This window comes from Archocentrus centrarchus, chromosome 1 (genome assembly GCF_007364275.1).
Source record: "Archocentrus centrarchus isolate MPI-CPG fArcCen1 chromosome 1, fArcCen1, whole genome shotgun sequence".
Classification (NCBI taxonomy): Eukaryota; Metazoa; Chordata; class Actinopteri; order Cichliformes; family Cichlidae; genus Archocentrus; species Archocentrus centrarchus.
This window is the reverse complement of record NC_044346.1, coordinates 26233486-26377664: the sequence shown is the minus strand read 5'-3', so window position 1 is coordinate 26377664 and position 144179 is coordinate 26233486. Positions and strand designations below refer to the sequence as shown.

At 40.2% G+C, this 144179-nt stretch overlaps 2 protein-coding genes across 4 annotated transcripts in view; one reads left to right on the top strand and one right to left on the bottom strand.

Annotated features, from left to right (window-relative positions):
• The window catches only part of cygb2 (cytoglobin 2), a 51361-nt gene extending 13930 nt beyond the window's left edge, over positions 1–37431 (bottom strand). The window contains exon 1 of the mRNA XM_030727071.1: positions 37198–37431. Coding sequence (XP_030582931.1) covers positions 37198–37391 — 194 coding nt within the window. The 5' untranslated portion in view covers positions 37392–37431. The remainder of the gene's footprint in view (positions 1–37197) is intronic.
• A 15908-nt stretch (positions 37432–53339) lies between these two features.
• Positions 53340–141311, top strand: LOC115778516 (myosin-10). 3 transcript variants are annotated; one of them, XM_030726571.1, is made up of 44 exons: positions 53340–53520; positions 61123–61504; positions 72576–72732; positions 95542–95569; positions 98806–98908; positions 99805–99834; positions 101318–101335; positions 103876–103968; positions 104557–104620; positions 104925–105023; positions 105173–105316; positions 106438–106533; positions 109228–109346; positions 109857–110009; positions 110158–110331; positions 110551–110724; positions 113728–113842; positions 116402–116595; positions 116713–116834; positions 116931–117000; positions 117953–118113; positions 119698–119806; positions 120164–120295; positions 120442–120648; positions 121925–122062; positions 123642–123765; positions 124222–124393; positions 128145–128357; positions 128471–128615; positions 128713–128919; positions 129027–129131; positions 130033–130185; positions 130710–130958; positions 131039–131251; positions 131398–131610; positions 131779–131940; positions 132255–132383; positions 132482–132570; positions 132716–132839; positions 133680–133769; positions 135045–135163; positions 135277–135385; positions 135476–135648; positions 137202–141311. In XM_030726571.1, the coding sequence occupies exons 2-44, from the start codon at positions 61160–61162 to the stop codon at positions 137347–137349; spliced, it is 5982 nt and encodes a 1993-aa protein (XP_030582431.1). In that variant the 5' UTR covers positions 53340–53520; positions 61123–61159; the 3' UTR covers positions 137350–141311. The 3 variants fall into 3 exon arrangements, with proteins under 3 accessions (XP_030582431.1, XP_030582447.1, XP_030582438.1); XM_030726587.1 differs by lacking the exons at positions 53340–53520; positions 101318–101335 and having other exon boundaries at positions 61128–61504; XM_030726578.1 differs by lacking the exons at positions 53340–53520; positions 99805–99834; positions 101318–101335 and having other exon boundaries at positions 61160–61504.
• Positions 141312–144179: the final 2868 nt, after the last annotated feature.

Below are 144179 nucleotides of genomic sequence, written 5' to 3'. Positions count from 1 at the left end.
GCTATCCCCCTCAGCCCTCTCTGTGATTTGTGAAGCTGGATCTGGTGTACCAAGGCTGCTGATGAACTTCCATCACTATCAGCAAACTGTTTGCCTGGGAGCTGGCATCTGGGCTCCACAATGCCCCCACCCTCTCGTCTCCGTCTGCGTCCCCTCCTGACCCTGACCCTACCCACCATACTGCTATCCCGGCTTTATATGTGCAATATGCTTTTTGCTGAGGTGTTTTTTGGAACCTCGTAAGGTGTTCTTTATGAACACAGTATGAGATGATTTTTTTGAACCTAACTATCCCAATGTATCTCTTTCTGTCTCTCTGCTAAAGGTAGCGCCGTTGTGAAACGGTTGCATGACCTCAGACATCTGTCCCCCCCTGTCTGTGTTATGTTTTTGTTTTGGATGGATGTTCTGTTAACTGCAATTTCCCCATTTGTGGGACTAATAAAGGCATTCTTGATTCTTGATTCTTGATTCAACCGGTGCTTACCATGGGGTCACTGACAGATCATTAGGCCTGTGTTACTGGGGCTTAGCAGTTTATCTCACAATGACTGCCAGCAACCACTCGCAACAGGTTGATGGAATACTTATTTTCCCTAGCAGCCGGTGGTTACCAGGCAGTCACCAGCTGGTTTCTAAGCCTGTGTGACTGGGGCCTTTTTCTGGACCATGTACTGGTCTCTGGAGCTGAAAAAATGAAGCCAACTCAGAAGTGGCAACAACTGAATTCCTCTAAAGGCCACTTGAGGCTGACTACAGAAGCGAGTCAATCCTTATTGACTTCTATGTTATAAGGTCTAAGTACACCATTAAAAAACATGTTTACAGCCTGGTAGAAAATGGATTTGGCCTTTGTGGATAGTTTCCCCCTTCAGATCAGATCTGAGATTAAACTGGTCCATTAAACTGGACCTCTTCACTGCTGTTGGAGCATTTTGGAGCTGATAAATTAGGACTCATCAACCCAACTTGGCACCAGTGAAAACACTAATATTAAAGCTTCAGAATGAAGACTCCAAAAGCATTGGGTGAGGTTGTGGCTATGTCCATGTTTTATGCTGTCTATGAAAATGCTAAACTTTAAATCAGCATGTTCTCAGGGGTTTATAGCTAATTTCTACATTAATAACAACTGCACAGAGGTTGATTATAGATGCAGCTTGCTAATCAGGCCTGTCAATGTTACCTCAGGGGTTCTGAAACATCCCCCAATTTTCCTGTTGTTTTATTGAACAATAGGAAAATGTAATTTAAGTGAAATAAAGGTCAGCAGGAAGGAATCAGCAACGTGTCTACTTTTCCCAACAACAAGTCATGTTAATTAACTTAGTGTGACTGCATATTTTCCCTTGATCTTCCACACTCCACCTGTAAGGGCTGTACAGGTTCGCCTATCCCAGCTGCCATAAGGGGATCATCAATTAACCTAACCCCTGGTCATGAAACTATTTGCAGTAGGAAATCATTTTAAAATGTAGCCACATGATCGAACTGATTTGTAATTAACAGTTGCATTAAAATTTCAGCTTCTAAAAGATGAGTAACTTTTGGGGTCATCTTAATAATCCATTAAAATTTGGTTTACATTCACCAAGGTCTTCAAGGTCAACTTAATGATTTATTGGTTGAAATGGACAAAGAGCCTTATGATTCTTAGTGTGGTATGTATTGTCAACATATAGAAAGTATGGTATAAAGATTTAAAATATGTCACATTTGACCTCTGATCTAACTTATATATTTCACATCTGCTTTTCTTTCAAGTTGATTCCAAAATGTGTTATATCCTTAAAGAATATATTGTCAAGAGAAAGAGAATGAGCTGCTTAGTTAGTTAGAAATAGACTGTAGTATCATTTTATATAATAAGCTCAAGTTATTCATGTCCAGTTATTTACAAATCAGTACTTATTATCCATTACCTACTCCTACATAATGTTTGTGTAATCAAAGTAAACTTATGTCATGCTACCCTTATCTGGTTTTTACTGCACTACAAACCTCTTGAAGTATATTTATAAAGAACAAAGAAAACAAACTGAATATATACAAAATAGAATACTATTCCCTTTTAAAGTAAATACTGCCCAGAGAGTGAGCTGCTATGGTGGAGATTTGTGGAGATTTGTGCTCTCGGAGTGCTTCTGAATAAAGAAAATTAACATGTTATTCATGTAAGATGTTTTTTGTAAATTGAAATGATGTGACTTTATTGGGGGGTGGTTATAGTGATTGGATCAGATTATTGGGGGGGGTCATAACCCCTCTATCCCCCCCGCAAATTACGGTCTTGATGGCTGCTCATGAAATGCTGACATTTTGGAGATGCATATTTTTATGGACTGCTAGGCCATCCACTCTTAGTAGAATCTCCGTCTGTTGAAATCATGAATGTGTTTTATTTTTCCAAGGCTTCCAGCATGAATGGTGTGAATGATCAGACTCAATAGGAGCATGTTGGAAAGGTGAGACCTGTATTATGCTGCCAAACCTTCATACTACACTCTGGCCTCCGCTAATGTTCACAGCACAATGCCGGCTGAAAAATTTTCCATTATTCAGAAACGCTGCATTAAACCTGAGGACAGAGGTAATTTCTGATTCATGTTTTCATTTAAAAATGAAAACACATTTATAGTGGCTGCAGCCTAAGATAATCTAATGTTGCTATTGAGAACACAGCTTTATTTTATTTTTTTTTTATCAACAAGCATTTTGCTACTGGGATTCTGTCACATGTACTTTAGCAGATTTCACTTGCTGACTCCAAATATTTCATCTAGCATGTCCCAGTTTTCAAGTTATGATGTTCCAAGTGTTGGACAACTGGGATGACTTGGTTTCATGGTCCCGGGCTGTGCCGTGTTTTTGAGTTTGTGGTTCAGGTTTGTCAAGTTCTGGTGTCTGAATCTTGGTGTCCACTTCTTGTTTTGTTTTGGTAAGTCTTGTTTCTTATGCAGTGTATTTAGTTTTGTTCCCCCTGTCTCCTCAGTGTCATTGTGTTCAGCTGTGTTACCTGCTGTTTCTACTTTCCCTCATTATCCCTTGGTGTATTTAAGTCCTGTGTTTTCTCTGCTTGTTGTTGTGTCGTTGATGTTGCCATGTTGGAGTGTTCTGGTGTTGCCTTGCTTTGTTTTGACCTTTGCTCTTCATCTGGCTCCCTCAAGGATTTTTGTATTTTGTTTTTTTTTGGGTTTCAATAAACATAAACAGTTATGTTTGTCTCCAGAGTCCTGCATATGGGTCCACCTCCACCTGTCACACTGCCCGACGTGACACTTGGAGAGAAACAGCATTTAAGAATGTTTGGTCTCCAGAAAAGTGAAGCCAAAATTAATGAAGTTTTTTTTTTTTTTTCTTTGCTCCTGAAATCTGTGAACTGATGCTTGATGATGAGCTCAAAAGGAAACTGAAGCCAACTGAATCAACAGCATGGGAAGCATTCATGCAGGTTATTCAGAATTTTCTTGGCAATCACAGAGCAGAGAATTATGCTGAGCTTGTGGATAACATCAGCTAATGGGTGCCAGCATGTCACTGAAGAGGCACTTTTTACATTCTCATCTACACTTTTTTTTTTCCTCCAAATCTGGGCAATGTCAGCAAGGGGCATGGGGAAAGATTTGATCAAGACATAAAAGCAATGGAAAAATGATAATAGGTAAAATGTGATGGTGGGTGACCACTGTGTGGTTCCTGCAAAGAGAGATGGATGTGAGTGCCTCAAACATTTTTGAGCATGCTGGCTTCATTTTATTTTGAGATGAATTGACAGAAATATGCTGTAACGTGTCTCTGGCTTTTTCTTCTGGTTTGTTTTCAGAAAAAAAACACATTAAAACAATTTTGGTGGGAAATAGTTAAAATTCCAGACATTTTGTTGATATATTTATATTCAAAGGTGTCAAAACATCACTCGTGTATTTTTAACTGATATGAAAGCCAATTTAAGCTTGCACATCTAAAATCAGTGTAAAATTATGCGTACTCTGCCTTTGGGTAAGTTTGTATAGTTTATTGTGGTCTTCTTAGTCCTCCCCCTCCCTGCCCCACTATGTTAAGTTGTATGTGTAAGTCTGTTATCTATTTAGTTACTTCCTGTTTTTGCTTTTTGGCTTTTGTGTTTGTTCTGAGTTTACCTTCCTTTGCACCTTCATTAAAGATGCTCCCCTTCTGCTAACCTCTGCCTCTGTATTGCATCTGGGTCCGCAAAACATCAGCCACTTTCCACACAGCAAACTGTGACACCCACAATGACCAGGCTGTTAGGAATGCCATTCGATTTGCACATACACTCAATGCACACTTTATTAGGTAGTGCTAGTATCAGGTTGGACCCCTTGTGTCTTCATAACTGTTGTAATTCTTTGTGGCATAGATTCAACATTCCTCAGAGATTTTGGTCCATATGGACGTTATAGCATCACATCTGTGTTTTCTGCACATCTATGATGTGAATCTCCCGTTCTATCATGTCACAAAGGTGCTGCTGGATTGAGATCTTGTGACCGTGAAGATCATTTGAGTACAGTCAACTCATTGTAATGTTCAAGAAACCAATTTGAGCTGATTTAAGCTTTGTGATGTGGAGTGTTATCCTGATGGAAGCAGCTATCAGAAAATGGGTACACTGTGGTCATACAGTAAAGGGACACATATGCTCTGCAACAATACTCGGGTAGGCTGTGGTGTTTAAACGATGTTCAGTTGATACTAAGGGACTCAAAGTGTGACAAGAAAATATCTTCCACTTGCCAATCTGGTGAGTCCAGACAAACTGTAGCCTCAGTTTCCTATTCTTAGTTGATTGGAATGGCACCTGGTGTGGTCTTCTGCTGCTGTAGCTCATCTGCTTCAAGATTCAATGTGTTGCATCTTCAGAGATGCTCTTCTCATATCTTGATTGTAATGAGTGGTTGTTCAAGTTGCCTTCCTGTCAGCTTGAAGAAGTCTATCCATCCAATCCATCCATCTGATGTGCCTGCATTGGGTTTGAGTTCTGCCCAGTACGTAAAATCATAGTTATTTGGGGTGCAGATATAGTAAACTCCATTCTTAAACCACCCTGGTACATGTGAGCACAGAGATAAACAAAGAGAAAGTACAACATCTTGTGAGATTCTAGTTACAAAGATTTGTTTTGATTCAGGGTTTGACAGTTTTCATCTCAGCTGTTTGTGGCCTCGCAGCAGCTCGGTGTGTGCGAGAGAGAGACGAGAGAGGAAAGCCAAAGCAAGAAAAAAAAGTTTGCACAAGCTTGGCTGCAGGAAGATTGCACAGATTAAGTACTGCTGGTTTTCACAGACAATGTAAAGCATAGCTGTTAACACACAGCGCTTTTGAAATTTACATACAATCACTGAAACAGATGGATTTAAATGTGCATACACACACAAACACACACTTCTGCTCTGACCCACTTTAAATCTTGTCGATGCTTCAGCTAACCAGAATTCCTTATACAGTTATTTCCCTGCTGGAGTTTGGCCCTCAGCAGCTCTGCTACAATGCATCCACATCCCCCAGATCCTGTGTCATGCTAGGCGTACAAACACTCGGGTTGCCTGTAGCAAATTTCTAGCTTGGCTCTACCAGCTGCCACAATACGTACACACTCCTTATAATTCAGACTCTGTTCTGCTTAAACAAACATGAAAGTTAGCTGTAGCGCTTAAAGAAAACAAGGCTACCCTCTGATGTTTTCTCTGTAGAAAAAAAACGGAGTTCTCCTCTTTTCATGCCGGCCCTCTTGTATTAGAATGATAAATGTTTAATCCTCTGTAGGCAAGGCATAGTTTTAAAGCACATTAAGAGAAGTATGGCAGGAACACAAAGGGAACATCACCTTGCACAGAAAAATGTTCTGATCTGGAGTCTCAGTGAGCAAAAGGCTCCATCATGGTCTACAAAACAGACTAAAGAATGAATGATTTGTTTCACTCCAGACACTTTTTTTTTTTTTTTGGTTTATTTTAACCTGTATTCAGTCCAGTATCTCCATAAATTATGTCCTCATTGAATGATTCACAAAACACAGGAAAAAATGTGTGACTTTTATATAACAAGATGGAGGGTAGAGTCACGAGGGAGATGGGAGTTCATTATCAGCTGTAATAATTTGTTCCTCATCCGCTTTTTTGCTTTTTTGCCTGTTAAATACATTAAACCTACTGAACCATTTCATTATCACTATAAGTCAACAAGGCAAATACTTTAGCTATTTTGTGATTTACTTTATATGTAAATAAAGTGCATTTTGGACTTCTGATCAACTGGCATTAAAGGTGCCCTTTAAGTTTCCTCTTGCCTGTTTCTGTGTCCCCCATTTGGGTCCAAATTCCACAATATATATACTCATTCATTAGCTCCAGGTCTTATACAAGTTCTCATTTTACCCTCTAACTCTAATGGCAATTTCAAAAAGCTAAACTTCAAAGATAGTTTGAAGTTAGTTATGTTCTGTAAGGACAACACACAAAGTGCTGCAGGTATAGCAAAACATCAAAGTATGCAGTATATGCAGTAATTAGTTACAGTAACGGGATTTCATGTGAATGGATTCATATGTGTCATCAGTACAGTGTAAATGTCAATAGTTTCCTGTTATAATAATGAGTATTTTTTTGTTGTTTACTGGTTTGTTTGTCTGTCTATTAGCTGTAATATGCAAAAACCCCAGACAGAGACGGTGCATCGCATTTAGAATCTCAAAGTTTTTACATCTAGCATAATTCGAGAGGCTTGAGGGCCTTTCTTCACAGAGAGGTATACAAACATGGAGGAACATGATGGACTACAGTGACTCTCTGATAAGTTTCAATGCTGTCGCAGTGCGTGTATCATGCCATAATGAGGAACATCTTGTCCCTGTGTGTTTAGCACTTTGGAGAGGTCTGAACAGATTCCTGCACCTGTCTCTGCATTTAAATTAAGTCATCAAAGATAAGCAGCACCATTAGCGACGTTTGTTAATCGCACTTTGATTGCACGGGAAGGGTTTGTCTAATTCTTTGAAGCACCATGAACAACCTTGAGCCTCACTGCTGGAATTTCAAGGGCGTCTGTTTTCACAAGACAAACTCTTCAACTCCATACCGCCGGCTTAATTACTGACTAATTAAAAGAACCCATGTAGTCCAGATTTGAGCACTTCTACAGTCAGATAGCTGCAGGGAGTTAAAAAAAAATTAAATGACTAATTAACCAAATAACTTTTAATTTATCTATAACTTCCACAACTACTGGATAGCTTGCTGTGAAACCTTATAAGACATTCATGATCTTCAGAGTGTGAATCCTGCTGACTTTGGCAATTTCTGACTTTTTGTCTAACACAACTTATTTCTGGGATTTTCAGTGAAATGTCTTGTGAGCCACTGAATTCATTGTTGTGATATTTTGAGCAGGTATCTGTAGCACATACCACGAGGCTAAAATTTCTTTGAAGACAAGAACATACTGCAGTAATTGTAAGCTTGCTAATTGTTCAACCTTCCAGAAAAGTCAGTTATTGAAAAAGCTGGAGCGGTATGGGACAAGAGGTAGACCTTACATGTGACTGAAAGGTTATTTGAAAAATACATAAATGCCTGTGTCAGGAGTTAGAAAAGCTAATTGTGGGGACCAGTAACTGGTTCAAAACCTTTGGCTTATATTAATGTTATTTAAAGTGTTAGTACTTTGCCAAAAGTGTTTCACTTTGCAGATGATAAAAAAAAAAAAATTAAAAGGAACTTTTGCATGCTATTGAAAGAAATCTGGAAATCTTTAAAAGTTGCATTTAAATAAAAAGAATTCTCATCTATATCATTATGGTTTTAGAAACATAACAAAAAATCTGTTATGTAAAAACTGAAAGAGTTCATGCAGCAAAGCTTCTAGGTGTTCTAGGTGCCAATTATATATTGGCATAGAAACAACACATTGACTGTGTTAGAGGAAAAAATGTCAAAGTTCACTTCCCCACATTTCTTACTGTAAGGAACTGTGTGGACCAACACAGGGCTCTTCAACTCCAGGCCTCGAGAGCCCCTGTCCTGCAGGTTTTAGATGTGTCTCTGCTTCAACACACCTGAGTCAAATATAGAAGTCATTAGCAGGACTCTGGAGAACTTGACTGTATACTGAGGAGGTAATTCAGCCATTTGATTCAGGTGTGTTGGATCAGGGACACATCTAAAATCTGCAGGACAGGGGCTCTCGAGGCCTGGAGTTGAAGAGCCCTGCTTTAACACAACAATTAATTAAATGTTTTATTACAAAAATACAGATTACTAATTATCAATAAACAATCCACCTGAGGGGTGTACTACAAAGCAAGATTAATGAGACACTGAACTATGTTGAGCTTTAAGCCGGAGTTTCTGTGTTATGGCTAAATCTCTTTGGTAACTTATGATGAGCATGTGACCTGGTTGAGAACACGTTATGTTCAGAGTTTTGGTTTAAAATCACATTTTCACTGATTCTTTTATTTCCAGCATGTAAGTGGGATATAGAGGCTCTGCTGAGGGAATATGTTTAATATTTGTAACATGTTAAGTCGCAGCTAACACCAGCCTTAAAATTCACAACAGTGCAAACTGTGAGTGTTGCAGTGTTGTAAATGTCTTTATGCTTGCTCGTAATGTAGCTCCTAAGTCTCTTTTACACTGCTGGAATTGAAGCCAACAGAGCGCAGATTAGAAAATTAATCAGTGACATTTGTAGGGAAATTTATTGCCAATAATTTTCCCATCATTAAAATCAAATTTGCTTTAATCTGGCAAAAAAAAAAAAAACTAAAGTCATCTCTACGTCTCCTTTATTAGGCTATGAGTCGCACTAGATGTTTTAATGTGCAATTGTGATGTTAGAAATAAGCAGCAGCATAGAAAGGGCACGGAGCAGTAAAATATAACTGGAATTAATATTTGTATTTTTCTTGCTTGCTTGTGATGATTATGAATTCACAAAATTAATGATCTCTTGCTTTATTTGCAGCCCCTGTGTTGCATTTTACTGTTATCTTTTATATCCAATGTTTCTTAGGTCTCACTTTCTGAAATGTATTAATTTGTATCACTTCCTGTTCCTGTTTCAGAGCACAGTGTTTTGCTGTCTGTTAGCTGTTATATCTGTATAACTCGATTTATCTGGATAATAACATATTTTAGTGTAATCTTCACCTACTTTAAATAGCATACTCTTTGCTGAATCACCTGTATTCACATTACTCACTTTATTTGTTTTTAGAAATTCGCTAGCTTAGCTCAGCTAGTAGCTTAGCCCTTAGCCGACTCACTACCAGCATGGCTTCTTCTCCTGTCTCTCCTGCACTTTCCTGCTCTGGGTGTCACATGTTTAGTTACTCCTCGGCCTCCTTTAGCAGTAACGGTACTTGTAATAAATGTAGTCTGTTTGTAGCTCTGGAGGCCAGGCTTTCTGAATTGGAGACTCGGCTCCACACCCTGGAAAATCCTGTATCTAGCCAGGCCCCTGTACCGGGTGCGGACCATGGTAGCTTAGCCGCCGTTAGCCCCCCCCAGCAGATCCCGAGCAGCAGGGAAAACAGGCCGGCTGGGTGATGGTGAGGAGAAAGCGTAGTCCTAAGCAGAAGCCCCGGGTACACCACCAACCTGTTCACGTCTCTAACCGTTTTTCTCCACTCTGCGACACACCCGCCGAGGAACAAACTCTGGTTATTGGCGACTGTGTTTTGAGAAACGTGAAGCTAGAGACACCGGCGACCATAGTCAAATGTCTTCCAGGAGCCAGAGCAGGCGACATTCATGGAAATTTGAAACTGCTGGCTAAGGCTAATGGTAGATTTGGTAAGATCGTTATTCACGTCGGCAGTAATGACACCCGGTTACGCCAATCGGAGGTCACTAAAATTAATATTGACTCGGTGTGTAACTTTGCAAAAACAATGTCGGACTCTGTAGTTTTCTCTGGGCCCCTCCCCAATCAGACCAGGAGCGACATGTTTAGCCGCATGTTCTCCTTGAATCGCTGGCTGTCTGAGTGGTGTCCAAATAACGACGTGGGCTTCATAGATAATTGGCAAAGTTTCTGGGGAAAACCTGGTCTTGTTAGGAGAGACGGCATCCATCCCACTTTGGATGGAGCAGCTCTCATTTCTAGAAATCTGGCCAAATTTATTAACCCTCCTAAAACCTGACTACCCAAGGTTGAGACCAGGAAGCAGAGTTGCAGTCTTACACGCCTCTCTGCAGCTTCTCTCCTCCTGCCATCCCCCCAACACCCCATCCCTATAGAGTCGGTGCCTGCTCCCAGACCACCAAAAAACAAAGCTAAAATCAGCAAAAAGCTATTTAAGCATAAAAATTCAAAAACAAATAATACAGCTTCATCAACTGCACCAAAAAATAAAATAATTAAATGTGGATTGTTAAACATTAGGTCTCTCTCTTCCAAGTCCCTATTAGTAAATGATTTAATAATTGATCAACGTATTGATTTATTCTGCCTTACAGAAACCTGGTTACAGCAGGAAGAATATGTTAGTTTAAATCAGTGGTTCTCAAATAGTGGGGCGGGCCCCCTTTGGGGGGGCGCGGTGCGATACCTGGGGGGGGCGCGTGTGACCCTGGGGAACAGGCTTTTTTTTGGGGGGCCGTACTAGTATAAAGTGTAATTGCGCATCCAGTACAGTAGGCGGCAGTGGTGCTGTCATTGTTACTTCTGTCACGTTTGCGACAGTGCAACATTTTACGACTTACAAGACAACAGGTTTGCCTTGGTTAGCAGTGTTGAGTCAACAGAAAGCTCCGACTGCGTTCTGCCTATAGCCTCCGTTATTCAACATAACAACCCCCAACATGAAAAAGTTTTTAACAGGGATGAAAAGAAAAGCGGAGAGAGACAAAGATAATGAGACAAAAGAAAGTCACCCGAAAGCTAAGACGAGGAAATACGACGAAGCGTATTTAGCGCTTGGCTTCACTGTCACTACAGTTGGAGAAGAGGAAAGACCGGTGTGTTTGCTGTGTCTAGTTGGTCAAACATGTTTACAGTTTAAACAAGGATTTATTTATTTTTAATTTCAGGCAATGATGCACTTAAAATCTTTTCTGTTGCAGACTTAAAACACGATTTAATAAAGTTATTCTTTGTAAGTTTGACCATATGTCTTTCTTTTTTTCTTTAATGTTAATAAGGATAAAATGTTATGCAGAGATGGATAGTCACAGTGGGGAGTGGGGGGCGCGAATAGTTTTCTTCTTGCTAGGGGGGGCGTAACAGAAAATAATTGAGAAGCACTGGTTTAAATGAATCAACACCCCCGAGTCACAGTAACTGTCAGAATGCTCGAAGCACAGGTCGAGGAGGAGGATTAGCTGCAATCTTCAATTCCAGCTTATTAATTAATCAAAGACCCAGACAAAGTTTTCATTCTTTTGAAAGCCTGACTCTTAGTCTTGTCCATCCTAACTGTTTTATTTGTTATTATCTATCGTCCACCTGGTCCTTACTCAGAGTTTCTGTCTGATTTCTCAGAATTTTTATCTGATTTAGTGCTCAGTTCAGATAAAATAATTATAGTGGGTGATTTTAACATCCATGTAGATGCTGAGAATGACAGCCTCAACACTGCATTTAATCTATTGTTAGATTCAATTGGCTTCTCTCAAAATGTAAAGGAGCCCACCACTTTAATCATACTCTGGATCTTGTCCTGACATATGGCATAGAAACTGAAGACTTAACAGTATTCCCTGAAAGCCCCCTCCTGTCTGATCATTTCTTAGTAACATTTACATTTACTTTAATGGATTACACAGTAGTGGGGAATAAATTTTATTACAGTAGAAGTCTTTCTGAAAGTGCTGTAACTAAGTTTAAGGATCTAATTCCTTCATTGTTATGCTCTTCAGTGCCATGTGCCAACACAGTGCAGAGCAGCTACCTAAACTCTGCTCCCAGTGAGGTCGATTATCTCGTCAATAGTTTTACATCCTCACTGCGTATAACTTTGGATACTGTGGCTCCTCTGAAAAGGAAAGCTTCAAATCAGAAGTGCCTGACTCCGTGGTATAATTCACAAACGCACAGCTTAAAGCAGATAACCCGAAAGCTGGAGAGGGAATGGCGTCTCACTAAATTAGAAGATGCTCATTTAGCCTGGAAAAAGAGTTTGTTGCTCTATAAAAAAGCCCTCCGTAAAGCTAGGACATCTTATTATTCATCATTAATTGAAGAAAATAAGAACAACCCCAGGTTTGTTTTCAGCACTGTAGCCAGGCTGACAAAGAGTCAGAGCTTTGTAGAGCCGAGTATTCCTTTCACGTTAACTAGTAGTGACTTCATGGATTTCTTTACAAATAAAATTTTAGACATTAGAGAAAAAATTATTCATAACCATCTCAAAGATTATTCTTCATGTTCGGCTGCTTTCAGCACTGCTGGTATTTGTTTAGACTCTTTTGCTCCAGTTGATCTTTCAGAGTTAACTTCAATAGTTACTTCCTCCAAACCAGCAACATGTTTATTAGATCCCATTCCTACTAGACTGTTCAAAGAAGTCTTTCCAATTATTGATGCTTCAATCTTAAAAATGATCAATCTGTCTTTATTAGTTGGCTATGTACCACAGACCTTCAAGGTGGCTGTAATTAAACCTCTACTTAAAAAGCCATCACTTGACCCAGCTGTCTTAGCTAATTATAGGCCAATCTCCAACCTTCCTTTTCTCTCAAAGATTCTTGAAAGAGTAGTTGTAAAACAGCTAACTGATCATCTGCAGAGGAACGGTTTATTTGAAGAGTTTCAGTCGGGTTTCAGAATTCATCACAGTACAGAAACAGCATTAGTGAAGGTTACAAATGATCTTCTCAGGACCTCTGACAGTGGACTCATCTCTGTTCTTGTCCTGTTGGACCTCAGTGCAGCTTTTGATACTGTTGACCATAACATTTTATTACAGAGATTAGAGCATACTACAGGTATTAAAGGTACTGCACTGCAGTGGTTTGAATCATATTTATCTCATAGACTCCAATTTGTTCATGTAAATGGGGAGTCTTCTTCACACACTAAGGTTAATTATGGAGTTCCACAGGGTTCTGTGCTAGGACCAATTTTATTTACATTATACATGCTTCCCTTAGGCAGTATTATTAGAAAGCATTGCATAAATTTTCATTGTTATGCAGATGATACTCAGCTTTACCTATCAATGAAGCCAGATGACACACATCAATTAGTTAAACTGCAGGAATGTCTTAAAGACATTAAGGCCTGGATGACCTCTAATTTCCTGCTTCTAAATTCAGATAAAACTGAAATTCTTGTTCTCGGCCCCACAAATCTTAGAAACATGGTGTCTAACCAGATATTTACTCTGGATGGCATTACTTTGGCCTCCAGTAACACTGTGAGAAATCTTGGAGTCATTTTTGACCAGGATATGTCCTTCAATGCACATATTAAACAAATATGTAGGACTGCTTTTTTGCATTTGCGCAATATTTCTAAAATTAGAAACATCCTTTCTCAGAGTGATGCTGAAAAGCTCATTCATGCATTTATTACTTCTAGGGTGGACTATTGTGATTCATTATTATCCGGCTGTCCTAAAAGCTCCCTGAAAAGCCTTCAGCTGATCCAAAATGCTGCAGCTAGAGTACTGACAGGGACTAGAAAGAGAGAGCATATTTCTCCCATATTGGCTTCTCTTCATTGGCTCCCTGTTAAATCTAGAATAGAATTTAAAATTCTTCTCCTCACATACAAGGTCTTGAATAATCAGGCACCATCTTATCTCAAAGAACTCATAGTACCATATCACCCCAATAGAGCACTTCGCTCTCAGACTGCTGGCTTACTTGTGGTTCCTAGGATACTTAAGAGTAGAATGGGAGGCAGAGCCTTTAGCTTTCAGGCGCCTCTTCTGTGGAACCAGCTTCCAGCTTGGATTCGGGAGACAGACACCCTCTCTATTTTTAAGATTAGGCTTAAAACTTTCTTTTATGATAAAGCTTATAGTTAGGGCTGGATCAGGTGACCCTGAACCATCCCTTAGTTATGCTGCTATAGGCCTAGTCTGCTGGGGGGTTCACATAATGCACTGTTTCTTTTCATTCACCTTATTTACTTTGTTTATGCTCCACTCTGCATTTAATCATTAATTGATATTAATCTCTGGCTCTCTTCCACAGCATGTCTTTCTCTCCCCTCAGCCCAACCGGTCGCGGCAGATGACTGCCCCTCCCTGAGCCTGGTTCTGCTGGAGGTTTCTTCCTGTTAAAAGGGAGTTTTTCCTTTCCACTGTCGCCAAGTGCTTGCTCATAGGGGGTAGTTTCGACTGTTGGGTTTTCTCTGTATTATTGTAGGGTCTTTACCCACAATACAAAGCGCCTTGAGGCGACAGTTTGTTGTGATTTGGCGCTATATAAATAAAATTGAATTGAATTGAATTGAATTGATTTATTATAAAAATTAAGAAAATAATGATCAAATCAAAATAAATGTTACTACCTGTCTAAAAGTTATTTTTCAAACCCATGAGACCAAATTTGATTTAAGTGGTGTTTGTTGTTTACATTTTTAAGGGGAGGGGGGGTTAAAGATGTCTTTTTATTGTTGTTTTTTGTTTTGTTTTGTTTGTTTGTTTTTAAAGGAAAGAGGCTAACAAAGTCATTTTGAGGGTGAATGATTTTGTTGATGTTGGTGCTGTTATTGCTAGTTTTCCTTTTTCTTCTTTCTTACAGCAGGTTAGCTTTAATGATAAGAATAAAGGCCAGATGTGCACCAGCACTGCTTATAAGCTTTAGTCGGTTCAGTCAGATACATGGAGAGTGGACTTTATACTGATTGCTCTGTCTGTATAATATTTAATTAAATAGACTAAACCAAGAAAATTACAGCATGGCTTCAGTCCTGCTGTTTTCCTTTTTGTCACGGTCCAGGCTCTGTGACCCAGCATGTTGTGTTTGGACTGTGAAATTCTGTTTAATATTTTTCTGTGATTCTTAGTTTGTTATGGGGTTTTGCAGTTTTGTACCTTTTTATTGTTGGTCCTGGTTGAGTTCCTTATTTTTTAATCAGAATCAGAATACTTTATTGATCCCAGAGGGAAATTTCTGTTGTTACAGCAGCATCCGTTTATAGAAAGAATAAAATACTAATAATTTAAATAAATTAAAACTAAAACACAGAAAATATAAAACCAAAAAGATCAAGATCAATATATACACATCTACAACAATTAAGGCAGTGGCTGATAATGATATAAAATCTGGAACATACTGTCTGTATATGTACACATAATAAATTGCACTAGTGAATCGTAGTGTCACCTATTTAGGGAGGAGTTATACAGTTTGATGGCCACAGGTAGAAATGACCTCCTGTGGCACTCTGTGGTGCATTTGGTGTAATGAGTCTTGCACTGAATGTGCTCCTATGCCTCATCACTATGTTGTAGAGTGGGTGGGAGCCATTGTCCATAATGGCCTGCAGCTTAGACAGCATCCTCCTCTCCGACACTCCCATCAGTGAGTCCAGCTCGTCTCCCACCACGTCACTGGCTTTGTGGATCAGTTTACTGAGTCTGTTTATCCGCAGGTTTTCTTAGTTATGTGTGTTCTGTTTACAGTTAGAGGTTATTTGTATTTGTTCCTCTGTGTTCTCTGTGCCAACTCTGTGTTTCTGTGGTGTTCAGCCATTTCCTGTTTTATTTTGTTAGTCTCTTGTGTTTTGTGTGTAGTTTTATGTACTTGCCTTGTCCTTTGTAATTTAGCTCAGCTGTGTGTTTCCCCAGGTTTCTCAACTCCCCTTAATCACCCTCCTGTGTATTTATTGTCTCAGTCTCCCCTCGTCCTTCATCAGTTCATCTGTTCATCTGCAATAAAACGGCTTGCTTTAAGTTAACACACTCAGCCTCCACGCCCCACACTTTTATCTTCATGATATATTTTGTGTTTAAAAAAATGCTTCTTGCTTAACTCTATTGCTGGTTATTCTAGTATCAAAACTAGATCCCACTTAGTATTTACAGCAGAGTAATGACATACAAATTTTTTATACATAAAACAAATACCTCGAGTTAATCAAATGATACTGTGTTCTTCTCTGGAGCTTGAAAAAGGCGACTGGACTTCTTTTTGTTTCTTGAAGACGTTTCACCTCTCATCCGAAAGGCTTCTTCAGTCCCCTGGAGGTGGTTATGACCACCTCCAGGGGACTACGCCCACAGGGGTTTAAATACCTGGGTCTCTCCACCATTTGGTTGAGAACTGAAGAAGCCTTTCGGATGAGAGGTGAAACGTCTTCAAGAAACAAAAAGAAGTCCAGTCGCCTTTTTCAAGCTCCAGAGACTACTATGACCTGGATGACTGAGAATCTACACAGACATACTGTGGTCTTCTTAAGAATGAAAATCTGCTTGATTCCTCCCATCATGCCATACCTACAGCAATGCCATCTAAGTCAATGCGCTGAGGTTTTGATTGTACATAGCTGCCATATGCACTGCTCTGCTGACGCCTGGGGCGCTCTTACTCTTTGGTGCAATTGCATTTGTACGCACTGGTGAGATCAGCTGAGGCTTTTGTCACTGTTTATTTGCTCGATGCAGCGGGGCAGATGGATCGACATGAAAATGTTAAGTCTGTAGTCTGTGTTCCCATGGCAGATGTTGTGCATTCTGCTCACAACAATAAAATCTCAACTGCCCAAGAGTTTGACCCAGAATTAGCCTCCAGGTAACAAACCGCATGCTAGCTACTGAAGATTTCACTCTTTTCTGTCAAAGGAGTTTATGAGACTGCAGGTCTCATAAACCTTCATAAACCTAAGGTAAGCATCTCTTATACTACGGACTTCTCAGTGTTAAGAAGCCCACTCTCTTATTGTGGAAGACAAAGGAGTTCTTACTGTTAAATTTCTAACTGAGTCTTTACAGCTAGGACAAATTAGATTTATTCTTAAAAAATAAGGGAAATATATAATACCCCTCAATCTCCTGTTTCAACAGCTAAAATTATTTAAATGCAGTAAATTATATTGCAGCTCTGATAGAGAAAACACTGAGGGTGGGGGGTGTCTCATTCAGTACTCAGCTGTAAATTTAATATGATCTCTGATTTTCTTCTTTGTCTTTCTTTTTTGTTTTTCTGTTAGTTTTTTCTAGTTGATTTCCATCCATGTATCCATTTTCTTCTGCTTATCCTTGACCGGGTCACAGAGGCATAAGCCTAAGCAGAGAAACACAAACCTTCCTCTCCCCAGCCACATCCTTCAGCTTATCCAGGGAACACCAAGGCATTCCCAGGCCAGACAAGAAATATAGGCCCTGTTTACACAGTGTCGTTTTGATGAGTTTCAACCTTCCGTTTAGACTGAGATGTTTCAGAAACGATCTCTGTTTACACGGGAACGCTAGAAACAGTGAAAACTATGTAGTTCCCCTTGCTTGGCCACAAGTTGGCTTTTTTCCTTTTTTTTTTTTTTTGCAAAGCTTGTTAACGCAACATGCGCATGCGTGGAGGGACTCAGTGGGATGCATGGCAAAGATCCTGTTCATTATTTACAAAATGGCGAATGTCAGAACCTTTGTGTACACTGACACTGAGGTTGGATTGCTGCTGCACACAACACTAAATTATAAAACTGCAAAAACACTGGAAAATATTTACTGGGAATCATGCCACTCGAAGTACGCAGATACTTAAGTTAAAATTTAAGTTAAGTTCAACAGACTGAGCAGCACAAGAAGCACTTGTGAATCCGCCATTGCAATTGTTGTTCATCTATCAGCGCATGTGCAGAAAACTGTGGTGGTCGCAACCATGGTGCAAGTGTACGGAAGAGGATTAGGGCCACTATAAAAAAAAAATGGGGCATTGGAAAAAAAACAAAAAAACAGCCAGAATTGTGACTTTAATCTCACAATTCTGACTTTTTTCTCAGAATTCTGACTTTAATCACACAATTCTGACTTTTTTCTCAGAATTCTGACTTTTTTCTCAGAATTCTGACTTTTTTCTCAGAATTCTGACTTTAATCTCACAATTCGGACTTTTTTCTCGCAATTCTGACTTTAATCACACAATTCTGACTTTATTCTCACAATTCTGACTTTATTCTCACAATTCTGACTTTATTCTCACAATTCTGACTTTAATCTCACAATTCTGACTTTTTTCTCACAATTCTGACTTTTTTCTCAGAATTCTGACTTTAATCTCAAAATTCTGACTTTTTTCTCACAATTCTGGGTCTTTGAAGTAAGCAGCTTAATGCCAGAGACATGCAGAGGCGTGCAGTTGGTGAACCAACCTGCGGACGGACAATGGCTGATTTAAGTGAGTTTCTACGTGGGCGAGGGGTGCCAGAAGACACCATTTCAATAATGGAAGAGCAGAAGGTGAGTAACAAAGACAGTTTGTCGGCTGGCACTTTTTTCTCAGCAAGTTACCGTTTGTTGTTAGCATGTTTGTTAGCTAAAAACATAGCCAACATTAAGCTTGTTTTTAGTTGTAGTGCAGAGTGAGTGTAGCCTCCTATTTCCATATTCTATAGTACTGACACAGAATTCTAGTTAGAAGAATTTCACACCCCGGTGGTATACGTCGATCGGTTGATGAAGGACGGGATACAACCACTTGCTAAGCGCTAGTCCCCGCTTGCTAAGTAATTGTGGTCATAGCGATCACTTCCAATAGCGAACCGGTGAAATTCTCAGCCCGGTGCAGCTGACTAGAACCGTGCTGAGAGTTAGGCTAGCATAGAGTATAAATTGTGATTTCAGTCTTGAACAGTCTTAAACTGATATTAGCAGATGGCTAGCGCCCATAATGTGCTGCTTAATTGCCGTAGTAAACATACTCAGCTCAAACTGAAAAGAAATACAATAATACTCAAAAACCCGTCAATTCGCCGACTTTGAAGTAATGTGAGACGTGGCCTATTTGCCTAACATTATAAGCTAACAAACATGCTAACAACAAACGGTAACTTGCTGAGAAAAAAGTGCCAGCCGACAAACTGTCTTTGTTACTCACCTTCTGCTCTTCCATTATTGAAATGGTGTCTTCTGGCACCCCTCGCCCACGTAGAAACTCACTTAAATCAGCCATTGTCCGTCCGCAGGTTGGTTCACCAACTGCACGCCTCTGCATGTCTCTGTCATTAAGCTGATTACTTCAAAGACCCAGAATTGTGTGATTAAAGTCAGAATTCTGAGAAAAAAGTCAGAATTGTGAGAATAAAGTCAGAATTCTGAGAATAAAGTCAGAATTGTGTGATTAAAGTCAGAATTCTGAGAATAAAGTCAGAATTCTGATAAAAAAAAGTCAGAATTGTGAGATTAAAGTCAGAATTGCGAGAAAAAAGTCAGAATTGTGAGAATAAAGTCAGAATTCTGAGAATAAAGTCAGAATTGTGTGATTAAAGTCAGAATTCTGAGAATAAAGTCAGAATTCTGATAAAAAAAAGTCAGAATTCTGAGATTAAAGTCACAATTCTGGCTGTTTTTTTGTTTTTTTTCCAATGCCCCATTTTTTTTTTTATAGTGGCCCTAATCCTCTTCTGTAGCAAGTGCCCCTCGTTTCCAAAAAGCATCTTTTTCATTTGTTTACATGGAGACAGAGGCTGGAGCGTTTCAGAAATGCTCCGCTCTGGAGGCCATTTCCAAAAAGTATCGTTTTCACTCCATTCTCATGTAAACAGGAGGCCGAAAGCATCAAAATGACACCGTAAATTAAACTTTTTTATTTTTTGGTGGGAGGTTGAAAGAAAATGTAGCATGAAACAACACAAAACAATTATAATGTTTTATTAAGTATTTAAGTCTTTTTTTCAAGTCATATCAAGTCCATACCTGGAGTAATAAGATTTACAGATTTTCTGTTTCATATCTGTAAACACTATAAGTACTTCTACAGCATCACATCAGTAGCCAGTCTGTAGACTGCAGGCAGGGCAGATAATGCAGATGTCTCTGAAGATGCTGCTGATGACTTTGTAGGCACTGCAGGTGACTCTCCTCCGATGACTGTGGCTGCTTCGCAGGCCAGAGAGCCACCTCCACCGAAGACTGGGACTGCTTCGCAGAGCCCACAACAATTTCCTGAGGCTGAAGCTGGAGCTTGGCTGTCCTCACCCAGAGAACAGCCAGGGGTGCAGGCATAGGCTGGGTTCTAGCCGCCCCCACTTGAGGAACAGGTTCAGGTACAGGGACAGGAGCGGGGTGCTTGAGCTCAAGGGAAGGCTTCTGGAGAAGCAGTCTTAGAGAAAGGCCACACAGTCTCAAAATCTGGCTCAGATGCACAAAATTTCAAAAGCACAAGAAAATATTATACACAAATGCAAGAAAAAGAAATAGAACATAAATCATCTCAAAATCACAAAACTCAAAACCCTGGGTCCAAGACCCAGGGACCATGACAGAGTTACTGTTCCGTAACTGTTCACTGAAGCATCATCAGAAATAGTCTCAGTGGAAGGGTGGCTGTCAAGAAGCCATTCTTAAGAAAGGGAAACGGGGAAAAGGCTAAGGTGTGCCACATTACCCAAGAACTGGACTGAAAATCCCTGTCACCAGGTCTTATGGAGTCATGAATCCAAATTTTGGCCCACAAGAGAGGTTCAACAGCGAGTGTCTGCAGCATTTGTAAAATGCAGAGGAGGCTATTTCATGGCATGGGCTGCATTTCAGCCAATGACGTCTAGGATTTTGTTAAAATTGCTGGAATTATGAACGCAGAAAAGTAGTCAGATTTTGATCCACCATGGAATACCATAACAATGATCCCAAAGACACTGCAAATGCAGTAAAAGCATATCCTGATAGAAAAACAAACTATTAAACACTGTCAGTTATGAACTGGCATCTCCAGAACCTGGACCTCAACATTATTGAAGCAGTGTGGGATCATCAAGACAGAGAAAGAAGATGCAGCTGGCATCCAAAGAAGAGCTTTGAATGTCTTTCACGAAGCCTCAAGAACTAAGATCATACTTACTGACTTTCAAGCTCATTGTACAGAATTGTACAAACTCTGTTTTTGCCTCATATACTCTATTTCCATCTAGGTTTGTGCATGTTTCAATCGACTGATAAGGGATCATTCACAATTATTGACATTTTCCAAAGTGTACAAACCGTACGACAAGGGGGAGGGGGTTAACAGCCAACGTATGCTTTTCAAATAGTTAGAAAATGTCGGTCAGAACTATGTAATTTGAGCACTGCCGCCTGACCACCAAAGCCCGAGGCATCCACTCTTGTTCATTTGTACACCACTGCACCATTGCGTGGTCTGCAGTGATATGACCCCCGGTCTGGCGGATCAGTTCAGAGGCCTCATTGAATTCTCTAAAATAGGCCATCATCGATTCACAAAAAGACTACTGACATTATTAGACAGGAACAAGCTGTGAGTGTGACGCAGCAGGTATGGAAAGCAGCCAAAGCTGCCAGAACAGTGGAACAAGGAAGTAGAAGGATTGTTCCAAAAAGACGAATCAAAAATGGAAACCGTACGCAGTAAACCACAGAAAACAATGGTGAATTTTATTCAGAAGGTATGTACATTAAATTCTACATGTTCCTGGTGTGTTTTCATCTATGCTGGCCTGTATATTTTTTCTTAATCTGGTGATTGGCAGCCAGCACTGCTGCCAAAAACAGCTGCGAGACGTTGGAGGTCTGGGGTGAGGGGTGGGTAGTCCCTCTTGGTGCCGAAGCGAGGTCCAGGTGATGCCGTAGCGTACAAAGGGACACAGTACGAGCACTGTATGTACACAAAACACGGCGACATCGGAGTTTTCAGGTTTCCGGTGTTGTGCCAAAAAGTAATGTCCAATTTATAAAAAAATGTTTTATCTTTGCTTATATTGGTAAATAGACTGTGGTGCACTTTTTATAAATAAAAAGAAGAAATTACTTGTTTTGCAAATATATTTACTGTATGAATCTGCATTACTGTATCTACATTATAATCAATCCAGTCCTTTTTGGCTATTCTTTATAGAACTGTAATGTTATATTTGTTGCAATTTCTGCATCCCTCTTGGACAGATCTCTCAGGAAAAAAGATTTTTTTAAAAATCAAATAAATTGACATGATTAAATAAAATCATTGACATTAAAATATATTTAATTTCAAAGATAGTTTTTAAATAAAGAATATATTTAAGTCACTTTGCCAAGAAGTGATTACAACTTTAAACTTGTGACAGAAATGTAGTTTCTCGCTCAAATTGATGTAATATTATTTATGAGAGATATGCTTGACATGCTTCACAGATTTTAGGCCAGAAATTAATCTACAAAAATTTAAATACAACCAATCATTTTTGGCAAATTCAATTCAATTCAGTTTAATTTCATTTATATAGCACCAAATCACAACAAACAATCGCCTCAAGGCACTTTATGTTGTAAGATAAAGACCCTACAATAATTACAGAAAAAACCCAACAGTCAGAACAACCCCCTATGATCAAGTATTTGGCGACAGTGGGAAGGAAAAACTCCCTTTTAACAGGAAGAACCCTCCGGCAGAACCAGGCTCAGGGAGGGGCAGTTATCTGCTGCAACCCATTGGGGTTGAAGGGAGAGAGACAGGACAAGAGACACACTGCCAGAGATTAATAATAACAAATGATTAAATGCAGAGTGGGGTATAAACAGAGTGAAAAGAGGTGAATGAAAAGAAACAGTGCATCACAGGAACCCATCAGCAGCCTAGGACTATTGCAGCATAACTAAGGGATGGTTCAGGGTCACCTGATCCAGCCCTAACTGTAAGTTTTTTCAAAAAGGAAAGTTTTAAGCCTAGTCTTAAAAAAGAGAGGATGTCGGTCTCCCAAATCCAAGCTGGGAGCTGGTTCCACAGAAGAGAGGCCTGAAAGCTGAAGCCTCTGCCTCCCATTCTACTCTTAAGTATCCTAGGAACCACAAGTAAGCCAGCAGTCTGAGAGCGAAGTGCTCTATTGGGGTGATACGGTACTATGAGGTCTTCAAGATAAGATGGGGCCTGATTATTTAAGACCTTGTATGTGAGGAGAAGAATTTTAAATTCTATTCTAGATTTAACAGGGAGCCAATGAAGAGAAGCCAATATGGGAGAAATATGGGCTGGTTCTCAATATTCAAGTATGCAAGTACGAACTTGCATACTTAACAAGTTCAAACTTGTCAAGTTTGAACTCGTGGACTTGACAAGTATGAACTTCCAGAGTACAGGGGATTATTTTTCAATTGTAACACCAGCGGACTTGATGACATCACAGCTCAGCTCCAGTGTTTCTGTTGCCTTCCAGCTTAAATTTACTGATTAAAATTACTGATTGCCTGGCTTTAAAAATTTCATCTCTGAATAAAAACAATATACATGTATACACAGCTTACTGAACAAAAACAGGTCAGATGTTAAAATGATGTTTTTATTCCAGAATACTTCCACTACTTACAACAGACAGATGACAGTCAAATAAATATTTAAATTTTAAAATATATAATTTGATCATTTCTGGAGCAGGCTTGGCATCAGTCTTCACGATCTTGATGAACAGCATCAACATGCCGTGATTTTCCCTTTTCTGGTGAAAAGGCTCTTGTGTTCCTTCCGAAGTAAAACATTTTTAATATCAGTTTTATTGATTTGCTCACAAATAAAACACTGAAATAAACCAAACATCAGCCATTAGTGATCATCTGAGTGAATTATTTCTGTGTTTAACTTCCACTCAGTGGCAAAAACCAGCAGGAGTTTTGAAAACAATGTGAGAGGAGTCAGGCGTTCTCCCCACGTATAGCAAGCCTCGTACGGCTGGCAAGTGGGCAGCTGCTGTTAGAGCAGAAAAATGGACATCTCCAAAAATGTCAGAGCACTTTTGCAATTAAGCAATATCTTGATAAACTGAGCAGATATTTGATGTTTACGCATCTACATTCTTGCCTGAAAACACCGTAAAAGTTTATTTTGTGTCACAGAAGCAGTAATATTTCAAAATTTACTCATAGTTTTAGCCAGTCTATTCCACCATTGCTACGTTTGAATTTTGTTTGAAATGCATTCTGGGATACTTGGCTGCACCAAGTCCACACAAGTCACCACCGATGCATATTCGATAGAAGGGGCGGAGCAAGAAAACATCCGGGTACAGAACTTAGGCTGAGGCTAATGATGTTTCACAAATTCACAAGTACACTAGTCTGCACAAGTCCATATACTGAGAAACAGCCATGCTCTCTCTTTCTAGTCCTCGTCAGTACTCTAGCTGCAGCATTTTGGATCAGCTGAAGGCTTTTCAGGGAGCTTTTAGGACAGCCTGATAATAATGAATTACAATAGTCCAGCCTAGAAGTAATAAATGCATGAATAAACTTTTCAGCATCACTCTGAGACAGAATGTTTCTAATTTTATAAATAATGCGCAAATGTAAGAAAGCAGTCCTACATATTTGGTTAATATGTTCACCAAAGGTCATATCCTGTTCAAAAATGACTCCAAGATTTCTCACAGTTTTACTGGAAGCCAAGGTAATGCCATCCAGAACAAGTATCTGGTTCGACACCATGTTTCTAAGAGGGCCGAGTACAAGAACTTCAGTTTTATCTGAGTTTAGAAGCAGGAAATTAGAGGTCATCCAGGTCTTTATGTCTTCAAGACATTCCTGCAGTTTAACTAATTGATATGTTCCATCTGGTTTTATGGATAGATAAAGCTGGGTATCATCTGCATAACAATGAAAATTGATGCAGTGTTTTCTAATAATACTGCCTAAGGGAAGCATGTATAGTGTAAATAAAATTGGACTTAGCACAGAACCCTGAGAACTCCATAATTAACCTTAGTGTGTGAAGAAGACTCACCATTTACATGAACAAATTGGAGTCGATTGGATAAATATGATTGAAACCACTGCAACGCAGTACCTTTATACCTGTTGCATACTCTTATCTCTGTAATAAAAATGTTTCAGTCAACAGTGTCAAAAGCTACACTGAGGGTCTAACAGACAAGAACAGAGATGAGTCCATTGTCATAGGTCCTGAGAAGATCATTGTAACCTTCACTAATGCTGTTTCTGTACAGTGATGAATTCTGAAAACCTGACTGAAACTCTTCAAATACCAGAAATCACTTTTGGCACAACACCAGCCTATCTCCAAAACTCTCCCAAAAGTCACGATGTCACTGGAAAAAGTCACAAAATTTGTTGCTAGTCGCTTTTTGGAAAAAAAGTTGCTAGGTGAGGTCTAGTGATAAAGTCACTAAGTTGACAACACAGGCAGCCAGTCAAGAATCAAGAAGAATTTATTGTCATTATACGTCAAGACATACAATGAAATTGCATTCCAGAACACTCATCCAAGAGGACAGACAAAACTAAACACACAGGGGAGATAAGTGTCTGCGGCTACTGCCACAAGGGCGCCGCCGATTTAAGCAGGAAAGAAAAACAAACAGTGGGATAGGTAGGTTAAAAAAATTCATCTCGTACTGTGCTCATTATTTTCTTTATGAGATTCCAAAAAAACACCTCAGCAAAAGCATATAGCACATTTAAAGCCTGGGATAGCAACATGGTGGTGGTGGTGGTGGTGGGGGTGGGGGGGGGGGTTGCCGCCAACAGAGACGAGGGGGGTCAGAGCATTATGGAGCCAGGACCTGGCTCCCCGCCTAAACAGTTTGCTGATAGTGATGGATGTGCATCAGCAGTCATGGTTCACCCAGATCCCAGTTCACACAAATCACAGAAGAGAGGGGAGGGGGGAAGAGCATCTGTTGACACATCGTCCCGGAGAGATATGATTACCGGCCTCAAGGCTGGCTGAGGGAGCCGAATTCCTGATAGTGCAGATGTTTTGGAACAGACTGCCTTGTTGTTATCACAACAGCCTTCTGTTCACTGGGACACTCTCAGTAAGTCCAATAGTCCAAATTGCTTGGTTACCGTCCTCGCTGTGCAGACACGTACCCTATCTCCAAATCTAATCCCTTTTACCTGCGAGCACGTTCAATTCAGATTCTCTTAATTTCCCGGTAAATCAGGTATCCTCCAAGCCCAAACAGAAGACATCCCATTACCAAAAAGCCAAATATGTATACGTCTTCCACGTCCTCTGCCGACAGTACTGTAAGACACACAGGTCTCCACATGCTCCATGAGTCAACGACGTATCCAACCAGGTCTGTTCCACTAGGACAAGCTTCCCCGATTTCATAGTGGAGATAATACGATCAGCGGTGTTGAGGGCCCAGTTTGCCAGATCCATGGTGATTCTTATTCGGTCAATGTGTAAGAGAGGCACTTACAGAAAGCAGCAAAGCAGGGTAGATAGGAGAGGGCAGGAGAGAGAAAGATGCGACAGTCTCCGTCAAGAGCAGGAAGATAGAGTGTTGCCAAAAACTGATTGCAGCTTCTACCATGTGACAGGAATGTTCTTTATGACTCAAAATAAATTGATATCATTCATAAGAGATGATGTTTGAGATACACTTGACAGATTATAGGTCCTTTACAAGTCATTTACAACAATATAAATACCAGCAATTGGGGGGTTTTTGGCAAATACCGGAGATCACCTTGGCACAAGACCGGCTTTTCAGATGGCAAATTGCTCCACTGCCACTGTGTACAGTGTGGAAGCATGTCCATTTTGCATGCATGCAGTGCAGTACACATTCACAATTCAAATCAGTTTTTATTGCACCCTATAAATTCTAATATATAAGTATATCTGTTTATTACAGTGTGTAGATAAGGTAAGGTTTATTTGTCACATGCACATTTATACACAGTGAAACATATTTTGTACCTGCAACTGATAATAAGTAGTAAAAATATATAAGTAAGAAGAATAAAAATTAATAATTCACACTATACAGAATAGAATAATTGAATAATTTACACTGTGCAGTAATAATTTAAATTGTGCAATAATTGCTGCACCTATTTCCCATTTTCCTAGCAAAATCTGAAGAAATGAAGGGTGGCTCAAGATTTCTGCACAGCACTGTATGCTGTTAGTCTCTCTGGGTTTCCTCTTGTGTTAGTTCTGCTTTTCGTCCGTCCTCTCTGATTATTTTCACTTGCTGTTGATTACATTCATCTGTGTCTTGCTCCACATGTGTCTCATCACTAAGTTCCCAGAGTTTAGACACTCCTGTTTCTGTCTATTTCTTTGTGTGTCTTAGCTTAATGTTATGCTGCCTTATTTGTGCTGCTGTGTTTTTCCTGTGGATATTTTTGGACACTGGACTGAGTTATTCTTCAGATTTTTGATTCTGCTACAGTCTAATTAAAGACTTGCCTTTTTTTTTTATTCTTGTGTCTCTCTGTTTCCTATTCTATTCTCTACTCAATGCTGTGAGTGGAAACAAAGGGAGATTGCTAGCCTTGTAACAAAATCTACTAACTAGTATTCAAAAACCTGCAATAATATCTAGACAACCAAAAAAATGACAGATTCCAAGCAGGAAACCAAACCAACAAAACTCTCAAAAAATTAGTTTTCATATATAAACTATTAATAAGATATGACATGTTAATTATTGAGCAGATGATTTTGTGGGCCAGTGTGGATGTGACAGTGAATTTTTCATCTCTCAGCAAAAAAAGCTAATATTTGTATAATTTAATTTTGAATAAAAATGATTTTTACATGCTGCCTGAGGTGAATATATTCTGTTGCTGTCTGTCTGGCAGTCAATTAAAACATGCTGCTCTGCTGTTACAAGAAATCCTAAATTGTCAGTAAATTTAAAAAAACAAATTTAATTGGACATGTGGTGCACCTGACAGCTTTGACTTAAGTGATTTAATGGTCATCATGGTTTAACTGAGATTTCAAAGGAAAACCCATGTTACCTTTGGGGGGGTGGGGGGTGGATTAATAAGAAATGAAAGGAGCGACCTTGAGGAGAAGACCACCGCAGACGCATGGAGGAAAGTGTTCAAGCGCCAAAGCCTGTTGCTGTCATCCACAGATAAGAGCACAAGAAACATACACGCACACAAGATGGCACTTGTGCTCTTTCCCTCAGCGGATTACCGTCACCTCCAACCGAAAATCGGTTTGTCGCACTCACATCAGTCTCCTTGGCTACGACTCGCTGTCCATTTTAACAAGCCCTTAAGGTCTCAGTGACACTGAGACAGTTTAGCTGAGGATTTAAATAAATTAGGTCTATCTTCTTTGATATATATTTATAAAAACAGAAATAGGAACGGCACAGTTAGACTTAAGCATGACAGAAAATTGTTCAACCCTAGAAAAATGTTTCATTTTCAAATGACTTAAAAAGACAGTAGCAATGGAAGTGAGAGAGCAGTGAAATATAAGCATGGTGTATAAAGAGAAAATCTGAGAGGTATAACCTGTGCTCTATATTATAAATGTAAATGCACAAATTCAACATTTTCAGTTTCAAAAACAATGCTGTGTTTTTTGTTTTGTTTTGTTTTGTTTTTGTTACTTGTGCAAAGATGTAGAGTATGGAGCCCTCACAGCATCTTAATGAGAAAGGAACTTGATGTTCCCTCCTTTCCTGCACTTGTCCCAGTTCAGTTACTGGTGAGAGGCTGAAGGATTAAGTACAGAACACGGTGTGTGTGTGTGTGTGTGTGTGTGTGTGTGTGTGTGTGTGTGTGTGTGTGTGTGTGTGTGTGTGTGTGTGTGTGTGTGTGTGTGTGTGTGTGTGCGCGCGCGCACTCATGTTGTAGGGGAAATAAATCTGTTTTTGCTATCATTTTGTGGCGACCTGGAGAAAACCAAGTCCTTATAGCATAACTCATTACATTTGGAGTGCAGACTTGGTTCATGGTTAGAGTAAGGGTCTGGGATGAATCTGTCTGTGCTACTGTTTCTGTCTACACAAAAAAAAAAAGAATTATTACTTCAGTAAGTTGAGATTAAACCGAATTGTTGTGTATCACATCAAAGAGACCTAAAAACCAATCTACATATCAGAGTGAGGCCTGGGGCAATACTGATCATGTGCTGCAGGCTGAACATCCCTTCAAACGAAATACTGAAGAGATGCTACAGGACACTGGCGATCTTGATGATGATGGCATCCATATCTGCTACCAAACAGACATGAGCCTGTTTGATCTGATGTGCTTGGAGGCCAATACAGTGATGGCAAGGTCTGCCCTGGGGTCTCTTCCTAGCTCATTGTGCCTGGAAAAATTCCAAAGGGATTCCACCCTAGACGCACACCTAATCACACACCTGACGAAGAAGCAGTGGCTCTACTCCATCTAGATATCTCAGGGTAGCGCCTCTCCTTATCTCTGAGACTGAGCCCAGTCACCCTATGGAGGAAGCTGTTCAGCCTTTTATCTGTAACCTTATTGTTTTAGTTTCCCCAGAATACTAGGAATGGAGCCTAGACTGACTGGCAAATTGAAAGCTTTGCCTTCCAGCTCAGCTCTCTCCTCAGCACAAAGGTCGAGTAAAATGTCAAACTGCCTTTTGCAGCGAGGATGTGCCCATTCAGTTCAGGAGCTTCTTAAAGTGCTCTTCACACCAATAACCTGACAATATCCCCAGTCTGGGTCAGCAGTTCTCCTACCTAAACAGAAACTACCCTGAGCCAAAACCTGCTTTCCCTTCCTGACTCACTGGACAGTTTGCCAGAAGTTTCTTGAGGCCATCTGAAAGTCCTTCTCCATGGCATCACTGAATTCTTCCTGAATTTAAGCTGATGCCACAGCCCTTTTGGCCTGTTTGGCCTATCTGCTCTTTCAAGAGCCACCTGATCAAACTGCCCACTAGCTGGTCATCAGTTGACAGCTCTGCTCCTGTCTTCATGAGTGATGAGTGTCTTGGCAATAGATCAACAAAGTGGATCAGTGACCTTTGGCTTAAGGTGCTCCAGGACGAAGTACACTTGTGCATGACATTATATTCAACATATTGAATGTTACGGACAGTCTATTTCTAGCAAAAATGTGTCCCATAATAAAACACCTGTCATGTCCTGGGCCGTTGGCCCAGCGTTTTGTGTTAATTTATTTCCTGAGTTTGTCCTCCCTGTATGTTTGTCATGTTCCCAGTGTTGTGACTTGTCTGCGTGTTCCTTGGTTTATCACTTCCTGTTTTATTTGCCAATGTGATTTCCTTGTGCTTTGTGTTTAGCTTTGCTTCCCCTGTGTAATTAGTTTCATTTGCCTCACCTGTTGTTCCCTGCTGTTTCCTCTTGCCCTGATTACCCATTGTGTATTTAAGCCCTCAGTTTCATTTGTTCTCTGTCGCGTCGTTGATGTTGTGTGCCCGTGTGTTCGCTGTGTTTGCCCGTCGTCTCCCTTCCAAGATTTTTGTATTTGTTTTTCCCCTGCTTAAATAAATCCCTTTTAAGTTACGCTGACTTCTGGAGTCCTTCGTGTCAGCCATTCCTCGCCTGTTTCCTCCCCGGCCGTGACAGAACGACGCGACCAGACTATGGACCCCGCGGATACCAGGAGCCCCTCCGAGCAAGAGGAAGTGATTTTGGAGCTCATAGATCTCTCCAGGAACATCATTCATGCCACTGATGAACCCCGTCAGATTATTCAGGCAATTTTCTGCTGCAGACTTTTTTCTTCCTCCACTTGGCTCCTCACCCATCCTGACACTGCCTCCCTTGCCCATTCCATAATCATGCTCCGGAAAAACTTACAAGCTAAACTGTATAATATTGGTCGCCCTGTCCAGGGCAAAGACACAACCTTTTTTCCTCCAAGCCATCACTAATTCACCTCTCCTGCAGCCGGTCATCTCACCTCCGTCGTCTCCTCCGCACCACTGCAGCTCAGCACCACAGGCGCTGCCTCGCTTTCCGGATCCGCCGTCATCCCTTCAACTCACCTCTCCCACCTCGTCATTTTCATCCTTTCACCCACAGCCCACCGCCTCCCCAGACCTCTCTTGGCTGCCAGATGATGTGGAGATATTGATTCACCTCTGCTGGTGGACATCCTGGATGCTGAGAATCGTGCTTCCCACTCCAACAGAACGCGAAGGAAGCAGCGCTCCCGGCGTCGCCGTGCTCCTCCCCAGCCACTCTCGCCTCAGTCAGCTGTAGCGCCTGCTCAGTCGCAGTCTTCCCAGTCAGCTGTAGCTCCAGCTCCCCCTCAGTCGCAGTGTTCCAAGTCAGCTGTAGCTCCAGCTCCCCCTCAGTCGCAGTGTTCCAAGTCAGCTGTAGCTCCAGCTCCCCCTCAGTCGCAGTGTTCCAAGTCAGCTGTAGCTCCAGCTCCCCCTCAGTCGCAGTGTTCCAAGTCAGCTGTAGCTCCAGCTCCCCCTCAGTCGCAGTGTTCCATGTCAGCTGTAGCTCCAGCTCCCCCTCAGTCGCAGTGTTCCATGTCAGCTGTAGCTCCAGCTCCCCCTCAGTCGCAGTGTTCCATGTCAGCTGTAGCTCCAGCTCCCCCTCAGTCGCAGTGTTCCATGTCAGCTGTAGCTCAGCTCCCCCTCAGTCGCAGTGTTCCATGTCAGCTGTAGCTCCAGCTCCCCCTCAGTCGCAGTGTTCCATGTCAGCTGTAGCTCCAGCTCCCCCTCAGTCGCAGTGTTCCATGTCAGCTGTAGCTCCAGCTCCCCCTCAGTCGCAGTGTTCCATGTCAGCTGTAGCTCCAGCTCCCCCTCAGTCGCAGTGTTCCATGTCAGCTGTAGCTCCAGCTCCTCCTCAGTCACAGTCCCAGACCCCTCAGTTAGCTCCAGCTCCCTCTCAGTCGCAGTCCCAGACCCCTCAGTTAGCTCCAGCTCCCTCTGTTCACCCTGCTCCAGCTCCCTTAGCTCCAGCTTCCCCTGCACCTGTACCTGTTCGGCGGGTGGGGGCAGCCGCGGACGGGCTGACCTCGGCACTCGCACCTGTTCCGCGGGTGGGGGCAGCCGCGGACGGGCTGACCTCGGCACTCGCACCTGTTCCGCGGGTGGGGGCAGCCGCGGACGGGCTGACCTCGGCACTCGCACCTGTTCCGCGGGTGGGGGCAGCCACGGACGGGCTGACCTCGGCACTCGCACCTGTTCCGCGGGTGGGGGCAGCCAGGTCCAAGCCTTCGCATCGGTTTTCTGTGTTAGCTGCAGCAGCAGGGTCTCAGTCAGCTCTAGCTCCAGTCGCTCTCCCTCGCCTTCAGTCAGCTCCAGTAACTCTTCCTCGGTCCCCAGTGTCAGCTGTTTCAGTGCCTCTCAGTCAGTTCCCTCAGCCCCTGTCTTAGTTCCTTCGGTTTTGGTCCCAGTTCCCTCAGCTCCTGCTCCTTCTGTAGCTCCAGTAGTGTCAGCTCCCTCTCAGGCCCCAGTGTCAGCTAGCTCCTCGGTCTGTTCCACGCAGCCAGATCTCCCTAGCTCTCGGTCTGTTTTCCACGCAGCCAGATCTCCCTAGCTCTCGGTCTGTTTCCACGCAGCCAGATCTCCCTAGCTCTCGAGTCTGTTTCCACGCAGCCAGATCTCCCTAGCTCTCGGTCTGTTTCACGCAGCCAGATCTCCCTAGCTCTCGGTCTGTTTCCACGCAGCCAGATCTCCCTAGCTCTCGGTCTGTTTCCACGCAGCCAGATCTCCCTAGCTCTCGGTCTGCTTCCACGCAGCCAGATCTCCCTAGCTCTCGGTCTGCTTCCACGCAGCCAGATCTCCCTAGCTCTCGGTCTGCTTCCACGCAGCCAGATCTCCCTAGCTCTCGGTCTGCTTCCACGCAGCCAGATCTCTCTCGCTCGCGGTCTGTTTCCACGCCGCCAGATCTCCCTAGCTCACAGCCCGCTCTCTCTGGCTCCCGGCCTGCTTCCACGCAGCCAGTCGTCTCCCGGCCTGCTTCCACGCAGCCAGTCGTCTCCCGGCCTGCTTCCACGCAGCCAGTCGTCTCCCGGCCTGCTTCCACGCAGCCAGTCGTCTCCCGGCCTGCTTCCACGCAGCCAGTCGTCTCCCGGCCTGCTTCCACGCAGTCCCCTGCACCTCGGCTATTCCCCGAGCAGCCCCTGCTGCTCAATAAAGCAGCAGTGTGCCCTGTTCCGCGGTCCCAGCCTACGCATCCGGTGCCTCACTATGTAGGCCCCGTTCAGCCCATGGGCTCAGCTCACTCCGAGCCGATGGGGGTCTCCGCTCAGTCCGAGCCGATGGGGGTCTCCGCTCAGTCCGAGCCAGGGGGTCCCGCTCAGTCCGAGCGCTCCGCGCCAGAGGGTCCCGCTCAGTCCGAGCGTCCGCACCAGAGGGTCCCGCTCAGTCCGAGCCGATGGGGGTCTCCGCTCAGTCCGAGCGCTCCGCGCCAGAGGGTCCCGCTCAGTCCGAGCCGATGGGGGTCTCCGCTCAGTCCGAGCGCTCCGCGCCAGAGGGTCCCGCTCAGTCCGAGCCGATGGGGGTCTCCGCTCAGTCCGAGCGCTCCGCGCCAGAGGGTCCCGCTCAGTCCGAGCCGATGGGGGTCTCCGCTCAGTCCGAGCCGGTGGGGGTCTCTGCTCAGTCCGAGCGCTCCACGTCACCCGAGGGTTCCCCACCAGAGCCCGGGGTCGCCCTTCTCCGCCGCCGCATGCCCCGCGGTCGGCCTCCAGTGTCTGCTCCCCGTCGCCGCCGCCGCACGCCCCGCGGTCGGCCTCCAGTGACTCCTCCTCGTCGCCGCCGCATGCCGCGTGGTCGGCCTCCAGTGTCTCCTCGTCGCCGCCGCCGCTGGGAGCGCGGTCGGCCTCCAGTGACTCCTCCTCGCCGCCGCCGCTGGGAGCGCGGTCGGCCTCCAGACTCCTCCTCGCCGCCGCCGCTGGGAGCGCGGTCGGCCTCCAGTGATTCCTTCTCGTCCTCGTCGCCGCCGCCGCTGGGAGCGCGGGCGGCCTCCAGTGATTCCTTCTCGTCCTCGTCGCCGCCGCCGCCGGGAGCGCGGTCGGCCTCCAGTGATTCCTTCTCGTCCTCGTCGCCGCCGCCGCTGGGAGCGCGGTCGGCCTCCCTCGTGGGGATTTTGCTTTGTGGCCCCTTGGCCTCTGCGGCCTCCTGAACTGTGTGTTTTTGTTTTTGGATTTCCACTGACTCCCCTGAACTGTGGACTGTTTTTTCCCCTGCTGTTTTTTGTTTTGTCATAGCTCCTGGACTGTTCCTTGTTTCGGCCCCCTGTTTTGGACATTGGAGCTCTCCGGCCTTGTGCCGTCACTTTTTGTTTCATCCGGTTGTTTTTTTTTTGTTTCTCGTCCCCGTGTTTTGTTCTTGTTTGGACTGTGTTGCCTCTGCTCTGCCTCATTTTGATGGCCCCCTGTTGGACTGTCTCCGGCCTTGTGCCGTCGCCTTTTGTTCTGGTCCTGTGTTTTTGTTTTCTTCCTGTCCGGGTTTGATTTGTTTTGTTCACGCCCTGTGATTTCTGTTTTGCTCCCTGTCTTTGTTTTTGTTTCGGGCCCTCCCTCCTGGTCCCCCGCCTCCCGCCCTTGTCTGGTTTTGTTTCTGGTTTTGGCCGTCGGGAGCCGGCCTTTGAGGGGGGGGTACTGTCATGTCCTGGGCCGTTGGCCCAGCGTTTTGTGTTAATTTATTTCCTGAGTTTGTCCTCCCTGTATGTTTGTCATGTTCCCAGTGTTGTGACTTGTCTGCGTGTTCCTTGGTTTATCACTTCCTGTTTTATTTTGCCAATGTGATTTCCTTGTGCTTTGTGTTTAGCTTTGCTTCCCCTGTGTAATTAGTTTCATTTGCCTCACCTGTTGTTCCCTGCTGTTTCCTCTTGCCCTGATTACCCATTGTGTATTTAAGCCCTCAGTTTTCATTTGTTCTCTGTCGCGTCGTTGATGTTGTGTGCCCGTGTGTTCCCTGTGTTTGCCCGTCGTCTCCCTTCCAAGATTTTTGTATTTGTTTTTCCCCTGCTTAAATAAATCCCTTTTAAGTTACGCTGACTTCTGGAGTCCTTCGTGTCAGCCATTCCTCGCCTGTTTCCTCCCCGGCCGTGACAACACCACTCTGGTTTAGACTGAGTCTTTTCCACCCACTGAGTCGAACCTCTTCCAGGATCCCACCCAGAGACTCCAACAAGGCCAGGTATTCAGAACTGCTGTTTGGTGGATAAGCACAGACAACAGTTGGAGCCTTACCCTCTGCAGCTTTTGTCGAATAGAAGTGATACTCTCGCTTGGCCAGGGGATTGTTAGTGTTGGCTTCATGTTTCTCGTTCGGAAGCTACGTCCAGCTCTTATACGCAGTCAGTGTTTAAACCAGTGAGAAGAGCAAATAAAAATTGAAATTTCAATTGAAGTCTCATAACTTTGGTAGAAAAAGTTTAGTTTATGTAATATCCCATTGCTTGCAATAAGGAGATGATTAAGTAATAATGTTTCCAGCACCTTACAATAAGAGTTGTTGATGAATCTAAGAATCTATACCCACCTAAACCAGCGCTGTAACCTCTGGTTTACTGAGACCAGAAAATACCAGGTTATTATTTTATGCTGAATTTCCCTTTACACATTAAAATAAAAGTTGTAGTCATGAATAATGTTAAACCTCACCTATGTTTGAGCTTTTTGAGCTGTTCATGGATGTTGCAACAATTCTGGAAAATAATTTTTTTTTCTTTTTTAACTTTTGTGTGTTTCTCATTGTGGTTACAAAAGAAAAGAATGAGTAGAAAACAAATAAGGAGATCCCAGCAAGAGCATTTAAACTGTACCATATGAGAATTCTCTCTGTGCCTCTCTCTCTCTCTCTTTTTGTCCTGTCTCCAATAAATTAACAGTTAATTGCAGGAACAACAATCAGACAAACTTGCAAATAATGTGCCAGCCTGCTGTGCACTTCATTTTAATCACTGAACAGCAAACCTAGGAGGGCAGAGCTTCTCTGGGCTTGTCTGGAGGCTTTTCTCATTTCTCCAGTTTGTACCTCCTCTGTCCTCGTGCCCATGACCCGGAAATCAATCTGAATATGCTGTGTTGAAGAGCAGATCCCTAAAATGCATCTGGAAAGAGGAGCGATAATCAAGGATGCCCAGGTGCATTCTTTGGAGAAGTGGTTTTACCTTCACTGTCTGAAAGAGGAGTGGCACACAGCTGGAATATACTCCTTAAAAGTCATGTTAGTGGTTTCAGTTATTTAAGATGATCAAACTTTCTGTCATTCACTGCTTGTTGTGTGTGTGATTAAAATAAGGTGTAATTTCTCACATTGCACCATGTTGTGAGTATAAAAAAATGTTGTGAGCACTCTTACACCGGAGCTCATCAAATACAGCAGCAGTAACAAAACAATTTATGATGCAATTGTGTGAAATGTCATATTTAAATGACATCGCTTTAAAATTGGGCTCCATGCGTGGATGTGTCATTTTGTTAAACTCCTGTTGCCTTGACTCCTCTCTCCTCATGCCCTTCCCTCACCTCCTCTCTTGGTATGTCTGGTGGGAGGGGCCAAGACGAGCAAGGAGAGGAACTGAGGACGTGCAGTGTGGGGAAATGAGAAAGGGATGCTTGCAGACACTTTCAGGGCTGTGTGAAGGGTAAGTGAGAGTGAAATAAAAAAAAATGTAATACATATGATAAATCATAACCAAGGTAAGTTAACTGAAACTAAACTAAAACCAAATATTTCTAGTTAACTGAAACATACATACACTAAAAACTGAAATATTTCACATTTGCAAAACTAAACAAATGAAATAAAATATACAGGAAAACACCTTTAGTTTGTCAGCCTGGTTCAATTTGTCAACACAATCATTATGAGGAGGCACTGGTGCAAATGTTTACTGAGACTGTAAATCTGACAAACTGACTAAAAGCTAAAACTTATCACCAAAATAATAAAAACTAAGCTTAAATAGTCATTATCTGATCATTCATTCAAGGTTTAGATATAAGTCTGGATTACAGATTGTACAATGGAAAGCAGTGGACCGACTATTGATTCGCTATTGAATTTAAAATGTTGATTAGCTGGGCACACCCAGCTGTATGAATGCACATATTGCCGTACTAAATAACTGTCATATAAATAATATCATCACTCACATTTTATATTTAATGCAAATATTCTTTTCAATCAGCATTTTTTGTTCATTCCTCAGTCTGTATACTATACGGCCAGAGAAAACTGTTTTAAGTAAAGGAGTGTGGATGGAGTGGGGTATCAGGTGTGACTGTGTGGCAACAGCAAATGTTTTATATCAGGGGTCAGGGAGCAGAGCAGAATTTTGCTCAGGGCAAAGGGAAGGTTTGCTTGTTGAAGCACAAGCATCAAAAGACAAAACTTAAACCTGTAATCTTTATGCGTGGAGATTTTCTAAGTTTACTCACACTGAAAGAAAACTCACCTTATGAGAACAGACACCCCCACATCTTCACAGTTCTTGTAGACGTGTCCCCAAGTGTCCTGGATGATCTCCCTCTCAGTGTCGGACAGCGGCTCCGCACGTTCTGGACGGTCCTCACACTCCTCCTTCCCTCTCTGCACTCCCATCAGCTGTGGAGGTGGTGAGGGTGGCGGCGGAGACTCCCGGCGAGACATCCTCCTGCGGCGCAGCAGCCCAGAGGCTCCCAGCAGCGCCCGGGGGAGGTAGGGAGCAAGGGAGGGGGGGAGGGAGACGGAGAGCTGAGACCCCACGGCGGGAGCTTGGAGGCGAGTCGGGGTGAGAAGAGGAGTAAAGAAGAGGAGGACAAGGACGAGAGTGGGAGGAGAGAGGAGGCAGACGGCACTCACAGCCAAGAAAAGAAAAGGGAAAATGAAGCTCCCAAACACCCTGCTACCACCCACCGAGCTCTCGCACTCCAAACTCTCCTTCGCTTGTACTCCTCCAACTAAAAACTTCTTTCGCACACTGTTCTGCTCTCTCTCTCTCTTTCTCCCTCCTCTTTCCCTTTTTTCTTCCTTCTCGCTCTCCTCCAGTGACAGAGATGCTTGTCAGTGATGCTGATGTTGTTCTCTCGTCACTTCTCCTCTGCCGTTTCTCTGATGCACTCGCTCTGTGTGGAGGAGATGAGGCATACTGAGGCTGTGTTGTGAGGACCTGATGGAATGAGAGCAGGGTGGGAGACAAACAGAGAGAGAAAGAGAGGGGTGGAGAGACCAGGAGAGTGAAAAAAAGAGGAGGCGAGAGAGAGAGAGCACCCCCTCACATACACACACATAGCACATATCTCAATGCATATATGGACACATCCAAAGACTGAGGATGTATTTATTTCTAGATAGTATGTATTCTTCTATATGTATCCATGGTTCAGAGATGTAAAATACTAAAACATGTAATTATGACACCATTAGAGCTGCTAGTGCAATGTTAGAGTTAGTACAGCAGAGACACATTTCCTCAGCATGAGTATCCCAGCATTTCATTGCATCTCTTAATGTTTTTGATTTACAGCCAGCAACTTTACTCTTTTGTTTCACTCTCAGCAGTTTCTTCTATAGAACAAATGGCAATGATGAATAAACACAATCTCCTCAGCAACAAACTGAACAGCCATTTTATTAGGTACACTTTGCTAGTACCATGTTGGACCACCCACCCCATTTCTCAGCACCCAACATTCCTCAGAGATTTTTGTTCATATTGAAATGATAGCATCACACAGTTGCTGCAGAATTGTCAGCTGCACATCCATCATGTGAATCCCCTGTTCCACCACCTCCCAAAGGTGCTCTATTGGATTGAGATCTGGTGACTGTGGAGACCATTTGAGTACAGTGAGCTCACTGTAATGTTCAAGAAACCAGCTTGAGATCATCTGAGCTTTGTGACGTGGAGCTGGAATCAGCCATCAGAAGATGGGTACACTGTGATCATAAAGGGATGGACATGGGCTGCAACAATACTCAGGTAGGCTGTGGTGCTTAAAGGATGCTCAGTTGGTATTAAGGGACCCAAAGTGTGACAAGATAATATGCCCCACTCTCCAATCTTCTATTGTCCAATTCTGGTGAGCCCAGGCAAACAGTAGCCTCAGTTTCCTGTTCTTAGCTGACTTAAGTGGCACCTTCTGACATCAACAAGTCATTTTCTCCCAGAGAACTGCCACTCACTGGATATTTTCTCTTTTTCAGACCATCTGCTGTATACCCTAGAGATGGTTGTGTGGGAAAATCCTAATAGATCAGCATTTTCTGAAATACTCAGACCAGGCCATCTGGTACCATTAACTGTACCATATTCAGAGTCACTTAAATTGCCTGATCACCTTCTGATGCTCAGTTTAAAGTTAGCAGGTCATCTTGACCATGTCTACATACCTAAATAGATTGAGTTGATGTCATACGATTGGCTGATTACGTATTTGTGCTAACAAGCAGTTGAACAGGTGTACCTAATGAATGTCCAGTGCATGTTTTTCACTAGGGAGTTGATGGACACCAAAAACAGAACAAAAAAAGACTGATGATGGAAATTTCTCAATTTTGAACTTCCAAAAGAGGCTGGCATGGCTAAGTGTCTAATGCTTGTATATAAAACTCACACTCTGTCATAGTAATTATGCAATACCTCAGTCACTTGGGGGCAGCTATAACAAGAAGAATTATGTGCAAAATAAGCCATCACTGCCATGGCTGTGCATTTCCATACTGAAACAGCAATTAAGTAATAACAGTCCAGTTAAAAGCCCAGACAGCCTGGGGTTCATATATATCACACCTAAATATATCACACTTAATTTGTCAGATCTGATCTTTATTTTATTAGCTGTCATTAGCTATTTGATGACATAGTCATGATCAATTACCTTTTACATTTTTAACATGAAGCAGTATATAAAGCACCATTAGCATTCTGATAATTGAGCCTGTACAACCCTGCACAGTTACTAGTACAAACCTTGACTTTGCCCATGTGAGAATAAGACAAGTAATAGTCCTGTGTCTTTCTTCATGCCCACTCTATGCAGCACGCTCCCCCTGACCTAAACCAAATATGAATTTCCAGTGAGGATGCATTTGAAGTGACTTCAAAGAGGGTCACCATCTGATTCTCCCAACATCATCTGCAGGTCATGTGTGAAAATGGCATTCGAGTAGTTTTATGAGCTCCAGGAAGATGCAGTAACTAATTTGCATATCCAGAGATCCACGCATGAAAAGAAAGAAAGAAAGAAAAAAGAAAGAAAGAAAGAAAGAAAGAAGAAAGAAAGAAAGAAAGAAAGAAAGAAGAAAGAAGTTATATCAAGGCCATTTTAAGACTTGAACAATCTTCATAGAACAATACTTCTATAAATGTATTTTGATGAAATGAGATTAGCTTTTAAGGGTTCATCTGTGCCAGGGCAGGAACTTAAATTGAACTTGTTAAACACTTCTCAGTTTCTCAGAGACTTCTCAGAAAAAGACATTATCAGAACAAGCTGAGTGAAACCAAACCGTTAAGCTGTAAGCCATAAGCAGAAAACATAACTGTAAAAGCTGAAAGTGATTAAAATCTTCTGTAGAGTCATTAACATTGATTCCTTATTAATAAGGGAACCCTTTGCATTAATCAGTATTCCAGAAATAATAATATGGCTTCATTAAATTTAAGTGTTTATCAGTCTTTGTTCTATTCCCCCATAGTGCATTACAAAAAAATTCAGTTTCAATTCAATTTTATTTATATAGCGCCAAATCACAACAGTCACCTCAAGGCACTTTATATTGTAAGGTAAAGAACCTGCAATAATACAGAGAAAACCCCTACAATCAAACAACCCCCTATGAGCAAGCACTTGGCAACAGTGGGAAGGAAAAATTCTCTTTTTACAGGAAGAAACCTCCAGCAGAACCAGGCTCAGGGAGGGACAGGTCAGGGGTGAGGGGAGGGAGACAGGACAAAAGACATGCTGTGGAAGAAAGCCAGGGATTAATCATAACTAATGATTAAATGTGGGATGGTGTATAAACAAGAAGAATGAAAAGAGAGATGGTTCAGGATCACCTGATCCAGCCCTAACTATAAGCTTGATCAAAAAGGAAAGTTTTAAGCCTCATCTTAAAAGCAGAGAAAGTGTCTGTCTCCCAAATCCAAACTGGGAGCTGGTTCCATAGAAGAGGGGCCCTGAAAGCTGAAGGCTTTGCCTCCCATTCTACTTTTAAATACCCTAGGAACCACAAGTAAGCCAGCAGTCTGAGAGCAAAGTGCTCTAGTAGGGTGATACAGTACAATGAGGTCTTTGAGATAAGATTGGGCCTGATTATTCAAGACCTTGTATGTGAGAAGAAGGATTTTAAACTCAATTCTAGATTTAACAGGAAGCCAGTGAATAGAAGCTAATATGGGAGAAATATGCTCTCTCTTTCTAGTCCCCATCAGTACTCCAGCTGCAGCATTTTGGATCAGTTGAAGGCTTTTCAGGGAGTTTTTAGGACAACCTGATGATAATGAATTACAATAGTCCAGCCTAGAAGTAATAAATGCATTAATTAGCTTTTGAGCATTCAGGGTGTTTCACATTTTAGAGATATTGCGCAAATTCAGGAAAACATTTAATATTTGTTTAATATGTGCATTGAAGGACATATCCTGGTAAAAAAAATGACTCCAAGATTCCTCACAGTGTTACTGGAGGCCAAAGTAATGCCATTCAGAGTAAGTATCTGGTTAGACACCATGTTTCTAAAACGTTTAGGGCTGAGTACAATAACTTCAGTTTTATCTGAATTTAGAAGCAGGAAATTAGAGCTCATCCAAGCCTTTATGTCTTTAAGACATTCCTGCAGTTTAACTAATTGGTGTGTGTCATTTGGCTTCATGGATAGATAAAGCTGAGTATCATCTGCATAACAATGAAACTTTATGCAATGCTTTCTAATAAGACTCCCCATTTGCACGAACAAATTGGAGTCTATTAGTTAGATATGATTCAAACCACTGCAGCGCAGTACCTTTAATACTAATGGCATGCTTTAACCTCTGTAATAAAATGCTATGATCAGCAGTATCAAAAGCTGCACTGAGGTCCAACAGGACAAGCACAGAGATGAGTCCACCTCTCAGACAGAAGCTTCTCAGTGGCTGCTGATAGTTTTACATCCTCATCTGCTGCTCTGTCCTGTGGTGTGCCCCAAGGCTCTGTTTTGGGACCTATCTTGTTCACTTTGTATTTACTACCTCTCAGAGACATTTTGGGCACATTTAAAGAGGTCTCATATCATTGTTACGCTGATGATATTCAGCTGTATATTTCCTTTTCTCCACAGAATGTTAAACAACTATCTTCAGAATTGTGCTGAGGCTGTAAAGAACTGGATGGCTGCTAACTACCTTTCATTTAATATCGGGAAAACTGAAGTTCTTGTTTGTGCACCTGATAGCTTTGTTCTCACTGTAATAAACAATCTTGGTTTTTTATCATCAGTGGTTCAGTCAAATGTCTGAAACCTAGGAGTTACATTTGACCAAGCTCTAAGCTTTGAAAAACATGTTAATAGCCTTGTGCGATCCTGCTTTTTTCATTTACGAAATATTGCCCGCCTCAGTCGAATGGTGTCCAAACCTGAATTGGAAATTATCATTCATGCTTTTGTCTCCTCTCAGTTGGACTACTGTAATTCGTTATACATTGGTCTCAGCAAATCATCTTTGGATCGCCTCCAGTTGGTCCAAAATGCTGCTGCCAGGCTACTTAAAGGATCCCCTAAGTGGTCTCATGGGACACCTATCTTGTCATCTCTGCACTGGCTTCCCATAAAGTTCAGATTCCAGTTTAAGATCTTGGTGATCGCTTTCAGAGCTCTGCATGGTCAAATGCCTGAATACATTAGTGAGCTCTTACACCCATACATAATGCACAGACTGCTGAGGTCTTCTGACCAAAATCTGTTAGTGGTTCCACGCTCTAGGCTGAAAAGGGAGACTGTGCTTTCGAGGTTGCAGCTCCTAAATTGTGGAATGCACTACCATCACACCTGAGATCTGTGGACTCTATTGAATCATTTAAAGAACAGCTCAAGACTCATTTGTACAGGCTTGCTTTTAACTAGTGGTTTGTGTGTGTTTTATTGTGTATCACTGTTTTCTTTTAATTGCTGTAAAGCACTTTGTGATTTTATCTAGAAAGGTGCTATATAAATAAATTTTACTTACTTACTGTCAGAGGCCATGAGAGGATCATTTGTACCCTTCACTAATGCTGTTTCTGTACTGTGATGAATCCTGAAATCTGACTGAAACTCTTCAAATAAACCATTCCTCTGCAAATGATCAGTTACCTGTTTTACAACTACACTTTCAGAATTTCCGAGATAAAGGAAGGTTGGAGATTGGCCTATAATTAGCTAAGGCAGCTGGGTCAAGTGATAGCTTTTTAGTGATGGTTTAATTACTCCCACCTTTAAGGTCTGTGGTACATAGCCCATTAATTGAGATAGATTTAACATATTTAAGATAGAAGGATTAATTAATGGTAGGACTTTGAGCCATCTTATAGGAATGGGGTCTAATAGACACATTGATGGTTTGGAGGAAGGAACTATTAAAGTTAACTCAGAAAGATCAATCAGAGAGAGAGAGCCTAAACAAACATCAACAGTACTGAAAGTAGCTGAACATCAAGATATGTCTTTGAGATGATTATGAATAATTTTTCCTCTAATGTTTACAATTTTATTTGTGAAGAAATTCATGAAGTCACTACTAGTTAAAGCTACAGGAATACTCGGCTCAACAGAGCTCTGACTCTTTGTCAGCCTGGCTACAGTGCTGAAAAGAAACCTGGGGTTGTTCATATTTTCTTCAATTAATGATGAATAGTAAGATGTCCTAGCTGTACAGAAGGCTTTTTTTTTAATAGACTCTTTTTCCAGGCTAAATGAAGATCTCTAAATTAGAGAGACACCATTTCCTCTCCAGCATACGGGTTATCTACTTTAAGTTGCGCATTTGTGAGTTATACCAGGGAATCAAGCACTTCTGATTTGATGCTCTCTTTTTCAGAGGTGCCACAGCATCCAGATTCATATGAAGTGAGAACGTAAAACTACTTACAAGACAATCTACCACTGTGGGAGTAGAGTTTAGGTGGCTGCTCTGCATTGGCACATGGCACTGAAGCAGATAATATTAAACTTAGTTAAGGCACTTTAAGATAGACTTTACCTTATTGAAATTTACTCCCCACTGCTGTGAAGTTATTGTAAATATAAACATTATTAAGAAATGATCAGACAGGAGGGGGTTTTAGGAAGTTTTGTTAAATGTTCAGTTTCTATGTCATATGTCAGAACAAGAAGAGTGTGATTCAAGTGGTGTGGGCTTCTTTACATTTTGAGAGAAGCCAATTGAGTCTAATAATAGATTAGATGCAGTATTGAGGCTGTCATTTTCAGCATCTACATAGATGTTAAAATCACCAACTAGAATCATTTTATCTGAACTGGGCACTAAATCAGATAAAAAGTCTAAGAAATCAGATAGAAACTCTAAATAAGGGCCAGGCGGACGACAGACAACAAATAGAACTAGTTATTGAGTTTTCCAATTAGGGTGGACAAGGCCAGGAGTCAGGCTTTCAAATGAATTTAAACTTTGACTTGGTTTATGGTTAATTAATAAGCTGGATTGGAAGATTGCTGCTACTCCTCCTCCTTTGCCTGTGCTTCAAAGATTAGTATGAGTTAGTATGACTCAGCGGTGTTGATTCATTTAAACTAACATTCATCCTCCTGTAACCAGGTTTTTGTAAGGCAGAATAAATCAATATGTTGATCAATTATTAAATAATTTACTAACAGGAGAAACTCTATTTAATAATCCACATTTAACTGTTTTACTCTTTGGTGCAGTTAAGGATGCTATATTGTTCTTTCTTTGTGAATTTTTATGCTTAATTTGTTGTTTTGCAGATTTTTGGTTTGTTTTTTTGGTGTTTTTTGGTGGTCTGTGAGCAGACACAGCCTCTATGGGGATGGATCTCTTTGGGGCATGACAGGACAAATTATCATAAAATGTCCATCTTCTTCCATTTTTCCTTTCAGGGTCACAGGGGGGCTGGAGCCTATCCCAGCTGCTACAGGGCAAGAGAAAGGGTGCACCCTGGACAGGTCGCCAGCCTGTCGCAGGGCTAACACAGAGAGACAGACAACCATTCACACTCACATTTATGCCTATGAGCAATTTCGAATCAACAATTACCTAACCCCAGCAAATGCATGTCTTTGGACTGTGGGAGGAAATTGGAGTACCCAGAAAAAAAAAACGCTCACAAACACAGGGACAATACGCAACCTCCATACCGAAAGGCGGAATCAAACCCAGGACCTTCTTGCTGTAAGGCAATAGTGCTAATTACCACACCACCGTGCTGCCTTCATCATAAAATATTACCTGTAAATAAAAACAAGGCTATTAAATAGATGCAGAGTTGTGGATGATAATAACATGTGCTTCCTATTTATGGAATCTTAAAATGGTGACATAATCTAAATATGTAAGATTAAAAAACAAGAGCAAAATCTCTGACTTGTTTGATTATAAAGGTAAAAATATCAACAAGCTGCTGCTTCCATTTTCAGCCTGCCAGATTTAATTTACCGCTCTTTCATCACTGGTGTTAATTACACTCATCACTGGTTTCTATACGATAAAATTGGTCAGCCTGCCCTATCTGTGATAACCAATGATACTGATACACTGGGATGGAAAATTGCCATCTTATATCCCAGCTTTGCTGCAATGGGATGCCAACACATATTTAAACCGTTCCAGTGACTGGTTTGATGCATCAGGATCTCTGAACCAGAACCGATGTAGGAAAGTGTGCCCTTGCAGTTTGAGCAGCAGTCTCATGGATAATACACCACGTCATGTCAGCTCTCTGTATCTTCAGCAACTAACAAACATCAGTCTCCACCTGCCTGCAAGTCCTTTCAAGCTTGTTTAGTTGAATCTTTCTGTTTTGTTTTTTAATGATGACAGAAATGTAAAGTAAATAACTATAATTTAGCATCTTAATCAAAAAAATAGTAATGTGCTTTAGTATTTTTCTGTTGGTTTTGTAAAACAGTACATTTGAGCTGCAGGGGCCATGGCCAGTATAGAAATGAGTGATGACGCAAAGACGCAGAGATGAAGCATACAGTGCATGCATTAAAGCTCAAGGAGATGGTTCTGCTTATACACAAACTCTCTCTGGACATTGCAGTGGACAGTTCACCAACTACAGAGGAAGCTGAGGACAACCTGGCCCTGGAAAGGAAACAGACCAGAATGTCATTAAAATGAATACAGAGGCTGCTGCATAATTGCAGTGTTTCTTTGTCAGTCCTTCAAATAATATTCAAGTCATTCTGAGTGCAGTAAGTACATGACTACATATTTAAAGCCAGTAAACATTTATTTTCTAAATGTGTGCTATCTGTATTTTACTGTACAACCTTCACCATGGCCTCAGGCTTGTTAAAAGGGCCTTTCAGATCATGACCACAGTGTCCTGAAGGACAGAAGCTTTGAGGTTGTGAGAGGTAAGAACTACAAAACATTCTGCAAAAACAAGACTGAATAAAATCAAGAGAAAGGACACTAGGCTATAAAAAATATTTCAAGATTATTTGTATTAAAAAACAAACAAACAAAAAAAAAAAAACCCAGTTTTGATCCAGTAGAGAAAATGTGATTTTCAGAACCCAATGATAGAGAAAATTGCTTATTAGGATGTAGATTTTTGCAATGAGCAAGTGCCAAAAGAGCACATCAATCTATATTTGTGCAGAAGACTGAAGACTGTGCTCGAGGAGGTCAAACATTTATCTCAATCCAATCTGCCACGGTGGTATTGAAAACGCCACATTTGACATTCCTTATACAAAAAAAATAAAAAAATTGCTAAACTGCTGTCTAGACAAAAGCAGAAGAGGGGTGGTGGAGGACGATGCTGCTGACAGGTCTATTATGCCACGGAGGCAACTGGAGAAGCCGACAATTGAGAGATGGAGCTGTCACAGCATTTTTCAAAATGGCAGATTCCTCTGCAACACCAAAGGGTGTCACTCTGTCAATGCAAGATGCAATAACTCCCTCAGACATCTTGCATCTGTCACAGAAGCTATGCTGGTGCTCAGTATGTAACATGAAATATTGAAGAAGAAAAGAAAAATACTCAGTGCACTATTTTGCGGGTGCCAAAGCTGTGTGGGACATTTATATCACACTCCCCTGAGCATGAAAAACAGCATGAATTGTAGTTTTGCAAAATATGCAGTATATAATCGTGTATTTGTCAAGCACTACTGGACTGTGTGAGTATGCCAGTAACAAATACATAAGACTGATTATCCACTGACTTCAATTGGATCTGTGAGGCTCAAAGTCAGCAGAGGTTTAGTTTACATTGCTGCTGCCCTCTACTGTCTACTGCACCCACAGTAACACGAGGCAAATGTGCCAAATAATTTGAAAGGGAGTGCGAGGTGAAATATTGCAATAAGGGTTTCTTTACAAAAAACTGGAGGTCCATACTGAGGTCATGAAATGGTCATAATGAGTCTTTTTTTTTATTATTTTATTTTATTAATCACTTGATTTAGCTGCAAATAAATCCACAACACAATAGTAACATTTAACAAGTAAATAGAAATGTTAATGTGCACTTCAGGTAGATGAGATAGGTAAATAACACACAACGCACTATAACCTTAAAATTGTATTAAATAACAAAAATAACACATGAAGACTAAAGATAGAGAGCTACAGAATATTGTTGACTATATGCTATACATAACTCAGAGCGCATAACTCAGAAAAATGTTATAGTAAGAAATCATTTTTTTTAATTTTACATAGTTTAGTTATTTTCAGAAATATAATTAAATCCATGACATGCACTTAAAAAATAAATGTATGAAAATGAGTCTGAAGCTTTTTGTGGCTAACATGTTTGCAAGCTGCTACCTGAAAGTCACATAAGTTTGACTGCTTTACTTGTGGTGTGCCTGTCAGTGCAGAGCTGACTTCAGTATTAGATTATCTTTGGCATTTCTAGACATTTAGCTGAGTTCACACCATCTCAGATTCTGTTCAGCGCTGTGCTATAGAAAAAATGTTCCAGTTTTGGCACTATTTTTTTTATTTGTTTATTTATTTACTTACTTATTTAACTTTATTTTATTCATTTATTTGGTGTCAGGTTCAGTTTTAAATCACAAATTAAACAGGAACCACCAGTTAGGTGTGATTACCTCAGTAGACCCAGCTAAATTACCAGCCCTAACTGGCTGACTGAAAATCTTCACATATCAGTGTAGACTTTCCAAATCTTGTCTGCGCTGCTTTGGGACATTTTATATATTTTTGTTTGTTTGTTTGTTTGTTTTACCAACATCTCCTCTGAATCTCTCTAAAGGTGCATAAACATCAGTTCTCTGCCTCTATCTTGTGGTCAGTTGATGTTAGTGCAGGATGCAGAGATGAGGCTCTTTTCCACCTGAACCAGCTGAATGCACGTAATAGATGCAGAGAAGCCCCGTTCCTACAAGACTAACAAGCACAAAAGTGGTAAAATAACAACAAAACGTAGCAAAATATCTTAACGTCAAACATCAAGGATCTGTTTGTGGAGGGCTTTTTTGCAAAGAAGAAATTTTAATTGACAAACTAATATCTAATTAGTTTCATTACCAATATCTACAATTTCTGTACAGCAGCTTTTATTTATTCATGTATTTCCTTTTTTAAAAATGTATTTTTATTTATGCATTTCTACCATTGATTCAAATATTTGTTTATGAAGTGATTGTTTACAAAGACAGTGTGCATCTTTTCTTTTTAGCAGATAATTTGCTTCTCAAGTTAAAAACTAAAGTAAAAGTGTAAAAAAGGTGTTCAGGTTTATTTACTTGTGACTTGTAGTTTTTCTGTTTGTTTTGTTTTTACATGCCCACAATCAGTCCACTATCTTAAAGTTGAAATCTGCTACCTTTAGCACAAGTGAACATATTACAGCTATAGTTTAATAATAGAAGTGTGAATTATTATTATACTTATTCAGTCTTTTTTGAGATGTGCTTACTTCTTCAATCCAGATACAAAAGGAACAACACAGTGTGACAGATGTGTTTTTACCTCTTGAAGTCCAAACCATTTGGTTTCATGGATGTTCATGAAGCAATAAAGCATCTGTATTTGGGAGAATGCTCCCGCAGCAAATAAGTCAGTTACAGCAATTTTCACCATAAATTCCAGATTTAATTTAAAACAGCATACAATGATATGCTCAAGAATTAGTAAAACCTTTATACATTATATTGCCAAAAGTGTATAAAACAAAGCACATAGGCATGCAGACTGTTTCTACAGACATTTGTGAAAGAATGGTCGCTCCCTGGAGCTCAGTGAATTCCAGCTTAGTACTGTGATAGGATGCCACCTGTGCAACAAGTACAGTTGTTAAATGTTCTCACTACTAAATATTCCACAGTCAACTGTTAGTGGTATTATAGCAAAGTGGATGCGATTGGGAATGACAGCAACTCAGTGACTAAGTGGTAGGCCACATAAAATCACAGAGTGGGGTCAGTGGATGCTGGGGTGCATAGTTCACAAGGATCACCAACTTTCTGCAGAGACCTCTGCTACAGACTTCAAAACTTCATTTTTCGTTCAGATTAGCTCAAGAACAGTGTGTAGAGTGCTTGCTGGAATGGGTTTTCATGGTTGAGCAGCTGCATCCAAGCCTTACATCACCAAGAGCAATGCAAAGTGTTGGTTGTAGTGGTGTGAAGCACACTGCCACTGGACTCTAGAACGGTGGAGACATGTTCTAGAGTCCAGTGTTCTCTGGAGCGCCAAATCATACTTCTCCATCTGGCAATCTGAGTCTGGGTTTGGCTGTTGCCAGGAGAACAGTACTTGTCTGACTGTATTGTGCCAAGTGTAAAGTTTGGTGGAGGGAGGATTATAGTCTGGGGCGGTGTTTCAGGAGTTGGCCTCAGCCCCTTAGTTCCAGTGAAAGGAACTCTTAATGCTTCAGCATACCAAGACATTTTGAACAATTACACACTCCCAACTTTGTGGGAACAGTTTGAGGATGACCCCTTCCTGTTCCAACATGACTGCACACCAGTGCACGAAGCAAGGACCATAAAGACATGGATGAGCAACCCCACAGAACACCTTTGGGATGAATTTGAGTGGAGGCTGTGAGCCAGGACTTCTCATCCAACATCAGTGTCTGAGCTCACAAATGAAATGTGCTTCTGGAAGAAAATTCAAAAATTCCCATAAACACTCCTAAACCTGGTGGAAAACATATCAAGAAGAGTTGAAGCTGTAATAGGTACAAAGGATGGGCCGACATCATTTTAAACCCAGTGGATTAAGAATGGTACATCCCTCATGTTCATATGCATGTGAAGTCAGACGAGTGAATACTTTTGGCAATATCCCTACTGCTGTCTGAATCTGATTTCTCTGTGAGGGTGCTGATGGAATTAATGCAGTCTTTTGTGCATTTTTTTTGTGATTGTTTTGTGCTTTGAAGAGTTTGAACTTGTATGGATGTCACTTGAGATTAATATTGCCACATTAATTATCCTGTAAATGATATTGGCACAAATACATGGAAGGTGTTCATTAGTCAAATTAATCTCATTAGTCCTCTGACTGAGGAATGATAAAATGATTGAGACATTTCCTCAATCATTCTAATGTATAAAGTATATATGAAAATGCTGGGATGTTGTCCAGCATACCCAGTGAAGGTCTGACTGACTGAAGCACACTTTAATAAATACACCAGCAGTAACTGAGATGGTGTGCGGGAGTCCTATTTAACTGTTTTTATGAGATTTCTCTGTGTGGGCTCGTGTGTATTTGTCAGCCTGGATATGAGCCTAAAAATAAAACTTAGAATTGGATGCCAACAGCATGAGCTCATGCTGCTGCTAAACTACAAGCAACAGCAGGAGCTATATGTTTGGAAAAATTAAAAGCAAACTGTGAAGACATGTCTCACAAACAATTATGAATTTCAGGCTGCATTAAGAACATAACTCATGCAGTGGTGCTACATAAAAAACTAGATTAAAAGCATATTTAAAAGTTTTTAAAAATGAGAAAAAAGCAGCCTCATGATGGTCATCCATGTAAGTAAGCACATTTATTTATTTAACACCTTTAAAGATACAAATTGCAGTTATTTCACATCAAATACCCCCCCCACCAAAAAAAAAAAAAGATTAAAAATGTAACTTTAAACCCTTCAGCCAAGCTTGTAAACGTTACTTACTTTATTTGTATTTACTTTGATTGCTTTAACTAAAGTTTAGCTTCCTTTGAATCATTAATTTAAAGCTTTTTTTCACTTATTATTGCATTATCATATTTTTATTCACAGATTAGGGTTTATTGATGATTGAACATGTTTTTATGTTTTCACTGTATTTTATCTAGCTTTATTTTTATTATTTTGTTTATATATTTTTTCCTTTATGAATTTATCAATTTTCTAATTGGTCTTAATTTTATTTGATCTAGACTATTTTAATATTTTATTTGTTTTTCTATGTTTCTTTTTTTTTCACTTCTTTTAAATTGGTTATTACCATAATTTGTTTTATTACGTGTTCTGTCTTATTATCTTCTCATCAGTCACCTGTGAAGCACTTTGAATGTCACTAACCTGCATGAAAGGGGCTACACAAATGACGTTTGATTGATAGAAAGTTTGATTTGGATGTAACAACCATGTAACAAAATACAACTTCCTGTTCAAAGAGGAAGCTTAGTTAATATACACATCAGGTATATCAGTATATACATGTCATCTAATCACGCATATCTAGGAGAAATTAAAAATGCATCGCTAACAGGAGCTCAGGTCTCAGGAGGTTAAGCAGCAGCTTCATGTGATCATTGTGACCCTGTATAAGTCCTGCAAACTGCTCATTCTGTAGCCACATGACAAGTAGGTAGTTGGCTATGCATATAACTTTCATTGCTATCTATAAATGTTTATAAAATATTGTGTTAATAATCTGATTGATGACCTGTCATTTAATGAACTTGTAATGTGTAACGTGTAATCAAGAAAACAAAATTTTGTTTATAGCTGCATTTCATTGTAGGTGAGAGTATGCTGTACAAAGCATTACCTCTGTGGAAGCTGAATCAACAAAAACGATGCAGAAATTTCAAAGACAAAACATTAAGTGACTGCATTTATAGCTAACAAGCAAAGAATACAAGTGAGATAAGAGTAAAATGATGAGAATATAATAAGAAATGTAAGGTAAAACCAATAAAATTGTTTATTCCATTCTTACAGTAAATTAGGAAATATAAATTTTCTGCCTTTAGGTCATCATCTGTAATCATATCATTGCTTAATGTCAAAACTGATTAAACCCTGCATAACTATTGAAGAGCAGTGACATAAGGACAGAAAAACAACAAATCATCTGTGTACATAAGGTGGTCAAGTTACCAATCATACACCCTGCATCATGTCCACAGCCACATATCTCAAATAAGCTCTTTAAAAAAAAAATTTCATCATCACTGCATTAAGCCATCTACTCTCATAGTGGTATTTTATTTATGTTTTCCTCTGATATCTGCCTGGGTAGCTTATTATTTTTTGTAGTTCCCTATTATCACAATTTTTGTGGAGAGACATGGTTAGCAATTGCTTTATCTCTTTGTGCAACAGAGGGCGCAATAAACACAGTGAAATGATCAACCAGTCTGAACAGAAAAGCTCATTTTACTTTATTCATGATAATACTGACAAAAATAAATAAATAAATAATGCGAACGGGATTAGCGGAAAAGAATGGATTGGTGGATTGATTAAAACTGAGCAAAGTAAATAAAATCTAAATTTAAAACACATGAAAAAACATATACTGTTCTGTTAACTATAATTTCCCCATTGTGGGATCAATAAAAGTATCATTCCCTCATTCATTCATTCATTCATTCATCCATATACATATTTCCTGGAGAGATGTCCATAACTGCTGTAGGACGTTGCATGATAAACATTTACATGGGTTAAGTATCCAGTAGTCTAACTTTCTCATATCCTCAGAATAAACAAAAGAAAAGGCCAGTGTATAAGAGACAATAATATTATACTTTACTTTATGAATCATGTGTAAAAAATATATAATTAATTAAACCCTAATGTTGTTATTAAAAACTGAAATAAAAAAATTAATAAAATATTTGGGAAAATATTGCACAAACGAAAATTGGTGAATTCCTTTGTTGCAGCGGTTAAAATTAAACTCAACACATCGAAGATACAGCAAAAAACGTCAACAAGTTAGAAACTAATTTGATGTCCTAGTACCACGTCCCGCCGCAGGAGCATCTGGCGGTTTGCAGGTGTCGATATGTCGGCCACAGACAGCTGGCATTTGGGCGGCAGTTGTCAACAATCAAAGTTTCGGGATGGGGTATTATTTTTCCACCAATCACATGTAGGCATCAGAGTTCGACAGCCAATCATAATCCTAGTATTCGTTGTGGGCGTTGACTCAGAGAAGTGCGGCGGCCGTGCTATGCATCCTCCCGGGCCGGGTAGAGTTCGGTTGAGCGGGTGCCGGATGGTGGGGGAGTACCACTGATGAGAGAGCGGGCCGGAGAAGGGACTGCTTTAGTACGCTTTGGAGGACCATTATTTCTGTCTGCTGGACACTGATAAACACCTAGGGCGGGTTTCTTCATCTATTGTGGGAGGTAAGTTGAGCGGAGAAGCCGGGGCCGGGAGTTTTAGTGGGGATGTGGTGGTTAGCTGCAGGAACCGTTAGCTAGCGGATTATTGTGCCATGACTTTCTAATGATGGAGGACCATCAGCTTGGCTAATGCTAGCCGGCGCCCAGGACCCAGTCTTTGATCATAAATACATAAATGTGTTGCAAATTTTCTGTTTTCAAGTTCAATCTTCAGGGGTTTAGTGTGAAACGGCGTGGTCATTGTCCGCCTGTTTTATCCCCACCCAGACGTCTTTGAGCCACCCACACCCATGATGGGATTGTGCCTCAGGGACGCTGCACAGTTCATCCCTAAAACTTCCATTTGCGCACACTATTTAGGAATGTCCTTTCACCTTTGTAGCATCTAAATATTATAAGAGCATCAGTTTAAGCCCTTTCAGTTGAGGAGTCCTTGTGGGCATCTTTTCCAGCGGGTGGGAGATGAAGCACAGCACGCCAACTTTGAGCAAACGTTAGCGAGCTAATCTAGCCGATGCAGCTGTTTGGCCTGGCTCCGGTATGTAGTTACAGCCCGTGACGAGGTGGTTTCACGGCTGCTTGCGATTTCATACCCCTTATATCTTACCGGACATTGTGCGGTATACACAGGATATTGCCGAGTTGAATCAAAGTGACTGAGGGGATGGAGCAACAAGGCAGCCGCACTGATCCCGCTCCATCCCGTGACCTGACCCAGATTTGGCTGTAACCAGCGCCTGATTTAAGCATGGGACTACATTGTTGTTCAAACATCTTTATCAGCTGAGGTTGTGTCAGATTAATAAGATGCATACAGGGTTGTCCCCCACGTCAGCTGTTGAGGGCATCAGTGCCAGGTTTTACAGTTATACCGTTCTCTTTCATTTAAATCTTGATATTATTTTATGCCCACAAGATAATTAGATACCCTTTAGAATGTCTTTATTATTAGTAGTAATTATTTTGTGTACTTGCCATACCATCTTAAGGGGCCTTCAGCTTTTGTTGTTGAGGATGTAATTATCTAATTTATTGAATATTACAATTAAAAATTAAATAATATTTATAAAATTTATTTGTATAGCATTTAGTCAAAACCAACGATGCAGATTGCTCTGCATAATACACAAAATAAAATAGAAAAATCCAGAGAAAGTTAAAATATTTTTTAAAAAGCTTAATTTTAAGATTTTTGAAAAAAAATTGCATATTAATATAAACTGTAAACTAAAAATACAATTAAAAAATTTATAAGAATATAATGGAGATAGGCTAAAAATTTAAAAATAAGAAAATTATAGACTGCTGCAGGCATGTTTATGTGTAGAACTGCAACTGATTTTGACTAATTATTTAACTGATTGTTTGGTGTATGAAATGATGGGAAATGGTAGTTTTTAGGGATTCACATATATATCCGCCTATACTGGTATGGACTGATATTGGCCCTGTTGACTCACTGATATCAGTATTATGATGCTGACTGATGTCAGTGGCCAATATTTTACTGGCAAAGTCTACATGTTCAAAAAATGTGTAATTTTATGTCAAGTTACTTTTATTCATATAACACATTTAAAAATAACAGGAGCTGACCCAAAGTGCTTTCCAGTTAAGGCAAATGTATTAAGGTTTCACAACTCTAAAACAGAAATCACAACAAAAACACAACACCCACATTAACAAACAACTTAATTAAAATGAAGAGCAAAGCATAAATTAAAGTAATAAGAAAAATGTAACAGATTAATAAAAATAAAAACTTTGTTTTTTTAAAGTATAAATAATTGACTCTTTAGAGCTAAAACATTACAATCTACTGGACAAATCCTTATGTGGGACAGTAGACTGCTCCAGAGCCTGGAGGAAATAACAGAAAGGTTTTTCAGTGAGAGATGCCCTTAGTGACCTGGAGGCAATATGTGGAGTTAATAGAGCATATGTTGTGGAGCTGATCCGGAGAAGGCTTTAAAAAGATAAACATTTAAAAACAGTTATATGTTTCACAGGTAGGAAGTGCAGTTGAACCAAAACAGATCTTTATTTTTTATTCTTTATTCTATTCTTTTCTTTATTAGTTAGAAAAACAAAAAAATGTTTTTCTTTCCTTGGAACAAATATCCAAATATCGCATCAGTAGACCCCTAGAAATGGTAAAAATGACAGGTTAATCTACAGATAATATCAGCTGACCAATATACCTGTTGGACTCTAGTGTAGTGTAATATGATCATCTGGTAATAGATTAGTGAAAGTTTGTCTGCAGGTGATTTTCTTGATCAATCATTTGTTGTGTAAAATGTAGAGTGATATGGGTGAATTGAAGGGTAATATTTTATAATTGTGATTTAGTACCCAAATATATTTAATACACACACAAAACCCCCCAAAAAACAAGAGCTGAAAAAAATAAGTCCAAAATGATCAAAGGAATGATAAAAAGATCTTTTCTTCCAGTTACATAATAAATTAATACACTAATTATTTTGGCTCTGATTATATGGTAAGGGTATTAAATAATTAAATTTACTTTGTCTTTTCATCAGACAGAGTACTCAGGGTTTCTCCTTTGCTTTTTGAAGCAGCACAGATGGTGATGTTACTCTACATGTGGGCTGGTTATGCACAGGTAGGAGGCTTGACACTCGCGCACCAGTCTGTGTGAGCCAAACAGGTCCTCTGCACTGGTATTGTTGTACTTTATTATCCCTTTTATTTTCTTTATTGTCCACAAACTGTACAACAAGAGGGGCCAGTGTTTTCTGATAGTTATGCATTGGAATAAGACTAGCAGTCATAATCCAGGCAGAGTAATGACAGGCAAGCAGCAGCTAACACTAGGGACTATCATTAGCTGTTGTCAGTCAGACGCGATGTACAGTATGCTAACTCTACATCAACATGCTGTTCTGCTGATTTTCTTGTTTTCAAGTCTAAAGGTGATACAGCATGGACATTAGTTGATGTGGTTTGTTTTTTTATATGTGTTAAAACATGTTGATCAGTATTTCCAGTAGGGGTCGAACAATATGGCTTTTTCAGGACTGATACAGATATTGGTGAATAAGGAGACAGATAACTGATATTTGGAACCGATATGTTGGTAGGTGGGTGATTATCTGCTTTTGTGTGTTTCCTTTTAATTATTATTTTTTTAACAATACACGTGAAAAAGGTGTATCAGAGTATGAAAATGAGCCTGTATTGCTAAATCTGGCACTTTTACATTTCAGACCTAAGTGTTCAAATTACATAATGTGCACTGTCTCCTCTTAAATAAATGATAGCATAAGTATTACCTGTTAGGGTTTTTTTTTAAACAACCTTTTACATGCAGTGTTACTTGGCACTAGCATAACATTGTCCATTTGTCTTATTGCCTGTTTATGCTCACTGTTTTCACCCGGTGGAAACGAGCAGTTGTGGTGTCACTTTTGACATGAACCACACTTTAGTGTTTTTTCAGCTTGTGGTGCACCTCTAGATTTATGTAATGTACCATGTGCAGCTGGTGTATTAGTTTTTATCATTCAGGTGACTGAAGAAGAAATACTACAACCTAACTATAAGCTTGATCAAAAAGGAAAGTTTTAAGTCTAATCTTAAAAGTAGAGAGGGTGTCTGTCTCCCAAACCCAATCTGGGAGCTGGTTCCACAGAAGAAAGCTGAAGGCTCTGCCTCCCATTCTATTTTTTAAGTATCCTAGGAACCACAAGTAACCCAGCAGTCTGAGGGCTGAGTGCTCTACTGGGGTGATATAGCACTTTGAAGTCTTTAAGATAAAATGGGGCCTGATTATTCAAGACCTTGTATGTGAGAAGAGGGATTTTAAATTAAATTCTGGATTTAACAGGAAGCCAGTGAAGAGAAGCTAATATGGGATAAATCTGCTCTCTCTTTCTAGTCCCCATCAGTACTCCAGCTGCAGCATTTTGGATCAGTTGAAGGCTTTTCAGGGAGATTTTAGGACAACCTGATGATAATGAATTACAATATTCCAGCCTAGAAGTAATAAATGCATTAATTAGCTTTTGAGCATCCAGGCTGTTTCACATTTTAGAGATAATGCGCAAATTCAGGAAAACATTTAATATTTGTTTAATATGTGTATTTAAGGACATATCCTTTTTATTATCAGGATGACCTGATAATAATGAATTACAATAGTCCAGCCTAGAAATAATAAATGCATGAATTAGTTTTTCAGCATCACTCTGAGACACAATATTTCTCATTTCAGAAATATTACACAAATGCAAGAAAGCAGTCCTATATATATTTGTTTAATATGTTCACCGAGGGACATATCCTGGTCAAAAATGACTCCAAGATTCCTCACAGTGCTACTGGAGGCCAAGGTAATGCCGTCCAGGGTTAGTGTCTGGTTAGACACCATGTTTCAAAGATTTGTAGGGCCTAGTACAATAACTTCAGTTTTATCTGAATTTAGAAGCAGGAAATTAGAGGTCATCCAGGCCTTTATGTCTTTAAGACATTCCTGTAGTTTTACTAATTGTGTGCGCCACTGGCTTCATGGATAGATAAAGCTGGGTATTTCACTGTTATGTCACTTCAGGAGCTCAGAAATTCCTAGATTATAGAGAGGGAGGTGCAACAGTTTGAAAAGATTAGATTTCCTGGAGAAAAGTCTGCCGTCACTTTGCTTTCTGTCTCTACTACTTCTGCTCCTATATCAGCACTGATGGTAAGGAGATGCAACATCCTGGAGAAGACTGCAGCAAGTCCGACTATGGGGCTGTGATCACGTCACAGTTGGCATGCACAACAACTAATGCAGTGACCATAAACAGAGCTTTAGTCACTGTGATCCTCTTTCCTTATTAGAGCTGATGGCCTGATCTTCTTGTTCAGTTTTTGAGAGATGGGTGTCTCTGCTACAGACTTGTCCTTCAGTTAGAGCAGCCTAGCAGTAAGCCTGTTAACTGAAGCTTTGTATAGCCTTCACTGTATGCCACTGGATAATATTGTATTATTTGAGCATTAATGTAACTGGAAAACTAGCCATGTTGTCCGGATTGAAGTAGATCACAAGATTGTGTTGTTGTAGTTTCAGCAGGGAGAATGGAGATGTTTAGTTCATCTTCTGCTACCGTATCCATGACCCAAAACTTGCCTTGCTGAGCTGTAGACTCTGAATGTGCTGTGTGATTAGTACTAATTGACTTTTACTCATGACTTTTGACCAGTCAGGTAGTTCTGTAGCTAGGAGCATTCTCTAGACCACCAGATCTTCATGTTCAAAGATTTGATAGCAGTCATCAGACCACATTGGAGTCACAGTCCTCTGTCCTGTCCATCTCAGCCGATCTCTCATCTGCACTTAAACCCACCCAGTAAATCAAAATTCACAGCAAAATCAGATTTTTTTTTTTTTTTTAACCAACTATGTGTTTATAGATTATTCAGCTTCACATTGGCACAACCAGTCATAATCACAAACCAAAACTATCTTTGTAGTAAAAGCTAATGTTACAAATTAGAAAGAAGGGCATTAATTATTAAGAACAAAGTGTCTTTTTGAGGAAACAATTTGTTGTTATTTTCAAAAGGATTCCAGTCATTACAATTTGAGTTTTCTAAGAACCATTACAGAAGCTGCATCATCAGAGAAACATTTAACCACCAACAACATTCAGTTGTCTGAGTTGTAGCTTGATGCAATCAATCTCATAGCTGAAGTGGTTATGTGAGTCATGATGCTCTCTCACAGTACTTAGATTTAGTGTAGATAGTTTTACACTGAATGTGGGCAGTAAGGTTTTTCTTGCATAGAGAAATTTTTGGCCTTCATCAAAGAGGTGTTAACCAGCTGAAGGAAAATAATCAGCATTGTTATACTTTTTTTTTCCAAGCTTTTTTTAATTGCGGTGTCATTTGCTTAAGCATTTTAAACATTTTTATCTATTTAAAGAGCAGGACAGTACATAGGTTTCTGTAAAATAACTTAAAGATTTATTATCTTACTGTACATGGACAGATTGAGCCTACACATATAGTCACCCACCAAAGGCCCATTTTAAGCCAGGAAAACCCTGATATGATATAAATAGCAACCATCTGGGATTATACTACTTACTTACCTTTAACATCTCCAGGTGTACTTAGTTTATGGCAATAACATATTAAATAAATGTGTTCAAAATTGACATTGATGTAAAGTAACATGCATTTTGTCATAGAGATGCTGCAGTTCTACACATTTTACTCACATACAGCCAGACTGTAAATGTTAATGGGTCAAATAACAAGTAAAGATGCATCATTATACACAGTAGGGCTGCAACTAACCACTATTTTGATAGTCGATTAGTCATCGACTATCGAAACGATTAGTCGACTAATCGGATTATGAATCACATAATTATGAAATGGCACTTATTTAGCTATCAGCTTTTACATTTTGTATAAGGTTATTTAAAATGTGGTAGTAAACACATACTTCATTCAAAACTTTTAATCAGGTTTGCTGCTGATATAACTTTAACGGTCCATTTTTCCAACCATAAAAAAAAATATATATAGTACTTTTTCGTCCCTGTAAAACAAAGTTGGCACAGTTTCACCAGTATCCCCCATCACTAAACGTGCGGCTGAATGCTATCCGGTCTTTAAGTCTGACGTCATTTCTGGGTCCAATTGCTTCTAAATAAACAGCAATGGTATAACCAATGACTGGTCACTATTAAAGATGATTGTAACATACCTTATCAACTGCAGCCATTTCCGCTTCTCTTTCTCATCGGTAAAATCACAGCTGAGTGTGATTTTTTTTTTTCGAGTTAAAACAACCAGGGACACAGCATTGCGGAAAATTGATCACGTGACAGTTTGGACCCGGAAATGGAATTCTACGTCATCACTTAACAACTGGATTGCGCATGTGTGAAGCTCGCCAGAGATAGACGGACAGGAAGATGTCTCACTACGTTAAAAAAAAAAATCACCAGTAGTAATAAACGACTATTATCGAAAATTAAATTCGTCGTCAACTATTTTTATTGTTGACAGTGTCGACTAATCGTTGCAGCCCTAATACACAGATCAATCAATGATAACAGCACTGACTGTAAACCTAATAAATACTGTCATAGCCCAATGTAACCTCATTAGAAAAGTAGAAATGGAAAGTGATATCTCATGGCAGCCTGAAATTGAGTGAAGTCCTAAACTTACTACTGAATTGAAATATTGCTGTACAGACATTTGTTCACAGCGGCCATTTTGTCTTCTCTCAGCAGGAAAAGCAAAGGAGTAAACATTGCCCTTAATATTGGTCAGTTTCTCTTTAGTTTGCTCAGTTTCAGGGCTGCAGTACTGTGCATATTGACTTTCTGTCACACTGTCATGTCCTTCATGATTTGCCATTTGTAACAGGAGGAGACATAAATGCCTTGGGGGTTGCATCAGGAAGGTCATCCAAGCAGCTAAAAGTAGCTTTTCCTACTAAATTCAAATATCTGGTGTGAAAAAAGGCCTTGATGATGTGTGAATTTTTTACACAACATCTTTAAGTAGGAGTACTGCTCACAATTAAGTGGTTTTATTTTTGCTGTTTTGATGACCATAGTTGCTTTCTCTCTACAGGTGGCCTAGAGTGCTCTGCTTCTGGTTTCCAGCAGCAATGTCACAGAGGAGTGGGCAGGAGGACCCGGAGCGGTACCTCTTTGTGGACCGTGCTGTGGTGTACAACCCGGCTGCACAGGCTGACTGGACTGCCAAAAGGTTGGTATGGATCCCATCAGAACGCCATGGCTTCGAGGCTGCGAGTATTCAACAGGAGCGTGGAGATGAGGTGGTGGTGGAGCTAGCAGAGAATGGGAAGAAGGCAGTGATCAACAAGGATGACATTCAGAAGATGAACCCACCCAAGTTCACCAAGGTAGAGGACATGGCTGAACTGACCTGCTTGAATGAGGCTTCCGTGCTTCACAATCTCAAAGACCGCTACTACTCCGGCCTTATTTATGTAAGTATTTGTAAGTTATAAAAAAATAGAGCCGTTTATTTAAAAAAAAAAAGTCTTCTTCAACAGTGATTGTGATTTATCACATTGTCAGCATAGAAGTTTTTGTGACTGGTGTCACTGTAATGTTAAAGTCACACAGAGAGATAACAACATGAAAGTAACTATAGTCAAGAATTTGCAGTAAAGTTGATCAATCTTACTGAGTCTGCTCAGGTGCTTCCCACTTTCTTTGCAAGGGGTCTCAGGTAGTAATTGGTATTAAAAATTATTAAAAAGCTTTACTCACCAAAACCATTGCTGCTTAATAGTGAGATAAGGGGTCAATTGTAATTTCTAGTGCCATTCATTTTACAAGGTTTAAGCAGGTATGGTGGATTCCTCTAAGGTATAATGTAATAAATCAGCTTGCCGCAAGCTGGTAAAAACATTTGTGCAGAAACATGATTAAGTTCACAACTTAGTTTTGGTTTTTTTGGCTTGGTATACAGTAACTTTGCTTAGTTTAATGCTTTGGAAAGACAGGGCTATAATGTGTTTTTCACTTTGTCCAATATATTATTAAATCAAAGATTATTAAACACGTGATTCATTCTAACCAAAACAAACCAAAAATACACTTCTCAGGAGCCTAAAAAACACATTTCCTTCAACAAGCAAGCCTTCATGTCCCATATAATCTGCTAATTTCCCCTGTGATTATGACCCACTTAATGGCATGCATTCCTGGAATAGCGCAAATGCAGACCTTGTGGGTCACCTGAGACTCAGGCAGGAGGTACAGTACAGGCTGCCAGGTTCACATTTGAAAGCATGGTCAGAAGTGCAGAAATAAGAGACATTTTGTGTGAGGACGGTGCATTTGTTTATGTCTATTCATTACCTCTGCTAAGGAGGTTATGCTTTTGGTAGAGTTTGTGTGCATGTCATTTTGTCTGTGAACATGATAGATCAAAAAGTTTTGAATAACTTCAGATAAAACTATGTAGGGGTGTAGAGTGGGGTCATGTTAATAATCCATTAAAATTTAGCTTACATCCACCAAGGTCTTACAGGTCAACATCACGATTTATTGGTCGAAAATGGATAAAAAAAAAACTCATAACTTAGAAACTATGATTCTTAGTGTGGTGTGTATTGGCAACATATAGAAAATACCATATAAACATTTAAAATATTATGTCACATTTGACCTATGAAGGTCAGTAGATTGCTCTGAAGGTCAAAGTGAGGATAATCTTATGTAGAGCTATTTAAAACTATGTCTCATACTGCCATTGTTTGTATTGACAACATATAGGTATATAGGGAATGATATATGGGGATTCTAAATATCACATTGTTTGCATCCAGATTTGTCACAACTGAACTCTAATATCCTTTTTACATTTCACATTTGCCTTTCTTTCAGTTTGACCCCAAAATGTGTTATGTCTTTAAAGTATTGTCAAGATAAAGAGAAAGCGCTGCATAGTTAGTTAGAAATATCCATTACCTACTCCTACATAATGTTTGTGTAATCAAAGTAGACATCTGTCATACCACGCTTATCTTATTTTTACTGCACTCCAAACTTCTTAACATTTTAAGAACAAAGAAAATAAAATGAAAAAATACAAAATACAATACTTAAAAGTAAATACTGCCCAGAGAGTAAGCTGCCTTGCTGGAGGTTTGCATTCTCGGAGTGCTTCTTGTTTTTGATTGTCAATTATTAATGTAAATTATTTGACAGTTGACAATAATTTAATTAAAACTTGTTACAGCTAGGGTTGTCTAAAATTATTCAGTGTTTCTCCTCCCCGCTATATTTTGTGGGGGGAAGGGTAATTTGTAGTCGCACATGTTTCTCTCCTCTCCTCTCTGTTTCACTGTGATTGTGTAGCTGAGCAGAGGAGATAGGAGACACGAAGATAGCAATATATGAATCTATGTTGAAACTAATGGAACAAAATGGCACAGTGCGGCAGCCAAGTGCACGGGGTGCTTACCCAGTGGGTTCAAATGCTCTGAGCTGCAGTCTCCATTTTGTTTCTGTTAACTAAAGTTAGTAACATAAAATATTACTATACTACTATACTAAATATTAGACTATCATGGGTTATGGTTACGTACTAAGGTTTCAGACATAGTATCTCACACAGCGTGTTTGTTTACTGTGAATAGCATATGCAGCAAGTGTAAAACGATCAACCAGCACAGTTAAAAAAGCCCAATTTCTCTGATTGCAACTTATCCAACTGCATAATTAACTACCTGGAAAAGACTTCAGTGAAGTCAATTTGTCACTTAAAGTTCCTTCATCATGATCCATCTTAACTAAGCTGGCAATAGATTTGCTAAAGTCAGCTCTCCATCATTCATTGAATTTGGCTTTCAGGTTATCAAAAACGGTGTACTCTTAAGCTTTTATATATTTCATCTGGAACCAGGTGTTTCCTCAGATTAGAGGTGTTCCCATGACCAGCTTTACATTTTGCACTGCAGATATTGCAGAGAGCATCATCTGTGTTGGTTTTGAAACATGTAAACAAACTTGAGACCGCTTTCAGCTCAGCCATATGCCCCGTGCATTTGTTGGGCTTCAACACATCAAAGCAGTGACATCAAATGGTCTTACTCTCTTTCTTTCTCTAACCCAGATGTGCTCTGCTACTGAAATTTGGCACACATTGATTTAATGTGAATCAGTACTTGGTAAAACCAATTTATTTGGTCATTGCCCTTAAAAGTAGAGTTCTGTACCCAGCCCTGCTAGGTATAGAGAAAAATACATCAGAAATCTTGGCAAAAATTAATGTTCAATTTTACTGAACTGGGTGTTTTTTCCTTCAGTTGTTCAGAGATATTTCTTCTTAAATTTTTAACTACTACAAATCATCATGCTGACACATTTTAAACAACAATATAGACCCTGAAAACCAAGGTAAATTGACAGCTCTTTGTTCCAACATGACAACAAAATAATAAAATCTAAACATTTTTAAATATTAAAAAATGAATAAGTAACATCTGGGTAATTAAAGGCCTGGAAAGTCTTTGGATGAGCAACATGGTGGATTGTGAAACTGTGAGATTTCCTATGTGTTTGGACAGCATCAAGACCTTATGAGAACACTCAAAGGAAATTTTCTAACACAAATCATATGCAGTCTCTTTGTAGGTCACTGTACAAAAGCCAATAATCTGTTCCAGATTCTCACTCTTTACAGGCACTCTGTTTTACTAAAGCTGTTGTCATTCACATTCCATAAAAGTTCACATTTTATTTTCTAGGTGTAAAAAAGCCCAAGTGTTAAAAAAAGGGGGTGGGGTGGGGTGGGGGCTTGTACAGAACATTTTTGTATACTATAAAGAGGGTTTATTAGGTAGAAAGAAATATTACCTCAGTCCCATGTCTTCGCTCAGGAAGATCAGTGCTGAGTCACACTGTAACCAAACTGCCTTAACAGAGCTCTTTCTGTTCACAAGCAACTGAGAAAACTGACTCTTAATTAACAGCCCATGCGTGTAGACTTTTCAGTGTTATTGCTTGTTCCGGTTAACACAAATGCCATTCTGCTAATCACTATGGTACAATAAACGCTGCTAAGTTATCTTTTTTTTTTTTTGGGGATTATTCCTCGTGGCCAGTGGCTAGAAGTGTGAAATTAATAAAGAGTTTTAAGAGATTTGAGTTGGATGCATGTAAAATTGTGTTTGTCAGTTGCTTTAGCATTCCTGACTCTGCATGTTTTTCTGCTTTTGAGGATTGTGTGACCTTTCAAGTCAAGCCAGCATAGCATAGTGCTGACAAAACTCTTTGCAGAATGTAAATGAGCTAATTTTGTGTCAAACATGCTGCCATTGGGTGATGTGGAAAGAGCTGAAGTGTGTAGACTGAAGGAATGGGAAGCTTGCATGCTAGAGATGACATGCCAATAACACATATATCTTTCAGTCTTTGAAATTTTTAAGCAATTTTGAAGCATGTCATGATCTGTGGCATAAGAGAAAGGTCAAGATACCACAGTGATGTATTACTAAACACAGTCAATTGTGCTTATCCTTTGTTAGACCACAGTTTGGGTGTGTTATAGGGCTGCTTGACCATTATTGTAGACAGTAATTGTAGTCTCAATTTTTAAATATAGCCTATTTCAAATAAAAAGTAAATGAGTGGGGGTAAATGGTGGACATAGTTGGGGAGATATGGTTGTAGACAGTTGCTATGTAGGTCACATAGAGGTATATGGTGCCTTGTGATTGCATTGGTTGCTAGCAGATTGCCGCTAATACCTGTAATTTGCATGGGGGACACCTACTTTTCTGCAAACACATACCAACTATTTTCCAAGTGGTAGTAAAACTAATAAGTGAACACAAAGTGCCATACACACCATCTGCCTTTCCTTTCAAATAAAAGTTGTGCCTTTTGAACTTTTATTTGAAGGCAGATGTCCTTGCTTTCCAGTTTGCATTGCACTTTTTCAAGTTTTACTACTGCTCACCTAATAGTTAACTATCGTATAATTAACTAGTGTGATTTTCCTCTTCTTTGCAAACTATGGGTAACTGTAGCAATCCACTTGTGACAAACCAATCATAATTAAATGAGTTCACCACGTAAATGTCAGGAACCCCTTGCCAACTGGTTGGGGAATAAACATTTATCCCTAGCGATTAGAGGTTGCTAAGGCAATACAGGCCAGTCTCTAGATCTGTGTGACTGAGGCATGTATGTATTACTGTACAATAGTATGATTTTAATACCACAATATAGATGAACTAGTGACTACATAATATTTTGATGAGTGTTTTACAGAAGAATGTACAAAATGGAAAATTGATTCTTTGCTCACTTCCATTCTAAATGGATATTAATGCAGAATTCTAGTTAGCAGTTGATCACCCAACTGAGAATTTCAGCAGTTAGCTATCGTAATGGATCGCTATTGCCACAGTTTGCAAGCGGGTGTGGCCATTAGCACTAGCAAGCTGTCATCTGGTACCGAGGGGAACCCCATCCCAGTTGTCCAATAATGCCGGCCTGTGAATTTTTTCTGAGTAGAACCCTGTAATATAATATAAAAACTGAGGAAAAACTATCTCTATACTGTACAGTTTCTTTTGTGCAGATTCACACTGTATATATCTTCAGTGTAAATCAAGAAACTTTCTAATGTAAACCAAGGCGAACATAAACAAAGCTGGCATATTCAGTCAGTAGTGGTCCACTTACACTACAAGGCAGTAAATAAATAAATGAAGTGCAGTACTGTTTCAGTGAAGTGGTCTGTGAGGCTCATACATGGATTAAATGTGTGAATTGACCAAAAAATCTCATGTGGTAGTGAAGTGTGACACAGATGGCTTGGGGGTTACTAACAAAGGTTAGTTACTTTAATCAGCCACTTAAATCTGACATTTTCAACTGTGCTTACTGGCATCATTTCTTTTACAATAAATCAAGCCTCGTGATGTCACTGTGTCTCTTTGTTTTTTGTACTAAGGTGAGGTACCTGAGAAAGTGTTTGGGACTGTGAAGTGTTGCATTGTGCGTGCTATAAATGATGGCACTGCTGCCAGCTGCTCCTCCCACGCTGTGTGTGCCAACCTAACCTGACATGGCTCTATTTCAACCACTTAATTGGTTTTCTGTGGCACTGTTATCTTTGTCGTTGGCCCTTTGTGTCGTTTGTCAAAACTTGAATGGAATGAGTTCTACTGATTTTACATTGGCTGTGTGTAATTATTTTTATTGAGGAAAAGTTATTTTGCGATAATTATCTCTATTGTTTTATCACTTAACCTAATTGATCCATATTCACATCACCACAGCACTGCAATACAGTTGTTACCTTCAGCTTACACTCATCTTAACTTCAGCAAATTTCTTCATTTTGTCATGATCCTGGGCCGGTGGCGCAGCGTTTTGAGTTATTTTGTGTAGCTTTCTTTTGTTGTACTTTTCAGGTTGTTTTCTTAGTGTTGCTTTTAGTTTCTCTGTTTGTTATTTGAGTGTGCGGTTTGGTTTCCTTTGTTGTTTTGTTTTGTAATGTTGCCTTAAGTTTTCTGTGTTTAGGTTAGTATTTGTTATGTTTAGTCAGTTCCTGTTTTATTTTGACAGTCTCGTGTTCCTTGTGCTTTGTGTTTAGTTTTGCTTCCCCTTTGTCATGAGTCTCATTCATTTCACCTGTTGTTCCCAGTTGTTTCCCCTCACCCCTCGTTTCCTTTGTGTATTTAAGTCTCAGTGTTGTTTAGTTTAGTGTTCAGGTCCTCGTCAGTTTTGCATGTGTGTTTTGTCCTTCGAGTTCTTAGTTCCTGCTTTCGAGTTTCGAGTTTACAGTTTGGTGATTGTTTGGGTTTTCAAATAAACTTCCCTCCAAACCTACTCTCGCCGGGTCCTGCACTGGGGTCCTCCCTGCCTTGCCCGCACACAGCCGTGACACATTTGCCTTAATTGCGACTTTAGCCAGTAGTTTGGGTTTTCTCCATCAGTTGGCTAGTGCGTAGCACTGGTCTGCATTTGGAGGAATAAATCAACTATTTTTGGTTGTTGGACTGCCAGTTGCCAATTTTGGTGGTTTAAAAGCTTAAACATCAGTTAGGCTTAGTGTCTTAGGTGCCACAAGATGACTTCAGCTGTAATTCCTCACAGATTATATTCCATTTTTGTTTTGTTTTTTGTTTTTATACTGTAATTTTCCTTGTTCCACTAACCCAGGTGGAATCCAGTCTTCTCAGCTGTCAGTGTCGTTTGAATGTGGGTCCACCCACAGAGATGACAGGATTTTACATTTTAATCAAGTGCTGCTGAATGAGATTAAGAGCACCTAAAGATTTAGAGCAAATTTAAATCTAGGAGTATCTTCACTCTATCTGGACCTGAATGGAAATAATGAGAACATGTTTTGCTAAGTAAATGCATTTGTTAATTTTCTCTGTGAAGTCAAAAGAAACAGACTAGAGCCCAGTTAGCCCAGTTATGTCAGAGTTGGAAAGCAGAGACCCCAGAAGTCTTTTCCCACAGAGAGAGGTCCTGTTGCTATGCACTGCATAGTTCACAGAAATCTATCCGAATGTTTTTGGAGAGCCAGAAAGCCTTTCAGACTGTGTCATAGTTTTCCTCATGGTTGCCATAGTTTCTCAGGATAATGTGCTCAGTTTATGAGCATTACAAACTGAGATGCTCTTCAGATATCATTAGTTATGGTTACCTGATTCTGTAGGGTTGTTTAATTGATCTAATTTTATTTTCAGTTATACTTCCAGCTTCTACTAGTTAATAAAACAAGATGTTGGGGACGGAATGATTGTGCTGCAATAATGGTCTTGTTTTTCCTTTAAGCACATCCTGTTCCTTTGTTTTTAGCTCTTCCATAAAAGTCCAGATCCACTCCTTGCCAAACTGTGGCAGGTTTAGTTCCATTTGCATTAATTTTGTTAGTTCATTTATTCAACTGAATTTTAAGTGGATTTCCTTGAAATTAAATTAAAATTCAGTTGAATAAATAAACTAACAAAATTAATTCTGAAAATTCATACTGAAATTTCAGAACTGTGATCTCAGTATTGATCAAAATATGACTGATTTTTGTCACAGGACTGTTTTGGTATCTTTCCCTTCATCAAAAGTCATTTGATACAGAAATGAATCACAGTGCTTTGGTGTGGTGTTATGGCTGGTGGTTGCTGGCTCTTGTCTTGTTTCGCCTGGTTGTGTAGGCGGTCAGCTCCTTTGCCCCTGAGTCCCACTAATCCTCCAAATACCCCCTGAGGTCCATCATGAAGGACAGCCAGCTGAGTCATCCCTCTCCCCACTGCCTGTAGTCCACGCTGGGTCGGGATCACTGATCTGTCTGCTTGGCGCTGTGCCCACTGTAGGGGGTCCACGAAGGGGTTATTATGACTGTTTCAAGTACATCCTGTATGCTTAAATTACCTTTTAAAGTTAATGGCATTTAGCAAGGTATGTTAGTGTTAGCTATAGGAATGTCAGTGCCAGTACTGTAGAGTAATGTTGGCGTTTAAATACTGCTAACGGTGCCAGAGAAACAAATCTCTCTTTGGCCAGATTGTAGTGCAGAGTTGTGTCTACAGCATCTGTGCACATATAGTAGGTGGGGAGGATGGGTTGGTGGCCATCTGGTGATGTTTCTCCACTCTCCAGACACATGGGCTCTACCACACAACCACTACCAGTGTTATCCTTTGTGTGTTAGTCTCAGGAGTATGTGCATTTCTGTGAGGGTTGTAGTTTTAACTCTGTTTTAGCAACTCTATTATTATCAGTGTTTGAGTTAAATGACTGTAAATGGTTGTCTGTCTCTCTGTGTTAGCCCTATCCCAGCCTATCCCAGCTGTCATAGAACGAGAGGCAGGGTACACCCTGTCCAGGTTGCTAGCCTGTGGCAGGGCTAACACAGACAGACAGACAACCATTTACAGTCACATTCACACCTATGGGCAATTTAGAATCCCCAGTTAACCTAACCCCAGTAACTACATGTCTTTGGACTGTGGGAGGAAACTGGAGTACCCGGAGAAAACCCACACAAACATGGGGAGAACATGCAAACTCCACACAGAAAGGCCCAGGCCAAGGTGGATTCAAACCCAGACCTTCTACCTGTGAGGCAACAGTGCTAACCACCACATCACTGTTGTACAAAATAATACTTTAAAGATACTTTAAGTGATAATGCAGAAGTGTTGTTGAGTATTACAGTCACTAGAGCTGTTTTGATTATGGAAAAAAACCATAATCGCAGTTATTTTGGTCAGTGTTGAGATTGTGATTATTTAACAGGATTACTCATAGACTTGCTGTGGATTCATTGAACTTGAAAAAGAAGAAGTGGATCTCCACGAGCTTTAATTATAATTTAACTGCAAAAAAACAAAATATGGAAATGTGAATTGAACTATGATTTTATTCTCCCCGCTATCAGACTGTGTTGTGTTTGCATGAATGTGTGGTGTGAAACTCCAGCCAAGTGAAAGGCTTTCTCTCCATCATTCACTTGCATGTACAGTCCAGCCTGCACCCAAAGCATGCTTTCCTTTCATCACTGTTATTCCACTTCACCAAGTGGGTTAGTGGGGCCACAGGCTGCCACAGACAACATAATTTAAAGAGTGCAGCTTTTCAGCCCAGCCAACCACAGACATTAGAAAGGTGAAAGAGACTCAAAGTGCAGAGAAAAAGGAATAAAAAGCTTTAACAAGTTTGTGACACAGGATGAGAGAAGATAATAAAGTGTCAGACAGGGACAAAGCTGTGGTTACTCTCTTTGCATCTTAATTTTAAGCTTGATCACATCTGATAGATAATTAATCTGGCTTCGTGTGCTCTTTCCTCTGCACCCCACACACTTTTGAGTTAATGTTCTAGCAGCAGCAGACATGTCAGGGATTAACCCTGTCCTGGCCTCTCTGTCTGCATTATTCAGCTGAAAGGCAGATATTCTGTTGTGGATTAAAATCATCTCCCGCTGTCTCTGATTTTTGTTGTCAGTTAAAGGATTTCAGGGTAAAGTTGCCACCAGTTTGATGCAAAGAAATTATTTCTACATATTAGTAGGAAATGTAAGTTTGTCAGAAATCTCCTGTTGTGTACAGTGGGGCATCTCATATGAACCAGTTTGTTCTTAAGTACAAGAGATTTTTTGGTTTCTGGCAGGAAACATTTGAGTAGACCAGACTTATATGTTCCCATTACAAATAACCTGCCTATTAATGCATGTATTTATCTTTCTGCAAAGTTAAAGTTCACCATATTGTCATCATGGCTTTACAACCTACTGCTGGTTAAATTTCTGTTGTAATTAATCACTGTTATTTTTCCTAAAAGAATATTTAAATGCAAGATAGAAAAAAATATATATATCTGAATTCAGTCCTTGCATACAGTTATAAACTAGGCAAAGTTAAGTGTCATAATGAGGTTTAGCACAAGCATGTTAAGTGTACTGATGTACTTAGAGTTGCACTTAAAGCACAGTTAAAAAGATTTTGTGGGGCAGCCTCGATTTAACAGTTCGGCCGATTTGAAAACTTACTGCTAATAGTCTGTGCTGCTTCTGCCATATTTGCTGCCTTACCTCAGATCCTAATCTGTTTTGAGAGTACTGTATTCCACTACCACAGGTGTGTCCTGCAATATTTCATATTACTAGAACATCCAGAACACCGAGAACATAAAAAAAAACCCCATTGTATGTTTCTGATAATATGGTATACCTTAGTGCTGTGATAGCTCAGCCCAAAATGTAGCCAATTTTGGCAATTTTTGGTCATTCAAAAAACAAAATGCACCTCAGGTGGAACTCATCAGTCTAAAAGGAATGAAAAAAAAAAAAGTTTAAGAATATCAAAATGTTCTTAAATGGGACCAAATTCAGAGTAATGAAAATTATAAAATATATTAGAATCCAATGTGGTGTCAGCTGTTTGTGAAATGATTATGATCTCTGATCTGTTTCAGCCTTTTTGTCGTGTTCTTCAAAATGAATTACCCACCAATATTTTTGTGTCACTGAAAACCATTTCCCATCTTTTTTAGTTTCATATGTACTGATTTGCATCTATGTACCAATATTTTCCACTATTCAAGGGTGAAGGGTCATTAATTAGAAATGTGAACTTAGTTAAGCTTAGGCATTAAAATCTACTGGGTTAGGTTTTGAAATATCATCAGATCACAGTTTGGGTTAAAATACAAATATTCTCACTTCTATTAAACAGTGTTCCCGCTGAAGAGTCTGGAAAACACACGTGCTGCATACATGAAACAGACTTCCATGAAACACATTATTTCAAACTTGTGCTGATATAAAAAAAGGGGTCACAAATTGTGTCCATAAACATGAACAAATAGATTGCTTTGCTGTTTAATTTGTACGGATAGATTCATCAGCGTCCAACAAAATCTGTTCCCTCTACTACGACAGCCCATTTAAGTGTCCCTGCACATTCATTGCCCAGTATAATTAATGCATTTAAAGTACAATAAAATATTAAACATGTCATTATGGTGACATTAGGGGTGCACTCTGAATTAATTCTCAACCATGTTTTCTTATCTTTGTAGACATATTCTGGTCTCTTCTGTGTGGTCATAAACCCCTACAAAAACCTGCCCATCTACTCAGAAAACATCATTGAGATGTACAGGGGCAAAAAGAGGCACGAAATGCCCCCTCACATATATGCCATCTCAGAGTCTGCATACAGATGCATGCTACAAGGTAAGTGTAACTTTGCTCTTTATAGTAGGTTCTTATCCACAATCCACAGCACTTAGAGAAAATACAACTTTACTGCATTTTAAAATATCATTGAATTCCAAAGTGTTAATTCTAAGAATTTTTGTATGGTTGGAGCCCTTTTTTTTTGTGCATTTAAAGGTCACATCTACTGACCATATGTTCAGTGTCAAATTAGGCATGATGGGGTTATCGCTCTCACTGACTTTTAGGTGTGTTCTGTGTTAGTGTTATCACATGTGATTTATAAACTTTTACCAGCCTTTAAACACACCAGGAGCTTACTGTCACCACAGAATTTTAATTTTGTTCATAACTTAACCTCAAGTTAAAAGCTTGAGGTTAAGTATATTGTGACAAGACATTAACAGTACTGAGATAATAACAGTTCTTTTTTTATTCTTTTTTTATATAAACACATCTATCATATTTTATTTTTGTCCTGCGCATAGTTGACAGTGTAAATAGTAGGATCACAGAATCTTCTGAGTGAAGGCAGTCCAGGCTCAATGTTGTCTTAGAAGATCCTTGCCTGGTAGCTGGCAAGCTTCCAGGCTCTATGAGCAGTGACTGACTAGAGAGAACAGAGAGGGTGACCCCATTGTGCTCAACAATAGATCCTTTGTGTGATGGCAAGGGCTGATCGGTGGGGGTGGTGACAGACTGGACAGTCCCATCAGTCCTTTTAGGCTTTGCTTTCTCTGTGCTGGTACACAGAAGGAAGTTTTGGAAGTGTCAACAAACAGCTCTGCCATCTTTGAACAAAAACATGGGAACATCATCATGCTGCTGTGATTAGTGACAGACATTTTTTGCTGCCCCTTTTCTCTGAACCCCACATGTAAAGATGTTTTTATGCATAGCTGTTTGATTTTTAGTTATTTCTAAGCTTTACTGAGATGCAGTAAGGGGTATTTTCAGTCGCTCTGCTCTAGTAGCTTTTATTGAACTCTGCCAATACGTCATTTAGTCCAGCGAGTTTCTTGTGGTTTAAGCCTTCCCTTTTTCTTCACACCCTCCATTCCTTACAAACTGTATTTCTGCTTGAGTGGGCATGGAAGCATGGTAGTGTTTCCCTCTAGGTTGACTGCTTTTGGCAGGACAGCCACAGTGGGGGGAGAGGGCTGTTTATCCCCTGTCGCTTGCCTCTGGGGGGGCAGCTGTAGCAGCTGTAGCATTATCACCAAAAGAGTTGCTAATACAGATATTTTGGTCTGACTTTGAGATGTTGGCGGTTGACTCAATATTTTTCCATATTTGTTTTCAGACAGTTTGACAGTTGTTTTTATTACATTTTGAGAGCAGAGAAGCTAGTGTGACAGTAAACTGCAGTAAAGACAATGAAATAAAACATGTGCACAGGAATTAGATAATTAACCAACCATCTATTTTATTCCGCTTATCTTTGTGCTCAGTTTTTTGGCTGCAAACATATTTGTCCCTCTGTTTTTTCATTTTGTTCATTTCCTCACATCCATTCCATCCATTCAGTAGTTTCGGCAGTCTTCCTCCAGGAATTTGCTGACATTTGTGAGTCCTTATATTGATGCTTTGATTATTACTCCTGATTGCTATTCTGTGACAATGCGGCGAAAAGTAGACGGAAACGCACAAGGACTGAACAGGTTAATCACAATGTTGCAGGCTGCGTGGACCCAACGGGTAGTCACATTTCTCCGGAGGTGCACGTCAGGTTACACTGTAGGATCAGAGCGGTTTCCGTAGCCGTTGTGCGCTTCTCAGGTAGACTTTGATTTTGGTGGTTTTCTGCTTGAGAAGTGTTCTGCACATTTTTTCATCATCCACAACAAGACACTTGCTTCTATCTGTGCTATCGTCCTCAAAGAAACTCCATGTGAGACTCTGCCGCTTTCTCGGCAGACTGCTGCCATTACTTTGCGGACCAGCGTGTTGAGCGCACGCATGCACTGGCATATGCATGCACACAGTTGCCCGATGCTGCTCCCAGCTTAAACTGCTAGAGCGGTAGAAAATGATGTCATATCAACCCACAAGGGCTTTAAATAAATTAACAAAAATGAAGGTCATTTTATCTACACTTTCAGTTAGGTTAAATTAGTTTTGTTTTCATTAACTGTACTAACCCTGGTACACAGACAACCATTCACTTTCACACCTATGGGTACTTTAGAATCACCAATTAACCTAACCCCACCAACTACATGTATTTGGACTGTGGGAGGAAACTGGAGTACCTGGAGAAAACCCACGCAAACACGGGGAGAACATGCAAACTCCACACAGAAAGGTCCCGACTGAGTGGATTCGAACCCAGGACCTTCTTGCTGTGAGGCAACAGTGCTAACCACCGTTCTACCATGCTGCCCCCCTAGATAATTAGCATGAAATATATTTTTTTCATTTGCTTGTAGACATGGAGGGCCCAGTAAGAGCCCAGGGCAATGGTTGGGGACTGTGTTGCAAGACAAGTCAATTAGTAAAGCTTTGATTTCCATCGTATTTTTGTGGGTTGAATGAGGCAGTCACCCTCTAGCATTTATGCCTGCATTTACTGTCTGTCTCTAAGCACAGATGGGACCTGCAATTTTTTAATGCTACTCCAACCCATTTGTGTTCATATCAGAATTAACAGTTGTGATGGAAAAGGAGGTTTGTAGGTTGAAGATTAGTGGAGGCCAGCTGCTGTGCACTGGCCCTGAGCATTTCAGCAACCTGGTTAATATAAGGGAATATCCAGTTGTATACAGTAGATTAGCAGTGGTGGGTTTTTTTTCCCTCTTTCTCTTCTCCAAGCTGGCAGGAAACTAAGCTGGCAGATGTCATCAGATTCATTGTTAGGAACTGGCAATATGCATGAAATTCCCAGCAGGGTGTTTGTAATTTTTAATCTTAATATAGACATACTATGGAAAAAAATATGGCAGAAAGTCTTTTTAAACATCATTCAATTTATCAAGTGACATGATAGGATTGTCTGTTTTTGGCTCTTTCATCACTGTGATGTAAAAACAATAATCCAGTATTGCTGACATTGACTACAAAGATCAGATGAGGATATTTGAAACATTTTCTCCACAAATTAATAAACAAAAAATATTCTGTTTATATCCTTAGTGCAAATTCATGAAACTTTCAGATGTAAAGGAGAATATAAATAAAACTGGCATTCACTCAATTGTGGTCCACTTGTACTCAAGGGCAATAAATAAATAAAGACTTTTTTAAAAAGGAGGACCAAGAAGTACAGTGCTGTCTCAATGAAGTGGGCAGTGAGGCTTATATATGGATCAGATGTGGATCAGAATTGACCACAAATAAGATGCGGTACTGAAGTGTGACACAGATGTTCAGCTCTCGGGCGACACTCCAACCCATCTGTGAAAAATGTTTATGGCCAGGGAGCTGTTAACGAGGGTCAGTTACGTTTAGGGCTGCAACTATCAATTATTTTAGTAATCAAGTATTCTATCGATTATTCCATCTGATTATTGACTAATCGGATGAGAAACACTTTGCATATTTTAACTTCTGTACTGCAGTTTTTCACTGTGTGAAACAAACAGCGGTGGATGGAGCAGCTACAAAGTTTTCTTTTCTTCAAGTTGACACTTGCTCATCAGGTGGTTGATGAAGGGCTCCTCCAGCTGTTTCCCAGTAAAGGTTTAACGGTGGTTACAGGAACAAGCACTGCTGCTTTGGATGCTAGAAAAACGTTTCCTTTCGCTCCACCTGAGCTCACCGTCTTGGCTCCGTCTCTTTGTGCTTGCTGCGCATGTGCAGACAGACCACGTAAAACAGCTGCTGCTCTTGTGTTATCAGTGTTTTTGTTAAAAAAAACTGGGGGCTGCATGCGCTTAATGTTGTAATGCTTTTAATTCATAAGCATCCTCCTAAATATGTTTCTATTGCAGATCTAATTTTAGTCACTAATCAGGGGTTAAAGCATAAAAATATTTTGACGGAGCCCCTCGATACTTCCCGTACCGAACGATTGCGAGTGCTAGCAAACTGTGGTTATAGTGATCCGTTCTGGTAGCTACAGCTGAAGTAAAGAAAAACATAAAAGCTGAAATTCTCAGCACATCGAGCACAACACATACACACACACACACGGCAGGGAGCAATGGAGGTGTGGGAAAACGTGTCAGCGATGATCCACTTGGTGTTAAAGGGTCGTTTTTTTTTTTTCAAAATGACGGAAATCAGTTGCAGCAACTGAGAACTTTAATGTTACCAATACGGGTGAAACGCTTTGCATACATGGAGACACCTGAGTGCTGCAGAGTTTAAACAAAGCATTGAAGCAACAAATTTGTGTCGAGGATTTTTATTATCGAATTGAGGAATTGTTGCAGCCCTAGTTACATTATTCGTCCACTAAAATCTGACATTTTCAACTATGCTTACTGGCATCATGTCTTTTACACTAAACCAGGCTTTGTGATGTCACTGTGGCGCTTTGTTTTTTGCAGTAAGGTGAGGTACCCGAGAAAGTGTTTGGGACTGTAAAGTGTTGCAATGTGCGTGCTCTAAAGGATAGTACTGCTTCAGATGGTAAAAATGGTTGTGGTGTTACCTGTCTTTGTGGAAACATGCTTCCAACACAGTTTGCAGTGTATGCTGTTTGGCTTCTTTGTAGGACTTTAAATAGCCAAAATATCTCCACACTACAGAATTCCTTACACCATTCTTTTCACCAGTGTCCGTGTCTTTTGAGCCATTGGGCTGTGCCCGCTGGGGTGTCATGTTCAGTAATGCTGTTGCTTGAGTTTTTAGTTTGGCTGTGAACGTGATACCTATAGAACACTGTTCAAATTCACACCATAGATGCATACAAACTTCACACACTTAATTTACTGATTATTTAATAATAACAGAAATTCAATTTTCTGGGAATTAAGTGGGCTGCAGTACTCTTGACTTTTGGAACCACTGGCCTAAACTGTCAAACCTGAGCCCAATCAAAGAGACGAAGATTTTTTTTTTTTAACAACAATTTGAAACATCTTCTGAAAAGTAGATTGTGCAGAGATAAACTCATTGCTCTCATGTAACATTTTATTGTTTCCCATGCTCATTGTATCTATAATGAGCACAACTGCACACAATTGCGGTGTCAACATAACAGAGAAAAACATGTAAGAACAAGACTTGCACATCACAGTATTAAAAACAGTATAAATTTGAAAGCAAAATTGATATATCAAATGATAATATATTACAATATTAATTTTATTTTACTTTACAAGGGCATTTGGCCCTCACACTGTCTGCCAAGAAAAATTCCAGCTTGGTCAAATGTAGTTGATGACCCCTGGTCTAATTCATTGGCTCCCAAATGATGTGCTGAGGCACACTAGTGTGACTTGAGATAAGTCCAGGTATGTGTTGGGATTTAGTTACAACTGTATATTATTACTGCAATATACAGCTGCAAAACGTATTGATGATTTGATAACTCAATACTTTGTAAATTCTCATTCTGCCTTAAAAAATAAATACAGTTAATGAAAAAATTTTCAAAGGGGAACACTGTGTGTCCACGCAGCTGCCAGATGGTAGGGATTATCAGTTTGTCTAGTGGAGTGGCAACACTCTTGTATAAAATTGCTCAGTCTAGATGCCGCCATTGGGCAAAAACATCTTCAAAAATAGAATCAAAAGAAGAGCTGAGGATATTTCAGATGACACTGAAGCTATTTTGTGCAGATATGAATACAGCTGTGCCTTGAAACATATATTAGCAAAGTGGTGTTGAATGTCTGCCCTAGCTAATACCTGACCTTTCACACTTAATAATTATACTTTGCAGTGTCAGTTACCAACAGAACAAGAGGCATGTGAGAAATCATTTGTTAGGTGTAATTTATGACCTTTGGAGCTGAGCGTAGAGTTATATTTATGAGTCAGGGCTGTCTAAATTACTGCAACATCGCTGTGAAGCCAGTCATTGCGCAAATGGGAGACAAATGAAGTGTTGTCTAATAATGTTGGTGTGTGTGCAAGCAGACTTCTAAAACTCACTGCACATATGTCATTGATTACAGGTCCAGATATTTTACATAATTGTCCTCTTTTTGCTGTTGATGTTTCCTTGCTGATGTACAAGAAGCTAATGTTATCATTTATTTATGTGGAAATGTGTTGTGAGGAAATGCTTGAAAGAAAACATGCATTAAAGAAAGAAAAAGCTATGTTAAATTCCAAGAGTCAACATGCATCAACAGCACTTCAAGCGGTTACGAAACAGGGCGTCTTCGTTTCAGTAGAAATGAAGAAAGACCCGTTCTTTAGTCCCTCCGTGGTGTTAAATCAGGGCATTAGGTCAACTCTAGATCCATCTTGGCTTATTGAGGTTTTTCCCCAAAACACAGATCTTTGTTTTTCTTAGAGAAAGGTCCATTTTATTTAAAAACAAAAAAAAAAATGAGAAGTGTATACTAAGAAGTTCTCAGTGTAACTCACAATGTCAAAAATATGTGATAAAACAAGCTTAGTAAAGTTTGTAGTGTCACAGTGTACAATCGGAATAAGCACTGGCCCACTTGGCATTAATCAGATCTGTAGTGGTAATGGTTTTGATGTTTGGTGCCAGATTCTTTCAACTTTAAGCAACCTCCTGTACACATGTGTATTTAAAGCAAGCAGGAAATATTTGTTAATTTTTGAATAACATTCACATTTACTAAAGATGTTCCTTTTTTTTTTTTAATCCCAAACATTGTTATCTTATCCTATAAAAACCCAAAAACAAATGTGTTTGTGGGCACTGAAGCTTATAAGTCAGCAACTTAAGGTTTTATGCTAAATGGCATTTTATATCAGCTATACCAACTATATCATATCAGCATATCTCTCTGTTTTCCACATTAAGCTAATGTTTACTTCTGACACACAAGCCCATATATAGAGTTTCTTTTTTGTTGTTGTTAGATTTTAAACTAATTAACACCCATTCATAAACCGTAACTAGAAACAATCAGTAAGATATTCTAGCTTATAGTTTATTCATACTCTGTCTTGTGACACCTAGCTGTTTTCACAAATTAACCTGGAAATATTGGGAGATTCAGGTCAGAAGTTGTCCAAAGATGTTCTTTCACATTCATACTTATGGAAATCTGGTTTAGGTGAGGGTAATGCCTGAGTAGAGTTTGCAGAGGGAAGAATACATTGCACCAGGGAGTTAGCTGGTTAAAAACCCAGGGTTCTAGCCAGTGGTTGATTGCCCGGTGTTGCGCCTTGCTGATGTGCCAGCAATTAGTATTAGCAAGCGGTTGTTGGGTACCAAGAACCCCCCCCCCCCCCCCCCCCCCCCCCCCCGTCGTACAATCATGTCGGTGACATTTTTCTGGCTAGAACCCTAAAGACCACTTAAATTATGAGTCAACGGTGCCATAAATTAGCACTCAAATGCACCACCATCAGATAATATCTAAAAAATGTGTGAAATTGATTTGTTTGTCCTCGAGCAAATCAAAGCGGCATAAAAAAAATTCTGAGTAAATACGTAGTTTTAGGTAAAGTTTACGGTTGAGTGCAGTGAGGGAGGAGCTCAAGTTTTTTTTAAGTTATGCTTTGTCTAACAGTTTTTGTTGTTTTTGTTGCTCCATCTTAGAAATGCATAGTTGTGGGTCTACTGCACAAATATCATCTTGGCATTGTCAGCTGTGTGATTAGACTAACTGTATTTGTCTTGTATTATTTTGAATGCAGTATTAATGAGTTAAAAGAGAACTGATTAATATTGGCTTTTCTTTTTCTTCCTTTTTTCTTGCAGCTTTTTAGTATGTTTTATTTTCCCTTTTGGACTCAGTGATTTCTTGTCATCTTCTTTGCGGTCATTTCTCTTTGGCTGCCGCTTTTGCTGTTTCCACTGATTTATTTTGCACCTGATGTGCAGATTACCTGAATAATTTCCACTACTTCAGTTTGTATGAATACTTTGAATAAAAATCTAAATCTCGTTGTCAGTTTTTCCCAAACACAGTAAATCTTCCTTTCAGATTTCATTACAAACTTCCCTTCTCAGAAATGCTCCACGAAACCAGACGCTCAAATATTCATTCAATTTGTTTCCATGCTGAAGTCCTTTGGCTGAAGCATCAGTCCCAGTTTTGCCCACACCAGAGGCCTTTGCCGTACTAGCCCTAAAATGGATGGTTTGAAATGATTGATTCCTTGGATTTTTTTTTTTTTTTTAAATAAATTAATTTACTGATGGATATCTATGTGCTAAGGTATACCCTAGTCCCTTTTCACCAATAGCAAATAACTCCTGCATATTTTGAAGGTGTACTCATGATGATGGACAAACATTGGTACATGGCACTGCAAGCAGGACTCCAACCTTGTGTTAACAGTCTGTAAAGTCCCTTTGGCACCCTGTCATAAGTATAACTGCTCGGAGGAGTTGAACTAATAAACAATCAAAAGCCCCTTCTGTGTTACGAGCTAGCTTTCCATGCCAAACACTGCAGAGTTCTTCAGAATCAGCAGTAATTCAGATTACTGTTCTGTAGTTATAGCTCAGTTTCATGCCAACACTTGGCTCAGTCTAAGTCAGTAGCATCCAAGAAGCAGATCCTATAATTTCAACATGGGATACAACCCAACTACTTCATTTTAGCTGGAAAAATAAATATGTGATAGTGAATGCATAGTCATTATGTTGTTTTGGAAGAGTTGTTTCTGTCTGATAGTAATTGCTGCAGGCTTTAACCACTGATGGCATTAAATTATTACTAAAAGTATGTGGTATTATTATATAGCATTATAGCAGCATAAAGAGTATAGTAACTTGGCATGTCTTTATTTGCAGTGTCTCTATCAGGAAGGCCACATTAAATAATGATGGAAACACTGCATTTCAAGAAGCTGGATAAATTTGGAGCTTTGTGAATTTATGGTGGTAGAGGGGGGGAAAAAGGTTAGAGATAATGTTAGAGATAATGTTATTATTACAGGTGTTACTCTTCCTGCTATGTCAGTTCTTCATAGACCACAAACTGTCAGAGTTGGGGAATCAATGTTTGGGGGTATCAGCATCAATTCACTGGCTGTTAAGCTCCAACAGTCTTTCATTTTTGTTGACTATTAGACCTCTTTTCAGGATCAAGTGGGTTTGTGTCAATTATGATTGGCATCTTCCTGACCATTCTGTTGATCTTTAGTTCTGGTCTTCTGATCAGCTTAAGGAGAGGACAGGTTTTACTGTTAACACTAGGCACTTTTGGACTGCATGAACTTTTTCATTGTTCTAATAACCATTTGGAGGTATTATTCCCTACTAGAGATCATTGTAGTTTACCAAACTCAGATTTTAGGGTTATTTTAATGCCTACGCTGGAGTAAATTCTCAGCATAGTGATTTATTGTGATCGGTCCTGACACGTGTTGATTGGTGAATGCAGCATTAGTAAACACTGGTAAAACAGCCATTTAAGCAATAGCTCTTAGTATCAGCTTCAAAAAAATTAAACAAAGGAGAAATGAACTGACAGTGGGATACAGGCTTTGTTTTGCTTAAATGTGATGGAGTAAATACAGTGCTCAATTTGACTCCATACATTCTTATCTAATTCATGGTCGCAGTGGGGCTGGCCTGTCCATAGATGGCCTAAAAGATTGACATAATTACTGTGATGTCACCCACTGGTTAGTGAGGTCCTGTTACAAAGCCTCAAGATGCGTGTGTTGACATTTGAATACCTTTAGCACTAATTATTGGAACACAAAATTTGTTTTGTAAGCTCATTGACCCTTGACCTACATACACAGGTGAATTCAATTATGAGAAAGGGTTTAGATGGCCAATTGCAAGTGTTTCTCCTCTTTGGATCTTCTCTGAAGAGTGGCAACTTGGGAGCCTCAAAACAACTCTCACATGACCTTAAAACAAAGATTGTTCAACTTCATGGTTTAGGGCAAGGGTGTCCAAACTTGTGGCTCGCGGGCCGCTTCTGGCCCCGCCCACTTCTGGTCCACGAATTGATGTCAAAAATAACATACAATTTGGCCCTTTAAGTTACTTTTTTGACATTTCGCCTTCCCCTCCAATAAAGTGGGTTAAGCGAAATGTCAAAAAAGTAACTTAAAGGGCCAAATTGTATGTTATTTTTTGACATAAATTCGCGGACCGGAAGTAGGTGGGGCCGGAAGCGGCCCGAGGGCCGCAAGTTTGGACACCCCTGGTTTAGGGGAAGGATACAAAAAGCTATCTCAGAGGTTTCAGTTGTCAGTTTCCACTGTGAGGAACATAGTGAGGAAATGGAAGACAACAGGCACAGTTCTGTTGCAGGTACTGGGAATCTTGTTAAAGTTGAGGGTCGCATGGATTCCAGTCAATATCAGCAGATTCTTGAGAACAGTGTTCAAGAATCAGTGACAAAGCCGAAGTTGCGCCGGGGATGGATACTTCAACAAGACAACAACCCTAAACACTGCTCAAAATCTACTAAGGCATTCATGCAGAGGAACACGTACAATGTTCTGGAATGACCATCTTAGTCCCCAGACCTGAATATGATTGAAAATCTGTGGTGTGATTTAAAGCAGGCTGTCCATGCTCGGAAACCATCAAACCTGATTGAACTGGAGATGTTTTGTAAAGAAGAATGGTCCAAAATACCTTCAGCCAGAATCCAGACTCTCATTGGAAGCTATAGGAAGCATTTAGAGGGTGCCCTGCTGGGCGGTGCTCTTATTTAACTTCTGGAAATAATATAGTGTAACTCATCTACAATTAATATGTTTAAACCTTAATTTTCAATACCAATAATATTAATATTCAGTGATGCTGAAGAAATTAAGTATGTGGTAATCATTTTACTATTCAGTGGGTGCTCGTTTACTGAAATGTTTTTGACTGGTGCTGTATATAATGACTTGATAATTATTTTATATACTTTATGAACCGATCATATCATCAGTAACATTATAGCTTCCTTTTCCTTCACAGACAGAATAGAGACATCATTGTTTGTATTTCCTCCTGCTAATGAGACAGTTTTTAGGCTTGTCTTTATAACCTTGACCATTCAGCTAATGGGTTTCCTTCCTTACACCACTGTGATTTTGACCTATTGTGACACTTCAGTAACGGCTTGATTCAGTGTGCAGCACTGGTCTCTGAGGTGAGTTTATTGCCACTCCTAAATACAGGCATTAGCCTTCAATGATGGACGCTGGCCCAGGTCCAGCATGCCACAGCTTCACAATGAGCTCACTGTCGGGAGCTAAGATCACCTCCTCCTCTCCCCTCTTCCCACTACAGAGAGAAATGCCACATGCAGAGTTATTGTTTTTATGTCAGTGCTGCAATACATCCTCAGCTTTTTCACTGTCGACAGTTTGTAATAGCATTATTGCCGACCTTTTCAGGCATCTAATTTTATCATCATCAGTGTAGTTGTTTGCACTTACGCAATACCCTTTAAATCTGTAGGTCGAAAACACTCTGGCTTTTATACCGTATTTCTATAATTTAATCATTTTTTACCCTTCGGAATATCTAAATCAAGCATTCAAAATTATTTTCAAACTTGCTCACTTAAGCTAATAATATTATATATCTTGCAGGAAATCTCCACTGCCTTTAATCATAATGGAGTCATGTGAAGCTGGCAAGAGCATCAGCAATCATGCGAAACCCACAAAACAGTTCTTATGACCATTAAGTAATGTCACAGAAATAACAGCTGCTTTTAGGCTAGGTCTCATCTACACAGACACAAAGTCTCTATGTAAAACAGAAAAGGCCAGAATTAAAAGTAAATAAAGTGGCTCAATCAATAAATCACTGTGTCTCTGCTTAGACTTCTGGGGGCAGCAGTCCCCAGCCACCTCCTCCAACTCATCGGGGGGGACAACGAGGCCTTCCCAAACCAGCCTAGAGATATAAGCTCCCCAGGGTGTCCTCCACCCAGACATACCACCAGCAGAAGAACAGCTCCATGCCAACACAGGTCCTCCAACAAAAGCTGAAATCATCAAAACTATCAAGAACATGGAGAATAGCAAAGCTGCAGGCCCTGATGGCTTCCCCTCAGGGTAGGGCTGGGCGATATGGCTCAAAAATATCTCAATATTTTTTAGCTGAATGGCGATATATATAATATATATCTTGATATCTTTCTTCCCAAAAGGTATAAATAAAAAGGCACTTCTGAGTCAAAGTTAGATGTCCCAAATGTCACACGGGCACTTTTATTAACATTAAGCTGTAGATGTACATGAGAAATTGCTAAAAAATAAACCATTGGCATATTTAAATAATAATGCTCCTCAAATAAATTAATGCTTTTTTCCTCCATAACAAAAGACTCACAGCTGTGCTATTAAAATGTAAACAGGAAAGATACAGAGCAAAAATAGCAAAAGGCTGACTTAGTCTTTAAAAAGCCAGTCTCCAGTGAAGTAGACTTCATCAAAGTGCTTCCTCCTGTACATCTAGTGTTCTGTGCAAATAACAAAACATGTAAACAGATTGAATGAATAAAATGCCATCCTTCAGTCAGCAGCATTCTAGCTGGCTCATTAAATCCATAGACCTATGCGCTAATGTATCACAGTAATGGGCCCACCTGCTCAATGCGGCATCTCTGCCGGCTGCATAACAAGGACATGAAAAAGACCCACTTCCGCTATTAAGGTCACGTGACCTACGGTACAAACCAGCCACCAGGTGGGGGTCCAGGCAATGCCAAAGTGTACGAACAGACGCAGTATGAAGGCTGTATGTACACAAAACACGGTGACAGCGGAGGATTTGGGGTTTCCAAAAGTCGCAGACGTCACCGGAAAAAGTTGCTAAATTTGTCATTAGTTGCTTTTTGGAAAAAGTCACTAGGTGGGTCTGAAAAGCCGCTAAATCTAGCAACAAAGTCGCTAAGTTTGCAACACTGCCATGCTGTCGCTTCCAACATGATTTACAGGTGAAGTGGTGAGGGAGAGAGACGGGGCAGTGTGAAGGTGTGCAGAGACAAACTGGGAAAAGAGAAAGGTGAACTGGTGGATCTACAAATATGATTATAACGCAGCATAGACTATATCGATATAAACGATATTGTCTCATCTTATATCGCATATATATATATATATATAATATATCAGTATTTCCTAAAAACTCGATATATCGCCCAGCTCTACCCCAGAGCAGACTCGGCAGGTTTAGCAGCGATTTTACAGCCCCTCTTGCAAAAGATCTGTGAGAGTGAAGAAATCCCCACAGACTGGAAGTTAGGTTACTTGGTAAAGCTTCCAACAAAAGGAGACCTCTCCCAATGCAGCAATTGCCGAGGGATCATGCTCCTGTCTATGCCCAGTAAAGTCCTTACCAGAGTCATTCTTGAGAGACTGAAGGAAGCCCTAGACAAGCAACTACGACCAGAACAGGCAGGATTTCAACAGAATAGATCATGTGTTGGAACATATTGTCACCCTTTGCATCATAGTAGAGCAGTCCACTGAATGGCAGTCCTCCCTCTACATAACATTTGTGGACTTTGAGAAGGCCTTTGACAGGGTGGACAGAGATGTCATCTGGAAGCTAATGAGACACTATGGAATCCCTCCAAAGTTCATCAGTAGTATCCAACATCTATACGAAGACTCCACCTGCCAAGTAATCCACAATGGAAAGCTGTCCTCCCCTTCACAGTGAAAACCAGAGCGAGACAAGGATACTTGCTGTCACCCACAATCTTCCTGTTGGTCATCTACTGGATTATGCGGGAGTCAATCTCAGGCAATAGCACTGGCATCCAGTGGACCTTCACTAAACAGCTAGAGTTGCTGGAATTTGCAGACGACATTAGCCTCCTGTCCCACCGACAACAGCGTGCACAGTCCAAACTGAACAAGCTGTCTGAGGAAGCTGAAAAGACTGGCCTGAGGATCAACAAAGAAAAAACGGAGGTGATTCAATTCAATTCAATTCAATTTTATTTATATAGCGCCAAATCACAACAAACTGTCACCTCAAGGCGCTTTGTATTGTGGGTAAAGACCCTACAATAATACAGAGAAAACCCAACAGTCGAAACTACGACTATGAGCAAGCACTTGGCGACAGTGGAAAGGAAAAACTCCCTTTTAACAGGAAGAAACCTCCAGCAGAACCAGGCTCAGGGAGGGGCAGTCATCTGCCGCGACCGGTTGGGCTGAGGGGAGAGAAAGACATGCTGTGGAAGAGAGCCAGAGATTAATATCAATTAATGATTAAATGCAGAGTGGAGTATAAACAAAGTAAATAAGGTGAATGAGAAGAAACAGTGCATTATGTGAACCCCCCAGCAGACTAGGCCTATAGCAGCATAACTAAGGGATGGTTCAGGGTCACCTGATCCAACCCTAACTATAAGCTTTATCATAAAGGAAAGTTTTAAGCCTAATCTTAAAAATAGAGAGGGTGTCTGTCTCCCGAATCCAAGCTGGAAGCTGGTTCCACAGAAGAGGCGCCTGAAAGCTGAAGGCTCCGCCTCCCATTCTACTCTTAAGTATCCTAGGAACCACAAGTAAGCCAGCAGTCTGAGAGCGAAGTGCTCTATTGGGGTGATATGGTACTATGAGGTCTTTGAGATAAGATGGTGCCTGATTATTCAAGACCTTGTATGTGAGGAGAAGAATTTTAAATTCTATTCTAGATTTAACAGGGAGCCAATGAAGAGAAGCCAATATGGGAGAAATATGCTCTCTCTTTCTAGTCCCTCAGTACTCTAGCTGCAGCATTTTGGATCAGCTGAAGGCTTTTCAGGGAGCTTTTAGGACAGCCTGATAATAATGAATTACAATAGTCCACCCTAGAAGTAATAAATGCATGAATGAGCTTTTCAGCATCACTCTGAGAAAGGATGTTTCTAATTTTAGAAATATTGCGCAAATGCAAAAAAGTGGTCCTACATATTTGTTTAATATGTGCATTGAAGGACAAATCCTGGTCAAAAATGACTCCAAGATTTCTCACAGTGTTACTGGAGGCCAAAGTAATGCCATCCAGAGTAAGTATCTGGTTAGACACCATGTTTCTAAGATTTGTGGGGCCGAGAACAAGAATTTCAGTTTTATCTGAATTTAGAAGCAGGAAATTAGAGGTCATCCAGGCCTTAATATCTTTAAGACATTCCTGCAGTTTAACTAATTGATGTGTGTCATCTGGCTTCATTGATAGGTAAAGCTGAGTATCATCTGCATAACAATGAAAATTGATGCAGTGATTTCTAATAATACTGCCTAAGGGAAGCATGTATAATGTAAATAAAATTGGTCCTAGCACAGAACCCTGTGGAACTCCATAATTAACCTTAGTGTGTGAAGAAGACTCCCCATTTACATGAACAAATTGGAGTCTATGAGATAAATATGATTCAAACCACTGCAGTGCAGTACCTTTAATACCTATAGTATGCTCTAATCTCTGTAATAAAATGTTATGGTCAACAGTATCAAAAGCTGCACTGAGGTCCAACAGGACAAGTACAGAGATGAGTCCACTGTCAGAGGCTGTAAGAAGATCATTTGTAACCTTCACTAATGCTGTTTCTGTACTGTGATGAATTCTGAAACCTGACTGAAACTCTTCAAATAAACTGTTCCTCTGCAGATGATCAGTTAGCTGTTTTACAACTACTCTTTCAAGAATCTTTGAGAGAAAAGGAAGGTTGGAGATTGGCCTATAATTAGCTAAGACAGCTGGGTCAAGTGATGGCTTTTTAAGTAGAGGTTTAATTACAGCCACCTTGAAGGTCTGTGGTACATAGCCAACTAATAAAGACTGATCATTTTTAAGATTGAAGCATCAATAATTGGAAAGACTTTTTTGAACAGTCTAGTAGGAATGGGATCTAATAAACATGTTGCTGGTTTGGAGGAAGTAACTATTGAAGTTAACTCAGAAAGATCAACTGGAGCAAAAGAGTCTAAACAAATACCAGCAGTGCTGAAAGCAGCCTAACATGAAGAATAATCTTTGAGATGGTTATGAATAATTTTTTCTCTAATGTCTAAAATTTTATTTGTAAAGAAATCCATGAAGTCACTGCTAGTTAAAGTGAAAGGAATACTCGGCTCTACAGAGCTCTGACTCTTTGTCAGCCTGGCTACAGTGCTGAAAACAAACCTGGGGTTTTTCTTATTTATAGGTGATGAGAATCAACAACAAGCAAGAACTACCAATTCAACTGCAGAAAGAAAATATCACAGAGACTGACCATTTTGTCTATCTGGGAAGCATAATCAGCATGAATGGGAGAACAAGATGACAACCAGATATGCATTTAACACCTTGTGCCCCATTTGGTGCTCCAGAACACTGTCCCTCCACAATAAAGCCACATGTCCATACAGGACGACTTGGCACAGGTCGACTCGGTCAACACAACTCGGCACGGTCGTGTTGTGTTTCCATTGCAATTGAGGACCACCACAGTGTGGGTGGAGTCGATATAGCAGTGCGGGCAGTAGTCTCATGACGTGACTCGTGCGCGGCTCAAAACACAACACAACAATAGAAGAGATAGAGGCAAGCTAACAGCTAATGCCAGTTTAATATAATCATAATGCATAAGTCCCCCATACAATGTTTTAATGGATGAAGGTTGTCATTAAGTATAACCCTATACCCCCGAACATAATCGGCTCAGTGTACTTCAAAAGAGCCGCTGTTCGCAAAGTTATGGCAACAATTACCATAATAACACCACAGTAATACCCTATATTGGTTGTGAAGTGCAGTTTCTCAGCTTTCAGAAACTGTTTGTATTTTTCTGATAGGACAAACGGTCGCGTTATTACGGTAATTCAAAGTTCCTTTGATCAGCCCTCTGGCCGGCTCTGTGCTAACCAGCTGTTCGGCTAGTAGGGGCAGGTAACGGTGCTTCAGCGGAGATCGCCCGGCAGTATAGTGTTATAATATGTATGCTGTGTGAGCGTTTCAGATGGCTCTCATGTTGCAAAACTACTGCTGCAAACTGTCGGTCTGGGGATTCAACCGGTGCTTTGCGCCTCCAGTTTCTTGCTGTCGGGTTTTTAAAATGGCAGGCTTGATTCTGGTGAAGGAGTCGCTCTCATGCCTCCGATAGTGATGACACTCCCTGGCCAATCAGTGGCATGCTGTCCTCCGCGTCACATTTTTGTATCGCCTCGTATCGCGGACCCTCGGGTGAGTGGGTACGAAAAAGTACCTGCAAACTTGTACCAGTTACTAATGGAAACACCGTCAAACCGAGGCGAGGCGAGTCGAGGCGACCCATGCCGAGTCGTCCCGTATGGAAACGCGGCTTAAGATCCCCATCTTTAAGACCAATGTGAAGACGGTTCTTCTGTATGGCTCAGAGACCTGGAGAGTGACAAATACCAACATCAACAAACTCCAGACCTTCACCAGCAGATGCCTGCGGCACATCTTAAACATCAGGTGGCCCAAGAAAATCTCCCAATTCCAACCTTTGGGAGAAAATCAAGCAAACTCCTGTCAGCCAAGACATCAAGAAGTAAAAGTGGGGCTGGATAGGACACACCCTGCGCAGACCAATGGATACCATTGCCAGACAGGGTTCCATTCAATGGTATCCATTGAATGGAACCCGCAAGGGAAGAGGAAAGTTGGGAGGCCAAAGCAAACCTGGAGAAGATCAGTTGAGAGTGAAGCAAAGGTTGCCGGAATGACATGGGCTCAGCTGAAGGGAATTGCCCAGAATTGAGTCCCTTGGAAGAGTGTTGTTGCGGCCCTTTGCTCCTTGAGGAGTTCACATGTAAATGAAAACATCAGTTAATGTCAGATTTTTAAAAATGAGATTGCTTACATTTTTGATGCATCAGCACTTCAGAGTCTGAAGAGGGTTTTCAGAGCCCAGCTGTTAACTCAGTGAATGAAAGTGAGCAGTCTCACGTGACTGGATCATATCTTCCCTCTGTGTCTGCAGCCAGTCAGATAAAGGAGACACCCCAGCTTTCTGAGGGGTGTTCTGTTTGTGTCTAAGTCAGATAGGGATGTGAATGTAAAGACTGATGTGTGTTAAAGGTAGGTGCTAATGAGGGATTGTGCTTGCATGTTTACTGATCCATGTAGCGTTGCAGTTAACAGCATGACATGAGAGATCCTGAAGGATCAGTGTAGTTTTAGTACATCTGTGCAAGGACTGTTATCCTTTTTACAGTCCATAATTGCAGGAAGCTTCTGGTAAAAGCCAGGAAACCCAGGTTGTCCTTGATGAGCCATCCAGCTGTGTCCTAATTCAGATAACCTTCCAGCATTTTACCCCAAAGGAACACAGTCAGCACTTTAGGAAACCTTCACCTTTGGCACAACAGTCCAACCCAGGACAGAACATGTACAAAATCAGTCAGCATATTTCAGTGTAAATTTGATTTCTAGACGTCTTGAGCCAAACAAGTATCTGTAGTTTCATAATTTTATCCCTGGGTCCCTGGGTATACCTTCCAGTTTTTTAAATACTCACAAAATTTAAATACAAAATGTGAAAGAGCAGATCAGAGATCTGTCAAATGAACCATGTTATAATAAGTTAGGCCATCATAGCAGACAATCAAGTAAAAAATATGCTCACTGTTGTTACCCTTGTTTATAGTTGTGACACATCTGGCTCTTTTTCCCTCACACTCTTTTAAAGCATTTGTTTCTACCCACATGGGGGATGTGGGTGGCAGGATTGTGACAGATGACTGCTCTCATGTATGTTGACATGCACTAAAGTCAATAAGAGGCCAGGAATAAAAGTGGACAGTCTTTCCTTGGTTTAAAGAAAAAGAAATTTAAATACTTTGCAGCAGCCTGGGTAGCTTTAGTTTCCTTTTCCACTGAGTTACTAGTTAGCTAATATAAACCAGTGTAGTATTTCCAGCACTAAGCAACCACCCCTGTATTCTGCACTTGGACAAGTTGGTGCAATACTTGCTGTAAAAAAGAAAAGTAACTTAGAATAAAATAGCTTTATTGTCATTATATGTCACATATAATGAAATTACAACTTAAATTATGACTTTAATCCAGTTTCATAGACAGTGTTGTTAAAATAACAAATTTTAGGGAGTGAGAATCCATGGTGTAAATTATGCTTAGTGCATATTGTTTCCATTTTGCCGATGTGCATTATGCTTGGGTGTGGTTTGGGTTGGTTGCAGACTTCCTACTTCTGTGAGTGGTCTGGCTGGCCCATATATACAATGGATAAGCTGTAGACACTTGTCTCTGACTAAGTCGATATGGATAGGCATCTCTGAAGTAATAAGGATTCCCAGTTGGCAAACCACTCAGAGCAAGATTGCTTGAATAGTTGAAAAAACCAGAGGGTGAAAAAAATTTCAAATTTGTCTTTTGCTTTTTCAGGGGTGTAATTTATGTTTTTTTTAGCAGCAATACCTACAAGAAGAACAAAAGGTTATGATTGACGTCATATTTCTCATTTGCAGTGATTAATTTTTCCAAATACTGGTGTTGGCTTTAGTATTCCCTGTATTCATAATAAGTGCATTTTATCATTGTATTTTCCTGCAAATATGCACTTAGAACAGGCTTATTTCACACTATATTACTGAATTATTTCAAACAAATCAAAACCTAAACGAGGCAGAACTGGCTCGTTTAGTTAGACAGCAACACCGATAAAGCATAACATTATGACCACCTGTCTAATATTGTGTTGGTCCCTCTTTTACTGCCAAAACAGCCCTGACCCGTTGAGGCATGGACACACCCCTGAAGTTGTGCTGTGGTGTCTACCACCAAGATGTTAGCAACAGATCCTTTAAGTCCAGTAAGTTGTGAGGTGGGGCCTCCATGGATCGGACTTGTTTGTCCAGCACATCCCACAGATGTTTGATTGGATTGAGATCTGGAGAATTTGGAGCCAAGTCAACATTTCAAACTAGTTATGCTCCTCAAACCGTTCCTGAACCATTTTTGCTTTGTGGCAGGGTGCATTATCCTGCTGAAAGAGGCCACAGCCATTAGGGAATACTGTTTCCATGAAAGGGTGTACTTGGTCTGCAGAAATGCTTAGGTAGGTGATATGTGTCAAAGTAACATCCACGCGGATGGCACGACCCACAGTTTCCCAGTAGAACATTGCCCAAAGCATCTCACTGCCTCTGCTGGCTTGCCTTCTTCCCATAGCGCATCCTGGTGCCATGTGTTCTCCAGGTTAGCAAAGTACATGCACCCGGCTATGTAAAAAGAAAACGTGATTCATCAGACCAGGCCACTTTCTTCCATTGCTCTCTGTTCCAGTTCTAATGCTTACATGCCCATTCTTGGCGCTTTCTATGGCTGGCGTGTCAGCATGGGCACCCTGACTGGTCTGTGGCTATGCTTCCTCAAAGTTGTTCTCAAAGTTGATGTGTTAGAACACATCAACTTTGAGGACAAAATGTTCACTTGATATAATCAGTGCTGTTCACTTAACCAGTCAATGGTCATAATGTTATGCTTGATGGGTGTATGGTTTAACTCAAACACAATTTGTCATTCCCTGAGTTATTGATTGCTTACTCAACCAAGTCAATCCACTAATGGATCAGCTGCCAGTCATCAGTCAATGTTAAGTCTTCCAGTTAACATACTTGCAGACTTTGCAGTTCAGTCACAGAGTTAATGGCCTCTGAGATTTGACCCTTTTACAAACAGGCTATTGCTCATCAAGAGATACAAGAACTTACCTTAGTGAGGGTGAAATAAGATAGATCAATCTTCTTCAAACCAATCAACGGATAGTTTTCTGCATTCTGTATTAGAGATGGGATGTGTGAGCGTTACCTGAAGCAGTTACTGGTACCTTTTGAACATAATAGTACATTACATCTTATCAGATGCTGGGGAAAAAGACAGAAAATAGTTGATTATTTAAGACTATTCCAAAATCAAGCAATCACTGTTATTTTGATTCAGTTTGTTTGTTTTTTAAATATATTTTGGGGCTTTTAGCTTTTATTGCCATGTAGAGAAGAAAGGAAAGCTAGGAGAAAGACCAGGGGAAGCCACACAGTAAATGGCCTCAGATTCGATCCCAGGCCTATGCATTAGCCTCATGGCGTATGGGTTGCCTGCTCGACCCAGTGAGCTAAACCAGTGTCCCTAATTCAAAGATTCAATTGTAAAGTGAAATTAGAGGGAGCGTTTGTCAAATTAAAACTATTCCAGCATAATAAATCTGTTTGCCGAGATGAATAAATAATCTTCATCCTACTATTCTATCAATTTATACATAACAAGCTTTTGTGATTCTTTGTGATATTGATGATGCACATTATCTGGGTTTCAGTTTAAATTGTGAATAAACGCTGCAGCATGCCTTAGGAGAGTCTGGTAACTCATAGCTGCTCAGACAACAGCGTAGCTGGAGAGGAGGCTGTTTCCCAAAGGAGGCAGGAGGAAGGGGGAAAAAGTAGTGTTTTCCCATGACCTCATCAGCATTAATTTCTCCTCTGCAGCCTGAAGATGACTATGAACTGTCTCACTCTGAGCTCACAAGATGCTCTAAACTCGTACACCCCGAAGGTGCCATTTTATTTTACTGCCATGTCACCGCAAAGTGCAAACTGACCTCAGCATTGTTCAAATGAATGCAAGTACATTAAAGGAGGATTAGGTTCAGATTTTTTCAGGTTTTCTTAATGTAATTTAAATCCAGCTGCCGAGTCACGAAGCACATTCATTGGGGGATATCTGCAAATGTCATTGTTTTGTAGATTAGAAGTGGGCTGCATCGGTCTGACTTTGTGTAATGGGGCCTTATGCAGCATCAGTCCCAACAGGCCCTTTGTGGTCACTTTTTTTCACAAATGCCTAATGGTACCTTGATTTAGATTTGAATACAAATCTGACAAGTAGGAATTTTATGTTATCATATAGGCTCTTCTATTATTATATTGTCTCCATGTTATTGTGATTGCTGCCTGTGGTGACTGGAAAAAATACATTTCAGTTTCAGTTGTGTTAGACTTGTGATATGTGATTGTTTTTTTTTTTAAAGCTGGCACAGTTAAAAAAAAATTCAAATTTTCACCCACCCCCCACCCTCCCTTTTTAAAAAAATATTTAAAAAAATTCCACAGAAGACTTTCAATGGTTGTATTCTTTGACTTTGTACCTTGTGTGTTTCTGTTGTTTGTATAGCAGCATCTAATCTCAAAACTTCTGACACCCCAGTAGTTAGCATAGACAGTATAAAAGATGGATGTAACTACTGCAATGTCACGCACTGGTTTGTGAAGTCCTGACTTCAACTCTTTCACATCTAAGTGTTTTGAAACTGGACGTGATGATTGAGGTGCTCATCTGTCTATGAAACCGCAGGTTTTGTCAATCAAAAGTCATTAGCCAATGAGCATGCCCTGTATAATCCTTCTCTTTGACACATGGGATTTACAAAATGGACTTAATGTTTCATTCATTATGAGACAAAATGAGTGACAGAGATCATACACTCATCAGGAAAGTGTTCAGTGAGGTCAGGATGTTTTTCCAAAGACTTCTATCGGGATGAAAGTCTTTTTGCAGCCACAGGTGTCGTCCCCTAGTGGCCATTAAAAATAATGCAGTTATGAGGTACTTTGCTGTTGACTTCACCTTTCAGAATTACTCGTACCTGTCTATAGTGCCCTCTTCTATTTTTATTGTTTAATGGTGTTCAACAGACAGCCCAACCCAAAGTAAAATATATTCTGTATTGAATAATAATAATATTTAAACTATTATCTAATAATTTACCTACCATACATTTATGTGACATGTAAAATGAAGTACATCTAAATGTAATTTTTCTCCACTTTCCCTTTTTTCTTTCATCTCCACAGATCGAGAGGATCAGTCCATTCTCTGCACGTGAGTAAACTATTAAATTACTTAAATAATTTACTAGTTTTACTAGTAAATTATTTAAGCATAATAGAGTTACTGCTTATACACCAGCACGAGCATCCCAGGCTCATATACCAGCATTCTTCTGTAAGACAAACTGAGACACCTGAGCCACATTGATGTCTCCTTTCCATTTAATTATCTTGGAAAACATATCACATGTTGCAGTTTATTTATCTATGGCATTTTTTTGTCTGATTTAAGTGAAACCGACATTAATGCATTTATTGGTACACAAGTTTGAAAGGGCAGTGAAAGTGACTTGCCCCGGGGTCTGGACAGTTATTTTAAAGTGTGCGTCTCAGTGACATTGAGCAGGCTATCACTACTTGAGAGAAAAGTAAGATCTGTGGGTCTGAGAAATGCCTGACATTTCTGCTTCAGAGCCCTCTGGCGTCATTTCACTGACAAGTGTCTGCTGATGACAGGAATGAAGCCAAAGAAAATGCCAGAGCAGGTATTAAGACATAAGCCATGCAACAAGGTGTCAAAATAGCTAGTCTTGCATGTGTTACAAAGTAATTAATCAAATTTAACACAGTTTTATTCTAACTTAGTGTTTATGATTTAATCCACAACAGTGATATAAAATTGAGAGTGTTCCCTTTATTTATACCATCTCCACTGGCTTATGTGAGTTATAAGAGATAACAAGCAAGTAGCACTATTTCCATGTTGTTACTGTGTAAAATATTGTAATTTGCAAAGGTTCTCTGCACCCTTAATTACAATATAGTATCAACAAATTACATCTCCCATGGTTTGGTGTCATAATTATTCATTCAGCTGCTGTACCACTTACTATTCACTACATTTTGCTTTAGTAAAGCGAGAAATCATTGTCTGGGTTACTGAGGGCAATGTGGGATGCCATAAGGATCATTCCATAAAAGATCAACCAAGTGTAAAGAAGTTCCCACCTGAACCCCTCTCAATCAGCTAATTTTTTACGTACAAAAATGCTAGTGTGTTACAGTGGATAAAACATTGGCCACCTTAATTCCCATTAGGCATATAGCAGTCAAGTCAGTTCATTTTCATTATATAAAATTTTAATTCAAAACAGCTCTCTCATGGTACTTTATAAGATAAAAACCCTACAGTATAATAGGGAAGAACCTTATGATCCACAGTGTTCAACTATAAACAGGCAAGATTGTGGAGAAAAACGCTTCCTCTTAATGTTAAAATAAAGAATTACACACTGTGGACAGACAATAAAATGTGCTGCAAATTGTGCACATTGTTAAAGGTGTGGACATTGTTATGCATAATAAAAAACATGCAAATCTCATAAGTTACAAGTAGGTCAGCAGGCTGTTTATAAGGGCTGTATTATTTGGTGGAGGAGCTGAGAAATGTAACACCCAGCAGTCCGAGGCTGACAACAGATGCACTGACGCAAGCTCTCCATGATTACTCTGTTCACAGCAGCTAACAAGACTGACAGGACTTGCACACCGTTTTCTCCCCATCTTTACTCTCAGCCACATCACAATCGCCAAGTCTAAAAGGAAAACTATAGTTTGTGCATACTTGGTTTGTGCAGATTTGCACTTACTGTAAAACCTCAGGTATGCTCTAAATCTAAACTGCTCCTCAAAGTTTTTGCAGCAGTTTTTTTTTTATATCCTGTTTTTTTTTTTCATTCCATGGTAGCTGTGTGACAGAGCAGTGAAAGGCCTGTCAGTAACCGCAGCTGCTGAAGTGCACTGACGCTTAAAAATATAGTTTAAAGATAAACAGGAGTACATATGCAGCAATGTTTAGTTTGAGATTATATTTGTGCTGTTGTACTAGAAAAGAGTCCTAAGTTCTTGTCTAACTTATTAACCATGAACCCCCAGACCAGTCTTAATGAAATGCTTGAACCACCTCAACTGGCTTCTTCTGATGTGGAGCAGTGGCTTTACTCTTAGCCCCTCCCAACCGACCGAACTCCTCACCCAATCTCTAAGGGAGAGCCCAGACACCATCCCGAAGAAGCTGATTTCTCATTCTTTCAGTCATTACCCAACGCTCATGGCTATAGATAAGGCTGGGAACATAGATTACTAGTAAATTAACATCTTTGCATTAACACTCAGGTCAGCACCCACACCACTGCCATCGCTGCAGCAAACTTGTCAGTCTCCTGCTCCCTTCTTTCCTCACGTACTCTGTGAACAAGACCCAAAGATACTTGAGTTCTTCCACTTTGGACAGCATCTCATTCCCAGCCCAGAGTGAGCACCTCACTTTTTTTCTGACTCAGAACTGTGCCCCTATGCAAACTGAAGGTTGTTGCTTGATGAAGCAACAACACATCATCTGCAAAAAACACAGAATTTCTAGGCATGCCTCGACTGCAACATAATTTTTTTTACCATCAGAATTATAAATAGAATCCATGAGAAAGAGCAGATCTGGACGAACAACCCGAACAAGTCAGATTTATTTCTGAATCAAGCTCTCGCTATGGTTGTACAGGTTGGTATGGTTATAATAACTTAGGGTTAAATACTGCAAGTAAATTAATATAATATAATATAATATAATATAATATAATATAATATAATCAGAGGTGGCCAAAGTACTGACATTCTGTACTTAAGTAGAAGTACAAGTACTTGTGTTAAAAACTACTCTGGTAAAAGTTGAAGTATTGGTTCAACTTCTGTACTCAAGTAAAAGTAAAAACGTACAGGCTCTGAAATCTACTCAAAGTAAGAAAGTAAAAGTAGCTCCTTGGTGGACGATTCTACCTCTTTCTTACATCTTTCTCCATTTGAGGGAAATTATCTCTCATTCTTTGCTCTCCCTGGAAATACAGCAGCTGTTCTTTTAGCCAGCAGACACACTGTGTGACAAACTGCAGACACTTTTTGTCCTTTACGTTTTCTGTCACTCATTTTCCTCACCGTTCCAGCATGTAGTCTCTATGTAAAGCGCAACTTATTATATAATATAATAAGATAAAATGTAAAAAGTACCAAAATATTTTATAAGAAAGTGCTACAATATAAAAACAAATCTTTAACAGTGATTTAATAGAAGAAACTGCCGGAGATCCTCAGGCAGATGTTCCACCACTGAAGAGTCCTCACAGCAAACGTTCAATTGCCTTTTGTCCTTTATAATCATCCAGTGGCTACATTGTGAAGGCTTTAGTGCTTCGGGTGCCTGTTTTATTTGTGTCGTCTTTTTGCTTTGCCTTGCAGCGGTGAGTCGGGAGCCGGTAAGACGGAAAACACAAAAAAGGTCATTCAGTACCTGGCACATGTTGCCTCCTCCCACAAAGGAAGAAAAGACCACAACATTCCTGTGAGTATTAACAAGTCTCACCCTTTTCTCATTCCTGTCATGCTAAAACAATTTTTTCTGGTCAGGAATGCAAGTAAATAACTGTAATTTGACATCTTAATAAAAAAATAATAATGTGCTTTATTATTTTTTCCCTGCTTTTTTGTAAAACAGTAAATATGAAAATTAATGGATAACAACAATAATATGTTTAACTTTAGCATTAAAAATATTGTTTTGATTAAAGAGCTTGCACATACTGGTAGATTAACTATTACATAAACATAAAAAATAATTTTGGTGATTACCAGTACTGTTAGTTTAGGGCAGCTCTGGTGTAAACCTTAAATTGGGTGGTGGTCCAATAAATCTGTTAGGCACAGTATATTGTAATTTACAGATCACAGTTGAAAGGCATAAAACCTTCACATGCAGTTTTGTAACTAAATGAGAGTATATTACATTTTTCTGGTTCAAGGAAAAGATTGAGATCCAGAAATACTTTTAGCTTTTGACATTTTCTCTCCTGTATATAAATCCTCGGATCGCAACAAAATCCTTTTATTGAAAAACTTGAGTAACTAATTGATTTCACTGCAGTTTTCACACACAAAGTCATCCAGTGGGCCACACGAGAGGCTTTGCTGGGTAGTTTCTGGCCCCTGGTCCATATGTTTGAACCTTTATTTAAATACTTTTTATACAGTAGATTTTGATGTAAAATTAACCCATAAGGGGGAGGTCATCCCACTGCTATCTTACTAATGCAGCACTGTGATTGAGAGAAAGGTAAACAATTAACCAGTGGGCAGTATCTCCAAGGTGGGATTGTTGGTGAGGTACTTGTGATTGTAAAGCATCTGCACAGGATGTTTGTGCACACTCTAACGGTTTACATTTGTTTATCTGTAAAACAGCCAGAATCACCTAAACCAGTGAAACTACAGGCAAGTTTTTATGCTTTCTTACACTCCATGTTCATTTGCATGCTGCACTAACAGTTTCCTTTTAGACAGTATTCACTTGTCTATAGCTTGGGTTAATAAAAGATCCGGGCTCATCAAATGGTGTCAGTGATTACTTTTCACACTTAATTAAGCTGCCTGGTGTTAACACTGAAGATAGCTTATTCAGCATATACTTTGTCTCTCTCTATCAGGCACAAAATGCAGTTGTAAGTAAATTTTAAATGTGGCATGATTATTCAGACTTCTTTTATTATGTTTAATTGTGCTTTATTGTGAATTTGTGTGCTTTTACTGTGATTCACACTGGTTGAAACATAATCACGTGCATGTGGTTTTTATTTGTTGTTGTTGTAGCTGCATAATAAGCCTCAGATGTCCTCTTTAAATCACATTTAAATATTGTATTTTAATTGTATCTATATGCTTACATAGGTAAAAATATCTATGTATATCTCTGTTGTGCACTATTAAGAAAGAGCTGGTGACCTTCCTTTTTTATTTTATTTTGTTTTTTTTGTTTTTTTTTTAAGTATATCACCATCAGAAGTTATGATTAGCCCATTTACCAGCAGCACTTTAGTGATCCTCTGGCCTGGTCATCAAGACCCAGGCAGCCTGCAGATGGTGTTCATGTTTTTGTGACTTCATTCCAAAATACCAGAAGTTCAGGGCACAGTTACCTGACTGGGTCATTCCATGTAAAAGGAATCAAGAAAAATGTTTTCACCTGAGTCACTCACAATCAGCTTGTTTTTTTAATTTATTTATTTACTTATTGCACACTTAAAATTTCAACATATTTAATGAAGCCTTTCTTTTTAATACTATGAATATTTTGAGTTACAGGCCCTTACATTTTGTCACTTTGTGCTTTGCATTATTTTTATCATCATTTTTAAGGTCTCATAGCTTCATAGGTAAAATAGATAGCCACATTTAAGCTCATTTAAACTGCAGCCACATCAATTTTACCCCCACTCCAAGTGTGACGATCTAAAGCAAAAATCCTGTTTTTGTTCAGCACAATTTCTTCTACAACCAAGTGGGTCATAATGAGTACATCATAATTTCAAAAGCAAATCTGTACTGACCAAATATAATAGCGTTACAGAAGCAAGCTCTGGATCTTTTGTTTTGTACTAATGGCCACTGTAGCCAGTTCTGTGTACTTCAAGGGACTGTAACTCAGAAAGTATTCAAAGTATGAAGGTAAATTTTTGAATGGCTTCTTGCTATCATAATAAAATAATCAGCTGGTTCTGAGGGGGGTGTATCAGTATGTTAATCCAGGACATCAGCAGTACTCTGGGTCTTGAGGGCTAAGATAAGATATGATCCCTGCTGCAGCTTTCATTCATAAACTACTGTAGGTTGTGCATAGATGTACCCATAACATTAATAAAATGTGTTATTTTTTTTAATATTAATATAATAATATATTGAATCTCCCCATATCCTACAGAGTGGACCCCTGTTTTATGTGAGTAGTATGTAGTTTCTCACCTATCTCACCTCACTTACAAATTGAAAGGGGTTCTTTTCCCACTCTGTTGCCACTGGCTAGATAAACTATTAACTCTTTAATAGTCCCTGAGGCTGGGCAGTAGATGCTTTCCATCCACCTTCATTCTCCTGCTATATTTTGGCTTTTAACCCTTGCATTGCATGATCTCTGCTTCTGTCCTCATTAATTTTCTGCTTATTTTAACACACATTTAACAGTGCTGACACTGTGAGGACAACTGAAGCGGTTCACTGGCTTTCATCTCGTCTAATCACTGAACTAGTGGCCCACACAGAACCTCTTTTGCCCATTTTTCGGCCTAGGAAACTGGTCCAAATGAGTTCTCCACATGTTCAATGTTCTCATTTTTCGTGTTGGTGAGAACAGGGACTTGCAATATTTGTCTGGCCTTGTGACCTCCAAAGCAGATGTTGAGCAGTGAAAACATAGCCACATCTGGTCTCTGCCTCAGAAGATTTATTGGGACAGTTGTGACTGATCCTTTTTGAGTCCACTAAATCTCCAAAGTACTGAGCCAGAGCATGCCAAACAGCACACACAGTAACCTTTTTCTCTTTTTTTTAAGTTCTGGCTGATAATGGGTAAGTCTGTACTTTTTGAAGCCTCTACAGTTGCTTACATTTTATCACAGCTATGCAGCCAATGACCATTTCAAGTGGAGGAGGCAGATCTGTTGGCTGTCAGATATCTGATGTGCTCATTTTGCAACAGGAATGTGGGTTAACTCCTAATGCTGCTGTTGGACCCCCAATGATGTCTGTAATCTGCTCTTTGTTTGTGTGTGCAGACCACACAGATGAAGAGACTGCCAAGTTAACTACCAAGTTGCACCACATGCTTGTGTTTATATAGAAACAAAGGTTTTTGGTTTGAATTCTCTGCCCTTTGCGGGCTGCAATGCTGCTGATGGACAGAGACCAGGTTTATCCAGTTTGACCCTGCTTCATTCCAGCTGCTCAAAAACTCAATTAAAAGTAGCACATTGAACTCTTTGGCCAAAGATCGCATTACATGTCTCACATCCTGAGTGCAGTGCTGATTCCTCAGTTCTCTTTTGTGGAAAATGGCCTCAGACTGACTCAAACCTTCAGTGTGTGGAGCTATTTCTGTTGTAATGGGAAAATATTCCTCTGAGCCACAAGAAGAAAAACGTTGCAGAAGAAACTGTTTTTGGCTTCTTTGGGTACGACGAAGCCAACAAATATGGCTTGGATGGAAACACAGTGGAAACACCTGTCTAAACATCTGCATAAGTCACTTATTTATTTATCCAGCTTCCTAAAGTGTCCAGCTCGACAAAAAAAAACAAACTGTGTCTGCTGTGTGTTGTGAACACATTCTTCCTGACATGATAAAATGGCTTTCTGGCTTTTGTCAAAGCAAAAAGATAAAATGCGTCTTTCGATAGCCACAGACACATCAGTCATTAACATTATTTGGAGTTTAAACTTATATTTCATCTGCCTAAGATGATGCAAAAAGTCCAAAAGCCTCACATCTGAGTGACCCCATAACAAAGTGGGTAGGGTACATACCATATGTGAGCAAATGATCTGAGCAGAGAGTCTGTTGTTTTTTTTAATCTGTTAAATGTTTAAAATGCAACAAAATAAAAGGGTTTTAAACATGAAAGTAGTTTTTTTTAATCTGTTAAATGTTTAAAATGCAACAAAATAAAAGGGTTTTAAACATGAAAGTATTTAAAAGTCTTTTTTTTAAGACCGGATTGTTTGTTCAATTGTGTAGTCTATAAAATATCACAAAACAAAACCCCAGCTGATGTTCAAATTGGTAGTTTTATTCAAAAAAAAATGCATTTATAGGGTTATAAACCAAAGAACAATGTTTAATAAGAATCTTTTAACAAATATCAAAGAGTGATTTAATCTAAAACATTAGAACTGTTGTGTTGTCTGAGAAGTGGTGTGAAGGCCTTTTTGGAATAATTTGACTAACTGAATAAAGTGTTTGATTTGAACTTTCCGTCACATGATGGTCACATCGTCTCTTTGTGATGAATGATGTGCTGTATTGGGAACTTAAATTCACCTGCAGTTTGAAACTTTTGGAAGCCAGTTTGGTTCTGTGTAACCAGGCATCTTTAGTGCTGTGGACAACAAATTAATACAATTAAACAACCTTTTATATTCAAAACATTGTTAAACCACCACTTTCCCTTTCCTTTTTTTTTTTTTTTTACATTATTTGGATTCTTTTCGAAGTCTGACAAGCACAGAAATGAGAAATTACCCAGACATAATGAGTAATTGACTACAGATGTTTTTTTTTGTCCGCGATCAGTTATCTTATTTACTAGCAGTATGACTGTGACACTTGCCATCTTTTCTGCCACTTTGTTTGTTCAGTTTACCTCCATGGGGGTAATGTGGCGTCTTTGTCTGCATGTTTTTGTTTGACTTTTCATTGCCAGTGTAAGTTTTGCGTGTTGACCTTTCACATTAACAAACAAAAGACTTTTTTTTTTTTTTTGATAGGGTGAATTGGAACGGCAGCTGTTACAAGCCAATCCTATCCTTGAATCTTTTGGGAATGCAAAGACTGTGAAAAATGACAACTCATCACGTTTTGTAAGTATAGAAAAATCATCCCTTAAAGTAAAGTTCTATTTCAACATTGGAAACAGCCTCCTCCACCTCAGCACTACCTTTATTGATCCTGCATTGGCACCTGGATCAGTTTTAGGAAATGCGTTTATGTCTTGTGAATGTAATTTATTTATTATTCTGTTACTGGAAGCAAGGCCATTTGGCTGGAGACTGTTGCCTGCTAGTCATTAGGAGGTCTTTGTTATAATGGAGCTTATTGAACTCTTACTGGGTTATAGAGACAAATGGCAAAAGAAACATGACTAAAGTCACATTGTTTTTTTTCTTCTATAATTAAAGTATAATTAACAATTATAAATATTTCCCATTTTTGTATCAACAACAACCTGGATTGCTTTCCACTAATTATCAGCCCTGTAAATAAATATTACTCATGCTTTTGAAGGATTCATGCTGAGTCTTGGTACATTATTCTGCTGCCATCAGAGCAGAGTCTCACTAGCGAGAGGCCTCACTGTGTGTTATAAAAGAGCCATTATGTAATCGATTGAATACTGTTCATGTTGTTTTGTGCACTTCCTGAAAGTTATCCTGTGTTAATCTCGGCAGGGGAAATTCATCCGGATCAACTTTGATGTCACCGGATACATCGTTGGGGCCAATATTGAAACCTGTATCCTGTTTTAAAAATAAAGAGATATAGAGAGATTTTTTGAAATAAAGTATTTTCTTTTGTGATCTCAGTTTGGCCTGTACAAATAGAACAGTCTAACGTATAAAATATTTCTTTCATATTTTTTAACACTGCAAACTTCGACGAGTGGATTTTCATGTTCTGTATAAATCCATTTAGTTTAGTTTGTGTTTATTCATTGACTCCTTTCGTCAACCTTAGACATCAGTTAATCTCAAACCCTCATACCTGTTTGGCACTGATCTGCCAAACAGATCTGGTTTTCTTGACTGCTCTGTGTCAGACTTGCTGGAGAAATCCAGAGCTATTCGTCAAGCCAAAGATGAGCGCACCTTCCACATTTTTTATCAGCTGCTGGCTGGAGCCGGGGAGCACCTCAAGTGTGAGTAGGCTGAGTTTGAATAACTCTAAACCACGGCTGTTTTTTTGCTTTACTGTTCCTAATGTCGTGTGTAACTGTGTGATGGTCTAATTCTGTGTGAAGTCCATGTGAACTGAACTATGATTCTAAATGGTTTTTTGTGACCCCAGCGGACCTGCTTTTGGAAGGATTCAACAACTACCGTTTCCTGTCCAATGGTAACATCCCAATCCCGGGCCAGCAGGACAAAGACAACTTCCATGAGACCATGGACGCCATGCACATCATGAGCTTTGCACATGAGGAGATTCTGGGTATGTTTTTAATACCAGAATAAAACAAAACAAAAAAAAAAACAGGTCTCTCAAACAATTACTTTGACTTTGCTTTGTGTAAACCTGGTGTGACTGAAGCCTTTGGTACAGAGATAGTTTGGTTCAAGGTTTAAGTTACAGTGAAACAGCAGTTCTGTGCAGTTCTGTGATGTGATGCATATTTCTGAGAGCGGGCTCAATAAATTGTTTAAAACTCTGTTACTGCGAATGAAGCTGCACAGGATGGCTCCCCTCTCATGGAATTACTACAGAAAAAATTAATATTTGAGATAGAACCATTGGAAATGCTAACATTTGCTAACATAATAAAACATGTGGCTCATCCTGTGGTATTGCTCTGGTTTGTCCTGTTAGCTAACTAAAAAATTTATTTGATTAAATTTGCCTTCACATCAATTAATAAGTGACTTTAAGGTGAGTGTGTATGAATTAAAATGTAATTCTGTACAGAAAAGACAAATGAAAGTGATTTAGATATAAAATATATATTATTAAAAGATAATATAGCATGACAGATACTGTATTTATATCAAATTTGTGAAATTATTTTGGTACTGCAGTTAATAAAGTTCGACACAAAACACTTATTACAAATGACTTAAACAGGTAGAATTGTATATAGCATTATAAAATACAATATGACAAAATAAATATCTTAAAATTAAAAGCTAATCAGGTTAACTATAGTAAAGTAAAATTAGTATAAATTTAAATAAAAGTATTATGTAATAATATATAACAAGAAAAATATTTCTCATACCACACAACATAAGTGGAACTCATTTAACTACAGTTTCAGCAAAGACAAAGTTTTGTAATTTTACCTCTATACACACCACAGTAGATTTAGATAAAGCGGTCAAGATGTGATTGAAGTGCAGACTTGGAGCTTTTATTAAAGGGGTTTTACAAAAAAAATGCATTACAATGTTTGGGTGTTAATCATTACTAGAATAGAGGGTATCAGAATCTTCTCTTAGTCTTTTTCTGGCCTTGAAGCTGTCCAGTGTTTCTCAGTTTTACTTTTTGAAAACAGTTAGTGATGTAAAATGATGTCATACTGCAGTAATTTTGTTTTCCCTGGATTCTGATATTTGTAGCCATGTTGAAAGTGGTGTCCTCGGTCCTTCAGTTTGGCAACATCGTCTTTAAGAAGGAGAGGAACAGTGACCAAGCTTCTATGCCCGATAATACTGGTAAGTATCCCAGAATTACACACATGCACACACACACACAAACACACTCAGCAATCTTGGTACATCTGCTCTATAACCTCGTAGCTAGGAGCTCAGGGGTCAGGACACCCTCATCCTCCTCCTTTTCCTCTTCCCATATATACTTCAACTCTTCTCCTCTGTTCACCTCCCTCACACTGTGCACCTCATCCACAGCACAGAGGGGCCCTTGATTTATGTCTGTTCACTCCCCAAGTCTTGTCAGCCTGCCATTAAACCACATCATTGAGAGGATTTACTCCTGAAGGAAATGGGGCACAGCCTTCCAGTTCCTCCACATGTGGCACTGCATATTTGGCACTTAAGAGAGAGAGCCAGGGAGAGAGGATGAGCCTGATGCCAACGATGCAGCTCAGCTAGATATTTCCAAATTCAACAGCAGAAATCAGGACTAAAGCAGATGTTTTTTTTTTGTAGTCAGTCTTGGCCAGCTAGGACAGATTCTGCTTTTTTCTACTTTTCCACAAGCTCCAGCCACATAAAATATGACACTTTTCCAGTAACATTTCTCATGTAGTAAATCTTAATATTAGTCCCTAAAAAAGAAAACAGCAATGTTGACCTACATTGTCCTATGACAGGTTATATATATATATATATATTTATATATATATATATATATATATATATATATATATATATATATATATATATATATAAAATAAAATATAGTTTAATTATCTAATTGTCAGACAGTGCTGTCAGAATAGTTATGGAAAAAATATATATCTCAATTTAAAGACTTTTGAAAACCAAACTTTTTTCCTTACATATTTAATCATTTCTGCTTCCTGTTTGATTTCTAGTCTTGACAAACTTATTTAGGTACAAGTCACAGTTACACAGTGTAAAATCTTTTACTGTGGCCCATATGTTGTATGTTAAAGCCTTGGGTTTGGAATTATGGCTGCTGCCTTTTTCGAGAAAGAGAACAGGGACCATATTTGGCTGAAAGGCTGGAGTGCTCAGTTATTAGCGAAAAACATACAAAAGCAATTTCCAATATCTACATTAATTATCATGTGATTATAGAAAAATGCTCCAAAAGTCACTGACACCACAAACATGGTGCGCAGGTTCAGTTTGGTGACATAAGTTATCAGAGCTGATGCCTAGACCCACCTGCCACTCAGATTAGTCTTACTCCTAATGAGCCATAACTTTTAAGCCTTTCATACAGTTTCAACGGGTGAGATATAAAAATTCATTGGCAATACAGACCAAAACTGTAGTTTCCTGAATCCCTCCTTAAGGCTGACCCTAGCAAGTCAATACATGCAGAGCACACATCCCTTCACTGATTTTATTCAGCTAAGGGTCATGGGGACTGGAGCCTGAGACTCCCTGTAGACTCTTTTGTGAAAATTCTCAAATTTGCAGCAGAAACAAACAAACCACAGGACTGATCCATTGTTGCTTTTGCAGGGCACAGGCTGGCCTCTGTGTGGTTTGAATGTATGGGGCCCGGCCGTGTGTCCGGCATGCTTGATCCCACCTCCTCCGCCTCTCTCCAGTCATTTGCTTTCATCTCATTCTGGTGTCTGGACCTGATTGTGGATATTTTGGTGCCCTCCACTCCATCAGTGGTGTCACATCCCCATGGTTTTTAGCCCCCCCTAGGAATCCCTGGGTAGGTCCTTTGGGCCTGCCTTTTGTATTTGCCGGGATGCTGTGGGCTATGACCTCCTTTGGGGGATGCGCTTGGGTTGGCCGCTGTGCTGGCCCACATGGTATAGGCCTGGTGCCTGGCCCCTGCGTCTGACCCTCTGGGGTGGAGTGGATGTCCTCTGCTCTGTGGGGCTGGGTTGTCCTGTGTCACTCGTGGTGTGCCCCAACGCGTTGGTTGTGCCAGTTGGTGTCCTTCTTGGGCTTTGGGTCTGTTCGCTGTCCCTCGGCTCTTGCGGTACTATAGGCTCCTCTTCCTCAGTGTCCGTGCTGCCTGGGTGGGAGTGGGATGTGCTGTCTGACCTCTTGGATCTCAGCAGGGCCCTCAGGCACTGGGGGAGGGCTTTCTGCATGTTTCTGGCTCGGCATGCCGGTGTCCATTGTGGCTTGGTCTTCACTGTTGGTTGTGGCCACTCTGAGTTTCTGTGCTTGTCTGGCTGCTCGTCACCACTTTGTGTTTTGGTGTTCAGGCTCTGGTGATTCGGTTGGCCTTGATGGGAGTGGGAGTCTCCTTATGGTGGGGATCACAGCACAGCCTGTTGTTTCTGCTTGCTTCTCTGTCATTGCTTCAGTGTTTGGTTTCTGGGTTTCATTGTGGTGCATTTTGCTCTCTTTGAAGAGAGATACTTTTTGGGGTGAGATGTTTGGGCCAACAACAAACACTGGGGCCAACTCAGGACAAACCGGAGATTGATCCACTGATCTTCTGTTTGGTATATGACCTACTCTACCACTTGAGTCAACTGCCCCAAAGAGCCTAGAGCCTGATACAAACATCATTTTTGGCACTGCATTTTTTTTTTTTTTTTTTTTTTTTTTTAGAGGAGTATCACAGCTTGGTTCCTACACATTCAGTCATTTCTGCTTTCTGTTTTTTTTTTTTCTGGTCTTGACATAACCTGCACTGCAGCTGCATGTCAGTCATACAGTTTGAAATCTGCTGTTGACTTAATTTTAGTCTGATTTAAATTAACTTTTTTCCCTCTCCAGCTGCTCAGAAGCTCTGCCATCTGCTGGGGATGAATGTAATGGAGTTTACCAGAGCCATCCTGACTCCAAGGATTAAAGTGGGGCGAGACTATGTGCAGAAAGCACAGACTAAAGAGCAGGTCAATTTGCTTTGTTTTTTCTACTGACTAACATAATGTGTTTGCTCTTCTGTTATTGAGATATTTAGTAACAGATGAACAGCTGTAGATTGTTTAACTAAAAAGCGTAATAGAGGTTCTTGTGCATACAGTGGCAGCTGAAATTTGGGGCTTTTGTTGCACTTGAAATGAGTTGTTTTTTTGTTTGTTTGTTTTTTTTAACCAGGAATGTGAAACTTGTAAACTCCACACGGTTAATTTTAACTGTTTTGAATTCACTTGTTAAGTCAGATTTTTAGTTAGTGTGATTCATTCATTCATCCAACTATTTTCTTCCGCTTGTCCAATTGCCAAAACATGTGAGTGCAAATAGAAATGTATTTGTAGAATTTGATTTTCTTTTGAGGATCTGGCAGCTTGTCTGAATTATACCATTGCAGCCCACACACACTTGTATACATATTTATTCAGTCATTTATTTATTCATGTGTTGTCAAGCCATTCTTTTCTCATTCTTCCTCCTCTCTGCAGGCGGACTTTGCTGTTGAGGCCCTGGCTAAAGCAACATATGAGCGTCTTTTCCGCTGGCTTGTCCATCGCATTAATAAAGCTCTGGATCGAACCAAACGGCAGGGTGCTTCCTTCATTGGGATCCTGGACATTGCTGGTTTCGAGATCTTCCAGGTCTGAATTTAAATTGTTACACTTTTTAATGATAAACTTTTTTAGTTGTTTCTTTTGTCATGTCTCTATTAGAGGTTATCAGTTCCTGTCATTGGTGATTATTTCCACTGATGATGTTCTTGCTTGTGTTGATCCTCCTCTCATCCAGCTGAACTCATTTGAGCAGCTCTGTATCAACTACACCAACGAGAAGCTCCAGCAGCTCTTCAACCACACTATGTTCATCCTGGAGCAGGAGGAGTACCAGAGGGAGGGCATCGAGTGGAGCTTCATTGACTTCGGCCTCGACCTGCAACCCTGCATCGACCTCATTGAGAGGCCGGTCAGTTAGCTTTTCAATTAGCTTTTCAATTTGTATTAAGATGAAATTTTAGACCTGTCAGAGTTCAAGTAGTGCAAGACATTAATTTCTGTGAAAGAAAATGCCACAGAAAAATGGTAAAGAAATAAATAAGATCCATTGTCTTTCTGGTGTCCATGCCATGTCCCTGTCCACTCCTCTGAAGTCTGAACGTCCTGTCCTGTGCCATTACTCCTCTAGGCAAACCCTCCAGGTGTGTTGGCTCTGCTGGATGAGGAGTGCTGGTTCCCCAAAGCCACAGATAAGACGTTTGTAGACAAGCTGATCCAGGAGCAGGGCACACACACCAAGTTTCAGAAGCCCAGGCAGCTCAAAGATAAGGCTGACTTCTGCATCATCCACTACGCCGGCAGGGTACGCTTGTTGTATCTCTAGAAAAATCAGTCTGTTCCTGTGTCTGGCTTCCTGACTGTTCAGTATGTTTGATGCTTGTCTTTAGGCCATGATAAGCCCTCTCTTTTAAAAAGCATTCCCCAGTACAGGCACACAGGTGAGAAAGTAATCAGATAGATGGTCACAGCTGCAACAGCTGATATCACCACGCTTATGCTTCAGTTTACCATAATCTTCTTTTCTGAATATCTCTTTCATCCCTGAAAAGTTGCTGGCTGTCTGAGGTCACATAAAACGCTGACGCATACTTCTCCTGTTGGGGGATTTCAGGGAAAGACTGAAACAATTTGAATTATATTTCACTGTAAGGGAGTGGATTTGAATGCTGTTCATGGTGTTATGCAACAGAGCACAGCATTTGTCTCACAGCGAGACCCACAGAGTATCACATCTGCTTACCATTATGTGAACTGTGTCATTTCACGCCTCAATATTTCAAAAACTTTAAGATTCCAGTTGTAGGAACGTCTGCTGTGGAGAAAAATCTTCAGCACCACAAAGCCAAACACTGTGAATGTTGTTAATACAGGTGTGCACAGAGGAAAAAAAGATCTCATTTAGAGCTGTGTGGAAAAGTTTCTTGATTTTTATACTTTTACAGCCAGAAAAGATACAAAATCATATTTTTGTTTTCGGTTTTTAGGGAACGTCTGGCCCCTTGAAAACTGAGCAAAGGGATTTACATCAGAGAGCAGTGACAGCTGATGCAATAACTATGAAATAGAATCATTTTTAACTGTTTTGAAGAAAAAGTCAAGCTATTGTCATAGACTTGGTCGCATTGCTGTCTGTTCTGCTGTCATTGGCCATAACTCGAGAATGATGTGACCTAGAGTGTCCAAATTCACACCATAGATGCATCTATTAAGAATCTTGGACAAGTTTGAATCTCAGCAACACACTTGCTCACACTTGTTCACTGACTTTACTATAACAGCACTTTGACCCCACCCCCTCCATCCTCCAAATCCAAAACAGCAGAGCAGTGGCACCCACTCAGCGGTGGTCTTGTTCAAACATATTTTTGGTATTTATGTATTGTTTTTTCAGTAAACTGCAGCTGAGATTCTTTCCACCAAAATACTCGAAACTGCACGACTGAGAAATCAACATTTTTATAAACATAAAACATGAAGAATTTTGACTTGTGGATCTTGAATAAATGGAGTTTAATTTTACAAAAATCTACTACAGATTGATTTCATTTTAACATTTAACGTTTTAACCATCTCAGTGTCTAGTCTGGGTTGAAAAATATCTCCAAAATGAAAGTTGTGCCGACCTTGGAGACATACTGAGCGTCACTTGGGCTTTCAAATGGGATTTTCCAGCTAGGAAAAAGCTTGTATTGAAGGGAAAATTTCTTGTATTGAAGAATTGTTTTATGTTATCTTTTAGTGACTACAACAAAATGAAATAAAATATTCTCAAGAGAAGAGTAAGAAAGTCAAGAAAACTGTACCATGGAAGGCCAACTTGAACTGTTCACCTCTTTCTCTGGAGTCTGTTTCTAATCTAACTGAGCTAAATGATCCTCATACTGAGTTGATAAAGGCGCAGGAGCTAGAGCGGGTTGTCTGATGATCATAAGGTCTGGGGTTCTGTCCCCGGTTTCTCCAGTCTAAATGTTTGGGCAAGATACTATCACTGTGCATGATAGAAACTACATAGCTCTCAAAGTGTGTAGAATAAAGTACTGTGAATATGGCTTGCACTGGCTTTAATTTTCACTTTAATAAAATGTACCACTTTAATCCTGGGGGGTGGGGGGGTGACAGTTAAGTTCACCATGCAATGAATGAGACAGAATTTACACAAATGTTGGTGTACAAATGTTGCAAGTGTAATGGATTAAATTTTGGTAAATAATGTGATTTGTGAAATGTGTACCTGTAAGTAGCCATAATACAGAAACGATTGGGCTTCCTCTGTAAGAAAGTTCTTTAAAAATATAAAATAAAATAATCGAATCTTTATTTATCCCAGAAGTTGGGGAATTACTGTGTTTAGGCCACTTACAAAACAGCTCAATAAAATATGTAAAACAAAAAAAAAAAAAAAAAAAAAGTCGAACGAGTCAAGTGTGGTAATAAATGCACAATAGGAGCACAGTTAAATAAAAAAAGGGTTAAATAAATAAGTAACACCTTACAAATAAGTGCAGGAATTGTGGAATAAGGTCGGAAAGATTCCCTGAATCTGTTAATCTGTCCTTGTGGCTCAGATTAACATCCCTGTCTGCCTGCAAAGTCCTGAAGATAGGTACAGTTACCCTGCAGCGTTCCATGAAGCTGTGGATCTGCCTGCTACTCCTGTTCAGGAAGTCTGGGTTGGCTTTAGAGTTTCTGATTAAAAGGGGTATTCCCCACCAGGCAATGTAGAAACCATTTAAGCCGATGTTGAGGAGACTCGCCTACCTTTAGCTGCCTGCCATCCACTGTTGCAACCAACTAACAACCCTAATAGTTAAGTGCAGTCAGAAGTCACACCTCTTAACTGCAGCTCTTCTCTACAATCCTTGCTCTTGGTAAAATGTCTTGGTTATTACTTTAGTGGACAGGAAAATAGGCCCCAGGGATCTGTTACTTTTAAGGGCTGTAAGAACCATTAAGAGATATAATACTCAAACATAAGTTTTAGTTTTACTGTTACATCAGTCCACACTCAGTGTGCTACCCCTGGTCTTAATCAGCTCACTGAGCTCATCCATCTTATTGTCCAAACACCTCATATTGCCCACGATGACCAGCTGAAACCCTGTTGTTTCCTCCATTGCTCCTTGGGGATGACAGAGCTTCTTCAATAAATCACCACTTGTCATGGGGCCTGGAAAAAGTGGTATATTTATTTTTTAAAATCTGTTCTTATTATGAGTTAACGTTAAGAAAACAAAATTTCTAATGGATAATAGATGTCAGTTTTTGTCTGTTTTCCTGAGCTGCACCTTTTTTTTCATTCTTACAGGTGGACTACAAGGCAGATGAGTGGCTAATGAAGAACATGGACCCTCTGAATGACAATGTGGCCACGCTTCTCCATCAGTCAACTGACAAGTTTGTGGCTGAGCTGTGGAAGGATGGTAACGTACCACCTACCCATCTCTAAACGCTCTAACAACTACAAGGAACCAGTTTTATTAACATTTCCTGTAGGATTCATTATGTTCGTACCTGTTTGCTTTTCTACATCAACATGTCTTGTCACTGAAGCCTACTAACAACAGCAGCTGTCTGCCTTGTTGACCTGGACCTTTTCTGAGAATGAACTTATCCACAGCGTCCCATTCCTGTCTCTCTTCTCTGTGTTGTAGAGATTCAGACCATTCAAAGGGCCTCATTCTATGACAGTGTCACTAGTTTGGATGAGCCGACAGGTGAATGACTGGGTCATGCTGTAGCAGACCTGGGCCAATGATAGTTGAAAATGACCTGTTGGTATATTTCTGCCCAGATCTGGCTCTGTGCTTCATGCTTCAGCCGGTGCCGTGTCTGTCATAGCTACAGTGGCTCCCATCTGCTTCCAGGCTGCATGGCTCCCTTGTCTCAGCCAAAAGCAGTAGTGCCCAGTTCCTAAATAAGATAGATTAGCATATAGTCATTGTATCTCTTTAGATGAACCAGTGTGCTTTAATTTGTTTGAGCGTGTTAGTGGGCTGACATCGGTCTTGTGATCTTTGTATGTCCAGTTGCCCTGAAGCAAGCATCTAGTGCAGCTGTGTCTTGAGTCTTTCTGCTGTTTATTCCTGCTTTTGTCCCCCATCAGTGACGTGAAACATCCATGAGCAAATGAAGGATTTGAAGCTTTAGTGAAGAATATTTAACATTTTGCCGCGTTCCTCCTATCCCTAGGTGGGATCACAGTGGCAGGGAATTGAAACCAGATGTGGAATGTTGCTTTGGCTCTGAGCTCAAATATCACTGTGAAGGGTCCAGACAGCAGGTTGTGTATCACCATAGTTAAACTCCAGCATTCTGGAGTTTAATAATATAATTTAACTGCTGGGACATTAATAAGTAGTGATGGGAGGGGATATCAGTCATAGTATATTGTATCCCTTCCTCTTACAGTACTGTTATTGAAACTTGCAGGCACTCTAAACTGATTCCCCTCCAGCCGGACTTATCAGAGTGAAATCTTCATGGCCTGTTGTGGTGGCACTTATTAAATAAATGAGGTAAACTAAAGTAACTTCCAGTGGAGCAGAAAATGGTGAAAGCTGGAGGAAGCAAATCAAAGAATGAATAAACTGAACCGACACATTATTAAAACTGAATAACAATGATACACAAAGGTATCTGTATAGAATAAGTAATTCATGCTTTTTGCCTTTTTAGGACTGATTTTATTTACCTTTTCCAATTATTAAGATATAATTTATTATAAATGAGTTTTTGTAATGTTATCATTAAATTGTGTTATCTTTATGATGTAGTATCGTGAGCTACTCAGTGATACCCACCCCTTTTATAAGTGCCATATGAGTCACACACACACACACACACCCAGGTTTATGTCAGAGTATTATTTTCTCTAATATTGAAGGTTTTTTAAAGACAACAAGCCTGCAAAAAAAAAAATATACCTGAGGATATTGAAGATGTAGGTTGCCCCCGTGCCAGTCATGAGATAATACAAAACCAGAACACGACTGGTCAAAAAATGTTATGTTCCAGTTATGGGACTTAAATTAAGTTCAGACTCATGATAACATTCTCATAAAGTTACCTCAGCTGCTCAAAGCCATGAGTAATTTTCCAGGACACATTTCTAACTTGAGCCAGTAGATCTCACAATCCTCTAAAGCATGGCATCCCGCTGTCATGGCCGTGACCTCTAAAAGTTATTAGTTTGTCTAAAAGCCTTTTTTTTTTTTTTTTTCCTCCCCCACTATCATAACTACTTCATATTTTTAAAAAACATTTTTTTTCCTTCACAAAAGTAACTCTCACTGTAGTTTATTTTGAGCCCACATACATCATCCTGCTGTCAAAAATACTTGGTAGAGCTCCAAACCCGCTACAAAATACACAGAATCCCGGATATACAGCTTATTCCAGTTTATTAACAATTCTAAAAACTATATTAACCGAGATGTTTTAGCCTTCTCTGTGTGGTATATGTTGTGTCCTCACAATGTTTCCCCCACATAGTCCTTACTAAAGTGGGCCACTCAGGTATATCGGCAGTCACCCAAGAATATATGAAGACTTTTTTTTTTTTAACCTGCCTGAGAGAAAGAGAAATTCAGTTATTAAGTTATTATCCTAGTAGTACGCAGGTTTTATATCCTGAGCAGTGAAATATTGAAAAGCATTCATTAATTGCAGTCAAACACCCACAGAAAGGAGCATTTCATTTCAGAAAGTAAATAATTTGAAAGTTCTTCTCTACATATAATTAAATACAAAGCTGAGGAACAGTTAGCTTTAAAGTTTCATCCTCACCTACAGGAACCAGCGGTACTTCTAGACTCTGCTGCTGCTTTGGTAGACTGCCTTCATTTGATAGTTTTCATCCATCTGCACTTGGTCATGTAGCGACATTTTGCCACTGTGCTGCCACCACTTGTCCCTTCAGTGGTTCTCTGCTCCTCCGAAAGTCCTCCTGATCTAATCAGCTTTCACCGTCTCCCCTTCAGTTGACCGTATCGTGGGTCTGGACCAGGTGGCAGGAATGAACGAGACAGCATTTGGTGCCACATACAAAACGAAAAAGGGCATGTTTCGTACAGTGGGACAGCTCTACAAAGAGTCACTCACCAAGCTCATGGCCACACTGAGGAACACCAACCCCAACTTTGTCCGCTGCATCATCCCCAACCATGAAAAAAGAGTAAGTAAAAACTTTTATTTATCAGAAGTAGAAAGTCTGGGACTCCTTTTTTTAAATATCAAGTATGAGGCAAACTTTCTGTTTCTGTTGCTAAGAGTGTATCGTTTCCTTCTTCAGGCTGGTAAACTTGAGCCTCACCTGGTTCTGGACCAGCTCAGGTGTAACGGAGTCTTGGAGGGGATTCGTATCTGCAGACAGGGTTTCCCCAACCGCATCGTCTTCCAGGAGTTCAGACAGAGGTGACAAACATCAGCCGGGCTTTTTGAACTCTGTTTCTCCTTTTTTCAAAGAGAAAAGTTTGATTTCATTTACGTTTACATTCTCTTTGCACACAGATATGAGATCCTTACACCCAACGCCATCCCCAAGGGGTTCATGGATGGGAAACAAGCCTGTGAAAGAATGGTAATGCCAGTTTATTTAGTTGGGGACATCACATCCTGTGATGTCTGATGGAAGGATGTAAGTTAAACACACCATTATGTTACCCAGTGGTAGCCTCTTGATTGCATACACTACCTTTTTAATATGGTGGGGCTTGTATTACATCACTGCTGATAGGGTAACACATCTGACACATCCACCAAAAGAGCAACACATTCTTCAAAGCTCCGTGCACAGTGTTTCAGTTAAACCATTTACAGATCTGAATATGCCCAGGATGAACACTGATTGGACAGTCAATCAATCAGTGCACAGGATTTGCAGTATATCATTTTTCCTACATATTTAACTAGGGACAGGGATTTTACTACTAGCATTGTTTTTCTTTTTTCATTTGTTTGTTTTGTTTTTCCAAATCATAGATTATGTTGAAGGCAAATTGTAGATTCATATAAAAAAAACTAAACTGTTTGGAATCTTATGAACGTGTTGTGTGAAAAATGGTGACAAAATGGTGCTAGATGTGAATGAGCCAACTTTAAAAAAAAATAAAAATAAAAAAACCTCCCATCCAACAGAGAGTTAATATGAAGACACTGCCTACATAAATTAATGAAATGTTCTTACTCTCCAGTTCAGGGTCATCGAGGGTCTTTTATAGGATGTCAAAATGTTAATTCGTCTTTTTAAATATTTTCTAAACTTGACAAGAAATCAGTTCTGATTAAAGCAAGTTTTAAATTTTAAACAAGAGAAAGCAGAGGCCATGCATCTCCATGAGACTTGCCTGACTCTAAAAAGTAATCAGGTCTGAACTATGCTAAACATGTTTGTGCAAATCCATCAGTAACTTTTTGAGTAATCCTGCTAACAAATAAATAAATAATCTGAATCAATCCCTTAATCTCCCTGACAGAGGTAATTTAAGACCATGCAGTTTATTTATCTACAACATACTCTGTTCCTTTTTTAGATCCAAGCCCTGGAGCTGGACCCCAACCTGTTCCGTATTGGTCAGAGTAAGATCTTTTTCAGAACTGGTGTTCTGGCTCATCTGGAAGAGGAGAGAGACCTGAAGATCACTGACATCATCATCTACTTCCAGTCTGTGTGCCGTGGATACTTGGCCCGCAAGTGAGTTTTTTTAGCTCCGCTGCCAGAAGTCAGCGGAACTTATCCAATACCGAGCCGTCTGGCATCCGTCGTCTGTCCATCAATTTTTTGCTAAATTTGCTAGTCCTCTGTCATTTATATTTGAAAAATTCTGAAACTTGGCACAAATACTCTTTGGGCAAGGCACTACAAAATAATGTAGTAAAAAAATTTTTCTGAATTTTTGAAATTTTCCTCTATTCCCTACTCCCTACTCCTCCCATATTCCTAGGCCTATTCACTCTGCAAGGCTTTAGAAAGTGCTTCAGACAATTTTTTTTATTAAACTTACTACAAGTATTCATTGGGAAAATCTAGAAAAAGTATTGCAGATGAATTTTGGATTTGGATTTTAAGAAATACTGTAGATTGTTGTTTATTTTTAATGGCTACTCTTCCCTTATTTTGTTGGCCAACTCTTCTGAAACTTGGTACGAGTATTTATTATACAATGGTCTACAGAATGTTCCAGACAGATGTTAAATTTTTTTACTTTTTTTATTTTTGCCAAATTTATGACATTTGTAAAACAAATAAAAAACTAAGCATCAGCTCAGTGTTGGTTGACCCGCAGCCATATAAATCTATAGATCAGTTATTTCCACATTATAAAGTCATACTTTACATCTATAATCTGCCCTACTTCGTTGTTTGCATCTGCCTTCCTTTCCTGTACCTCCTGGTAGACCTCCTTGCAGTATTGCTAGTAAATCACGTCACATGCTTAATCAATCGATTACAGCCTTCTTGTGGCTTCTTGTACCCAAGTATGTTGGCTTTTACGACTCCGTGGAGGTTCTATATTTTTAGGTTTCTTTGGTGAGAACATATAAATGTGTTTGGATACTCAAAGTGCACTTTGAGATAGAGATCCAGCTGTTCAAACCAGCTCCAGTGGTGGTCTGAGACATAAAACATCCACTTGTTTGGCAAGTGTAAGTCCATCTGTGGTGTTAGTTCTCATGTTTATCTGTAATGCAGCAAAATAGGATTTCATTTTTTAATTTATCTGCAGGTGTTCACAATAAAATATATATTTTTAAAAAATCAAATCGTCATGTGCATGTCATCATTTTTACTGCAGAGCATAAAGCAGCACATTGAGCAAAAAGAGGCGCATCAGTTCCTCTATTATTCAGCTCTGATATAACAATGCACAGTTGGAAAGTGACATTTTGAAAGAGGTCACTCATAGTGGTGAATCTGTAGTGTCCTTCAGCTTTAGGGAGCATTACACAGAGTTTGAACTCAGCATTGCAGTTGCCTTTCCTGTTTGTTTCACTCTCACAGCACTCAGTTTTGATTTAGGCTGCGGCAGGCAGCTGTTCCAAATCTGATCAGCACCAAATGGCATCAGACTACTTTAACCCAGTATCTAGCACCTACAGTCTTGTTTTTTAACTGGAAGGTGATGATATGTCAGTGTTGTGTTGACATGTTGACATGACACAAATTATAGCAAGTTAAAAAAAAAAATTGGTGTATTGACAGTTGCTTAGCTGTAGTGCAGGCTGTTTAAAAAATTCAAAAAAGTTCAGATACTGACCTTTCATTATTTTCTCTTAGAGCTTTTGCTAAGAAGCAGCAGCAGCTGAGTGCCCTGAAGGTCCTCCAGAGGAACTGTGCTGCTTATTTGAAGCTGCGACACTGGCAGTGGTGGAGACTCTTCACCAAGGTGAGAACCCCGACACCAACATCTGACAGCAAAAGATAGCTCATATCTGCTGCACAGATGACTAACAACCAGCCAGCTCAGCTCTACCTGAGGAGCTAAGGCCTTCTGACAGTCCTGTAACATACTTGTTCAGAAATCAGTGTTCAGATTGAATAATTATATATGGCAAAGAAGTACTGATAATAATAAAGTGTTACATGCAGTGTTAAAACTACTGGTTTTCTACCATTAATCGACCATTGTGACCATGAAAAATATGTTTCATTTATTCTGTTTGGTATTTAAAATGTCTTAATTTAATTTGGTAAACACAGATCGAGCTGCAGCTGCAGAGTCTAATTTTTTCCCCTTTCTCAGGTGAAGCCGCTGCTGCAGGTTACCAGGCAGGAGGAGGAGCTGCAAGCTAAAGATGAGGAGCTGATAAAAGTGAAGGAGAGGCAGCTAAAGGTGGAGAACGAGCTGGTGGAGATGGAGAGGAAACACCAACAGGTAAAAATCCCAACATGGATAGTAAATGTTCTGAGTTTTAATTTATTAAAATATATAGCATTAAGGAAATTACATGTGTCAGTTGTTTTTGGAGAGACTTGTAGCCATGAAGGTGATGCATATTCTTCAAACTCTCTTCTCTCCAGCTCCTTGAGGAGAAGAATATTTTAGCAGAGCAGCTCCACGCGGAGACCGAGCTGTTTGCCGAGGCTGAAGAGATGAGAGTTCGTCTCCTCTCTAGGAAGCAAGAACTTGAAGAGATCCTTCATGACTTGGAGTCCCGGGTGGAGGAGGAGGAGGAAAGGAACCAGAGCATGCAGAATGAGAAGAAGAAGATGCAGGCGCACATCCAGGTTTATGTCGTCATGTCTTTAGATTTCAAAATGCAAACTTCTCTCATATTTTTATTTATGTGTCAAGATCTAGCACAGTGTTTATACTTTACCTTATTTTCAGTCTTATTGAGACACTGTAACAATGGCGGATGCTCATATTAAGTTTCAAATACTGAGTTCAGCACATGTGCAGGTAGTCCCTGTGTCCCATAATCTGTATTCACAGCAGCAGTTCCAACCTTCTGTTTGTGAGAAGGCAGCCAATCAGAGGAAAGTTGGCTAAAAGAGCTTATTTCACACATACTTTCCCACCGCCGAGGAACTGGCCAGTGCTCGTGCTGTTCCCAATGAACCGGTGAAACGCTTAAGAACGGGCCCGCGTTCCCACCGCGTTTCTATGAACTGCTCCTTTACGTATGAGTGTGGGCGGGTCCTCGTCTGGACACGAAAGCCAAAGTGCACAAACGTGGGAGAACACGCTCCCCTTTCTTGTGCTGCAAATACGTTTTACGGTCCAAACCAAACTACTGCAGCATCTGTGTGCAGCACAAAGGTAAACACAGACAGCGATTAGAGCAAGACGACAAGTACGTACTTTGTATCCTTTTATCTGTGATATGAACTGATACAAAGCAGCAAGTTCAGCCTTAGGGCCCAACCTAATTCACAGCCATGAAAATCATGGAAAACCCGCCTAACGGTTCAAATTATAGCACGGGCCCCGGAACCCTGGTGGTGGGAAAGAGGCCACAGTGTGTGAACTGAGAGGGCTGCATTAAGCCGCAGTATAAAATATATAAGGATTATTTTGAACTAATTCATGCAAAGCTACTCAAGTAGGGTTAAAGCAGGAGGTGGAAATGAGCATTAAGGTCATTTTATATTCAAATGAGAAAAATTATAACTATATACAGTTGAATGTTCTTTAAAAGACCTTTTTCCCTTGTTTTTTTTTGTGTTTGTTTTTTAAAGTTTTGATTATTTTAAATGAGATATTGGGGGGGTGAATTCTGTGCTGTGTTGTTCAGTCTATACATCTATTGAAACACAGACATGCTGATGAAGCAGATTAGCTCTTAAGTGATACATTAAAATGTTGATGGTGATGTTTTTTTTTTTTCACTTTGCTTCTAGATCATTTGGTCATAAATATTTAATGCTGTACAGATGTGATTGTGATTCATGTCTAGGGGCTTTAAAGAAATGTGTGTATTAAACTTCCATCTGTTTGGAAGATACAGGTTTTGGCCTGTTCACATTATGAGTCTTTGTGTGCTACGTTTCCTTTCCACAGGACCTGGAAGAGCAGCTAGATGAAGAGGAAGCTGCAAGACAGAAGCTGCAGCTGGACAAAGTGACAGCTGAGGCGAAGATCAAGAAAATGGAGGAGGACATTTTGCTGCTGGAGGACCAAAACTCCAAGTTCCTCAAGGTGAGACGATATCTGGAAATGATGGTTCAAAGAAAATCCAGAAAGCAGAGGAAGCCCTTCAGGATGGAATCATTAAAAGTGAAGTGTCATATCACAAGTTTTATTATTCTGCAGTCATGTCACAGAGTTAAATACACAAACTTTGTAAGGAAAAGTAAAGGCTTTCTTTCACATACCCTGAAGGTTGTTTGACAACACTCACCTCAGTTACAAGGTAGGGATCATATATCATAACACAACAGACATCAGAGACAGCAGCAAATTACCAAAGACAGTTTGCTGTTTAGTATCCACTGCACTACATTCATTGTCAGTCACAAATGTACCTGCTGTATATTCTTCCTTAAATAAACATCTGTGAGCAGTACATTGAGAAACTCAAGTCTGTTATAGTAGAGTCGTCAATGAGTGAACAGCAGGCTGATGTTGAACAAAGACAAACAAACTCAGACTGAGGAAGGCCTTAAACCTTGATGAGCTGCAGCTCTTCCTCTGCCTGATGTTGTCGAGTCGCCTGCTACAGCTTCTGGCTACCTTCATTCCCACCAGCCTCTACAATGAAGGGTGCTGCTATCTACTTTCCAATCTCATCACAAAGCTAAGTAGAGGAAATGGTCAGCTATATGACACAGTTAATAGATGGTGTTGGTTATATTCCCACCAGATAATAAGGCTTGGAAGCTCATGACTGTTTCTCCTCATTGATCTGTCTCTTCTCTGCTGGTAAAATGATGTGTAATGATGTATAATTCAGTTAACTCAGATAAAGTATAAGGTCCTGTAATGTTTCAGTCAGTGATTCTGGTATATGAGGCTATTACTGTGCAAAATTATTTATAAATGTGTGTGGAGAGTTGTGCATTTGCATTTCAATCTATTTGTCTGTAATCATATTTGTAAATGTGTGCAGAGAGAGAAGTCTGTCACTCAAGGGTTTCCATGAGCTCAGATTCATGTTGTCAGACCTCTAAATACCATCACTCATTGGGAACCTGTGTATACAATCACAGTGGTGGATGCTCATATTAAATTTGGCCAAAGTTTTAAATAATGTGCCAAAAGGTGAAAATAATCAGACTGGTCTAAACGCTCAGTTTCAGATACCTGTTTCTACTCTTGGATCTGAATGATGTCATTGAAAGAGGACCATGGTCATCTCAAGCACACAGTTCTGCTTGTCAGCACAGCAGCCCCACTCACCAGCTTGTCAAACCTTTTGTTCAAGAGGGGCAGCCAATCAGAAAAAAGTTGGCTTATAGGGCGAGGGGCTAAAACAGCTTGTTTCAAACACTGGGTTGGCTAAGGGGGCCACACCAAGGCCCAGTAAAAGATAAATAAGACTCAAAACAAATAGGGCTCAAAATGGTGAGAAAAAGAGCCTGTAAATCAGAATAATTTTATAGTATGAAGATATTATTAAAAATCAGCTAATTCTGGGGTGTTTGGGTGGGAGGCACTTGGTATTTTTCCATGAAATGAACCCTGGCAGTAAAGTTCTGATGTTATAGTAATTGGAGACCTTGAAGCACCCTGTGTAAAAAAAAAAACATTTTTTTGTTTGTTTGTTTCAACCCAACAGGAAAAGAAGCTGCTAGAGGACAGGATTGCTGAGATGACCTCCCAGCTAACAGAGGAGGAGGAGAAAGCAAAGAATCTCGGCAAGGTCAAGAACAAGCAGGAGATGATGATGGTTGACCTGGAGGGTAAGACACTACCAACAGGCAGTTACTGGCTCCATGTGGGGTCCAAGAATAGAAAATATTTACCAGGACAGACACAAAACAGGGCTGTTTAAAGTGTAGACTGAGCTTAAATAAATAATCTCTGCAGCGAGACTAAAACTTCATAAAAATAAAACAGCACAAAAGTCAATTCAGTACGACTATTACTGAGCCACGATTTGGTGTTTACAACTGCACAGTGACATAATTGGCAGCTAATATGATTACTGTTAGCTGTGTCAGGCTGTTACTAATTAAATATTTATCTTTTACCACTTCATGTGAACTGCCTGCACCTTGCATGGCTGCTGCATAACTTGTGACCTTACAAAATAATGAAAAAAAGCTTAACTCCAAACAGAAAAGTTTATGATGATCATGTTTGCATTTTTATTTCTAAAATGTGTTGATGGTGCATGTGGTTGTGCTTGCCTTCAGAGCGTTTAAAGAAAGAGGAGAAAACACGTCAGGAGTTGGAGAAATCCAAACGCAAACTGGATGCTGAGACGACCGACCTGCAGGACCAGATTGCTGAGCTTCAGGCTCAGATAGAGGAGCTGAAGATCCAGCTGGCCAAAAAGGAGGAGGAACTGCAGGCTGCTCTGGCCAGGTGAGTCACAGACATTAAAAAAAAACACAAGTGTTGAAATGAGTGGATTACACAATCTCTGCAAAACATAAAACAGTTAGGGCCAGATCTGCTAACGGCCTGCGCCAGAAAGGGAAAAAAAAAGAAAAACTCTTCTGGAGTTAAGAAGCCAGCGTCAGCATTTACAAAGAAGTGTGGTGTTGGTTTTGTGACTGAATGATGTGGACACGGGTATTATTATTGCAGCTGACCTCATTGCAAATGTATTTGTAGGCTTTTTTTTTTTTTTTTTCCACCTTTCAGAGCACAAAATTTTGGGAGGAGCGTATTTGTAAATGATACAAATACAAATGTGATCTCTTAAGGTTTGCAGTACACAACCACAAATTCTGTTAATTAAGGACCCTTTCATGTAGAACGCACTGCGCTGACCTCTAGGTTGAATGAACGGCCCAGAGTTTGTGTTGACCTGGCTTTTTTTTTTTTTTTTTTGTGGCCACTCACGGTCTTCACTATTTGCACTGTTTGACATTCTGTATTTCTATTGGGTGTTCAAATGTACATCACAGATCGCAGCACAATATATACAGTTTTCTATGTGAAAGGACCCTAATGCAGAAAAAGAGCACGTCATGTGCCTCAGTGCTGTGTCGTGCCAAACTTTGTCGCTGTCATTTAGCTCTTCAGTGAGTCCTTATACTAAATGTTTCGAGCTGAGCCCCACATATTATTGCTCCTCAGTATTCTGATGAAATAGAGCTCCACTTAACGTGGAGCAAGGAGGAGAATCCCAATACAAGATAGTTTAGTTTAACTTTTTATTGTTTTAAATATGTTCAGATTTTGTTTATTTTTTATTTATTTTAGTTTTATTTGTTATGGGTGAGATAACAGTGATGTGCACATTCAAATTGCAGTAAACATACACTAAAGCTCGTGTTTATGCTGGCTGTGTTGACAAAAACTGAAGCTTAAGATACTCCCAGTGTATTTTTATACTCCAGTTTTTTTTAAATTTTTGTTTCGGTTAACCAAATGCATTTTCATAATTAGATTTAGTTAAATATACGAGACTTGGTCTGAGCTCAACAACAGTGAATCAGTTTGATAGAAAGCTCATGATTTTGTTATTTAAAAAACCTTTTTTACTGAAGTATATTTTCACAGCCACTCTGAGATCTCCACAAACCTACGCTTGTGTGGTAATACTTAACTGCTGCTGTTGCTCATTTCAGCAACATAAATCTTCGCACGCATCCGCACTAAACTGCACTAGATGCCGTTTCCATGACAACGGCACTCCATTGTGATACTGAAATAGACATTCAAAAACAGACACAAATGCAACTGTGAACTTAAAGCAGGGAACGTGATTCAGCAGGCAGGCGCTGCTTTTTCGCTCACCTCGGAGCCTCTCTGCGGTGTTTCCCCCCTCAGCGACGCCGGCTCAGACCTTTCATCTCGGAGGCAGCCGAATCTGATCCCAGGCAAACTGATGCTGATTGATGCTCTCAGTGCACAAGGAACTGGGATGAAACAGTCATTTCACAGTAGAGGAGAAACTTTCAAAAATTCTAACAATAAGTTAGAAGATTTATTTCTTATAAAAATATATATGTTTTTATTAACCTTTAAGCTATATCATGCCACAAAAGACAAACACAAAGTGCATTTAACACACAGGCAGATGCATGAATTCTATTAATATTATTCCAATATATTTAATTTTCACTGCAAGGGGTTCCTAGCATGACGTTAACAGATGTTAATCCATTTTAGGTCATGTTCAGTATAGTGAATGTGTTTTAATGTAATCTTCAAAGGGTTTCCAACTTTTGTGAACATTTATCACAAGAACCACGTAGAGTGAATGTTAGCTTCTTATACTCGAGTTATTGCATTACCTCCATCTTGCAGTTTTTATTTGCTTTCATGTTTTATCCTTTTCCCGTTTAGCTGTCATAAACCTACTAATGAGCTACACAGCTGTGGAGGTTTTTCCTCCGAAGGTCAGCTCTGATCACTTTCATGCGGCTTCTCAGTGGTCTTCTCCATCCACCAGACACAGGGCTTGATGGTAAACATCTGCCCGACTAATTTCACACACAGAATTCATCGATTTAGTCACAGCCACAGATAATTAGGCTTTCATTAAAGTTGATGTGCCTCATTTTGAATTCAGCTGCTATTCTGAGAATAATCCCGTCATCTTTAGTTTGGAAAATGGGGCATTGCAATTATATGGGCGTCATTAGCACTTTTAATCAAAGCAGCGTCATTGTGTTAATTATAAAACTGAATCATTGTGACATTCAGTGTTTTTAATCAGCAGATTTCTACACAAGCGAGGAATGTCACAAGAGTGTTGCAGCCAGCAGGAGGTTTACTTGGCCGCACGTCCAGCTGCAAACAAATCAGCAGTCCCATCACATTTTCCTCCTCTGATGAGGAACGCAGACACACACACACACACACACACACACACACACACACACACACACACACACACACACACACACACACACACACCTCTCTGGAGGAGCTTCAGCAGTAAACACTTCACCACACTGCCACCATGTGTGCACAGGTGGCTATATCTCATATCTCATCTACCTTGAAAGGACTGATTTACCTTTCACTGAATTTACTTCATGCATTTGTTTAATCATTACTTTAAACAGACATTCACTGTTTAAATAACTGCAGGTAATGAATTTAGAATTACTAGAAAAAAATTATTGTGATTCTTGCACATCCTCAAAGATCTCAGTGATAAAACTAAAATAATAAAGAAAAAGGAAATTTAAAAAAATATATATATATATGTCTGTTTGCTCACTTGTTTTGCTGTCAAATAACCAGTGCTGAAAGACGTAGGGGTGTCACTTGAACTTCTTATGCAACTTACATTTTAAATAGAACTCCTGAAAGAAGTTTAAATGAAAAGTCAATGAATCAGTGCTAGTCCTTTTATAAAACTGAAAGTAGTTGAGGAAAAACGGTGCAAACAAAGTTGAGCAACTCAGAAGAGCTGAGAACATTTTTGTTGATTTTTTTTTTTTTTTTTTTTTTTCATGAAGGACTAGATGTTCCCGTGATACTTCTAGCGCCCTCTGTCTGTCCACAGTTCACTGTAATTGCTACTCCTACAGTATCAGTCAAAATTTAATTAAACTTACACAACAATGATCACCAAATGGTCTTCACTCAAACTCTGCACAAGGTCAAGATCATATTTATTGTCCTCAGATTTTACTGCTCATTAGTTTGTGCGATAAATTTATGTAGGTTCTCAGTCATCCAGGTCATCGTAGTCTCTGGAGCTTGAAAAAAGGGTGACTGGACTTCTTTTTTGTTTCTTGTTTCACTGCTCATCCGAAAGATTCTTCTGTTCTGTATGATACTATGTCACTGATGTGTTAAGTCTGCATGCATGTTGGTGCATTGTAGTGTTGTGTCTGCACTGACAAAATAACTGGTAGGCTTGTTCCATCCGCCTGGTCCCTCAAGCTCATGTTCTGATGACAAAACGAAATCGTTCATCAAAGTGTGAGCATTGAAGGAAGTTGAAGTGTTGAAGTCTGTTCAAATTTCTTCTGGATGATGTCTGAATTGAAATTATTGAAGATACTAATGTGGTATAGAGAGAAAAAAAGAAATTCAGAAATCCAGACCATCAGCTGAAGGTCTGAGGAAATGTTTGCATTTTATTTAGTTCTCTGATTAAGATCTACTCTGAAAATCTGATGTGTGCTCGTGTGTCTCTAACTAGGTGCGACGAGGAGTCTGTGCAAAAGAACAATGCTTTGAAGCAGATTCGGGAGCTGCAGGCCCAGATAGCTGAGCTCCAGGAGGATCTGGAGTCTGAGAAGATGTGTCGAAGTAAAGCTGAGAAACTCAAAAGAGACTTGAGTGAGGAGCTCGAAGCTCTGAAGACCGAGCTGGAGGACACACTGGATACCACAGCCGCCCAGCAGGAACTCAGGTGCTTGATTAAAGCTGTCAGATATTATGCATTTATGCAATTCAGTAGGTGCTGCGCCCATCTTTAGATACAGGTTTATTTTTTTAACCTTTTCTCTTGTGCCTGATCTCCAGGAGCAAGCGAGAGCAAGAGGTGGCAGAGCTGAAGAAGGCCATAGACGAGGAGACCAAAAACCACGAGGCTCAGATCCAGGACATGAGACAGAGGCATGGCACAGCACTCGAAGAGCTATCCGAACAGCTGGAACAGGCCAAGAGGGTGAGTTGCTCAATCCTTTTTAGCCTCGAAGGTCGTGAATTTACCTTCATGCATGAATTTACCTTCAGTAAAAGCTTTTTTTATTTGTTCTATGCAGTTCAAGGCCAATCTAGAGAAGAACAAGCAGTGTCTGGAGAATGACAACAAAGAGCTGGCCTGTGAAGTGAAGGCTCTGCAGCAGGCAAAGACAGAGTCAGAACACAGGAGGAAGAAGCTGGAGGCCCAGTTGCAGGAGTTCATGGCCAGGGCCACCGAGGTGGAGAGAGCCAAGGGAGAGCTGGCTGAGCGCTCACACAAGCTCCAGGTAAATGTCTCCACATACAGAGTTCAGCTCACATTTTTGGGACTGATTAAATAAATTTTTTTTAAAGGGAAAGTTTTGTTTACTGTGTTTCCATTTGTTTTTGTCAGACGGAGCTGGAAAACGTGTCTACTTTGCTGGAGGAGGCAGAGAAGAAGGGTGTGAAGCTGGCTAAAGAAGTTGAAAACCTGAACAGCAAACTGCAAGACTCAGAGGTTCGAAAGGCCATCAGCATCACACTTTCTGCCTTAATAAGCTCAGAGCTGTAGGAGACGTGATCTGGAATCACAGTTTTTACCTAATAAATCATCTGTGGAACAAAGTTATTATGGCTAAATAAAACTAAACATAAATAAAGTACTAAAAATTTAAATAAAAATAGGCAGTAATTTGTCTTAAGTTTTGATATTCAGTCAGTTTGCTCAAATTTATCCACACGACCAGCATTCGTGTCGGAGAATGCATTCATGATTTTGTTTATTGAGAATGACTGTGAGTAAATTGTTTGGATACCTGTTCTGAACTTCTTAAAAGTTGCCCCTGACAAATAACCCCCATATTATGATTTTAAAGTAAAATTAGCAATGGCGCTAACAAAACTGACACAAGCTAGAATAACTAAAATCATTCTGTGGAAGTATACTAATAAAAAGGAATCAGCTCACCATAATTTAGTCTGAATCATGCTTCTCCTCTGTTCTTTGCATACTTCTGTTCTGCATTAAGTCACAGTTCTCAAACTCTAACCAATGAACTACAGCTGCAGATACTTTGATGACTCATTATTTTTGTCATCTATGGAATAAAATGCCAAAAACTTTGATAATTTCAGCTTCTCAAAGGTGAAAAATTTGCTGCTTTTTCTTGTATTTTATTACTGTATAAATCCAGTATTGGGTGCTTGTGCTAGGATGTTTGTTTTTTAGACTGACCTCAGATTAATCAACATTAAGCCCTCTAGTAAAACTGCCAGGCAGTTTTCTCCTCTATATTTTTCTACACATATCCAGTGAGGAAAGTCACATGCCTTTCCTAAAGCATATTAAAACTAAGACAGGTGTAACTGCTTTACATTTTTCTTTTGACCATCGTTTCTTGTCGTGGTCTTGTGTGTAGGAGTTACGGCAGGAGGAGACGCGTCAGAAGCTGAACCTGAGCGGCCAAATGCGCCAGCTGGAGGTGGAAAAGAACAACTTGCTGGAGCAGCAGGAAGAGGATGAGGAGGCACGACGCAGCCTGGAGAAGCAGCTGCAGACAGTGCAGGCACAGGTACATGTTCACAAACAAGCACGTCTGACGCACACAAACCAACGAGGCAGGTTTGCACCTTCAAGGTACCGCTGACCGAGCGCCAGGAGAAGGGCCAGGCAACAGTTTCCAGCTGTTTAACTGCTGTGAGCATCTGTTGTTAAGGTGCAGCTCAACATGCAAACAGCTGTAACTCAGTGAGGCTTCACAGCTAAATGAAGAGAAAATCTGAGTCACTTCAAAACGTGTGGTTCAGATTAATAATTAATAGAGCTTTTTTTTAATGGCCTTTGATGAATGACGAACTCAGTGTTTCTTCAGCATCTGTTTCTAGTTAACTAAAACTTGTATCGGTAAATTAAGACTTAAACCAGTACCTCAAATTTCCAGCAGAAGGACTCGCAGAGCTCATTATTTTTCATTTTTATTTGTCCCACCTTTTAAGATTTATCACTGGATTTACATGCTGTTTATTTCTCCAGCACACGCTGCCTGGATGCCAAAGATCACATAAATTCAATGATTTGAAAATGTCTTTTTTGAAGCTGTTTGAGACAAAGAAAAAGTTGGAGGAGGACATGGGAGCAATGGAGGGCCTGGAGGAGGTGAAGAGGAAACTCCAGAAGGACATGGAGCTCACCAACCAGCGTCTGGAGGAGAAGAGCATTGGCCTGGACAAGATGGAGAAGACCAAGAACCGACTGCAGCAGGAGCTAGATGACCAGATGGTGGAACTGGACCTGCAGAGACAGATCGTCTCCAACCTGGAAAAGAAACAGAAGAAGTTTGATCAGGTACCCTGACTCAAACGCAGATTATACATCAACTATGACTCTTCTGGATGATGGGTAATGAAGGTTCTGTTGTCTGTTAGATGTTGGCTGAGGAGAAGACCATCTCTGCTCGTTACGCTGAGGAACGTGACCGAGCTGAGGCTGAGGCCAGAGAGAAGGAGACCAAGGCCCTGTCAATGGCCAGAGCTCTGGAGGAGGCCTTAGAGGCCAAAGAGGAACTGGAGCGGTTTAACAAGCAGCTCCGTGCTGAAATGGAGGACCTGATGAGCTCCAAGGATGATGTGGGGAAGAATGTGAGTAACCTTTAAGGTCTTATGTGATACTGCTGATTTAAAATATGTTCACGTGTCAGAAATACTTGAGAACCCCAGATTTTGGGATTTATTGAATTTCTTCTGCAGCTGTGTTACGTTCTTGTCGCTCCTGTTGCTCCTTCCAGGTCCATGAATTAGAGAAATCCAAGCGTACGCTGGAGCAGCAGGTGGAGGAGATGAGAACACAGCTGGAGGAGCTGGAGGATGAGCTGCAAGCCACAGAAGATGCCAAACTCCGCCTGGAAGTCAACATGCAAGCCATGAAGGCTCAGTTTGACCGAGACCTGCAGGCCAGAGATGAGCAGGGCGAGGAGAAGAAAAGGGCGCTGGTCAAACAGGTACAAAGTGGCCAATGATCATAATGCACTGACTCCTCATATTTTATATGCAGAAACAATGTAATGTGCAGGTCATCCTTATTTACATCATCAGAATGCTAATGTTTGCATTAGGTGCTAAAACAATGGGTTGAACCTGATGTGCTGTGCATTGTTTCCCTCCTCTAGGTACGTGAGATGGAGGCGGAGCTGGAGGATGAGAGGAAGCAGAGAACTCTGGCTGTGGCAGCCAAGAAGAAGCTGGAGATGGACCTGAACGAGCTGGAGGGTCAGATCGAAGCTGCCAACAAAGGCAGGGATGAGGCCATCAAACAGCTCAGAAAACTACAGGTATACAAATGTTTGACTTTCTGTTAATTAGATTGTATCTTAATCGGCTCGATGTAGTGGTGCTTTGTCTGTTTGTACTGTAAACCAAATCCCTTACACAGACGCACGTAGATAGAAGTATTTGGATCTGAACAAAACTCCTAGGTTAGGAGTCTCCTTTGGTTGTATTTATTTCTTTATTTTGAAGAGCACCCATCTGCCCTTAGTTCTCCTCTTTCTTATTATGATGGATTAAAATTTGGTTCATGCATGTCCTGAGTTTTCAGCCATGTCAGCCTCTAATAATGGTCTATATTATGTTGCTGCTCTTGCAGGCTCAAATGAAGGACTACCAGAGAGAGCTGGAGGAGGCCCGAACCTCCCGGGATGAGATTTTCACCCAGTCCAAGGAGAATGAGAAGAAACTCAAGAGCCTAGAAGCTGAAATCTTGCAGCTTCAGGAGGTGGAGTTCATGACTTTTACTTTGTGATATAAGCTAATTGTTGTTGTGATTTGTGTGTAAAGTCTGAAGGCTGAATGATCTTCTGTGCGTCTGCATAGGACCATGCGGCCTCAGAGAGGGCCCGTCGACATGCTGAACAGGAGAGAGATGAGCTGGCTGATGAGATCTCCAGCAGTGCTTCTGGAAAGTCAGTATGAACATGTAGTTTGTGCAAATTTCATAACATTGGTATTAACAGTTATGCAGGTTTTATGTGCGTCTCAGTGATGAAATGGTTTGTTTTAGAGTTTTAAATCAGTAGAGTTAGAAATTTAATAGAAACTCTGCATCAGGTCGTCATTGCTGGAGGAGAAGAGGAGGCTGGAGGCTCGCATCACCCAGCTGGAGGAGGAGCTGGAGGAGGAGCAGGGCAACATGGAGCTGCTCAATGACCGCTTCAGAAAGACCAACCTGCAGGTAAGCACACAAAATAATAAACATGATCTTAAACATTATCTCAGTATATGAGTTTAATGTCATACACACGCTGCTCCAGAGTTGTCTGCCATATTGGATGTGATACAACCACCACCTGCTAGGGTAAAAATGTGTATTTCCTGACTAGTTGTCCAAGTGGTTCCTGAAGGTTGCTGGTTGTTGCTAGGTGAAACTAGTCAAAGACGGTTTTGCACTAAAAACCTCCTTATGATTGTTTTGTTTGCTAGCAGATTGCCATGGACGCCCGCAGTTTGGATGGAAGATGCTGACTTCTTTTTAAAACTTGAGTAAAAGTTGCACCTTTTGAAATGTGGTGGCTGCAGCGCTGAGCCACAACTTTTACTTTGAAGGGAAACTTTCACCTACAGGAATCTGCTAGCAACCAAAGCAGCTGCAAGGAGGTTTTTGCCAGCTGGTCAAGGAATTTTTCTCCCGGTGTCCTAATCCTGTGTGACTGGGGCCTTATTCACTTGATCTTTGAACCATGATTGCCACATGTCCAAAAGTTAACGTCGCGTGACTGCAAAACCTCAATAGCAGTCCGCTTTTACGAACTTGCACAAAACATTTGAACATGCTCAGACTAACATGAAGCACTCAGCTGTTTGTATGAGTTTGGGCACCTACAAACTGTTTGTTATTATGTGTGAAAAGAAGTCCATAATGCATCCACTTGCTTTGAACATTTTTATGTGATGTAACTTAAAAAGAAGAAAGAATAAAACAATAATTGTGGCATGCACGTGTTTTTTTTAAACACTAAGTACAGTAAAATTACACTGCCCATCAACATGTGTTTATCTTCTCTCTCTCTCTCAGGTTGACGCCCTGAATACTGAGTTGGCCGCAGAGCGCAACACTGCGCAGAAGAGTGAGAATGCCCGCCAACAGCTGGAGCGGCAAAACAAGGTCTTGTAGAGTTTAAGCGCATTAGTGTATGTGTGAATATTAGATATAAATAAATAATGTTCCCCACTAACTCTGCAGTTGGTCGTTGTCCTTCAAGTTCGGGTCCTCTACCAGAGGCCTGGAAGTTTGAGGGTCCTGCGCAGTATCTTAGCTGTTCCTAGGACTGCGCTTTTCTGGACAGAGATCTTGGATGTCATTCCTGGAATTCTCCCAGTTTGGGGGGGGGGGTCACTCCCCCGAGTGTTCCAGTTACCACGGGGACCATTGTTACCTTCAACTTCCAGATCCTCTCTAGCTCTCGGCTCTTGCTGAACTACTCCTGTTCCTTCTTCCTGTTGTTGCTATCACTTGGTATTGCTACATCTATCACTATGGCCTTCCTCCTCTGCTTGTCCACCACTACACCAATTCATCCGTCTGTATCTGAAAGTCTCACAGGATCTTCACTTGGTCATTCTCCTTTATCGATCTTGTGCTTAGAGCTTGTTCCTGTGACACTGAATGTTGATGCTGTGTGTTCCATTCTTCTCCCATATGCTCTTCCAGTATTGCTCCGTCTCCAGCCTTCGTGGGGCTGTTCTCATATTGTGCCCCTGCCACTGAGACAACACCTTGGATGGTTCTCCTGGCTTCTATATCTCTGATATACCTCTTCAAACGATTAGCTTGCCAGTCTTTGCTTTCTATATCTATATATCTCTCTACATATAGATATAGAAAGGCCCATAAAGCTCAAAAACATGTCAATCTGTCTAATCTCCCTTTTGAGAAATATCTTCTCATGCAGCTACGGACTTCCATCACTGCTGTTGTTTTCAGGTCACTTTGCACTCTCGATCTCACCGCGGGCCTCAAACTTGCACAGAGAGCAAACATCAAGTTTTGTTTCAAACTGTCAAGAAACTCATTCTACAAAGCAGTTTTTAGATGAAAAGCTTTCAATATCTTTACTCAGAGAGAGCAGATCACAATAGGAACCTTTTATTTTATTTTGTTTTTTTTAAACATTCGTGGGGTTCAGCAGCACAATGCCATCCCCCCAACTCCCTGCAGCTTTGTTCACTTCCTGAAAATGAAACAAACGCTGAAGAATCACCAGAGTGCACATCACAGATGTACCGGTGAGAGGAAACAGAACAATGTAAAAGTAGCAGCTGTGCTGGAAGTGATCAGGAGATGAACAAGAAGATGCTTTTTTAGGCCCACTAACAGACTAACTTATTGATCTCTAAAAAACTAACAAACTAAATATTTGTTCTGTTATCATAAATGCAGGAGTTGAAGGCCAAGCTGGCAGAGCTGGAAGGGGCTGTCAAGTCAAAGTTTAAGGCATCCATCACTGCTCTGGAGGCCAAAATCCTGCAGCTGGAGGAGCAGCTGGAGCAGGAAGCCAAGTAAGTGTCCAGCTCAGCTGTTTGCTGATGTTAAAGGGCACATTTTACATCCATTTGAGTAGAAGAACATGATAAGTTGGTGATTTTTACTTTTTCTGCTGTTAAATTTCCAGGGAGAGGGCAGCGGCCAACAAAATTGTCAGACGTACAGAGAAGAAACTGAAGGAGGTGATGATGCAGGTGGAAGATGAGCGTCGTCACGCTGACCAATACAAGGAGCAGGTATGGATACATGGAATGATTAGCCTTTACTCAGTCTATATCAGACTGTTGGTTCTCTACAGCCTCTCACCATCTGCGTCTGTCTGTCAGATGGAGAAGGCAAACTCTCGCATGAAGCAGCTGAAGCGTCAGTTGGAGGAAGCAGAGGAGGAGGCCACCAGAGCCAACGCCTCCCGCAGGAAGCTGCAGAGGGAGCTGGATGATGCCACCGAGGCCAGCGAGGGTCTCACCCGAGAGGTCACCTCTCTGAAGAACCGCCTCAGGTACAAAGAGGGTGGTGATAAGCCCATTTTAGAAAGAACCTGTGCCCTTCCCTTAAAAAACCCAGGACCTGAACAAGTTGCCAAAATCATGCAGGAATAAAAACACTAAGTGATGAATAAAAATCAGAAGAATGCAGATGTGACTCAGACAGTTTTATAAGGTGTTTTTGCTTTAAAGGTGTCAGCCTAAGTTTTGATTACTTTACTGTATATCACCTAACTTATTTTATTATTAATTTTAAGAATTTGCTAGACTCTTCGCCATTCATCATTCCTCCCACACCACCCTCTACACCCTCTTCTTTTTGAGAGCTTTGATATCACTCATACCTGCTAAATATGGTGCTGAGCCAGGAGGTGATTAGCTCAGCTTAACATAAATGATAGATGGACTATAGACCACCATTCTACTGAATTTGAGCACTCAAAGTACTCTTTACTACAAACACATTTATCTAAGCTCTTTATCCAACTCTCACACTCCAATGGATGCATAAGGAGCAAGTTGGGGTTCAGCAACTTGTCCAAGGATACCTCAACATGTGGACTGGAAGAGCTGGGGATCAATCCACCGACCTTCCATGCTTTACCACCTTCAGACAGTGGTAAAGACTGGAAGCATAAATGAACGGTCAGCCAGCATGTCCTCAAACTTCAAAAACATGTTCAAATTACAACAATAGTCTCAAGGTGCTTTATATTGTAAGGTAATTACCGTAATAATACAAAAAAAAATAATCAGACAAACCCCTATAAGCAAGCACTTGGCGACAGTAGGAATGAAAAACTCCCTTTTAAACAAGAAGAAACCTCCAGCAGAACCAGGTTTAAGAGGCAGCTAATATTTTTAAGCTGCAGTCAGACAGCTATGTAATCTCATTTCATTTGTTACTACAGCTGTTTCACTTCATTCAGCCAGCAGATATTAGTAGTGGGTACCCAGGACCAGTATTAATTGGTACTGGTACTAGACTGATCAGTGCTAAGGTACTAAGGAAGCTGTGGTTGACATTGCAGTGTGTTTACAGTCCCCTGTCATGGCTGACAGGGTAGGAGGTTTAAACATGAGGGTTCAGTACTTAATGAAGATGAAGCAAAATGCAATATATTTTATGTAAGCAGGTAGTTGTGTAAACTGTGTTTGTCAAGTTTCTCCTCAGTGCAGGCTCCCAGATCAGATGTGAATTTATCAAACTAAAAATAGAACTGACTCATCCTCAGCTGAAACATTTTTAAAACAGGTTTGTAGTTATTACATTAAGACAGATTTAGCACTTTCTGAGTGTTCATAATTGGCAGGATGAAAAAGCAGGAGCCACAGATTTGTCAGTGGACAGTGAGCTGTAGCGATGCTGGAGTGTACTTGCTGCTGGGTTTAGCAAGCTTGTTTGAAGTTTTCAAAATTTCAAGCGAGATCTCCGTCTGCTTTATGGTTTAAGCCAAGCTCATCACTCCTGGCTCCACATTTGGTATTTTATCATTTCAAACACTATATTTATGTTTCCTGAAATGTCAAGAGGTTTATAAAGTCTTCTTTGGATTGTTCTGCCCAGGCGTGGCGGTCAAGTGAGCAGCTTCTCCTCCAGCCGTTCGGGCCGGCGCAACCTCAATCTGGACGGTGCCTCCGTCGACATGTCTGATGACGACGCCGACAGCCGCTCTGGCGACTTTAATGAGACGCAAACCACCAATGTCGAATAACCGCAGCAGCGACCCTCTCTTCACTTCCCCCCTCTCCCCCATTTATGCCCCCCTCCTCCATCTGTGACCTGCAACCCCCAACCAACAATCCTCAGCATCCACATGGTCTCTATTCATCTCAAACCACTCAGAAGATCCAAGCAATGAGATGTTTTTATTCAAGCTGGGCGGGGCCCTTTTTCCATCAATTACCACTGCAGGGAAAATCCACCACCCTCCTCAAGAAAAGCCTCCGATCCCGGAGCGTCACAGGGGCAAACGGACACTTCTGCCTTACTCCGTTCTCCTCTGACAAGCTGCTAGTTCTGGCTCGTCCATCAGTATCATCTCAGCGTCATAACCCTACACCCCGTCCCATCAAAAGATATCTGCTCCGCTTTTTGAGAAAGTATAGGTACAAAGTGCTTTTTATACATACCAAACTCTGCGTGCAAGTGAAAGCTGTGAGGTGTGCACACGTCATGTGACCGCACCTCATACCGGAAATGCAGGACTACAAGGAAAAGTGTTTCACTCTGGTGTTGTAAGTGTTCTGCTCACTCATCATGTAAAAGCCATTTCTCACCTGATCGTGTAAAAGCCATTTCTCACCTGACACGCTCCCTCCATCCAGTGTTCAGAATGACTAAAACCTAAAAAACACAAACCGAGGTCACTGTGGCCTCTGGACTGCCACACTGACGGCTGCTTTTGTTGCATGAGTCTCCTTCTGACGATGTTTCTTGTTCAGCTTTTACACTGCAGCACTATAGGAACAACTAACATCTTGGGACATGCAATAGAAAACACGGACTCTGAAATGAAAGTATATTACTGTGAAAAGAAAAAAAAAAAAAAGAGGTATTATATTTTCTCTGTGGCTTCATCTCAACTTGTAATGAAGGAATGTCTCGCTGGGTTTTAACTGGTTATCTAAAGCTAACAACCTGTCCTGTGGATTGGCCTGAGCTGTGAATGATGCAAAGATGCTGGAATATGCACAAAACTGCACAGAGAATTTTAAACATAAAGCTAACAAGAGGAAAGAAGCTCAAACTGGAAGCACTAAGGCTGCACTCAGTGTGACACTAAATGGTTAATAAACACGTGCTCCAATTAGAAATGGAGAAAGATTAATAGTCACCCTGTCACTACATTTACAATGTTTGTGCTCAGCCACTCTTTGTGTTGCTGTTAAATTGACTTTATGCTAGGATTTGGCAAAATATATACTGTAAATAAAATGGAAAAATTCAAGACTAAAGACTTAAAGCTTCAGCAAGCATAGTTTTTTTTTTTTTTTCCTTTCTGATCTTTAGGAACTCAAATCGCGGTTTAATGACTCTTGACTGCTGTTAATGAAGGTCTTTCCAAAATCCTAAAACATTCACTACCAGCTGGAAGAAGAAATCTTAAGATTTTTAAGCCAACACGGATGAAAAGTCTCAAGTGCCTGAGAATCTGTCCATCCATCAGTCCAGTTTAATAACATATGGGTCCAGGTTGTGGGGGTGGTAATCTGAGCAGAGATGCACAGTCCAATCCCCCTCTCTCACTCCCCTGGACACTGAGGGGTTCCCAGGCCAACCAAATGACTCCCCAGAGTGTCCTGGGACAGCCCTGGCACCTCCTCCAGGATAGACACACCTGAAACACCTCATCTAGGAAAGATCCTAGTCAGGAGCTCCAACCATCTCAACTAGTTCCTTTATATGTGGAGGAGTAGTGCAGCTGAATGATACCCTACAGAGGAAGGTCATTTCTGCAATCTCATTTGTATTAGAACAAGATGACGAGCACATCCTCCAAAGGCTGTCTGAAAATCAAAGGTTAGATGTAGTAAGAAGTCCCATAAAGATGGCAGCAGGAAACCTGTCTGACATGTAACCCTTGAGTATGTTTGTCTAGAATATTGTCACTTATATTAAATGCATATTAACATGTCCTGTGAAACAGGCATTACAAGCTGCCTTCAACTCTGGGAAACAAGTTTAAAAGTGATCTCAGAGTTTAGTCCGTTAGTGGTGAACCTCTTCTGGAGCTTTTGATCATTTGGTGTGTGGATGGAGTCGGAAAAAAGTCCAGGCCTCTGCTGTGTAGACTTCCTCTCTCTGCTACATTAGCATAACAAACCTGAACTGATTAAGTTGCATTGTGGGAAATGTAGGCGCTGGTTTTTGGCAAAGACTGAGGTGTGATCATGGTATGTCTGGTTATATTGCATTTATTTTAAAGTCATCAGTTGAGTTCCTCTTAAATACTTCTCATCTGTGCTGGCTCGTAATTTCCAAGAAAAGAAATGTTTAAAGTTTTAAGAAAATACTTTTCATCCTTCAGCCAGACGGTTAAGATTGTTCCGATTTCAAAAATACCTTCAGAACAGCAGTAAAAGTCAGTAGATACAAACTCTAAGCTCTGTGCTCTTTGATCCCAACTCTTCAGACTTGATCAAAGCACTTGGTCTACGTACATTACGGTTCTCTGAATTTAAGTTTTGTTTTTGGGGGTTTTTCCCCTTTATTTGCTATTTTAGTTCAAGTTTTGTTTTTTTTGTTTTTTTTTGCTCTGCTTGAACTTCAGCTGCACCACCACAGTGTGAAAACTACATGCCAGGGCTCCCATTGCCACTGTGTGTCGTTTGTCGCCATCAGTGGTGGACTCCTTTGCCCCTCTCCTCAAATCTTGACACTAAACAGTATGTTTCTTTAAAAGTGCCTTAGACACTAAATAAGAACATAAGCAGGCAAAGAGTCCTCACAAAGGTAAACAGGTACATCATGAAGATATTCAAGACTTCATTTTCCTTTTTTCTTTTGTATTGTTGCTGAGCTTGGTATCATCATATCCACCGTGTACCTCTACGTTCATAATAACCTAGCTAGAGCGTGTGGGTCAGAGTCAGTATTACAGTATTATGATTAACTAACATGAGAAGCGGAGCCCTCTGCAGCCTCATTTCCCCACATTACTCTCATTCTAAGCTCGTTTCCTTCCTCAGGTGAAGGCTTAGCACATTACTGTGGGAACTGATGCGCTGCTCGGGATGCAATTTGGTTGGAAGCTTTAACATTCACTAGTAGTTAACTCGGTTTTCTTTTATTATCCAGCAGTATTTGCAGCTGAACGCCTGGTTGTCAACAACCAGGCGTTCAGCTGCAAATACTCTCATTGTTATTTCTTGTATACCTGTATTTCTAGACAGTGATTTTTTTTTTTTCTGTTTTTGTAAGAGGAAAATAAAGCATATTCATTGTAACTGTTATGCTGATCTTGTATTTTCTTTTTTTTAGGCTTGTGTCATTGTTTAAGAATATCATATTGTGATTTTCTGTACTTGGTACTCATACAAAGGCAAATCTAAAAAGTTCCCGTCAGTGTTTTTACATCGTTATGTTAAACAAAACTGGTTGTACTCAACCTAAAATTAGTGATGAAAATGTTGGCGCACCCCGACACCATTAAATATCCTCAAAAACAAGGATGATGCAGTTTCCTGATTTTAAAGGGGCCCTGTTTTGCTTCATGTTTACTGTTGGACTCCTTATCTTGTACTTGGCCTTAATGGACCCCTCAGTTCATGCTGTCTGAAATTAGCCTTGTTTTGTTTGTGAGGAGCAGCCAATTAAAAGGAAGAGGAGCAAAGAGTTTTAGGTGAACAGGTGAATGGGGCCGCTGTGTGTTCAGCGTTGGATAGTTGAGCTGATTTAATCCCAAGTTTGCACAGCTAAAGTTGGCTCAGGATGGTGGCGCATGAGATGATCCCTCTTGTTTAAATTAAAAATACTCTGGGAATACTGTAATCAAATATCAATATTTGGTGTCCCTGTATCAATATGGTATCACCACGCATATTGTGATACTGTGCTGTGTTGATTTTATCTTTTTGTTCACCAGCCCTAATAAAAACATTTCTTTTTTGTAAACAAAATTTACTTAAGTTTAAAATACCATCTCATAATGTGCATTCAGAGCCAGATTTTTTTTTTTTAACAGATTTTATGAATTATAGATGTTCTAGAAGGACCTTTGTTGTTGTGGCTTTTATGTACAGATCTGTTGAATTGGTGCTAAAAGATTCAGAATAAAAGTTTCTCAACCCAAGAAGGAAAGAAAAAGCCCTGAATACCCGAGGTAAAAGTGTAGTTCACCTGCTGTTCCAGAAAAGGACATGAATTAAGGTTTAAGGTGCTCAGTCCAACAGTAACTGTAATCTAGAACATGACTGCAAAGCTTTGGAGGAAGACAAAGTGGAAAAAAAAAAAAAAGTCTGGACACATCATTAAAACCACCTGTTTTTAATTTAATAATGGACACACAAAAATAATCTACAAAGACCAACTTAGGTAACCGGAAACCACGAAATGTCTTTTTTTTTATCCCCCTCATCGCCAAAAAAAAAAAAAAATTAAAACTTATTAGATGTCACCCACTGCTCCAGTCACATGACTTCACAATTACACGCATGGGTTTACATTTCGGGGGAAATAACCTCACACACGCACTCTGACCAGCAGCACCCCCATCAGGAGGAGCTCCACAACAATCTTTGGCGTCGTTCCCGGTGCAGCCGGTCGGCCAGACACACGTGGAGGAAGGCGGGGTACCGGTGGGTGGAGGAGAGACTCAGGAAGAACGGTTTCGTTAACGGAGGTATTCTGCTGACGGGAGGTTTCTCTGCTGGCGCTCAGACACAGCGAAGCTCGTTTTAGTCTCGCGGTATCAGCCGATGTTTGGCCGTTAGCCTTCTGATTAGCATCGGAAGTGGGTTGCCTTCATCAGGGCCGCAAAAACTGACCAGAAACAGCGGTTTTTGTTTGTCATTTACATCAATTCAGCATTTATATTTTCATATTTGTGTTTTGATAAAGTAGATTTCATATATAGTGCTCACGTTAAAAGCAGTATTGAGCGTAGCGCTGCATTCACAAAATGGCGGCAGACTCATGAATGGAAACTTTCAGACTGAAGCTCAGGTAGTTAGCAGCCCCTCACCCCCTGAAAACCCAATAATTAAAAGCTTGAAGCTTATATAGAAGCAGCTAAATAAACTGTGGTAGTTTTAATATTTGAATTTGGATGATATAAAGCAATTGTCCTGCTTTTAGCTTGAAGGTAGCATATGTACAGTAATATAGTAAATTCAGCCCCCCACCCCCCCACAAAATACAAGTGTTTGTGACCCCACAAATAGATGTTGGTCTTCCTCTAAAGGAAGGAGGAAAATAAAAATACACCAATTTACCAGTTTCACCATTTTTTTTAACGTGGCATTTCATTCACTCAAGCATAAAATGTTTATCAAATGTCCAGAAATAACAGACTTCTCTTAATTAACAGACTCATTGCCATAAGTATACGAACGGACCGAGAAAAAACCCTGAGATGTACTGTAAAGGGGAAGTGATGCCTTGTTTATTAACTTTCCAGTTAAGTATTTAATAAACTGGGTTCCAGCTTATTGTAATGATACCGCCTGACTGATGCTACTCTGCTACATGTGCTGCGAATATTGCAAACAGTGAGAGGCCAACGCCAGCCTGTGTATTGCTGGGCTGTGTAAAAAAACTGTGGCTAGTTCAGACTAACCACTTTAGAGTGTTTGCTTTAGAGGGGTTGTAGTATATCGGTATTAATGCCAGATGTGATATTAAAAAGAATAAGTAGTGATACCATGTTAATATAACACACATATGCTAACATTATAAATAATCTACCACCAGTACCTGTCTGGTTAACCCTCCAACACAATGAATGGCAGTATTGCACCTTAATATTGGTTGCTAACAGTCATAAATCAGAAGAAGGCAGAGCAGTAATAACTAGCCAGCTACTACAACAAAGTCCAGCATCTACAGAACAATATTGGAGAGGATGACAGACTGGACTCCACCACCCTCCACCAGCAGATCAGACTTTTAGTGGCCCTCCCATACAAGTTTACTGGCCAACAACTGGCCACTTTATATACTGCTTCATTAGCAGAGTTATAATTTATATTATAAATGTAATATCACCAAAAATATAAGCAAATATATCAGAGTAAATGCTGTGCCCTTGTTTAGACTATATGCTGCATGCAGGAATGAGCCAGGCTGAGCAGTTGATCCAGATGCAGACAGTTTTCATTTTAGCTTCTTTTTAAGTTAGCGGTCACTCTTAAACCATCCGTGCAGGTGGTTTGATGAGGAGGGACTTTTATTGGAATATGCCAAAAAATACCAACTGTAAGGGGGGAAAAACAACAAAACCAACAACAACAAAAGCCAACTACTCTTTAGACTCTTCCCCGAGTCACAATTGCTGAGGCTGGCCAGTCAACTTACTACCAGCACTGAACTGCACTGGGTATTGGCTTTGTTGAACCCCGCATTAACAAAAGCCCACGATAACCAAAGCTTAAGATTAATTTGACAATCTGTTTTTGGTTTGTCTATCAATATGGCCACAATAACTATAGCTCACGCATGACTCTAAATTCATATAATGGACCATCTTCCTCGCCGACTGTGTGAATGCAGCACTACCATAACTGATACATGCCCGCCCACTGGGGAGCGTCTTTCCATTTCTGTGTAATCACGCCATGTCTAAAATGTGCTTCGCTGTCTGAACACACACACAGAGGGGGGGAGGGGGGGGTTTAAAAAGGAGTCTCGAGTGACATAGAGCATCTACAAACATTCACAACTCCAGAAATGCACTGACAAAGTTGAGAAGAGGTCGAAAGCCAAGCGACGACTTGCACTTTTGCATTGAGCGTTTACAGTCCTGCATAGATCTTTTTCATATTTTTTCAATACAAACTAAGGCGTCTTGTTATATTAAGTTGGTTTGAGTCAATAAGCAGAGAA

Excerpts from the sequence above, each read along its gene's own strand:
- LOC115778516 (XM_030726571.1), top strand. The coding sequence starts at position 61,160 with ATGTCACAGAGGAGTGGGCAGGAGGACCCGGAGCGGTACCTCTTTGTG. Across the intron at positions 124,394-128,144 it reads CTGCAGGCTGCTCTGGCCAG|GTGCGACGAGGAGTCTGTGC; the intron begins GTGAGTCACAGA and ends GTCTCTAACTAG. Across the intron at positions 135,649-137,201 it reads TCTCTGAAGAACCGCCTCAG|GCGTGGCGGTCAAGTGAGCA; the intron begins GTACAAAGAGGG and ends TGTTCTGCCCAG.